At 40.0% G+C, this 144179-nt stretch overlaps 2 protein-coding genes across 2 annotated transcripts; one reads left to right on the top strand and one right to left on the bottom strand.

The window, feature by feature from the left end:
• Positions 1-33363: 33363 nt before the first annotated feature.
• On the bottom strand, positions 33364-79689 carry LOC124805110 (WD repeat domain phosphoinositide-interacting protein 4-like). Its single transcript, XM_047265561.1, has 8 exons — positions 79488-79689; positions 79252-79326; positions 78979-79171; positions 78192-78372; positions 67376-67584; positions 62578-62679; positions 46190-46308; positions 33364-35251 (listed from the first exon to the last, which is right to left on the bottom strand). The coding sequence occupies exons 1-8, from the start codon at positions 79552-79554 to the stop codon at positions 35139-35141; spliced, it is 1059 nt and encodes a 352-aa protein (XP_047121517.1). The 5' UTR covers positions 79555-79689; the 3' UTR covers positions 33364-35138.
• Positions 79690-116366: 36677 nt separating this feature from the next.
• On the top strand, positions 116367-129567 carry LOC124805042 (60S ribosomal protein L27a). Its single transcript, XM_047265463.1, has 5 exons — positions 116367-116549; positions 116885-116948; positions 123316-123413; positions 127731-127883; positions 129383-129567. The coding sequence occupies exons 1-5, from the start codon at positions 116547-116549 to the stop codon at positions 129509-129511; spliced, it is 447 nt and encodes a 148-aa protein (XP_047121419.1). The 5' UTR covers positions 116367-116546; the 3' UTR covers positions 129512-129567.
• Positions 129568-144179: the final 14612 nt, after the last annotated feature.

The following is a 144179-nucleotide window of genomic DNA, read 5'->3' as shown; positions in this document are numbered from 1 at the left end:
GATCACGAATGTAAAATTAGAGAGATTAGAGCGCACACGGAGGCTTTCAGACAGTCGTTCTTCCCGCGAACCATACACGACTGGAACAGGAAAGGGAGGTAATGACAGTGGCATGTAAAGTGCCCTCCGCCACACACCGTTGGGTGGCTTGCAGAGTATAAATGTAGATGTAGATGTAGACCATGTCTCATCTTGGAAGGTACCTGTTAGTTTCACGTGCACTCATTGTATGAATATGGAAGCGACGGAAAGGGTAAGTCGAAGCAGTAGACATGCTCTTAATATTTGTGCTGTCACAAAAAAGGGATGAGTTCTGAGAATTAATCACAAAATAATGAACTAGAAACATTTTCATACTGAATGAAAAGATGTGAATGATACATTGGTTAGCCTTCCAGCAATTACGTACTTAGTTGATGGGAATGTTGCAAGGACACTTCTTAGAAATGATAGTGAATGTCCCTGTTGGAGAACAATGAGCAGGTGATTTTGAATCTTTCTTATAGTTCTTATTTTCTCGATGTTTCTTCATTTTCTCCCTGAAGGCTTTCTTTCTTTCTTTGGCCCACTTTGGTTGGTATGGTTTTGGTTCCATCTCTGGAATAAACATCCACTTATCAGTTTTGCTTCTGAATGTATCCCTATCTGATGTGTTTGTTACATCAATTTTTTGCTTGTGTCAAATCCTTCTTAACTTCAGTTACCTGAGATATTGATCCTTTAAGGGATGTCACATAGTCCAATAGACGTTTAGTTAGTCTGTTTACAGGTAATCCGTCTAGGTGTCCATACAACTTCATTTGTCTCTCTCTAATGCCAGTTTCGATTTTCGATACTTTTTCTGTTGTCTAGATGGTTTGCTGTCTGTATCCGTCTTGTGTGCATCTTGGTCCCGGAATTTTTCTAATAATCTTTCTCTCTACTTTCTTAATTTCTTGTAAATCTAGTTTTCGATTCAATGAGAGTGTTTCACTTGAATATGTTTCACTTGCATGCATTCAATGAGAGTGTTTCACTTTCAGTTTGATTGCTGTGTTGTTGTGTCTGATTTTAGTGTCTTTTGAGAGGCATTTTTTGTAATACATATTTGAAACAAGTCTGGACACTGTCTTGATTTTCTGAAGCCTGTTATTTTTGTGCTATTTTTTTCAAGTTCTGATGGTTCAATAATTTCACAGACATACTTAACATGTTTGACTCTGTTGATTTCACTATAATATGATTTAAGTTTCGGGATATCCAACTTGGAACACATGAATTCAGTCTTCTCAAACGAGAGTTGTAGGCCAAACTTTTCTGCACATTCTTTGAAGGTCTTGATTTGTTTTACTGCCGTTTCTTCACTGTCAGTTAGAATCAGTAAGCCATCTGCAAACAGTAAGTATGGAACATTCAATTTTCCTTGACCTCTTCCTAGTGCAGTTCGCTTCCAAAAGTTTTATTTTCTTAGTTCCATTTCCTATTCTTTAATTACTTTGTTAAAATTATTTTGAATAATAGTCGTGAGATTTTCTTGGATGGTTTGAGTGATCTCTTTTAAGGAATTTGGACACGGTTCTTCAGTAGTTCAGCTACAATTCCATCTTCTCCCAAAGGCTTATTATTTTTGAGCTTTTTAGTGTGCCTACAAATTTCTTCTTGAGTTGGTGGAAGTGACATTTCATTTATGTGTTCTGGTTGCAATCTGGAGAATTTCGTACTTGGTTGTGAGCAACTTGGAAGATGTGAGGAATATCTGGCTAATTCTTGACAACTTTCTTTGTTAGTTAGTGCCAGTTTTCCATTTTGTTTCCTGAAGTGTATCCTTGGATTTGATTTGCAAACATTTTGTAAAAGTCATGTGTTTTGTGGTTCCTAAAGGCTTCTTCAATTGAGCTTAGTCGTTCATAAAGATATTTTCTTCTAGTTTGTCTAAGTATTTTAGAGCTATTTGTTTTCTGACTCCAAGAAATATCTCTTGTGTGTTTTCTGATTTCTTTCAATTCTAGTTTAAGAAGTCTCATTGTGTCTCTTCTATTGCATTATCACAATTCGAATTCCATCATCAGTGCTTCGATTTTTTCTTTAATGGGATCAGTTCTCTTGCTTTCCGTATTTTTTTGTTTGGAAATCTTTCCAGTTGTTTGTAGGTTGTTTTTCCAGTACGACTGTAATTTCCGATTCTTGATTTTTTTTTTTCAAATCAAATTTGGGAATTAGTGTGTTTTCCTTTGGTGTTTCCTTTTTGGTGTGAATTTAATTTTGACTCTAGTAAGATAGTGATTAGAATTTATATTTGCCAATCGTCGGACTTGGATGTCGTGTATTTGTTTTTAGAAATCATAAGAGATCGCAACATGGTCTATTTGAAATACACCTAGCTCAAGGATCGGGGATCGTCACGTTTTTTGTTTCTTAGGTTTCTTTCGAAGTGATGTTGACATGATTTTTAGATTGTTTTGTTGGCACAACTGTATAAGCCTGACGTCTTTCTTGTTCGTGAGTTTGTATGCAGGGTAATTGCCGATTGCTTTTTATATTTCCTCTCGTTGCCGAAGAATTTTTGCGTCCTCCTTCAGAATTTTGGACATTTCAGTTTCAAGTTTTTCCCAAAACTTTTCTGTCTTCTCTTGTTCTTTTTTCTTGTCAGTGTTGTTATTAGGTGCGTGAACATTAATAATTGTATATGTTTTGTTGGTGTGCTTAATTCACATGGTCATTAGTCTGTTGCCGATTTGATTTACATCTGTAACACGGTCAAGGATGTCCTTATTCACAATAAATGCCAAGGCTAATAATGCAACTCCTTTGCATATTTTCTTGTCTGTCTTGCTTTTAGAGATATGGTGGTTGTTGTAGTCTGTTGTTTCCGAATCGGCGAATCTAGTCTCACGATATGCAAGGACTTGAATTTTCTGTCTGTTGAGTTCTATTGTAATATTCGGTGATTTGCCAGTCTGAATAAATGCTTGGATGTTGAAAGTACCAGTATATGTGTCAGATTTTCGTGGAAATTTACCAGAGAACCCCGACTTTCTCTGTCGTACTGGCCCAAGCTCCCCAGAATCCGATTGCTTGGTTATCGCCACAGTGCAAGTGGCTTGACCACTGGGGGTAACGTATTATTCTGCTTGCAATTAGGCTCTAGCTAATACTGCTTGAATAGAACCAAGGATTGTTATTTCCTGGAGCTCAGTGCTCAGCTGCACCTCACATTTTGAACATACGCTGGCCAGAGTACCGGTAGTTACCACAAAGACGTGTCTGGACTTTTAAATATGCTTTATCTTCTTTATAAAGCTTACCTCTTTCGCCAGTTCAACAGTTCCGATGGTCTGCATCTCCGCTTTCACTACCGTTGAAGTCTTCGCCGTTATCCTGGCTAGGAACCCTTATAAGGTCAGGTGAACCAAGGTTTTTAACGAGGTGTTCCTCCTCCATTTTCAACCGGGCTTGGGACCAGATAAGGCAGGGGTGTGCATGTTGCATGAGAGTATAAAGAAGTTACAGTATATGAAGTCGAGGTCCTGTACTATCAAAGGATAAAAATAAGGTTTTGGACCATACATTTAAGAACGCAAGTAACAGATATGAACACCGTATACAAGTGTTCAGGACACAATTGCACATGATCATGGCTTATCTGAATGTCCTTCCACGAACATTTCTTTTGACATAACCTTCGAGGCAAAGTAGTTACAATATACATATTATAGTACATAGGAGCTGTATCCCTGAGAGTATAAATGAAGTGTAATCATTATAGATACTTTTAAGCAAATGACATTAATAAACTTGTTGCGTAGCTATGCTTGCTTGTAGTGGAAACGTGAGAGTGAAGAAACGCTGGGGTTAAGCGAAGTGATGGTAGTAGTCCATGCATATCATCAGACATGCAGTTCGTCGCCTTCTACCAAGTTATCGACCCGAGGCTGCACTGCCGTAGTTACACCAACATTACCGCAAGGCACCTGCGAAACGAACGCCGTTTAACTTGTGGAGAGATGACCGCACAGATTACGGGTGACAGCTACGCCACAGTAACGTAGCAAAAGACTCTAATTCAACCATGCCCTTTTCGCTCGTGATGTCTTATAAACTGAATTTTTGAAGATTTGTAAATTTCGTGTAGATTAATTTACATAAATGAAGCTGACACGTGCAGCGGATAAATAACATGTTAACTTGGCCACAAATAAAGGGATTTGATCCCCAGGCAGGCGAAATGTACCGTAGTTTAAGTCGTATTTTCATATGAAATTTGATTTTTTTATGGTATTTATGTTTGTAAAAGGCACCACGACTGTATACTGACGTCTAGTAATCATGTACAACGCCAGTGTACAAGTAGGGAGCCAGTTGTGGATCGATCTTATTTTGGTTTACGCATAAAGAATATGTTTTTTAAAAAAAGTGTCGGAAAAAAAGTGTGTGCAGGCCAAAGATGCAATATAAACATGCCCACGGCGAAAGGAGATAAATACGAAAGGAAAAAATTACCATTCTAATGTTTCTTTAAGCCGATATCAAATTTTCCACTCTTCAACCATCTGTCTTTTTCCGTCCGCGATTTTGGATGGTCGTGTGGCGTGAGGGAGCTATGTACGAGGGCAGTTCAATAAGTAATGCAACACATTTTTTTCTGAAACAGGGGTTGTTTTATTCAGCATTGAAATACACCAGGTTATTCCCCAATCTTTTAGCTACACAACACTATTTTTCAACGTAATCTCCATTCAATGCTACGGCCTTACGCCACCTTGAAATGAGGGCCTGTATGCCTGCATGGTACCATTCCACTGGTCGATGTCGGAGCCAACGTCGTACTGCATCCATAACTTCTTCATCATCCGCGTAGTGCCTTCCACGGATTGCGTCCTTCATTGGGCCAAACATATGGAAATCCGACGGTGCGAGATTGGGGCTGTAGGGTGCATGAGGAAGAACAGTCCACTGAAGTTTTGTGAGCTCCTCTCGGATGCGAAGACTTGTGTGAGGTCTTGCGTTGTCATGAAGAAGGAGAAGTTCGTTCAGATTTTTGTGCCTACGAACACGCTGAAGTCGTTTCTTCAATTTCTGAAGAGTAGCACAATACACTTCAGAGTTGATCGTTTGACCATGGGGAAGGACATAGAACAGAATAACCCCTTCAGTGTCCCAGAAGACTGTAACCATGACTTTACCGGCTGATGGTATGGCTTTAAACTTTTTCTTGGTAGGGGAGTGGGTGTGGCGCCACTCCATTGAAGGCCGTTTTGTTTCAGGTTCGAAGTGATGAATCCATGTTTCATCGCCTGTAACAATCTTTGACAAGAAATTGTCACCCTCAGCCACATGACGAGCAAGCAATTCCGCACAGATGGTTCTCCTTTGCTCTTTATGGTGTTCGGTTAGACAACGAGGGACCCAGTGGGAACAAACCTTTGAATATCCCAAATGGTGAACAATTGTGACAGCACTACCAACAGAGATATCAAGTTGAGCACTGAGTTGTTTGATGGTGATCCGTCGATCATCTCGAACGAGTGTGTTCGCACGCTTCACCATTGCAGGAGTCACAGCTGTGCACGGCCGGCCCGCACGCGGGAGATCAGACAGTCTTGCTTGACCTTGCGGCGATGATGACACACACTTTGCCCAACGACTCACCGTGCTTTTGTCCACTGCCAGATCACCATAGACATTCTGCAAGCGCCTATGAATATCTGAGATGCCCTGCTTTTCCGCCAAAAGAAACTCGATCACTGCCCGTTGTTTGCAACGCACATCCGTTACAGACGCCATTTTAACAGCTCTGTACATCGCTGCCACCAGTCGGAAGTCAATGAAACTATACGAGACGAAGCGGGAATGTTTGAAAATATTCCACAAGAAATTTCCGGTTTTTTCAACCAAAATTGGCCGAGAAAAAAAATGTGTTGCATTACTTATTGAACTGCCCTCGTACATTTGTGTAAAAGTTTTTTACCATATATCTTCTGGAAAAGGAGGCAGTTGCTTTCATTTCTAAAATATTCCCATTGAAGCACAAGAACAAGCAGCCTTATAGAACAATGGCAACCTCAATTGTGATTGTATTTTATTGCGTTCTTTATGAGGGCGATGGACAATGTTTCCGTGTCTTCAAGAAAGAAGAGATAAATATCATTGTGTTAAGAGAAGTAATATACTAGTCAATTAGACTGCTTCCATGATAATCGTAGCGAGAGACTGTGAAGTTGCGAACTTAGACGCGTAAATTTTAACTGGTGAAAATATCCGTCAGCCATACGCTTCGAAATAATCCACGTTATTCGCACTTCCCTTACGTCGCCAGTGCTCAAGTGGCTACTATACTTCCCAACCATATATTACACAGGAAGAGGACTAGAACAAAAGGAATATTCTACACACAACAAACAATCAATAGTGCAATAAGGCAAAGAAATCAAAGTTCTCCGGCTTTTCCAGAGACAATATACACGTTCCCCACATTATGGTATTTTAATGAATTTTCATTAGATTTTCGATGTTATATCTGTCTCCCAGTTTCATCTATTTCCTACATGAGTATCTGTTTTCATTGTCTACTTCCTACACAGTGCTTACCGGTTCCTGTTGGATCACCGAAGTTAAGCGCTGTCAGGCTGGGCTAGCACTTGGATGGGTGACCATCCGGTCTGCCTAGCGCTGTTGGCAAGCGGGGTGCACTCAGCCCTTGTGAGGCACACTGAGGAACTACTTGATTGAGAAGAAGCGGCTCCAGTCCCGTAAACTGACATACGGCCGGGAGGACTGTTTGCTGACCGTATGCCTCCATACAGTGACTCTTGTGGGTTGAGGATGACACGGCGGCCGGTCGATACCGTGTGGCCTTCCAAGGTCTGAGTTTAGTTTAGTTTAGTTTTACACATTGCTTAAGTCAACGCAAAAAATCATTTGTCTGCATTGGTAGCCATTCCCATTAGTGTCAAATACTTTGTGGCAGCTTCTTCAAAAGTGGTGTCGAATTTGGTAGACTTTGTTGATAGGTCTGCATGCTTCTTTGACAAACCTGAGGATAGGAAATAACAAATTTGACAAACAAGTCTGAAGTGCTGCATGTGGCTGCAGTGACCACAGAGTTAATAACCATGGCTCATAGGGTATGTGCCACCAGCAGTTGAAATGATACCTGTGTTTGTCGACTGTTGATGTATAGAAGAACTGTGATTCTTTATATTCTCCCGGGGTATTTGTTGCTCGAACAGTCCACGGGTATACTGCCGGTTCATAGTGTCCAACGGGCACAATATTTCGGCGATCAGACATGTCGCCATCGTCAGGTGCGCTGACGAACAGAGCTACTGAGGGCGGCCGGCCGATTTAAATCCCTCCCCCCGCGGGCCGCTCTCTTCGCCGTCCGCGCCCGCGCGCTGGCGGTCGCAGAGACGTGGTCGTCGGAATCAATGTCGTAGCGTCGGTGTGCTTGCTACGTCCGCCCTGGTCGCCAATTCGTACTTCTTGCTGAGAGTCTGCTTAATTACATTCAATGCCGGGTCCGAAGCCTTGCTGAGATTGTAGCCGCAATCTCGGTTGATAAGATCTTCCCTGGTGCGAATTTCGATATAAGTCTTCCCACTCTCACAGGGAATTTGGTATATGCCGGCCTTCCTCAAACCGAGGTCATCTTTCACACTTCCCAGTAATGCCCGTGTTTTATTGGGCGGGCAAAAGACGGTTTTAACTCGGTGTTTCTTTAATATACAGCTGATTTTCCCAAATAGTGCGCCATTGTACGGAATAAAGGCAGCGGCTACCTCTTCTTCCGTGACTTCATCCGTCTCCACAGTTTATGCTGTCTAATCTGCCATTCCGAGTACCCGTGTTTTCGGAACACGGTTTTGAGGTGTTCCAATTCCTGGGGCATGCTGTGTTTTTAGTACTCCATTCCTCTGAGAAGGGTGATGGCAACTGTCTGCATGCAGGTACAGGTCAGTGTGCGTTTTCTTCCTGTACACACCATGGCTCAGGGTACCATCAGCTCTTCTCTTGACCATGACGTCCAGCAATAGTAATCTTCCTTTTGCTTCGGTCTCCATAGTGAATTTGATGTTTGGATGTATGGAGTTTAGGTATGTAAGGAAATCCAGGAGCTTGTCCCTGCCATGGGGCCAGATGACGAACGTGTCATCGACATAACGGAAGAAACAAGTAGGTTTCCAATTGGATGACGCCAACGCTTCCTCCTCGAAGTACTCCATGTACAAATTCGCGAACACCGGCGAGAGTGGGCTGCCCATTGCGACTCCATCAGTTTTCTCATAGTATTCCCCATTAAACTTGAAGTCAAGACATGCCTAAAGAGTTCGGTGGTCTTCGCGTCAAATTTCTGCCCAATAAGCTCGACTGACTCTCGTAGAGGCACCCTGGTGAATAGTGAAACTATGTCGAAGCTCACTGGGACATCAGTGTCTTTCAGTCTGAAGTTGTCGAGACGTTTCACGAAATCCACGGAATTACGGATATGGTAAGGGCATTTACCTACATAGGGGCTAAGTAATTCAGCCAGATATTTTGCCAGCAAGTAAGTAGGTGCCCTGATGTTGCTGACAATCGAGCACATAGGTACCCCCTCTTTGTGGACCTTAGGGAGTCCATAACGTCTTGGTGGTACAGGTCCTTGAGGTGACAATTTCTTGGCGTCCCCCTCTGGTAGATCCACGTCCTTGAGTAGAGCTCTGGTCTTGTTCTCCACCTTCTTCGTGGGGTCAGCGTTGATCTTCCTATAGGAGTCGTCATCTAGCAGGCGCTGCATCTTCTCAATGTAGTCCTTACGGGAAAGAACAACAGTGGCATTGCCTTGGTCAGCAAGTAAGATAACAATCTCAGAGCACTCTCTTAGGTCCCGAATGTCCACCCTCTCTCTGCTGGTAATGTTAGTCTTCGTAGGTTTAGTTCTGGTCAGAGCCTGGCAGGTTTTCTGGCTCACTTCTTCTGCTGCTTCAGGTGGTAATCGCACTGCAACCTGTTCCACTGCACTAACGATGTCCACGACCGGCGTGTACCTAGGAGTGGGAGGAAAGTTGAGCCCCTTCTCCAGAACCGAAACCACCTCATGAGACAGCTCCATGTCAGTGAAATTGATGATCGTCTTGCATGGTGCCTCCAGCGATGGTTTGTCCGAGAGACGTAAGAATTTTGAAATCTGACGTCCAGTGGCCTTTTTATGTGCAGAATCGGCTGTCGTCCAGGTAACACCATCCACCCAGTCCCAGATCCACGAATTAAACTGATTGGCCAGTTTAAGATGAAGTTTAAATTCCTGGGAGTTGTATTCAAGGCTGCAGCGAGTAAAGTGCACCCTCTCACGTACCAAGGCAAGGCTGGCCCGTCTCTTAATTCTCTTGGCTGCTGCAAAATCGATGTGCTGCGTGACCTTAGCAAAGTTCAGCACAATCTGCTCGGTACATCTCTTCAGGAATGCAAGAGCACTCAGCAAACGGCATCTTCGGTGGCGCAGCTTGTCGAGTTTCTTCATGCTGCGATACATCTCCTCCCCGTAAAGGTATATGATGTGATACTTCAGTTTCTCCCGGTGTATTTGTTGCTCGAACAGTCCACGGGTATACTGCCGGTTCATAGTGTCCAACGGGCACAATATTTCGGCGATCAGACATGTCGCCATCGTCAGGTGCGCTGACGAACTGAGCTCCTGAGGGCGGCCGGCCGATTTAAATCGACGCCCACGCCTTCGCGACCGCCGGCGCGCGGGCGCGGACGGCGAAGAGAGCGGCCCGTGGGGGGAGGGGTTGGCCACTGCCTTTATTCCGTACAATGGCGCACTATCGGGGAAAATCGGCCGTATATTAAAGAAACACCGAGTTAAAACCGTCTTTTGCCCGCCCAATAAAACACGGGCATTACTGGGAAGTGTGAAAGATGACCTCGGTTTGAGGAAGGCCGGCATATACCAAATTCCCTGTGAGTGTGGGAAGACTTATATCGGACAAACAGTACGCACCATCGAAGATCGTTGCCGAGAACATCAAAGGCACACTCGACTGAATTAACCAAATAAGTCGGCGGTAGCGGAGCACTGTGTGTCCGAGAAACACGAGATGCATTATGAGCGTACCAAGATCCTGGCTCAGACCTCTAAATATTAGGACAGCGTTATAAGGGAGGCTATCGAAATTCGCAACTGGGAAGATCTTATCAACCGAGATTGCGGCTAGTGCGAACTGGCGACCAGGGCAGATGTAGCAATCACATCGACGCTACGACAGATTCCGACGCCCACACTTCGTGACCGCCGGCGTCGGGCGCAGACGGCGAAGAGAGCTGCCCGTGGGGGAGGGGATTTAAATCGGCTGCCTGCCCTCAGGAGCTCAGTTCGTCAGCACACCTGACGATGGGGACATATCTGATCGCTGAAATATTGTGCGCGTTGGACACTATGAACCGGCAGTATACCCGTGGACTGTTCAAGCTATAGAAGAACTGTTTGACTGTGACCATAATCATAAAGCATTCGTGGGCACTGTCAAGTTCTACCATCTCAGAGACTATTTAAATTGAATATATCATACATGACCAATCATGACACAGCTGTATAAATGCAGTCACTCTTCTCACAATGTGAGGCATAAACTTTAGTGCATTAGCATCGTGTGAGCAGCAAAATCAGAAATAGCACAGTAGTGGAACTAAGATTGCATGCAATGAGTTCTTGGGTTAGTGTCATATTACTTGAAGTGTAAACAAAAATTAATGAATATGGGTAGGGACTGCACTTGTGTACAGAACCCGGTGGAATTGGCTGCTGTCCATAAAGAGCTGGATGCGCATTGACCATGGTCAACAGGCTTCAGGCCACTGTCCTAGATTGTGGTGGCACAGGAGCCCACAGACAATTGCTTTGGCGCCACAGGAGCCTATAGTGTTTCACCGGATCCCTGATGCCCCAGTGTTTCCCAATTCACACATCCCGGCTGGTCGACACTTACCTGATGGTGACTGGCAAACAGTGGAGGGTTGCCAATCACTGGGCCAATAGCAAAAGTATGTATTACGCATAATATGACAAAGAAAACTGGAGGAACAACATAGCTTGCAACAATTTACAGATTATCAACAATAATTTCTACAATATCTTCATTTATAACAGGAAGATTGGTGATGGCTTGAATGGTGTTGTGCCAATACGTTTTCTAGCAGACTTCACTGTCCATGGACAGATGAGCCAGCCTGCTGTCTGCTAAATTTTGGTGTGTGGACTAGAAAAGTGCTGAGGGAGCATGATGCAAGCCACTAGCCTGGTGCAGTGCAGTGCTGGTTACCTAGGTCATGCTCCCTAGGGCACTCTGTACGACTGGAGGCGGTACCTTGTCAAAACAGGAGTGGGGCAAGGATAGATGACGGTGATTCCAGCCTAACAGTGTCTGTCGTCGACTACAGCCCACATCACAAATGCCTTCACACCAGCTGTCGACCCGATGTGTGTCATTCAGTCTCATCTACAACTGTCCGCTGCCTCTGCTAGCCACTGGTCTATGGGCCACAATGAGAACCATTGCTGCTGTGGTCCGAACTGACACTACGTGGCTGGGTCCTCCTGCAGGCTGATACCAAGGGAATGTCTACCAAGGGTCTCTGATTAGAGGGGCCCTTGGTTCACAGTCCATGCCTAGGTGCCTCCTGCACATGATGTACTGCTGGACACTGACACTGCAGTCTTCACCAAGTTTCCGGGTTTGGGACACTGTGTACCACATCCTTACATTGCCAAATCATGCTATGGGCCATGCCTGCCAGCATGATAAACTGCATGACTGCTGGTTGGTGTGTGCAGTGCCAGACCGGCCATGTTGTATCAGCACCAGATGTAGCATCATTGGGACACAGTTACAGCCCAAGGCTACCTCACCATTGTGCTTTGTTGAGTGGAGCACCTACACCACTGCCACATGCTGCTGCTTGTTTCCTGGGGCAGGTATTGCCCCCCAGGTTCAACGAGAACATCCGTAGGAGATGTATGATTCCTACTTTGTAAATATGTTGTTGATAACCTGCTCTTATAATTCCATGACGGCCAAGAAACTGGTGCTTCACACCTGCCACTCTGCCAACCATCATGAGATGACTTCTTGATGTTTTATGGTGTCAATAATGCTTGGACCAAACTGACTTCATAATAACTGGTCAGAAGTGACCAGTGACATCGAACAATGACATAGATCCACATTCCACTCCATCAGTCCAGAATGGTTAGTGGAAATAAACTGTCATTTCTGGCTGTGCTTCCTTCAAGTATTGCACAGTGTCAGGTCAACCAGAAGTGTGAACTGTTTTTACACTGAAATTCATAAAGGTTGATGCAGCAGCAGACTTGAGGGTGTTCAATGATAATACAGGAGGTACTTATACAAGTATGCACCGTGTCCAGCATATGCAGTGTATTTTACTAGGTCATTGTGCTGCCTGTTTTCAGTCATCACCTGTAATTTGTCTTAAGTGTAGACGGTGTGGCTGGCTGCATGTTGGCAGCAATGCCCCCCATCACTTCAATTTGTAAATAAAAAAATAATTTCATTCGAAGTATACGAATGACCAAATTATGTTTAACATGAGATGCAATGACATATGTACTGTGAGGACTTCAAAAAGGCATGAACATTTGAGTCACTGAGGAACGACTTGGTACAATTGTATAGAAGGCAGAATAGTTGTAGGTATTTTGGAAGCAATTAAATGGTATGTCACAGAAACAAGGTGAATCTATCAAAAGTTTTATGGGTAGAATAAGAAAACTCAATGTTAATACCTATGAATTAAAGGCCTATGAGAACACAAATAGTGTCCATCTGCAAATAGCAGAGTTGAGTGCATTAAAGCTCATTTTTACAAGGATTAACATCTGGTGTATCAAGGAAAGTATGCATGGAGCTTCTAAGGGATTTAATTGGTGCCATAGGCACAGCAACACCTTTAGAGGAGAGAGAAGAGCTAAGTCGAGTCTGTAATAGGAGAAGTCTTTCTTCTACTTACGTCCATTGTGAATGTTTGGGCCACACATGGTGAGATTGTCTTCAGCCACAATGTAGGAAATATGAGAAAGTTGGGCGTCAATAATGGGACTGTGGACATAGTTAAGGGCATAAACGTATGGGCAGTTTGGTAATAACCAGCCATCAAATGGCAACGGGAGCGCGAAGGCTGCTGAACAGTGCTCCCAGTGATTCTTAATGCAACAGAAACCTACGCAGAAGTAGAGTTCTGCTTGATTGGCATAACAGATGGAAGGGAAAATTGTAATGTGTCTGTGGCAAGTTTGGGCCTCATGGGAAAGAGATGTTTAAACACTTCACAATATAAATTACATGAAGCTGGGGTAGATGTACATCCACAAGATTCAGTGATATTAAGTTTTCAGGTGCGGCAAAAAATTTCTCAGAATGTGTAAAAGTTTTGCCTCATACAGGTGACAGTAACAACCTGTTCTTGGGGTTAGATTTCCTTTATCAGCATAACCCCAAAATTCACCTTGGACAACATGTAGAAGAACTTGGTGGGCTTTGTTCCATATGGGATAAAACTGTTGTCAGTGAAACACTGTCGCAAGTTTTGGCTTCCTATAAGGATGAAACAATTACACTGTGTGCAAAAACACCAAGGATCAATTACTGTGGTAAATTACCACAAGGCAGAGTGAAACTTCTATGGGTGAAGATTTCTACCTGTAAACATGTTGTGTGTAACTGAGCCAGTGGGAGAAAATGATGAGATAAGATAAAGCACGGTTTTTGTGCACATGAGTATTGAATGTGTATGTGAGATGGACAGTGAGTGAATGGTGCCTGTCAGTACTGATAATTTTGGGACTGAAGACATGGATTTGTATAAAGGCTTGTTGGTTGACAATTTAGATGTTCTAAACAAAGATAATTCACTTAGGACAAATTCAAACTCTAGCCATAAGCAACCCATGAGTGTAACTGAGTTAGTTAAGAATGTGAATCATTTAAAATGAATGGAGAAAGTAGCAATGAAAGAGTTGTTACCAGAGCTTGGGGATGTGTTTCACCCTCGTAGATCTTTACGAGTGACCCTATTGACATAACACAGAATTTGGACTGGGACTGAATCACAGGAGTATCATAAGCTATATTGGGTGTCCAATCTCCTACATCCGGTGAAGAAGGAAATCGTTAACCAACAATTGCATGATGGCAATTGTACCACTAGTGGGGTGTACTGATGGTGATTTGTGCCAGGAAAGAGCTTGGAGAGAATGAAGAAAAATCAGTTTTGCTCTGACTGCAAATACTTCAATAACTATGTGCTTAAGGATGTATACACAGTCCTGAACATAATGGAAACCCTGCACTATTTGGGGCAGTGCAGGTATTTTTCCACAACGGATCTACAGAGCAGCTATCATCAGCTAGAGGTAGCGTAGGAGGACTGGCCAAAGTCAGTATTTAAGGTTTCTTGGAGTCACTACTAGTATTGGCAAATGCCATTTCGATTGAAGAACCCACTGGCCACATTTCAACAGTTGTAACCTCTCATGTGACAGTATCATGGTGCCATTTTTCAACACAACAATGATTGTCCACTTGTTGCACATATCTCTATGAACTGTCTGCATGTTAGTGTGGTACTTCCATGGCTAACAAGATCCCCACATCTGCCCCATATAGAATATATTAGAGACCATCTCTGACATCATCTCCACCCCAGAGCCAGTATCCAGGATATCAACACTAGTCACAACGGTTGCGGGCCAGCTTGCCTCAAGTGAGGAAACAATGGCTTTATGGCACTCTTCCCAACCAAATCAATGCATGCATCCCAGTCAGAGTGGGTGTGATGTCATACTGATAAGTGGGCTCATACTGTCAAGTTATTTGCAGATGTGACTCATTTTGTAATCACTGCAATCACTTTGTGTTTCCTTCTGACCTGTGAAAATTAATTTTGTTCTTCTTCCCCTTCTGAGTGCATCACTTTCTTTGTCAGACAGTGTCTATTATAAGCCCCACAGAATCATATGTCAATTTTAAGATTCTTAAAAATAATGTAATTATATGGCCATTGATCAAATATTTTAGTACTAAAGTACCAGTTAATCTGTAACTACACTTACAAGCAATTTTTGACTGTAATAAAACCCAGTAAGTATTTGATGAGAAATTCTTGTCATTATTAAGAATTTGTTAAATGTACACTTTGGAAAATGTACAGGATGTCCATGGAGAAACGGCCAGTATTCAGAGATATGACAAGGATGCTCATTTGAAGCAAAAACCTTTTTATTACATATGCCCTATTCTGAACAGTTTCCTAGATAGAACACAACATTTAATGTACATTTGTTTTTGGATTAGTGGTGTGCAAGTATGTGTCTTACCCATCCAAACTCCTGGACATTTTGTTCTAGCCAAACCTACCTTGTTGAGGCAGCACATCTACACTAATGAAGAGTATGCAGGTATGATATATGTTTATGGTTTATGGAATGGCAGTGCTCCTGCTGCTGTTGAACAATACTATTGATGCTTTCAGACATGTCAAATTCCTGACTGTAGAGTCTTCACCATAGTTTTCAGCACATTGCATAAAAAAAGGTATTTTCCAAGTTCTCTTTTTTCCTTCTGAATATGTAGTTCAATAACCTGTGCAGGGAGAGCAAAATGTTGTTGGATTGGTGCAGTGTAGTCCTACTACATGCATGTCGACTTTCTGTACATATTAATGTCCCACGAACAAGCATGTGCCAAACAATGAATACTTTGTAAAACATGTTTTAATTTTTACTTTGAAGTGAAGTATGTGAGTAAACCTGACAATGTATCAAGTAATAAAGAAACCATTCGGAAAAGGACTTGTGCTCATATGATGTTTTTTGCTTCAAATCATCATTGCTGTCATATCCATGAATACTGATGATAATGCAAGAGTACCTTACTAGCCACTCCTATAGTTTATAAAAATATTGGGACTCAAGGATGTCAATTCAGCTGAATTCTAAATGTCCGTATTAAATAGGTTTTGATTTTGCCAGTATATAGATAGCTGATAAGTGTTTTGTATAACATTAAGTAAATTTTTTGTCTGAAATATTAGAGGAAGACAGCAGCTAGTGCACGAAGAGCTACTGTTTTCACACATAGAATCTAGAAGTCTTTCCTACAGTTTCTAATGAGACTAGGTTAGTACATCTCATGATCTGTTACATACTTTACAGTGGTTACTTTCTACAGTTAATGCATAACTTGAATCATATCACATCACTGAATGCTCTCCTTGATGATGATATTTAAAATATGACACATGAATAAAGGATGGAATGACATGACTTGCCTTTGGGAGTCCATTGTACCTAAGCATAAGACTGTGTTGATGTTGTGTTGTTGTGGTCTTCAGTCCTGAGACTGGTTTGATGCAGCTCTCTGTGCTATTCTATCTTGCGCAAGCTTCTTCATCTCCCAGTACCTACTGCAGCCTACATCCTTCTGAATCTGCTTAGTGTATTCATCTCTTGGTCTCCCTCTATGATTTTTACCCTCCACACTGCCCTCTAGTACTAAATTGGTGAGCCCTTGATGCCTTAGAACATGTCCTACCAACCGATCCCTTCTTCTAGTCAAGTTGTACCACAAACTCCTCTTCTCCCCAATTCTATTCAATACCTCATCATTAATTATGTGATCTACCCATCTAATCTTCAGCATTCTTCTGTAGCACCAAATTTCGAGAGCTTCTATTCTCTTCTTGTCTAAACTATTTATCGTCCATGTTTCACTTCCATACGTGGCTACACTCCATACAAATACTTTCAGAAACGACTTCCTAACACTTAAATCTATACTTGATGTTAACAAATTTCTCTTCTTCAGAAATGCTTTCCTTGCCATTGCCAGTCTACATTTTATATCCTCTCTACTTCGACCATCATCAGTTATTTTGCTCCCCAAATAGCAAAACTCCTTTACTACTTTAAGTGTCTCATTTCCTAATCTAATTCCCTCAGCATCACCCGACTAAATTCGACTACATTCCATTAGCCTTGTTTTGCTTTTGTTGATGTTCATCTTATACCCTCCTTTCAAGACACTGTCCATTCCGTTCAACTCCTCTTCCAAGTCCTTTGCTCTGTCTGACAGAACTACAATGTAATCGGCGAACCTCAACGTTTTTATTTCTTCTCCATGGATTTTAATACCTACTCCGAACTTTTCTTTTGTTTTCTTTATTGCTTGCTCAATATACAGATTGAATAACTTCGTGGATAGGCTACAACCCTGTCTCACTCCCTTCCCAACCACTGCTTCCCTTTCATGTCCCTCGACTCTTATAACTGCCATCTGATTTCTGTACAAATTGTAAATAGCCTTTCGGTCCCTGTATTTTGCCCCTACCACCTTCAGAATTTGAAAGAGAGTATTCCAGTCAACATTGTCAAAAGCTTTCTCTAAGTCTACAAATGCTAGAAACGTAGGTTTGCCTTTCCTTAATCTTTCTTCTAAGATAAGTCGTGGGGTCAGTATTGCCTCACGTGTTCCAACATTTCTACGGAATCCAAACTAATCTTCCCCGAGGTCGGCTTCTACCAGTTTTTCCATTCGTCTGTAAAGAATTCGCATTAGTATTTTGCTGCTGTCACTTATTAAACTGATAGTTCGGTAATTTTCACATCTGTGTTGATGTACTACATTAAATAATTCACAGGTGATTTTCATGACATCTTCAAATTTATTTTAAATGGGTCACAGTCAGATTTTCGTGTAAAAGGCAACATTTGAGATGGACTATTTATGACAGACATTGCTAACAGACCATGGGAACAGGGTGCAGGTTGCAGGGAAGGGCAGGGAGGACAAGGAGAGGGGGGGTGGGGGGGTGGGAGGCAGTTCGCCATGGTCAGTGAGTGAGATAAATGATGAAGTCAGTCTCTCTTTCTCTCTATGCAGTATGACTAGAAATCACCAATGCCAATATTATATGACATCTGACGGCTGGATGGAATAATTCCCCCAAAGTAACACCACTGTCAAAGCAGATATACACTCCTGGAAATTGAAATAAGAACACCGTGAATTCATTGTCCCAGGAAGGGGAAACTTTATTGACACATTCCTGGGGTCAGATACATCACATGATCACACTGACAGAACCACAGGCACATAGACACAGGCAACAGAGCATGCACAATGTCGGCACTAGTACGTCTATATCCACCTTTCGCAGCAATGCAGACTGCTATTCTCCCATGGAGACGATCGTAGAGATGCTGGATGTAGTCCTGTGGAACGGCTTGCCATGCCATTTCCACCTGGCGCCTCAGTTGGACCAGCGTTCGTGCTGGACGCGCAGACCACGTGAGACGATGCTTCATTCAGTCCCAAACATGCTCAATGGGGGACAGATCCGGAGATCTTGCTGGCCAGGGTAGTTGACTTACACCTTCTAGAGCACGTTGGGTGGCACGGGATACATGCGGATGTGCATTGTCCTGTTGGAACAGCAAGTTCCCTTGCCGGTCTAGGAATGGTAGAACGATGGGTTCGATGACGGTTTGGATGTACCGTGCACTATTCAGTGTCCCCTCGACGATCACCAGTGGTGTACGGCCAGTGTAGGAGGTCGCTCCCCACACCATGATGCCGGGTGTTGGCCCTGTGTGCCTCGGTCGTATGCAGTCCTGATTGAGGCGCTCACCTGCACGGCGCCAAACACGCATACGACCATCATTGGCACCAAGGCAGAAGCGACTCTCATCGCTGAAGACGACACGTCTCCATTCGTCCCTCCATTCACGCTTGTCACGACACCACTGGAGGCGGGCTGCACGATGTTGGGGCGTGAGCGGAAGACGGCCTAACGGTGTGCGGGACCGTAGTCCAGCTTCATGGAGACGGTTGCGAATGGTCCTTGCCGATACCCCAGGAGCAACAGTGTCCCTAATTTGCTGGGAAGTGGCGGTGCGGTCCCCTACGGCACTGCGTAGGATCCTACGGTCTTGGCGTGCATCCGTGCGTCGCTGCGGTCCGGTCCCAGGTCGACGGGCACGTGCACCTTCCGCCGACCACTGGCGACAACATTGATGTACTGTGGAGACGCCACGCCCCACGTGTTGAGCAATTCGGCGGTACGTCCACCCAGCCTCCCGCATGCCCACTATACGCCCTCGCTGAAAGTCCGTCAACTGCACATACGGTTCACGTCCACGCTGTCGCGGCATGCTACCAGTGTTAAAGACTGCGATGGAGCTCCGTATGCCACTGCAAACTGGCTGACACTGACGGCGGCGGTGCACAAACGCTGCGCAGCTAGCGCCATTCAACGGCCAACACCGCGGTTCCTGGTGTGTCCGCTGTGCTGTGCGTGTGATCATTGCTTGTACAGCCCTCTCGCAGTGTCCGGAGCAAGTATGGTGGGTCTGACACACCGGTGTCAATGTGTTCTTTTTTCCATTTCCAGGAGTGTATAATCCAAAATGAATTTTTCACTCTGCAGCAGAGCTTGCACTTCCTGGCAAATTAAAACTGTGTGTTGAACTCAGGACCTCTGCAAGGTAACGAGTTGAATTTTCACTGTGGCAAAAAGTTTTAATCTGCCAGGAAGTTTCAGAACTACACTGATGAGCCAAACTATTACGAACATTGCCCAACATAAGATTGCAAGCTGTGGCATTTCAGTCATGCGACACAGTAAGGGAAGTGTATAAGTAGAGTAGAGATGAATGGGGATTTATTCTGGCTGAGACACGGGTCACAAAGGGAAAAATTCACTGGTATAAATGACTTTGACAAAGGGCACATTGTTTTCACCTGGCACTTGGGAAGTAGCATCTCAAAATCGTTGAAGCTGGGGGCTCTTTGCGTGCTACCATTGTGAGCATCTATGGAACGTGGTTGACGGTGAAACCTGGTTCAGGCAAAAGGTGTTGGCGTTGGACATCCACACCTCATCACAGAATGTGGAGATCAGAGGCCTGTCCACTCTGTATTGCAGGACAACCAGTGATCTGACGACAGGATACAATGTTAGCACAGTCACAATCTGGTACCACACACACCTCAGAAATCTACCAATGAATTTTAGAATCAATGCCACACAAAATAGCTGCTACACTGTGTTCCATAGATGTTAAGTAGGTAGTGATAACATTTTAGCTCATCAGTTATGTTGTTGCTGTTGTAAGCATCAGTCTGAACACAGGTTTGATGAGCTCTCCACATCAGCCTATTCTGTGCAGTTCTCTTTATCTCTGGGTAATACTGCAACCTACGTCTATGTGGACCCGCTTTCTGTCGCAAAGACGCAGCCTTCCTCTACAATATGCACCCCACCAAAAAACCTTTATCTACTGCTCCTTGATACCTCAGAACCATCCACCTATCCCTTCCTTAAGTCAAGTAGTGCAATAAAGCTCTTTTCACTCCAAATCAATTCAGTTCTTCTTCACTAATTGCTTAATCTAGTCATCTAATTTTTGGCATTCTTCTACAGTATCACATTTCAAAAGCTTATATTCTTTTCTGATCTTTACTGTGTGTTAATATTTCACTTCCCTGCATGGTTATACACCAAAAATATACTTTCAAAAAAGGCTTCTTAGCTCTTAAATTTATATCAGAATTTAGTATACTTTTCTTTTTCATCAGTTTGCAAAACCAAAAGATTACATACAAATTTCAGTATGAATTACACAAATCTGTGCACTTGGTTGAGTTCCTAGCACATCCTTTCTTTTACCTAACACTAGATCATGTTCATATTCTTTCCTGTGCTGTCATTTTTCTTAAAATCTTTACTTGGAATGTCCTCAATGTATCACTTCATTTAATTTTATCCTTTTCCACACTTTTCTTAACTTTGCTATTTTATGACTACAGACTTAAACGTCAAATCAGGATGCTTGTAACAAATGGTTTATTTTGGCCTTCATTAAGTTGGACAGTGGAAAAGATGACCTAATTCACAACCAACAAGAGAAACGAAATCTCTGCTTTGTAGTTTGTGTTGATTGTTGGCAACATTAATTAGGAGTTGCAGGTGGTTTTGCGATGTTTGCTCTCTCACGTTGCTACAATGCACACAAATGGAGAAAAACAGTAATATACACAAATGGTAATACAGTGGAATTCTGAATCACATTTTTCGAATGTTTTGGCTTACTGTGGAGTTTGACAAAAGTTCTCTTACATTACTGAAAAACAGAAAAAAACTCCAAATTCTTTAGATAATACTTTAATATTAGAGGATTTTCTTCTACAATGTGAAACTGAATTACATTTAAAAATTGGTGCAGTGTAGTCCTACTACATGCATGTCGACTTTCTGTACATATTAATGTCCCACGAACAAGCATGTGCCAAACAATGAATACTTTGTAAAACATGTTTTAATTTTTACTTTGAAGTGTAGTATGTGAGTAAACCTGACAATGTATCAAGTAATAAAGAAACCATTCGGAAAAAGGACTTGTGCTCATATGATGTTTTTTGCTTCAAATCATCATTGCTGTCATATCCATGAATACTGATGATAATGCAAGAGTACCTTACTAGCCACTCCTATAGTTTATAAAAATATTGGGACTCAAGGATGTCAATTCAGCTGAATTCTAAATGTCCGTATTAAATAGGTTTTGATTTTGCCAGTATATAGATAGCTGATAAGTGTTTTGTATAACATTAAGTAAATTTTTTGTCTGAAATATTAGAGGAAGACAGCAGCTAGTGCACGAAGAGCTACTGTTTTCACATATAGAATCTAGAAGTCTTTCCTACAGTTTCTAATGAGACTAGGTTAGTACATCTCATGATCTGTTACATACTTTACAGTGGTTACTTTCTACAGTTAATGCATAACTTGAATCATATCACATCACTGAATGCTCTCCTTGATGATGATATTTAAAATATGACACATGAATAAAGGATGGAATGACATGACTTGCCTTTGGGAGTCCATTGTACCTAAGCATAAGACTGTGTTGATGTTGTGTTGTTGTGGTCTTCAGTCCTGAGACTGGTTTGATGCAGCTCTCTGTGCTATTCTATCTTGCGCAAGCTTCTTCATCTCCCAGTACCTACTGCAGCCTACATCCTTCTGAATCTGCTTAGTGTATTCATCTCTTGGTCTCCCTCTATGATTTTTACCCTCCACACTGCCCTCTAGTACTAAATTGGTGAGCCCTTGATGCCTTAGAACATGTCCTACCAACCGATCCCTTCTTCTAGTCAAGTTGTACCACAAACTCCTCTTCTCCCCAATTCTATTCAATACCTCATCATTAATTATGTGATCTACCCATCTAATCTTCAGCATTCTTCTGTAGCACCAAATTTCGAGAGCTTCTATTCTCTTCTTGTCTAAACTATTTATCGTCCATGTTTCACTTCCATACGTGGCTACACTCCATACAAATACTTTCAGAAACGACTTCCTAACACTTATTAAACTGATAGTTCGGTAATTTTCACATCTGTGTTGATGTACTACATTAAATAATTCACAGGTGATTTTCATGACATCTTCAAATTTATTTTAAATGAGTCACAGTCAGATTTTCGTGTAAAAGGCAACATTTGAGATGGACTATTTATGACAGACATTGCTAACAGACCATGGGAACAGGGTGCAGGTTGCAGGGAAGGGCAGGGAGGACAAGGAGAGGGGGGGTGGGGGGGTGGGAGGCAGTTCGCCATGGTCAGTGAGTGAGATAAATGATGAAGTCAGTCTCTCTTTCTCTCTATGCAGTATGACTAGAAATCACCAATGCCAATATTATATGACATCTGACGGCTGGATGGAATAATTGCCCCAAAGTAACACCACTGTCAAAGCAGATATATAATCCAAAATGAATTTTTCACTCTGCAGCAGAGCTTGCACTTCCTGGCAAATTAAAACTGTGTGTTGAACTCAGGACCTCTGCAAGGTAACGAGTTGAATTTTCACTGTGGCAAAAAGTTTTAATCTGCCAGGAAGTTTCAGAACTACACTGATGAGCCAAACTATTACGAACATTGTCCAACATAAGATTGCAAGCTGTGGCATTTCAGTCATGCGACACAGTAAGGGAAGTGTATAAGTAGAGTAGAGATGAATGGGGATTTATTCTAGCTGAGACACGGGTCACAAAGGGAAAAATTCACTGGTATAAATGACTTTGACAAAGGGCACATTGTTTTCACCTGGCACTTGGGAAGTAGCATCTCAAAATCGTTGAAGCTGGGGGCTCTTTGCGTGCTACCATTGTGAGCATCTATGAAACGTGGTTGATGGTGAAACCTGGTTCAGGCAAAAGGTGTTGGCGTTGGACATCCACACCTCATCACAGAATGTGGAGATCAGAGGCCTGTCCACTCTGTACTGCAGGACAACCAGTGATCTGACGACAGGATACAATGTTAGCACAGTCACAATTGTTTTTCAGAACAGTGGTCAGAATACTGTTGGACACAAAGCTCCACAACAGATGACCTCTGCATGTTCTCATATTGACCCAACAAGGCACTGATGGTTTCATCAATATTGGAACATGAATCAGTGGAAATATGTCACTTGGAAGGATGAATCACAGTTAGTATTGCACAAGATCCTTGGTCTTGTTTGGTTATGCTCTCATCCAGGAAGATGGATGCAGTAAACATGCACTGCATCATGGAGACAGGCTGATGGGGGCAATATTATGGTGGGAGGGCATTCAGCTTGGGCTTTCATGTGACCTGTGGTAGTAATTGAAAGCATTACGGCAGCTGTGGACTATGTGGACATTATTGTTGACCAGTTGCATCCCTTCATGCTTGGTATCTTCCAGCAGGATATCTGTCCACATATCACATTGCAAGAGTACAGCTGCAGCAGTTTGACAAGCACAACAGTGAAACTCATGTTGATGTCATGGCTACCAAATTTGCTTGATCTGATCCCAATGGAACACGTGTGTGACACAATGGGGTGCCAGCTCCACATCCACAAACCACTGGCTTGTAATTTGTGGGAATTCCGACCGGTGCTTATAAATCTGGTACCACACACACCTCAGAAATCTACCAATGAATTTTAGAATCAATGCCACACAAAATAGCTGCTACACTGTGTTCCATAGATGTTAAGTAGGTAGTGATAACATTTTAGCTCATCAGTTATGTTGTTGCTGTTGTAAGCATCAGTCTGAACACAGGTTTGATGAGCTCTCCACATCAGCCTATTCTGTGCAGTTCTCTTTATCTCTGGGTAATACTGCAACCTACGTCTATGTGGACCCGCTTTCTGTCGCAAAGACGCAGCCTTCCTCTACAATATGCACCCCACCAAAAAACCTTTATCTACTGCTCCTTGATACCTCAGAACCATCCACCTATCCCTTCCTTAAGTCAAGTAGTGCAATAAAGCTCTTTTCACTCCAAATCAATTCAGTTCTTCTTCACTAATTGCTTAATCTAGTCATCTAATTTTTGGCATTCTTCTACAGTATCACATTTCAAAAGCTTATATTCTTTTCTGATCTTTACTGTGTGTTAATATTTCACTTCCCTGCATGGTTATACACCAAAAATATACTTTCAAAAAAGGCTTCTTAGCTCTTAAATTTATATCAGAATTTAGTATACTTTTCTTTTTCATCAGTTTGCAAAACCAAAAGATTACATACAAATTTCAGTATGAATTACACAAATCTGTGCACTTGGTTGAGTTCCTAGCACATCCTTTCTTTTACCTAACACTAGATCATGTTCATATTCTTTCCTGTGCTGTCATTTTTCTTAAAATCTTTACTTGGAATGTCCTCAATGTATCACTTCATTTAATTTTATCCTTTTCCACACTTTTCTTAACTTTGCTATTTTATGACTACAGACTTAAACGTCAAATCAGGATGCTTGTAACAAATGGTTTATTTTGGCCTTCATTAAGTTGGACAGTGGAAAAGATGACCTAATTCACAACCAACAAGAGAAACGAAATCTCTGCTTTGTAGTTTGTGTTGATTGTTGGCAACATTAATTAGGAGTTGCAGGTGGTTTTGCGATGTTTGCTCTCTCACGTTGCTACAATGCACACAAATGGAGAAAAACAGTAATATACACAAATGGTAATACAGTGGAATTCTGAATCACATTTTTCGAATGTTTTGGCTTACTGTGGAGTTTGACAAAAGTTCTCTTACATTACTGAAAAACAGAAAAAAACTCCAAATTCTTTAGATAATACTTTAATATTACAGGATTTTCTTCTACAATGTGAAACTGAATTACATTTAAAAATAATCAAACTGTTAAACAAAAAAGAAACAGTGAAGTTAACAGAACATTTAGTTGTGCATCCAGTACTACTATCGCAGTCAGCTTATAGTAACCATTAAAGATATACAGGTATATACATTTATCACTAATATCTCATTAGTAATTACAATAAAGTCCAGTAATAACGAGGTGTACAATGACTGTGTTAAGTAACAACTGCAACACTATATACACGTAATTACAATTAACAAAAGTCTTAACTATCTGTCTGTTTTCTTTCATTACACCATATCAGTGGTGTATAGGTACATCACAGTTGTGCTATCAAAAGGACCTCAAACACATTTTCACATATCAAAAACAAAATAAATATTCCAAAATAATGACTGCAAAATAATCTACACTCTTACACTATAAATTCAATGTATAATGAGTAACAAATAAAGTAATCATCTAAACAACGTATTCTGCAGTGTAATAAAATAGAAAACAAACATTAATATCACAGAGGTGAGATTATCATTAAGGCCGGGACTAGAGTAAAGTTTAAACTTGAAGAATCACTCGCAGAAGAAACCAGCTTTCATGTACGAAAGAGCAGCAAACAAAGTTTATATTAATATTAATGATGAAATTTTAAAGAATTTCTGAAAGGAGACAAAAAGAAGAGTTGGCAAGAGCATGCAGAAGGATAGCTACAAATTAAGATCTATGTTAAGTCAGAACCTTAAGGTAAACATCAGAGGATGTAACAATCTTCAGAATTTCTGCAAAATAGGTGGCAATAATTGCTGTTTATTAGTATTGCTCTATTGCAAAAGTAAGTAAACTCTGTAGGATTAGTTACATCTCAACTGAACACACAGATGAGTTGACAATAAATCTCAGGTTATCCTGACAAAGGTAGAATTATCTTAGAAAAATCCTGGACTGAAATACAGTACTTTTTGAAGATATAAGGGGAAATTTTCCATGGATTTGCTGTCACATCTGATCCTCCACATGAAGACTCTAATGATAACCCTCTCTAATGATAACTCTATCAATATAATGTGTTAATTCTTTGCAGGTTGCTATGACAAGCACACATCTCTACTTTCAGTTCTGCTATAGCACCCTCTTCATACCAGCCCAGTGACAAACTTCATACATAAAAATCTTATAAGCAGACTTGTTACATTTCCTGTTGACAAACCAAAACAGAGCAATACCTCTAGTTTAAAAAAGAGCCTCAGTGTGTACTAGAGGTGATAAAACATTGGTATCCTGTCTGTAACTTCCTGTTATTTTCTCTGTGACATACGAAATAACCCCCAAAAAGTTCTTTGCTGAACTCAGTTTATATAATAGGAGCAAATACATTTGATTGCCTCTGAATTTTCTGTAAGAGCACAAAATGAGTTGATTCTATGTTATGGCTTATGGAAATGTCTGACAACTATATGCAACAAACAGTCAACAAGTAACACCGAACCCCTGATAAAGGGTAGATACAATTCAGCAGTGTGATGCATTAAATGAGGATAATTTTGACTATACAGTAGCACATTATCATTTCACAATATGGGACAGTCCTTGTACATTTTGGCACAATATAGAGCTGTATGAAACCAGTCTTCACACTGATGAACACAATGACATTACTTCATGCTACTGGCCAATTGTTTTGTTAGCAAACTACCATCAGAAAAATGTGGTTTGGTGAAGTGGTGAAAGTCATTCTGTAGGGCATTAGCCACATCTGAGGGTAGAAGATGAAACACTGTGTTCACAACATATGGAGAGGAATATAAGCAAGTAAAGGGAATGAAACCAAAAACTCTGTATGTGTAAAAATTGCTAACAAAAAAGAAGGAAAGTAAGAAGGAAGTAATAAGTCTTGACTGAGCAATGATGTTTAGAAATTAGGGTAAGCCATAGATAATCTATTCTGTATCTGCAACTGGCTTACAACAATTAATGTTGGCTACCTGAAAATAAGATTACCAATGGCTCCAAAATTTCTTACCATTGGCAATGAGATTGCAATGAAAATGCATATCTTCTTGTCAGTAACTTCTGCACAAACTATTAGATGAATAATGAACAAAATGTTTGCATGACACAAACAAAATTATTTTGCGATATTCCAGGAAAATCTGAATCTTATTTGTGTAGAATCACGCACTGTTTAGAATGGCGGACTCTTATGTTAAATCCACTGGCCGAAACCCATTTACAGCAGGTGAAAAAACAGACGACATGCCACACTGTATAATAATCAGAGCATAAAAACAATAAAAGAAATCTCTGGTATATATTATAGTAAAAGTGTAACTGTTAGTACAGTCAGGGTTTCACAGCACGTGTGAATTGCCTGCAAACTAAGAATTAAAAATGGTGGCTAAAAAACCGTAGTAAAATCATGTAAGGACAGTTCTACAAATCACCAAACACTGGTGCATTATTTTCATGATTCTATTTTTTTTTAAATTATATAGTTACTTTTGTAATGCTTAAAAATCATTTGCAGTTTATTCATGGTTGGATTTAGAGAAGAAATTTTGGTATCAAAAATTTGGATACAGATGACCATGCTCTCTATAGTGGAATATTCTTGCTGGAAGATTTTTTTAAAGTTAGTATTGGCAGCTTTAAACAGTACATCAACCACAAGGGGACAAACTGAAACATGTCAACAAATCATTAATTGAGTAACTAACACTAATATGGACATTGCAATTCCTCAGCAAAATTGGGTGTGTGTTACCATAATCAGAAAATCTGTTGTTGATAACTCGAAAGGCAACATTCCTTATTAAACATGATCACTTTATGATCACTACAGATTCATCCAATACAGAGCATCCAGTCCAATAAAACTCAACATTTAAGCAAATACAAAAATTAGAATTGTTTGGAATATAAAACACAGCAAGAATCATCTTCCTTTTTTTGATACCTGTAATGGCAGAAGTATAAGCTATCGTTTTTTCACCATTTCATGTGAAGCCTGTTTCAATTAAAGAGCATAAGCTGATAATGGATCAGACTCACAGGAATCGAGGAACACTCAGGACAGTGTTCATTAACATATTCAGACCTTCTAGTTACAAAAAAATGCACACAGCCAAAGAGTGTAGTCTGGTAACACGAGGGTACATGGATGACTGTTCATGAAATCAGCTACCTGAATACCACCTGCTCTTCAGAAATTCACAAACAAATATCTGGTCTCTAGAATGTGCTAGGCTCTTGGCACTCTCCTCTTGGTTACTTACAGTAATTTGTACTACTACTCAGTCCTTCTATATTTCTTCAATCTCCCTTCATTATTCATCTGTACATGCACATTCTTTCTGTTCTTGCCATTGTCTTCTTTATTATGTTCTTCTTCAAATCTCTTGTTTGTTAACTTTATTCTCAGCATTCACATAGATTAATTGTCAATCTGAAAATAATGTGCTGATCTCCATTGTTTAATTTCTGTTGTACGGTAACTTTTTGATGCTGCATTACATTCTACCAGCTGTCATTTTTTATTTCCTCTTTTTGGTTCCAAATGTTTAAGACTGTATACAATTTCCATCTCTCTCTACACTAGCACACACTGTGTCACTAATTAACATTTTTCCTTTATAAATTGGCAGTTACATTAAAAACAAAAGGGTGACTGAAGTTTGAGGTTGGTGAGAGATGATGTTATTGTAAAACAAAAAACCACCACAGGTAGTTTAAAGGTTATGGACATATATTTTTGAGAGAGAGAGAGAGAGAGAGAGAGAGAGAGAGAGAGAGAGAGAGAGAGAGAATGAGGGGAAAGCTGATATCTGCAAACTTCTGATTAAAGGTTCTGGTGTTATTCTATTCATTTGTAAGTATACACTAGATTGATGGAAAGTTCAAATTGTATGCTTGACGGGCATTATAACCAAATATTTTACAAACTGCACTATTCCATACACATACTCTTAAGCTTCAACTCAGTACCACCATCTCTCTTTCCTTTCAGACTTTCTAGACTCTCGTATGATTTTGTGTGACTAGTGCCTCAGGGAGAAAGGATACAGAGGATACAATGAGGAGTTACGCTCCTCCACAACCCTAGTGTTTTTACTGTTCGTGAAGTATATGCTTTGTTAACCGCCATCGCATAACAGCCCTGAGACCATGGAAAAAATTTTGACTATATCTTGGTACAAGTACTGGAATGGTACATAATTTTGACTGATCACATATAATTCAACAGTTTGGTTCTTGAAATGTCAATAGACAGTAAAAAGACAAACTAAAACTCTTAAATCGGTGAAAATGATGGGTTAACACTATTTCAAACATAAAAACAACAGAACAAAATTAATGTCAATGTATTCACAGCCAAGTGCATTAATTGTTGCCTATGCATTTATGTAGTCCTACCTTTGCAACTGGTATAGGAACATATTACTCAATATAAACAAATTATGAAAAATTTTTACAGTCATTATCAGAGAAAACTTTAAATTGTAATTCAATATCTGGAAAGTAGACACAGACTTCATGACCACATCTGCCATAGGTAGATATGTATTCTCTTCAAACAGAACCCTATTTTGGTCATACCAAAAGAGACTGTGATTACTCGTCTCAGGCACCCTATTCTGGGTGGTATTACTTGTTTCCTGCTTATAATGCTTGTCTGGTATAACATAGCAAAATTTCAAGTAAGTGTTTTTAAGTTCATGTTCTTATTCTTGCATGACAAACATCTATATTATCCACTGCAATGGGAAACAATCAACAGAGTGAAGATTTCAGGGACTTCGAATTTTTCACAAACATCTCTCCATTTGAATCTACACAAAACAATGTCTCAAAGAAAAAACTAAAGTGAATCAGATGGCAGCAAGAAGTATTTTATGGTAAACAAATCAGCAGTATATGATGAAGCTGAGTGGAATTTCTCTCTTGATGATAAGAACTGAGGATGAAAGATTACATAGGAGATTCTGTCAACTTCAATTTTTGATCGAAGTTTTCACATTGAACGGGGGTTTCAGCTGATTATTGCTATAAAGCAATTTTGAAGATGACTAACTAATACATATATATTGTAAGGAAAGATTGAAAGAATGTAATAAATACATAACAATAAATAATTACATGGGTAGTGCAGAATATTTCTGTTGAAGACAAGAGGCAGTACATATGTTTGGTAACATGATGGGTTCCTCTGTCAACATGCTATTCAATAAGTAGCTTGAATCCTATAATTTCAACACCATGGAGAAAACTGTATCATTATATTCATGCTTATCTTACACACTTTGCCTTTCAGTTCTGTAATTGATGTGTACAAATGTTTAATTATTCTGTGAGGTTGGTTAATGTACAGGCACAGTAGCATTTTCCTAGTTTGCTGTCTGTTTCAGCTTGGAGTAAGAGAAGATTTTTAGCCTTGTCTCTGCATTTAAGCAGTTGCTCCTTCTGCAATTCACACATGATTGGAATGGGAGGGAAGCCTTTGTGTGGTAGCATGCTAAGTATCCTTTACCTTGCACTTTACAGTCTTTGCAGAATATGTATGTATTGGCGATCTCTTAGATACCATCAGTTATGATATTTAAATTCCCCAATTTTTAATGGCATTGGGCATTAGTAAGTGTTTTCTGGGATATATGTTAGAATTTGTAATTACTGATTTTGTCCCTGGTGAGGGGTTCCAGATGTATAGAAAAGCCACACAAATATAGCTTGAAACTATGCCGTATCAATCATGCAAGTTCTACCAAATGCTCACGCTGAAGAGCACATTGTCAACATTTCCTCCCTGACAGCTGTAATGAGGCTTGGTGTCAAAATAAATGTTCCATACAGAGTAGAAATTATGAAAAATTCACTGACATATCTTTGAAGGTATGGTGTTGATTGTGCAATGGAAGGATAAAAGAGATGTATATTTATTGTCAAAGGGCATAAGGCAACATTCAGAGGAAACGGTTAAAGCATGATGCAATTCTACTAAAGTCATTTCAAATAACGTACATAATTCACACAAGGAAGAGAAGGGTGAGGTAGGAGGAGGCCTGGAACACTGGATGACACTGAAAATAGATGAAATTATCAGCAAATTAAGAAAGAGGCACAGGACAAAATCAGATGAAATACAGGGAGATCACATCTGAGGTCAACATCTGAAATATAATGTGTTTCAGTATGCAGCAGGAAAGTGGGCATGGAACCTACTTATGAGCACAACAAATTCAGTTTTTGCAGAGTTTTTAACACAAAAGTAACATGCACTTAGATAAAAAAGAACACAAGTAATTTATACGAACTGAAAAAAAATCTCATACAACAAACAAAATTTGGTCCTCGAAGGTCCATGTCAAGACAGCAATCTCTCTTTCAAAGAGAAAGGCACTGTTCATAGAGGATGCATCTCAAAAGGGAAAATTATTTTTAGGGTATACAAACAAGTTAAATCAGCACATTTGAATTTTGTAAGCAAGGCTTTGTATCACAGAATCAGGTGACTGCTGTCCATTACACAATACTTCTTCCAGCAAAAAAGCCATTGTTGGTAACTGAATTTTGGCTCACCCACTTTATCTCTACATTTAACTTCTGCTGACTAATGCAACTTGCAAAGTCAAAGCTAAATTTTAATGTGAAATTTTATATCTATTCTTTTTCAAGTTTTAGTTACTGAGGAAGTGGATTATACAGTAAGCAAATAGAGGATGTACATACAAACATTTAGAACTGTTTGATTAAAATGCTGATATATGAGCAAAGGAGAGGAAGATGTTGAAAATGAAGTTATTTTATTCTCCTAAACTGAAATGTGCACTTTGGAGTGGGAAAATGAAAACCATGTGCCAGATAGACATGCCCCCAGATACTTGTCTTCCACAGGCGACACAGTCATCTGAGCAAGTAATTTGTAATTACTCAAAGTTCCAAACTTTCAGTGCCTCTATCTCATTTTTACAAACCCCAAAGTGAGTGTGTTGCATACTGGTTTCCCAAGTTGAAAAACTTGTTTGAAGTGCTATTTCTTAAGCAAAATTTTCTCTCTGCAATATATGTGCAGGAACACTTAGGTGGAGTTTGCAGAAATATGGAGAATATACTGGCTGAATGAAGCTTTCACTTGTCTATGAGCCATATTTGGATAATAGATCTGTATTTTGAGTTCTGATTTGGTGCTCAATTTTAATCTGCCACAAATGATTATTTTATTCTTATTCAGCTATTTCACACAGATATGGCAAAATACTACAAACATACTGCATGGCTTAGTATATTTACACTGAGATAACCTTTAACCCATTTTATGTAATAAAACCAATAACATATTGACTCAGTTTGACACACTGTCAAGAAATGTAACTTAATTGAAGCAAAAAAAAATCTATTTATCAATTTAGATAAAAAGTTAAATGACTTCTTAATATATAACTACAACGTAAAAGAAAGAGAGAAATTGTTATTAACAGATTGTCAGGTACTCAGAACATATAAATGAGACTAATTTTGACAGAAACCATTTTACTGAATTTCTAGAAATGGAAGACAAACATACATTTTTCTAAATGTACATTGACATCAGTCTATGGCTTATCTTTAAAAATTATCACTGATAAAAATGTACTGCTTGCAAGAGGATGCACTTCCAAGAGCTGCAGAATGCTATGCAGTGCAATAAGGCAGTTCTGCTCAAATTACAGTCATTTTATTAAATTGAAATGTGTATCACTAATTAGACACAATAAATATCTCACTTTGTACACAGGTCTCCTACATACATTAATTTATCAACTGGTAACCGTATGAATTTGTTTTTAATTAATAAGTGTAAAAAACATATGCAGCGCTACAATAGAATAAAGAACTAAAATAATTGTTCAGTATAAATAATATAGTAGAGGCAAGTAAATAAAAGATAGGCTAAAGAGAAATTGCGAGAGAGTTACTTTCGATAGTTGTAACAAACTGATTAAATAAGGATTCACCAAAAATTTTCAAATAAACAGATTCAAATAAGAAATGACTATGATTTGTTATCACTATTTCACTCATAAAAAGTCAAAGAATATGCTACAACTACTAAACAATTTGCAGAAGTAACTTAATGACTGATGGCCCACTAATCAATGGTGATATATTACAAACTTTGATATATACTTATTACAAAGATACTGATATTACATTTAACAACATTTAAAAAATTAAGGCAAGGCATGGAAAAAAATGGAAGCTGACAAGAAATGTGATTTCATGTTCTAGAATCTGTTGACACTGAGCACAGTTAAAACTTAACTAATGCCCAGGTTTTATTATACTTCACCAACAAAACCAACTTACTGGGTCAATGAAAGGGAAAGCATGCCATATGAGTAGAATACGTGAACATCACAGAGACATAAATGGAAGAAATGCTCAGCAGGGAGGGGAGGAACAATAGTACATTACACCACAAACATCTACTGGAGGAAATAGAACAACAAATGTTGAATCATTCCGGAGAAGATAAGCAGTAATTTCTTCTCTTGCCTGAAGTAAAGAACTATTTATAACCATACTGTAAAAGAAGGCTATTCTCAATGAAGCAGTTAAGAAGTATGTCCAACTTATATCCAAACACCTTATCTTGCTTTCACATTATAATTAGTGGGCATGACACAAAAAACATGCTAGGGAATAAGATTTATTACAACTGGTTGACTGAATGTTTCCAAGAACTACTCTATTTTAGCTACAACACTGACAGAAAAGTATACAAACACAAAGAAGAACAAAAATCAGAACAAAGAAATTTTTGTAAGTTCATGGCTTACAAAAATCAAAATTAAATATTTAAGTAAAACATTCACCTTTCTCAGTTCCACTACCAGTCACACTGGTATTCAGAAAATATAATATGTTACAGATGCCCTAATTTTATCTTCTGATGAATCCCCTGGAAAAAAACTATATGTGATTACTTTTAAGCGGCATTTTTATGCCATGCTATATCATGGATGAATTGAGAATGCTCAATAATTGTATCACACTGTGACAATTCCTTTACAGCAGTACCTCACACCTGATATAATGTACAGATATGGTAGGGAGAAATTCAACACAACCTAAAAAATTCCTTAGATATTGGTTCTTTTACACAGACAGACATTCCTAACGTCTAAGTCATGCTTTTTGTAGAATTTATTTCATGCTGAAACAGAACCAACAGTACTCATATCCAAACTAAAAAAATTAACAACTATATTCCAGAACAGCAGGAACTCTGTGACATAAAAACTGCAAACTTTGCAGAGATCCACTTACCCTAAAAACAATCACATTGTCTCCATCACATTCCACAAAATCCTGAAAGTGACACACAAATATCCATCATGTGGAAAACCACCAATATGTGCACCATGTTTAGCAAAATGCGTAATTTTAAATTTAAAGATCTTTTCATCAAACACCATTTATGTCTGTCATTTACCTAACAATGAACACATTCGTACACAATATCCCATTAGCTGTATAGTAAACAAATTATTTGTTGTTTTCTCCATTTTCTGAGCACTTTATGTACAACTGGTGGCAGTGGAACTAGCACACATAGCCCTTGGATGTATTTACAATAAAACAATAATTTGTGCATAGCTGCTTTTTAAGACTGTATACAGATGAAACAATGTTTCTCTGAAAGCATGTCTCGAGACAAAATAAACACAGTTTTCCATTACTGGACAGCAGTCAACACATTAAATACACATTTGTAATATATTTGTACAAAAGCAAAAATCCACAAATAGCAAGCACAAAAGGACAACAGTTCACTTTCAAATGAGTTGTGTAAAATATAGCTGTAAATATCCTCCTGCAGGGGAGTGCAAGCAGTTCTAGACACACAGTCTGTAATGTACTATGTACAGAAGTTACTGTTTCCCTGTTTTTGTGAACCACTGGCTGCTGTCAGCAAGTGTCATCATCTTCACATACATCAAGGAAAACATCAAATGCTTCACGGTTGCAATTGCCATCGGAATTGAAGACATATTTATGGAAAGTGCCATCCAAGCACACAGCTGAAACATTTGGTAGTGAGAATCATTAACATCACAAAACAGCAAATAAACACTAAAACTTTGATTAATACTGCACACAATTGCAAGAAAAATAATTTTGTTCTGTCTGTTTAACTTTTTACATCTACTTAACAGCCTGGACTGTGTTTAAGGAATGTGTGTCAGTTATCAAATTCTTCCCCTGAGCTTCAAATATTCTAGTATGTTCAATATTTTATGACGTTCAAAAGCAATTATTACACTTCCAGTTAAAAGGGTCATTCTTAAAACACAGTCACAGGAAAAAGACTGAGCAATACAGGGAAACTACTTAATGAGAGTGTAAGCCTAAAAAGCACACCATGGGAGAAAAAGTTACTAGCATTTGCAGTAATACATTTGTAAGAAGCCAATACCAGTCTTCTCCCACGTCACTAGTTTCGGGGCCATGGTCAGAAAAGGCATTTTCAAAGTTAAAACATATCTTGTTATGTCATTGGAGTGTGCTAGTAAAAAGAAATGTTTCTGGAAGGGGGCTGGAGTGGCAGGATGGGGGAGACATGAGAGGCTGGTTGTGTGTAGGAGGGTCCAGCCATGAAAAGGGAACTGTGGGGAGGGGGGACCAGAAACAGAGCTTTAATAGTGACCATTCTCAAGTGGGATGACAAAATATATCCTCCAACAAAACTTTTTTTTCCATTCATTCGTTTATATTCAGTTTATTTGTTTCAACTAAGCATGCATCACACACTTGTGCTGAGTGATGTTAAGAGAATCTTCTATTAGTAACCCCAACATACTTAGTGCTACCAATATCACAATGTTTGCAGATGACACAAGTATAGTGACAGCCAGCAATACCTCCACTGACGTAGAGTTAAATACCAACCAAGCACTTGAAAATGCTCTGAACTGGTTCATGGCAAATTCTCTAGCAATAAACCTCAGCAAAACAAATTACATGCAGTTCCAATCCAGTTACATAAGCCCAGAAGAGATTAACATCGCACACAAGAGCCAACAGTTACAGATTGTTCAGTGCACAAAGTTTCTAGGCGTTCACATAGATAACCGGCTCAACTGGGAATTCCACATACAGCAAACACTAAAAAAGCTTAGCTCAGCAACATTTGCCATCCGAATAATCTCCAAAATTGGAGACATCAACGTATCAAGGTCTGCATATTTTGGCGACTTTCATTCAGTGATGTGCTATGGAATAATCTTTTGGGGCAATTCACCACTTTCAAAAAAAATTTTTGTAAGCCAGAAAAAAGTAGTCCAAATTATATGTAGTATCCCTCCAAGAACCTCATGTCGAAATCTTTTTAAACAGTTAGGTATATTAACCACTACCTCACAATATCTCCTCTCACTCATGGCTTTCACTCTTCTCAATTCCTCTGAATATGAAACAAATGAGGCATACCATCATTATAACACCAGATGGAAAGGTGATATGCACTGTGAACGGAAAAATCTCTCTCTGGTACAAAAAGGGGTTAAGTACACAAGTACAAAATCCTTTAACGCACTCCCGAGTAACAAAGTTTCTAAAAGAAAAGAAAATGCTATTAAAAAAAAGCTAAAGGAATTCCTACTGGAAAAATGTTTCTACTCTTTAGATGAATAATTTGAGTAGTAATTCAGATTATTTCCTTTGTCATTGTTATCTGTATTGTTTTTTTTATCACTATTGTATTTTTTATATTGTATTGTATTGTTTATTGTCTTGATTATATTAGTGTATTGTACCAGCTTTGAATCATTCATCTATCATGTGTAATATACCAGTATGTATGTATTGTATGATATCTATATTGTATCTGCTTTGACTCGTTCCACATCCATGCGTAATCACGCATTACTGGATCTATGGAATATGTATCTCAAATAAAATAAAATAAAATAAAATAGTATCATAGCTTTCTACAACTGTTTCATTTAGATTAATATTAGCCACACAATGTAAGAACTTAGTAGTACGTTTAGAACATTGCTCTAAAAATATGGTAACAACTCTGTTGTAAGCACACTGGACAAAAACTTAGTCACCAACAGGTGACATCACGAAAAAATCGTGTGACTCTCAACACTGCTCCTTGATAATGGCCTCAGTTCAAAGAGGGTAGTATTTCTTCAGGTACGCCTTGTCGAGCCAAGCCCATTGGTGATTAAGATCTCATAGGCCTATCAAACCGTGTGGGTACTATGTGCTGCATTTGACCTGCTTTTCTAATTAATCCCGGACATTTTCTACAGGATTTAGCAGGGTGTGATAGGATGCCAGAGTGTTCGCCAAACTAGGGACATGGGCACGCAGCTCTGTGAAGATGGCTGCTGTCATCTTGCAAGATAAGATTATTCACAGCATATTGCTGGTACAATATTCGTCACAAAGATGTAGAATATTGAAATAAATATCCTGGTTCATGTTCACAGTAATCTGAATGAATGCGCCCAGGCCATGGTATGACAGCCATCCCAAAGTTACCATCCAGTTTCCATGCTGTTTTGCCAATTAAGAATGTGCAGCTTTATGTGCTCCTGCAAGTGGCTGAATCCAGTTCCCATCACAATGTTCACTCGGAAACTGGTAAAGATGGACACGCATTCACTGAGGTATTGATTCCTGTCAGGTTTGAAACCAAGGTGTGACACTCTTCTCTGGTCCCTGTCTGTTATGATCTTTTTACGACCACTGCTGAATGAGCAGTACACCATTCCTTACAGGAATGTTGGCAAGTACACCTTGATTCACTACTATTGCTGCTTTTGCCATGCTATCACATATCAAAATCATACCGTCTAACTGTGCTGATTGCACACAACTGACTAGCACATTCATCTCACTTCACAGCAATTACTTACGTCTGGAGTGAACAGTCACAGACTATCTAGGACCAGTTCTAAATCATCTACAGTTGCCAGAAGACACCAGGGTGCTTTTTTTAAAGTGAGGGGGAGACTAATATTTTGTTCAGTGAGCTGACTATGAAAATGTTCCGCAAAATTAAAACACTAAAGTCGATTACAATACTTGCTAGGTGAACAGTGAACACTATGCTTGTTTTATAGCAGAAATAGGAACTAAGTACGAGGTATGTTCAGAAAGTACATGTACTCATGTACTAGATCATCATCTTCTTCTTCTTCTTCTTCTTCTTCTAAGAAAAAGTGTGTGTAACACAAAATTACAGGATGTTGATAAACTTGTCGACTATTTCTTCACAGGATCACCGTCCTCTCCTGTGCATGTCATGAGTCCTGGCACAATCATCTTTATGCCCTCCTCAAAGTACTCTCCCACCTGCTCCTATCCCACTTCAGAGCCCCTTTCTGCACCCGCTCATTGGTTGAAAATTTAGTTCCACTTGTGTGCACCTTAAGGGAGGAGAAAAGATAATGATTTGAAGGCAGCAAGTTAGGGGAATAAGGCAGGTGGTTCAAAGCTTCAGTGCCGCGTATAAAATTATTCCACACCTGCGATGCTGGAGCGCAACTGTACGGCACACCACAGAAATCGCAAGACACTAGCACCGCAGAGGCCTCCACTCTCGGATGTGCACGCAGCCTCTCTGTAGTGCACTCTAGCCGATGGCTTACAGAGTCAGGCACAGCCAGCCTCATGCTCAGTCGTATCTTGACATTCAGCCTATGCGCCTCAGACTAGTAGTGCAGCCACTCCATGGCAAGTATTTTCCTGCACCAGTATTCTTGAAGCAATAAAGAGTTGTGTTTGTTGTTATCTGTGTGTTCTTTTAGTTAAAACACACTGGCAACGAGTAGGGTTGTTTTTCTCGCGATTTGTTGTGTGGTTGCTTTTTTTCATTTTGTTGGTACATTTTTCTTGTTGCGACATGGAAGCTCAGCTTAAAATGTTGGGGCAACAACAGACCAAACACTGTACGGTCACGCGACAGGCTGTGCCGCCACTGCCCTCCCCCCCTTTGTCTCCAGCTATGTTTACTCCTCTGCTTCCATCGTATGATGAGGCAATGGAAGATTGTGCATTATTTTTGTAAGGGATTTCTCCCATCTTGTATCAGGTATTGCGGCAGTTAACCCTATTGCAGGGACCTTCTTCATTTTCTTTTGACAATTTATGCTTATTTTTATGTTCCTACGATTGCCACCACATACGCATCATGGCCGCTAGTGTTGAATTCTACCAATGCAAGAAACAGGCCCATCAGTCTAATCGTGCCTGGGACACAGCTCTCCACAGCTTTAGTCACAATTGCCGTATTCTCATGTCCAAATCAAAAGAGTTGTACATGGATGTCACGGTTCGTGAAGTCATCATCAGCTCTACCACATTTAAGGAAGTCTGACGATGGGCACCCTTCCCTTGACCAGGTGTTGTCACATCCATTGCCCAGTTGTATCAGGTCTTGCATTCTGCTAGTCAACAGCTGTAAGCATGGTGCGATGTCACTGTGGTGCAGGGTGGTCTGGCTGCATTCACTGTGACTGGGGAGGACAGCATAGTGGTGCTGCAAGCTGGCAGGTCCGGCGGCTTCCACGCAGCACCTAAACGAGGGTTCCAGCTGCTGCTTCCTGTTGGCCTTTTCTAGTCTCACCACTTCCCGAATGATGATGAGGACAACACAAACACCCAGTCCTCAGGCAGAGAAAATCCCAAACTCTAGTCTTCTGCTCCCAAGTCCAGGCAAAACTGGACCGGCTCACTTGTCTCTCATCTATGGTTCCCAGTCCCCTCCTCTAGAGCATGGCCTACACCCCTTGCTATCATTGTGAAACCCTCTGGCAAACTGTGATTTTGTGGTGATTTTTAAAGTCACTGTGAATTCATGGTCCACGATTGACACACACCCACTGTCATGTTCAGAAGAGCTGTTCACACACTTAGCAGGGGGTTAGTTCTTCTCCAAACTCGATCTTTCCAAATCATATCACCAGTCACCCTTGGATGAGTAGTCAAACTGTATCAACGTTCTTAATACGCCTTTCGGCTTGTATCAATACCAATGGTCAATGTTTGATATGGCAAGTGCCCCCGCAATTTTTCAACGCTATCTGGAACAGGTCATATCCACTATTCCACCCCGTTTCAACTTCTTGGACGACACTGTCGTTACCAGGCACGATATGAGCCACCACCTGCACAATCTCTGGGCTCTTTTTGAAAATCTTTAGGCTGTGGGTCTGCATAGCAAAGTCTAAAATGATCCAACTCTCTCCCGAGTATCTGTGCCACACCATATCACAACTGGGCATCCAACCCTTGGTGAATCTGGTCAAGGCCATTATGGATCTGTCACATCCCTTGTCATTGTACAAAACTGCCAATTACCACTGGTGTCCACTGTTGCGTACCTTCTCTATCTCCTCCTCTGCAAGGGTGCTTCCTTTGTTCGGTCTCCAGCGTGCAACTAGGCCTTTTCCATGCTCAAGGAGCACCTCAGGTTGGCACCACGTCTAGCTACTTTTGATCCTAACAAACCACTGGTTTTGCGTATGGAAACCTCACAGTTCTTGCCAATCGGAATGCAAACAACTCGGAGCAGCCACTGGCTTTTGCATCGAAAACTCTCAGTCCAGCACAGGTTCACTACTCTCAGGTCGAGGAGGAGGCCCTGGCAATTGGGTATGCGGTCACAAAATTTCACACGTTCTTGTATGGCACCAAATTTGAACTCATTACAGACCACAAGCCTTTAGTTTCACTATTCAGTACATCTGTGTGGATCCCCAATAAAGTGGCCCACAGGTTGCAGCAGTGGGTCTCATTCCTCTCCAAATACTGCTACAACATCCATTTGTGCCCCACAGGGTGCCATGCCAACTTAGACATCTTATTCAGACTGCCCCCGTCGGTCCGGACCGAGAGTTTGGTTGAGAGGAGCTTGTGTATTTTCATTTGGTTGTCGCCTCTCACCAAGTCATCACTAGTACCCAGGTCACCAAGGCCACAGCGTCTGACCCTGCCCTGAAGCAGGTCATCCACCTCACCCAGAAGGTTTGGCTGTCTTGTCCTCTGGGCCAAACATCCAATCTGCTTCATTACTACTATGTCTTGCATCAACACTCTCGGTCTTTGAGGGGCTCCTCCTCCTCTCCATGGATGACACAGCTCCCAGGGTGATCACTCCCAGGATATTGTGGTGGGAGGTCTTACAACTGTGCCACGAGGGTCATTGGGGTGTTTCCCGCACCAAAGCCTTGACTCACACATATGTGTACTGGCCAGGCATTGACTGGGAACTGGAGTATTTGGTTACTGTGAGTCCCCAGTGTGCTAGTCAACAGGTGGTTCAGATGGCTTCGTTTTCCCCGCAGTCTCCATCAAAAAAGCCCTGGAAATGCGATCATGTGGATTTTGCAAGTCTATTTCTGACTGTGTTCTGGCTGATTGTCATTGACATGTTCTCCATACACGGTTCAATGTTCTTCACCAGTACTATAGTTACTATTCTGTCTCTTTCTAATTTTTTTTTTCTGTTGAAAATCTCATGGCTACTACCATTTCGATAATGGACTTCAGTTCCTGTCCCATGCATATCATGATTTCTGCATGCAATCGGGCATTCGCCATGTTCACTACCCTCCCTTCCACCTCCAATCTAACAGGCAAGGTGACTGCATGGTTCACACCTTCAAGACCAAAAGAGGAAGTATCTGCAGGACTTTACTGCTGAGGAGGCATTACTGTTTTTTCTGATGGCCTACTGGACAACCGCTATTGGTTCCCGTACCCCTGGCAAGCTTCTCCACAGGTGCCAACTGTGGACGCTGCTCCATCTCCTCCATTTGGATTCTTGCTCATCATCATTGTGTTCACCTGTGCCACACTTTCCGCCAGGTATGGCAGTCTGGGCTCGTGGTTTTGGCCGGCATACCTGCTGGTTACTGGCGACCATCACGTGTCTGAATGGCCGCCCTGTCTACACTCTCGGGAGAGGAGACCAGGAGGTACAGCACCATCAAAATCACCTCTGCGTCAAGGTGGGCACCCACCCACCCATTCCTGCCACACCACTGCCTTTGCCAGTGCATTGGTTGCTGGTTGGCGTCTATTCAATAGTGTTCTAGCCTCAATTTCTACTTGTGTCAGTTCTATTCGATGAGCCTTCAACAACACAGCCACTGTCAGCAGCTCTGGTGACCCTCCAGCTGGTAGACACGTAGACACGCCTCCTGCTATTTCAATGTATCCTGTCGTGGAGCTGCCTCCAACTCTCCCGTCACCACCGGATGCCACTATGAATCCTGGCTTAGAATGCCTGTTACCAGTCCTGTCAGCTCATACTCCCATCCCACAGGGGGGTATGTGGGCATTCCTCAAGTCCAGTTGCACCCATATTCCAAGTTCTCTACTGACTGGGAATTGCTGTTCCATCTCGCCTGTTGGGCCTCCATGGACATGGGTACCATCTCCAATCGTGGCCATCCATTCCTTGCCCAGGAATAAGCAATGCCCCACCCCCAAGGGGGGAGGAGTGCAGTGACCCATGTCAGATTCCACACCAGTGATTTGGTCACGCAGCTGTACAGCACGCCACAGAAATTGCAAGGTGCTAGCCCTGGCAGAGGCCTCCACTCTTGGATGTGCATGCAGCCTCTCCACAGTGCAATCTACCAGCCGACTGACAGCTTACCGTATTTACTCGAATCTAAGCCGCACTCGAATCTAAGCCGCACCTGAAAAATGAGACTCGAAATCAAGGAAAAAAAAATTTTCCCGAAACTAAGCCGCACCTGAAATTTGAGACTCGAAATTCAAGGGGAGAGAAAAGTTTTAGGCCACACCTCCAAATCGAAACAAAGTTGGTCTATTGTAATATGAGACACAATTTAAGTAGAATAAATGACGATACAGCTACAGTAGTTTGGTTCGGGTCATAAGCTTAGCAATTAAGCTTTAGCAGGTAGCCATTGCTATGCGTCAGGCGTGCTTCATCTGGTTTGAATCGGTTGCTTATTTTTCTTTGATGTGATAAGTGCCGTTCTCTTTGTTATAGGTGTTTACGTCACTCTAGGCTCAAAATGCATTATTGTACTGTGTCATGCATTGTTTGTCGCATTCTGATAATAAGTGTTTACGACCTGTCGCCGCTCGCGGCATGGCTTGCTTTTGTGTATGCTACCGCCGCTTACAATAAAGAAAAGAGAGGAATTGTCTCATTAGCGAAACAATTGCAAGAGACTGCTATTTGTTGTTACTTACACTGCTGCTTTCTTTGATAATGGTCAACTAGAACCAAATGATAGACTGCGTATGATAGATGTTCTGAACGAGAGTTTAGCTAAAATTTTTCTCCGTTTGAAAATCTTTGCAGACACCTCTTTTGTACACTACATTCTGCACAGAAATTAGAGTTATCTTAGATTTAAAAATGAAGTCAATTTCCGTGCTTCATTTCTGATTGTATCACTATTAGGCATAAGAATAATACGAATATAAACATGACATGATATGTATATTCTTCCGCATTTGCTGCTGCCTCACACTAGTTTCGTAGGTTATTAGGCAGACAGGATTTAAATGAGATAGCAGCAAACACGAAAGAATACATGGCAAAATGTTTATATTCGTATTATTCTTATGTTGAAGAGAATACTGCATGTGATTCGCAATTCATAAAAGATCCTATTAGCAACCATCTCTTCTCACAGGTAGGAAAAAATTCAGAGCGCAGAGTTGGCCATATTGACAAACATCTCAAATAGTCATACCAGTCGGATTTTCGTAGTACATTGAAATGCTGCTATATTCGAAGATGAGCAACACGGCATTTGAATTTACTTCGTTGGATAATGTATGAAAATGCAGTGATCGAAACTCGGGGCGGAGAAAAAAAGCTCGTCTTACACTTTTTTTTTTTTTTTTTTTTTAATTTATTTACTGACGCAGAGGTTTTGGCGCCAGTATTTATCTTTGTGTCTGCAAAGCATGCCTGTGTAGCGCTACATATATTCGACAGCAGAAGATAGTTGTGGCGGCACCTACCAACATTTTTCAGAACTGCCACTTACTTTGCACTTGATTCCAAGCCGCAGGCAGTTTTTTGGATTACAAAAAGTGCGGCTTAGATTCGAGTAAATACGGTACACTGTCAGGCCCAGCCAGCTTCACTATCAGTCGTATGCTGAAATCCAGCCTAAGTATGTCAGACCAGTAAAGCACCCACTTCATGACACAGTAATCACAAGGTAAAGAAACACACACTGTTACCTTGCAGTGCAAGCAAAAACACAGTGCAAGAATAAAAAATGATCATGAAAAGTGATCACGAAAAATACTTTCATGGTAAGCCACAACTTGCTGCCAACATCATTAATTTTACCTACAATGAGAACAACAAAGGTATGAGAGTTCCAACAGAGAAGTTGATAGGAAATGCAAACAAATGGTGGAAATTGAAACCTGAGTAGGTCAATGTGTGCAAATTGCAGAAGGATGGACACAATGTCAACTGGGGTGGTATTGAAGTACCTAACCCAAAGCAAAAGAAATAAAATGTGCACAACAAATATTTCACTGATGATATATTAGACAATTTTTTTGGGATTATGACTAATACAAAGTAAACTGTTCCTGCAAAAACTTCACAGTTTATGTCACACAAGACAGGACTCAAGGACAGCAAAGAAACCCAGAGAAAACTGTTGCACCTATGGGATTTGATTTTAAAAGGTGTCTGAATAAACGCGTCATGATTTATTTTTCATACACACCACACTGTGAATAAATGTTGAAAAGTACAGTGTCTGACAAGTATTGTCAAAAACCAGTGTCATGCAATTTTTGACTGCTATCAATGTAGAATTTCATTCTGTGGTCATTTTTCCTTTATGAATATAACATGAAAACTTCAGTCTATCAAACAGAAATGAACAGAAAAAATTAAAAATATACAGTGACAAGGAAAGTCAAACTTCTGGCATTAATTAAGGAACACAAACCTTCCCATCTTTACTACACTGACAATATTTTGCAAGAAAATGGTTCCCTACCTACTTCTGTTGTGTCATCTAGACTTGAATCCTACAGAATTTGTCTGTAACCTTGTAAAGAATGAGAGCCACACCCTTAATACATCAAGCATATCATTCTCTAACCCAAATAAACAAAAGCTCAAGCTTTTGCTGCTAATACACGTATATTGTTTGTGCCTGGTGCAATCCTTTCAATGTAACATTAATGCAGTGAACTGCAGCATGTCAATTTTGCTGCTTTTATATTCAAGAAACTTTTCACTTTGCCTCACAAGGCTGGGAGAACTGCCTTCCAGGTATTGGTTGCCTAGATTCTAATCCATGACCTCGGCATAACCAGTAGACCACAAAACAGCCAAAACAGTGTGTGATGACTACTGGAGGAAAGATACTGGCCTGAGCTGCTGGATTTGGTGGTCGAGTACGTGTGAGTTGTGCTTGCTTGTGTGTGAGAATGGTGAGTATTTTTCTATTTTTCTTTTGTTGATGAAGGCTGTGGCCAAAAGCTTTGCATAAGTGTCTCAACTGTGCCGGTCTGCAACTTAACACATCTTCTTTATGATAAATAGCAATCTGCCTTTTCCTACATTGCTTATATGTTTTTTCCTGTTCTTTTTCAAAATGGATATTTCATTCAATGACATGTAAAAACGTGTAGCATGTGACAGCACTCCACGTGCATGAGTACTTCAGTTTATATTATTGCTACAACCCCAGTCTGCTTCTCAGGTGTAAACGCGACAGTGGTACCACCATGACCAAGTAACCAGTTTGGTTTGCTAAGTTATAATTTGCTCTGGGTTATCAATAAAGTTGTAAAGACTGGTGGGACACACAAACATTCAAACAATACCTGGAGAAGAAGTTGTTAAGTATTCTAATAACATACCAATACCAGCACTTGTGAACACGTTTTTACAATTTACAGGACTATTTTCCTACAGAGACAATACACCATTTAACAATTTTTGCACATTTCCATACAGCGCTACTTACCTACAACAGATGTACGTGATCCAAAGGCACAGATACAGGCACATTCAGGGGGTACTGTGAAATTGGCGAGTGCCCACTGTGATTCTACGTAATTACCGAGGAAGCCCATTTTGGAGAAACTGTCCATTAAAATAAACAACACTTATATTAGTATTTTTTTCAGTTGGATACAAATTGCTTCTCTTATTAAACATTGTAATTCAGAATGAATCTTACTTAACAATGTTCTACATCAACCCTTTATTACATGACAACTTTTGGTTTACTGTACCATACCCTTGGCCATCTGGCAGAAACTGGCTCAGGAAAACTAAACTTAACTACATAAATTTTTTACCAATCACACTCCTATTTTCAACAGTGAAAAATCCAAGATGGAATTTAACAATATCATGAGCAGAGTTGCTGAGTTGCAGGTAGAAACAACAAAAAGGACTGTCACAAATAAATAAAGTTTTTTGGCCAGTAAGGCCTTCATAAAAACACACACACACACACACACACACACACACACACACACACACACACACACACACACACAGCTGCAGCGTGGTTTCAGTTGCCTGAGACTGCAGTTCTGCATGTGAGTTTCGTTTGCATGAGTGTGTGTGTGTGTGTGTGTGTGTGTGTGTGTGTGTGTGTGTGTGTGTGTTTTAATGAAGGCCTTAGCGGCCAAAAGCTTTATTTATTTGTGACAGTATTTTTGTTGTGTTTATCTGCGACTCAGCATCTCTGCTATATGGTGAGTGGCAACTTTCCTTTTCATAATATTGTTACACTCATATTTTAGTTATATTGTAAAGTCCTGGGTGGGCCCCTTGTCTGGTTGAGGCTTATTAGTTATATCTCTACCATATGGAACAAGAGCCAATACACCATATCCTTCACGAAAGCCTCAGTAATTTGTCTCTTGCACTGACCGAAGTTTCTCTTGAAAGGTTCCCAGATGTAGGATTGGATCATATTGTCCACACTGATAGTATTTCCATGAGGCAGCTGCTCATTAACCAAGGTGAAACTATGGCTAGCTGTCGCGGCTCACCAGTTTATGCACTGGTTCAATAGAAAAAAAGATGGCACTGAGAGGTGAAGCTGTAATGTCATCGCTTGGGACATTGACACCTAGAACCCTGTCAGAGAAGTGAGCTAGCAGGCCCCGCATGCACAGTGCAGGAGAGGTAGACTCTTAATGAATGTGCACGGGCAACATGCCCAAATCGAATGTCTTGGTTTTGATTCTCCTTCAGTGTCATTCCACGGAATTTGTCTGTTTTCGGTCGATGATTCCTTAGTGCCATAAATGCTTATGTAAATGCTTTGTTGAGTTGAAAATCTGTGTGTGCATGTTAATTAAGTTATTAGCTGTATGTATTTCAACTGCTTCAACCAGCACAACTCAAGAGAATTCAGAAGGAACGGAGAACTCAATTAGGATGTTTTTCTTGCCTTCTGTTGGCAGTGTGTCCTTAAAATCAACAGCATCTTAGTGCAAATAATGCTGGGTTCCATAATAGATGATCTAGGTCTAAGAAGACCAGAAATAAATATGATCTCATGTCAGTGTGGAAAACGATACATTGGCCAGACACATTGCTCTGTTAAAGGCAAATGCAAGCAACACAGATGTCACAGAAGACTAGGTAAACTAGAAAAATCTGCTGTATTAATACAGGACATGGCATTAATACAGAGAGAAAGAGCCTTGCCCACCTCCATGTACTGGGACCAAATCATTAATGAAGCACTCAAAATATTTACAGGTAGCAAGTTAATTAACAGGAACAGATTTTCAACTCAAAAAAGCATGTAAAATATATTCAGTGAGATAACACTGATGGGAAATCAAAGCCAGGACATCTAAGTCAAGCATCAACACCTCGCCTGTGTGAATAGCTAGGGTCCATGGCTTACAGCTGAATCTTCCCATGCCACACATGAGAGATCCATGATTCGATTTTCAGACATGGGATCTGAAAGTCAATGTCCTCTACGATGACATTATAGTTTCATCTCCTGGTGCCTACACTTTTCAGGTAAAGCAGTGAATAAATTGGTGAGCAACAACTGCTAGTCACAGTTGCACTGGAAGAAAACTGGGTCCTGCCTCTTGGAAATATTATGTAGTTTCTTCTATGATATATCTGCACATGCACCTGATTCTGTCCATTCTCAGGACTTCTTGAACTATATTTTATCAAGCCCTGAAATGAAAAATATCATTCTGAAAGTAGTATTCCACCATGCATCCATTCTATGTAATATCCTGGTCCATGCTTATGTCACACCAAATCCCAACTCCTTGGCATATGGATCAAGCGAATGTGGAAGTTTCGCATATATATGAAATTCTCCTCTTCTTCTTAAAATCCGCAAATACACGTGGTTTCTTTCTTCAGCTCAGGAAGGCAAACCTAAAGTTAATTTTTTGAAATGCTCAGCTTCTGAGAGTTCCTTCGAAAGAATATTTATACGTACATTCAGGTTGTGTGCCCAGCAAACATTTCCAAAAAAACAAGACCAGCCAATCGTTTTGCAACATCACTGTGACATCAAATAAAATGGTCCATAGTTAGAAAGTAGATTAGAAATAGGGTAACAGCACTTTACTGCAAGTGGACTGCTGTCGAATTGTGAGTTACTGTACATCTCTTTCACTGCCTTTACATTGACACTATGGTGAATAAATGCTGTGTATGAGGCAGTACTTGCAACCATCAGGCTGCAAAAAAGACACCATGGCCATGATAATGCGCTTTTGTGTGTGTCTGGGAGGGAGGGGGGGGGGGGGGGGGCAGGGGGCAGGGGTTGAGTGTGTGAATGTGTGTACTTTATATCAGAAAAAGAACCAGAGCTCAAAAGCTAGTGAAGACTGTTTCCTGCTGCATGTGTCTCTGTGTGTCAGAACAATGTATGAACCATACTATCTGTGAATGAAACAGAAAATGGGGACAAATAATACCAACACACATTGTACTTGCAACTGCCCACCATGCTGAGGCTTGGAGAGTCCAGATGTAAATGTCAATTTAGCTACCACTTTGGCAACAAACTTCCAGCTCAAGACAGCAAGCTATTCCAACATCCCAATGCATTTGTATTGATCTCTTATGACAGGAGTTTTCATTTATTGTAATTACTCATTGTTGTCAACTACGAACTAACACTTCCTTAAGGGGGGACGTTGATGAAATTGAGCAAAAATGCCAATTTTCGATTTATTTTTTATTTGTTAGTACAACTCTTGGACAATAAGTTCCCAAAGTTTCAATGTTGAAATTGCATACGAAGTGCCTGAAAATTAATTAAAACTGTGACACGGCCTCCCTGCCACGCCCAACTTTTGAAGTAGCACTTCAATACCAGCTCAGCGAATAACAATTCTGTGTAATACTTTCAACCAAATGTGTGTGGAATACATCTAGAAGACCGTGATACATACTCTTTGGTTTTATAGACCATCTTTGGCCGATCCTGCACTTCTCAGAAAGTGTGTTCATGGTAAAACTCAAAATCCAAAAGTGTGTCTAAATTATCTGAGAATTTTTTGTAGAAATCTCTTGAATACTTTCTAAGAAAAAGGAACATACATTATTTTTTGAAAAAAATATATATATATATATATATATATATATATATATAATGGAAGGAAACATTCCACGTGGGAAAAAATATATATAAAAACAAAGATGAGGTGACTTACCGAACAAAAGCGCTGGCAGGTCGATAGACACACAAACAAACACAAACACACACACAAAATTCAAGCTTTCGCAACAAACTGTTGCCTCATCAGGAAAGAGGGAAGGAGAGGGGAAGACGAAAGGAAGTGGGTTTTAAGGGAGAGGGTAAGGAGTCATTCCAATCCCGGGAGCGGAAAGACTTACCTTAGGGGGAAAAAAGGACAGGTATACACTCGCACACACGCACATATCCATCCACACATACAGACACAAGCAGACATATTTAAAGACAAAGAGTTTGGGCAGAGATGTCAGTCGAGGCAGAAGTGTAGAGGCAAAGAAGTTGTTGAAAGACAGGTGAGGTATGAGTGGCGGCAACTTGAAATTAGCGGAGATTGAGGCCTGGCGGATGACGAGAAGAGAGGATATACTGAAGGGCAAGTTCCCATCTCCGGAGTTCGCATAGGTTGGTGTTGGTGGGAAGTATCCAGATAACCCGGACGGTGTAACAATGTGCCAAGATGTGCTGGCTGTGCACCAAGGCATGTTTAGCCACAGGGTGATCCTCATTACCAACAAACACTGTCTGCCTGTGTCCATTCATGCGAATGGACAGTTTGTTGCTGGTCATTCCCACATAGAATGCATCACAGTGTAGGCAGGTCAGTTGGTAAATCACGTGGGTGCTTTCACACGTGGCTCTGCCTCTGATCGTGTACACCTTCCGGGTTACAGGACTGGAGTAGGTGGTGGTGGGAGGGTGCATGGGACAGGTTTTGCATCGGGGGCGGTTACAAGGATAGGAGCCAGAGGGTAGGGAAGGTGGTTTGGGGATTTCATAGGGATGAACTAACAGGTTACGAAGGTTAGGTGGACACTAATATTCCGCACGTCCAGGGCCTCGCTGCGATGGAGCATTTCCTTTCACGCCGATCACCTGCCACCCTACCTAAAACCTCTTTCCTCATCACCTTAGCCAGCTTCATCCTGACCCACAACTTCTTCACTTTTGAGGGCCAGACATACCAACAATTAAAGGGAACAGCCATGGGCACCAGGATGGCCCCCTCGTACGCCAACCTATTCATGGGTCGCTTAGAGGAAGCCTTCTTGGTTACCCAAGTCTGCCAACCCAAAGTTTGGTACAGATTTATTGATGACATCTTCATGATCTGGACTCACAGTGAAGAAGAACTCCAGAATTTCCTCTCCAACCTCAACTCCTTTGGTTCCATCAGTTTCACCTGGTCCTACTCCAAATCCCATGCCACTTTCCTTGACGTTGACCTCCACCTGTCCAATGGCCAACTTCACACGTCCGTCCACATCAAACCCACCAACAAGCAACAGTACCTCCATTATGACAGCTGCCACCCATTCCACATCAAACGGTCCCTTCCCTACAGCCTGGGTCTTCGTGGCAAACGAATCTGCTCCAGTCCGGAATCCCTGAATCATTACACCAACAACCTGAAAACAGCTTTCGCATCCCGCAACTACCCTCCCGACCTGGTACAGAAGCAAATAACCAGAGCCACTTCCTCGTCCCCTCAAACCCAGAATCCCCCACAGAAGAACCACAAAAGTGCCCCACTTGTGACAGGATACTTTCCGGGACTGGACCAGACTCTGAATGTGGCTCTCCAGCAGGGATACGACTTCCTCAAATCCTGCCCTGAAATGAGATCCATCCTTCATGAAATCCTCCCCACTCCGCCAAGAGTGTCTTTCCGCCGTCCACCTAACCTTCGTAACCTGTTAGTTCATCCCTATGAAATCCCCAAACCACCTTCCCTACCCTCTGGCTCCTATCCTTGTAACCGCCCCCGATGCAAAACCTGTCCCATGCACCCTCCCACCACCACCTACTCCAGTCCTGTAACCCGGAAGGTGTACACGATCAGAGGCAGAGCCACGTGTGAAAGCACCCACGTGATTTACCAACTGACCTGCCTACACTGTGATGCATTCTATGTGGGAATGACCAGCAACAAACTGTCCATTCGCATGAATGGACACAGGCAGACAGTGTTTGTTGGTAATGAGGATCACCCTGTGGCTAAACATGCCTTGGTGCACAGCCAGCACATCTTGGCACATTGTTACACCGTCCGGGTTATCTGGATACTTCCCACCAACACCAACCTATCCGAACTCCGGAGATGGGAACTTGCCCTTCAGTATATCCTCTCTTCTCGTCATCCGCCAGGCCTCAATCTCCGCTAATTTCAAGTTGCCGCCACTCATACCTCACCTGTCTTTCAACAACTTCTTTGCCTCTACACTTCTGCCTCGACTGACATCTCTGCCCAAACTCTTTGTCTTTAAATATGTCTGCTTGTGTCTGTATGTGTGGATGGATATGTGCGTGTGTGCGAGTGTATACCTGTCCTTTTTTCCCCCTAAGGTAAGTCTTTCCGCTCCCGGGATTGGAATGACTCCTTACCCTCTCCCTTAAAACCCACTTCCTTTCGTCTTCCCCTCTCCTTCCCTCTTTCCTGATGAGGCAACAGTTTGTTGCGAAAGCTTGAATTTTGTGTGTGTGTTTGTGTTTGTTTGTGTGTCTATCGACCTGCCAGCGCTTTTGTTCGGTAAGTCACCTCATCTTTGTTTTTATATATATATATATATATATATATATATATATATATATATATATATATATATATATATATATATATATATATATATATAAAACAAAGAGGATGTGACTTACCAAACGTAAGCGCTGGCACGTCGATAGACACACAAACAAACACAAACATACACACAAAATTCAAGCTTTCGCAACAAACTCTTGCCTCATCAGGGAAGAGGGAAGGAGAGGGAAAGACGAAAGGATGTGGGTTTTAAGGGAGAGGGTAAGGAGTCATTCCAATCCCGGGAGCGGAAAGACTTACCTTAGGGGGAAAAAAGGACAGGTATACACTCGCACACACACTCATATCCATCCGCACATACACAGACACAAGCAGACATTTGTAAAGGCAAAGAGTTTGGGCAGAGATGTCAGTCGAGGTGGAAGTGCAGAGGCAAAGATGTTGTTGAATGACAGGTGAGGTATGAGTGGCGGCAACTTGAAATTAGCGGAGATTGAGGCCTGGTGGATAACGGGAAGAGAGGATATATTGAAGAGCAAGTTCCCATCTCCGGAGTTCGGATAGGTTGGCGTTAGTGGGAAGTATCCAGATAACCCGGACGGTGTAACACTGTGCCAAGATGTGCTGGCCGTGCACCAAGGCATGTTTAGCCACAGGGTGATCCTCATTACCAACAAACACTGTCTGCCTGTGTCCACTCATGCGAATGGACAGTTTGTTGCTGGTCATTCTCACATAGAATGCGTCACAGTGTAGGCAGGTCAGTTGGTAAATCACGTGGGTGCTTTCACATGTGGCTCTGCCTTTGATCGTGTACACCTTCCGGGTTACAGGACTGGAGTATGTTTTTAGGTATATTTTTCCCACGTGGAATGTTTCCCTCTATTAATTCATATATATATATATACAAAAAAATTTCTCAGGCTTGTCTGACATTTGGCATAACCCCCAAAGGCCTCACACTTAAAGTTCCCATCTCTGGCTGCAACCCTTCTTTCCATCAGTCCCTATACCAGTTCCAAACTGAACAATCCATTGCCCTCACCCACCTAATCCTTCACCTACACATCAACTCAGCCAATGAACACACCCGTCAACTCCTATCCTTAATAAAAGTCCTCAATCTCTCCTCTCCCACATCCACACCGGCTATTCAGAGCATCCTCCTACATGCCAACCGCAAATTAGAACAGCATGCCACCCTTCACCTCAAAAAACTATCCAATCTCCTGGTTTTCCACCTCCGGAAAGGCAACTCACTCACCCTTCACAACCTTTCCAGCAAACCTCAACCACCTCTCATTGCACACAAACCCAGTCTCTCCCATCTACTCAGTCTCCCACTTCCAGCTCCACTCCCTCCAAAACCTCAAAATTCCAATCAACACAATCTGGCACCACAACACCCTAATTCAGTAGTTAACCTTTCCTCCAAACCTCTCTCCCAATCCGAAACCTCTGTCCTATCCAAAGGCCTCACCTTCAGCCCCACTCCCAGATTCAACCAAACAGCCCTCGTCAAAGATTTACTGTCCTACACTCGTACACTCTGCTGGAAGTATCACTTTGCCACGAAGAAAAATGATCCTAATCCTACCCTAATGATCCAACTCCCCAAGACACTATCCAAATTGAACCCTGCCTGGAACAGTTCCGTCCTCCTTCACAGCGGGACCCACCTCCTCTTCCTCAAAATCACCCTCTCCAAACCTTCCAGGAATTTCTGACTTCCAGCCTTGCCTCTCAATCCTTCTTAAAAAATCTTAATCCTACTCCCAACATCACCACTGCTGAAGCCCAGGCTATCCGTGATCTGAAGGCTGACCGGTCCATCGTCATTCTTCCGGCGGACAAGGGTTCCACGACCGTGGTACTTGATCGTCGGGGGTATGTGGCTGAGGGACTGCGTCAGCTTTCAGACACCACCACATACAAAGTTTGCCAAGGTAATCTCATTCCTGATGTCCAGGCGGAGCTTCAAGGAATCCTCAGAACCTTAGGCCCCCTACAAAACCTTTCACCTGTCTCCACCAACCTCCTGACCCCACCGACACCCTGCACCCCTACCTTCTACCTTCTTCCTAAAATTCACAAACCAAATCATCCCAGCCGCCCCATTGTAGCTGGTTACCAAGCCCCCACAGAACGTATCTCTGCCTACGTAGATCAACACCTTCAACCCATTACGTGCAGTCTCCCATCCTTCATCAAAGACACCAACCACTTTCTCGAACGCCTGGAATCCTTACCCAATCCGTTACCCGCAGAAACCACCCTTGTAACCATTGATGCCACTTCCTTATACACAAATATCCCGCATGTCCAGGGCCTCGCTGCGATGGAGCACTTCCTTTCACGCCGATCACCTGCCACCCTACCTAAAACCTCTTTCCTCATTACCTTAGCCAGCTTCATCCCGACCCACAACTTCTTCACTTTTGAAGGCCAGACATACCAACAATTAAAGGGAACAGCCATGGGTACCAGGATGGCCCCTTCGTACGCCAACCTATTCATGGGTCGCTTAGAGGAAGCCTTCTTGGTTACCCAGGCCTGCCAACCCAAAGTTTGGTACAGATTTATTGATGACATCTTCATGATCTGGACTCACAGTGAAGAAGAACTCCAGAATTTCCTCTCCAGCCTCAACTCCTTTGGTTCCATCAGATTCACCTGGTCCTACTCCAAATCCCATGCCACTTTCCTTGATGTTGACCTCCATCTGTCCAATGGCCAGCTTCACACGTCCGTCCACGTCAAACCCACCAACGAGCAACAGTACCTCCATTACGACAGCTGCCACCCATTCCACATCAAACGGTCCCTTCCCTACAGCCTAGGTCTTCGTGGCAAACGAATCCGCTCCAGTCTGGAATCCCTGAACCATTACACCAACAACCTGACAACAGCTTTCGCATCCCACAACTACCCTCCCGACCTGGTACAGAAGCAAATAACCAGAGCCACTTCCTCATCCTCTCAAACCCAGAACCTCCCACAGAAGAACCACAAAAGTGCCCCACTTGTGACAGGATACTTTCCGGGACTGGATCAGATTCTGAATGTGGCTCTCCAGCAGGGATACGACTTCCTCAAATCCTGCCCTGAAATGAGATCCATCCTTCATGAAATTCTCCCCACTCCACCAAGAGTGTCTTTCTGCCGTCCACCTAACCTTCGTAACCTCTTAGTTCATCCCTATGAAATCCCCAAACCACCTTCCCTACCCTCTGGCTCCTACCCTTGTAACCGCCCCCGGTGTAAAACCTGTCCCATGCACCCTCCCACCACCACCTACTCCAGTCCTGTAACCCGGAAAGTGTACACGATCAAAGGCAGAGCCACATGTGAAAGCACCCACGTGATCTACCAGCTGACCTGCCTACACTGTGACGCATTCTATGTGGGAATAACCAGCAACAAACTGTCCATTCGCATGAATGGACACAGGCAGACAGTGTTTGTTGGTAATGAGGATCACCCTGTGGCTAAACAGGCCTTGGTGCACGGCCAGCACATCTTGGCACAGTGTTACACCGTCCGGGTTATCTGGATACTTCCCACTAACACCAACCTATCCGAACTCCGGAGATGGGAACTTGCTCTTCAATATATCCTCTCTTCCCGTTATCCACCAGGCCTCAATCTCCGCTAATTTCAAGTTGCCGCCACTCATACCTCACCTGTCATTCAACAACATCTTTGCCCCTGCACTTCTGCCTCGACTGACATCTCTGCCCAAACTCTTTGTCTTTAAATATGTCTGCTTGTGTCTGTATATGTGTGGATGGATATGTGTGTGTGTGCGCGAGTGTATACCCGTCCTTTTTTCCCCCTAAGGTAAGTCTTTCCGCTCCCGGGATTGGAATGACTCCTTACCCTCTCCCTTAAAACCCACATCCTTTCGTCTTTCCCTCTCCTTCCTTCTTTCCTGATGAGGCAACAGTTTGTTGCGAAAGCTTGAATTTTGTGTGTATGTTTGTGTGTCTGTCGACCTGCCAGCACTTTCATTTGGTAAGTCACATCATCTTTGTTTTTTTTATATATATATATATATATCACTGTGACGCATTCTATGTGAGAATGACCAGCAACAAACTGTCCATTCGCATGAGTGGACACAGGCAGACAGTGTTTGTTGGTAATGAGGATCACCCTGTGGCTAAACATGCCTTGGTGCACGGCCAGCACATCTTGGCACAGTGTTACACCGTCCGGGTTATCTGGATACTTCCCACTAACACCAACCTATCCGAACTCCGGAGATGGGAACTTGCTCTTCAATATATCCTCTCTTCCCGTTATCCACCAGGCCTCAATCTCCGCTAATTTCAAGTTGCCGCCACTCATACCTCACCTGTCATTCAACAACATCTTTGCCTCTGCACTTCCACCTCGACTGACATCTCTGCCCAAACTCTTTGCCTTTACAAATGTCTGCTTGTGTCTGTGTATGTGCGGATGGATATGAGTGTGTGTGCGAGTGTATACCTGTCCTTTTTTCCCCCTAAGGTAAGTCTTTCCGCTCCCGGGATTGGAATGACTCCTTACCCTCTCCCTTAAAACCCACATCCTTTCGTCTTTCCCTCTCCTTCCCTCTTTGCTGATGAAGCAACCTTAGGTTGCGAAAGCTCAAATTTTGTGTGTGTGTTTGTGTTTGTTTGTGTGTCTATCAGCATACCAACGCTTTCGTTTGGTAAGTTACATTATCCTTGTTTTCAGATATATTTTTCCCACGTGGAATGTTTCCCTCTATTATATATAGACACACACACATCAAAGGATTTTTATATGTACATGTGTTACTTTCATGTAAAGTGTGGTACAAAATTTCATTGCCATATCTCCAAAACTGTGGATTTGGTGCATTTTTGAAATAGTGTGTGTTTTTCATCGTCCCCCCTTAAAGACAACGTCTTAAGTGAAAGCAAATAAAATAGACAACAACAAGGTAATGCTCTACAAAGTTTGTATCAACTGAACTGCGGGACTTCCTCTTGGTGTACAGTTCAAATCCACATATGTTGTAAAAATATACACACATACGAATGTATGTATGTACGAGTGTTCCACATCTCCTCCTAAACCACAGGATCAATTTCAACCATATTTGGTACACATATCGCTTACTGTCAGGCAACAATCGCTGTGAGGTAAGAAACACCTACACACCATAGTTCAGAAGATATAACATCGTAAATAATGAGACATGTGAGAAACTGTCACAGCATGCATGACATTTAAATGTATTACTCACGTGCCACTAACTCTATTTGCAATGCATTTCGTAGATAGTTTCCACATATGCCACTAAATGCATACACAAAATTATATCATGGTAGCACACACAACTCAAGAGAGAGCATGTAAGGACCACTGAGGTGTGTGAAAAACTGTTGATTGTGCAAGACATTTAAATTTATTATTTCTTTGCCACTAACTCTATTCACAAAACTTTTGCAGACATTATCCACATATGCCGTTAAATATACCTACACCATTATATCATTGTATGCCACGCAGTTCAAGACATATGACATCTTAAAGACTGAGATGCATGAAAAAATGCCACATCAGGCATGAAGTTGTAATACATTAACTCTTTATTACTAGAAAACTCCTGCAGTCGACTCAACTTAAGGAAATCCCTGACGCCTGGCAGCACTACTGACAGCTTTCAACTGCTATGTGCAAATATCTGTAGGCAAAAACAATTGCCGTCTGTAGAGCCATGATGAGGTGTTGCTGTAGAAATGTTTACAAAATCGTTTTATAGAAATGCAAAGTAGCTGTGCCTAGCACACGGAAATTGTCCAAAATATTGCACTGAAAACAAAGCTCATATCTCGTTTTTGTTCTAATAGAAAATTGGCAAAATGAATACCTGGGCAATGCTAGTTTTTCAGCTAGTTTGCACCTAAAAAATAAATTAATTTTAATTATGGACATTAATGAGGGAAACTCCCCACCGTACCCCTCTCAGATTCAGCGATAAGAGGGCCCAGTGAACAGCCTGCCAAAAAACTGAATACAGATCAAGCATGAAAACAGGAAGATGGTATACTGAACTGTGAGGGGGAAAAAGAAAGCAGCAGCGAAATAGAACCAGTGATCTATCCAAGAATAAGAAGAGCAATATAGAGCATCCGGGAAGAGAAATGGCATTGTGACCTCCACCGTGCCTCTTTTTTGCTGTACACTTTATTCAAATTTGTGTCTGTCTCTCAAGGTGTAACGTCCCTTTGCAACAGTGATGTTTACGGTAGGGTCCTATAATGACAGTTGATACTACACAGCTACTCTATTAGCAACAGAAAGGAAGTAGCTTTTGAATGGGAACTGCAAATGTTTGATAAGGCGAAAAGTCAACCGAATCCTCCACTGGAAAATACTTCCGGTGTGTCATACACAGAATTAGTGACAGTGCATGCGTCATACGATAGGAATCTCTTATCGATGTACTTAATTTGTACGACTGGTAAGTGAGTGAGATATGTCTCCTTGCCTGATATAGGTGTTCGTATGAATGCGAATGAGATGACTCCCAAGGAAATGATGAATATATAATATTTTGTCACATAAGCTGCAACAAATGAATGCAACAGTTTCACAATCACACAGTTTCTCTGTGCTCTCTCAAAACATATTTTTTATGTTTTTGAAGTTGTGTTCTGTTTTTAAAGTCTTCACTGTTGGTTTCCTTTGTCGTAACATAGTTCACATCTGTTTATCTGTTGTTTTCATTACTGTGAGACATCTATGAGGTATCTTGCCTGCTGTCACTATTCATCCCATTTACCTGCGACGGTAACGTATTCTTGCCGCAACTCATATTCTATAACCAATGTATAGTATGACAATTGTCAAGACTACAGAAAGAGAACAAACATTTCAATGACCAGATGGACAGTTCATAATGTTGTGAAAAAATAAATAAATAGTATGAGGGAGTTTTGAACATGGCTCGCCTGGTTCATGGTCCAACACCATGACCACTTACCCACGACACCGTTGCTGTTTCAGGCTGCTCTTTATTGCACTTCTTGTTCTTGGACTGTTCACTGTTTTTATTTTGCCTTTTTTTCACAGTTCAGTACATCTTCATCCCGTTTTCATGCATGATCTGCGTACAGTTTTTGATGGTCTATCCACTGGACCAACTTACCACTAAATCTGAAGGGGTGCAGTGGGGAGTTTCCCTTGTAAAATGAACTTAATGTTATGTTTATGGAAATTCCAAGATGGGAATAATGAAAACAGAGGGCAGGCAAACTTGCATCTCTAGGTGAATGATCGATTGTATAGAGATACTTTCAAAAAGTCAGAAAATTACACTAGTTTTTGGTCTTCTTCTGGTTAGCAAGCACATATCCCCCCCCCCCTCTCTCTCTCTCCCTCTCTCACCACACACACACACACACACACACACACACACACACACACACACACACACACACACACACACACACGTGCTAGCACACATGCGCGAGTGTGCACACCTTGAGTGGCCAGAGATAGCAGTTGTATTCGTGTGTGGTGTGTGTGTGTGTGTGTGTGTGTGTGTGTGTGTGTGTGTGTGTGACAAACTTTAATTAGCCACGAATGTATATCAGTTATTTAATCGCACAATTCCCTACACTCATTTAAGGTGGATGTGACTGGATAATGTTATGAAACAGACTGAGATTCACTTATTGCAGTATATAATACAACTGATTGCTATATATCTTCATACATTGTAATTTTATTATGTGATTATATATTACTGTTAACTCTCTTCCAGCTTGTTGAATGGCAATAGGCAGCAACTTACTACGAAATAACAAAAAGTTGGACACAAGTTTGTTTTTATTTAAATAGCAAGCAGTTTCGGACTTTTGTCCATTATCAAGTCATCCCCATAAGTACTACAATAACAGCATAATGTGTGTACACCAGTCACATTAATTGTTTGTATGGCTAAGTGCAAGGTACTATTTGTGCCCAACATTCCAGTGTTGTATGCAGCAAAAGCTGCTGCACTGGACCGTTGCGCACAGCACTGGACTATCGTCTGCAAATACTTTCTTGCACTTAGCCACTTATACAGGCAATGTGGCCAGTGTACACATATTTTGGTGTCACAGTACGGCTTTTGTTGATGGTCTGATAACGGACAAAAGACCAAAAGTGGTCACCATTTAAATAAAAACAATGTGCAACTTTGATGGTTTTGTAATTTCATAGAACAAGTCTTGCAAGGGCCACGTGCGTGTGTGTGTGTGTGTGTGTGTGTGTGTGTGTGTGTGTGTGTGAGTGAGAGAGAGAGAGAGAGAGAGAGAGAGAGAGAGAGAGAGAGAGAGAGAGAGAGAGAATAAGTGTACTATTGCTGGAAAAAGAGCTACTATTTGAATGTTAGTGTGAACACTGTTATGTATCACTGTATTCCACGTATCAATCCGCTATAGGTGAATGGTTGCCTTTCCCTTTTTCATTCAAGTTTTTCTCATTATAAAAGCACCAAGCTTTGGTGAAATTACAAAGAGGAGTGCAGTTGTGACCACAGTGACTCAGTGAATCTATCAGTTGAAAAAAAGGAAATGACTTGTGTCAAGACCTTTTACCAAGCAAAATTCTCACAACACAATAAGAATACGAAAAAAATTTAAAGCATTGCCACAGGACTTACTAAACGAAAGCGCTGGCACGTCGATAGACACACAAACATACACACAAAATTCAAGCTTTCGCAACAAACTGTTGCCTCATCAGGAAAGAGGGAAGGAGAGGGAAAGACGAAAGGAAGTGGGAAGGGGGAAAAAAGGACGGGTATACACTCGCGCACACACACACATATCCATCCACACATATACAGACACAAGCAGACATATTTAAAGACCAAATATGTCTTTAAATATGTCTGCTTGTGTCTGTATATGTGTGGATGGATATGTGTGTGTGTGTGTGTGTGTGTGTGCGCGAGTGTATACCCGTCCTTTTTTCACCTAAGGTAAGTCTTTCCGCTCCCGGGATTGGAATGACTTCTTACCCTCTCCCTTAAAACCCACTTCCTTTCGTCTTTCCCTCTCCTTCCCTCTTTCCTGATGAGGCAACAGTTTGTTGCGAAAGCTTGAATTTTGTGTGTATGTTTGTGTTTGTTTGTGTGTCTATCGACGTGCCAGCGCTTTCATTTGGTAAGTCACATCATCTTTGTTTTTAGATATATTTTTCCCATGTGGAATGTTTCCCTCTATTAACTCATATATATAATGTTCAAATATGACTAACAATCTGCACCACTTCCAATTCAAGCATGTGAGTAACTAAGCACTTATGTAAAGTTTTCCTGCTCCAAAATTTAATTTATCATTTTGCAAGGATCGTGTTATTGTGATGTGTACACTGCTAATAATTAACATTTTCTGAACTGAAATTTCATTTGTGGGTTTAAGAAAAGAAAAAACTGAAAAGTTAATGGGATTTTATGACCTGTGCCTATGGCCATCATACTTTTGTACATCAGCTATTGCCTGCCCTTGTTTTTTTTTTATAGTTTAAGTCTTTTTTTTATATAGTTTAAGCACAAAACTATTTATTATTATTTACTACCTCTTTTTTCCATTAAGAATTTACACACAGTAGAAAATAACTATACATAATCTCCTATTTGATGATTCTACAGAGCAACAATTTGCAGTGAATGTCAGGTGCTTGAACATTTGCCTAGTGGCAATATAAACCATTTTGAAAACATTATTATTTTCATTATTTTCTCTCCCTATCTTAAACAAAAGACGAAAAATGAAAACTATGATGGTTAGAGTCATGTGTCCTTCCCAAAGTTCCAATTATAGTATTACCAGAAATTTGTGACATGAGATTAGAAAATAAAGAATCTTCAAATGGATGATATCATTTAGTTTAATGTAAAATTATTCCTAGTACTGGTACTGTTCTCTATAAACCCATCACATCCCATCCCATGCCATCAGGTAATGACACTAATTTAGAATAAAGTATTGTAATCAATAATATTGTCCACCACTAAAACTCATGCTATAACTGACACAAGAAAAAGAACTTTGGAGGACACTGAACAGTAGGCGAAAAGAAGAGAAAATGTTCTTACGTTGAGCGCCGGTTAAGATGGGTGTCCTTCAAGGCAAATATATGGATCGTTCCTTTGTCGCTCGAACAACACAGAAACTCTGAATCCCGGCTAAAGTTGATGCTGCAACAAGTAATTCAAGTAAGTTATATGATGAAAGTTACATGGTAGAGCACATAAAACAAATGCAATACACTAAAAACATAAGTCATGTTTGTCAATCTGTCAATGGAAAAAAGTCAAATTCATTAGCAATTAGGTTTTCATTAACCAGGCCAATATTAACAAAATCATAGTGCTTATTTTTGTTTTCATAACAGATAAATACATGCAATTCATATTTTTTGTTTGTTTGTTTGTTTGTGTACTCAAACCTGATTTTCAGTGCCTTTACAAATGCTGTGGTGATCAACATTGTTAAATTATATAAAATGCAGACATGCCAAATGTTGGAACACACAAAATCACTCCTTACCATACAAAATCTAAACTGTTAAAATATGTATATATTACCAGAAAAGACACAATACAGTGAGAGTGGAAATGTTGCTTGGCTGATCACTTACTTAATACTTCGATGGTCCAATCAACTTCTGCACATAGCAAAATCTCCTGCCTAACAGTTTATTCCCATGTGTCCTGGTATCCAGCACACCACCACCTCATTCCTGTGTATTTGCAATTGGAAAAGGGCATGTTGGATATTCTAGGCTGTTTTATCTGCAGGGTATAGATGCTGGGTGGTCTATAAAGTGCTGAGAGAATCAGAACAGATGACAAATTTTGACCCCTGATCACGTCTCATCTGATACGCAGTATTCAGAATCGAATAAAGCTCAGTATGAAAAACATTAAACTCACTGGGGAGACAGATTCTGAGGACACACTCGGGTTAACAATGTAAATAATGGAACAACCATTAGAGTCTCCCCATTTGCACATCCCCTGTGCAAGAGTATAAGAGTTATCCGATCAGAGAGGCTGAAAAAGGATACAGCCCAGGCAGGTTTTTGGTTTTAATGCTACACCCTGTTGTTATTTACTTCCCCAACTATTCACATAAATATGTCAACAGAATATTCTTTCTTCTTTAGAGCTGTCACAGGTACATTTGTAAGATCTTGTATGCTTTCCTTTGTGGAGAATCCTTTACAGAAGGCAACAACGAGAGGCAATTGACAAATTCTGGTTAGAAAAATGAGTCAGTATTCTATCATAAGATACTTTCGCAAACACTTTTGAAAAGAATGGAGGGATGAAATGTGTCTGCAATTAGAAGTGGTACACTTATCTCCAGTTTTATAAATAGGTGTTATCGCCACATATTTACAGTTCTCAGAAAAATCCCCACATTCATTAATTGATTAGAAAGATAGCTTAAGCGTACTCCTATCCATCCAGCACAAGATTTTAAAACTCTGATAGAAACACTACTTTTTAGTGACCCAATGAATTTTTCAGTTTCCTTAGGGGCTGTATTTTAGAAAATACTGTCTCTTGGTGGTGCATCAAAGTAAATCTAAGGCATTTGTATTTGCCTGCTTTTTTGTTAGTATATTTTTGCTGCAACAGTGATGAAACAATCTTTGAATCTGGTGTCCACTGATTTCAATATGTCATTATTTCTGGGAACTCAATATTTGGAATACTATTTTAGTTTGTTTCTTGTTTCAAAATATTCCAAAATGTGATGTTTTATTTGTGCATTCCTTGTGTTTTGCTTTCTTTGATAACAGACTGGTGAAGTGGAGTTTCAGCTCTTGAATACAGATTATCCACTGAGTTAGGTAGGACTCTCTCTCTTCCTATCACATAATACTTAAAATCCCAGGAGTTATCCATTCATTGTCCTTGGTTCTGTTCATTCACACATTTGTTTTAGGGGAAAACAAGCTCTAAATGCTGTAGAAATAAGTCTTGTGGCAACTGTCCTGCCTGAATAAAATTCAGCCCTTTTACCTCTCAGGTTACAGGATGCAATCATAATGAGGACTTTAGTTGTCTGAAGGTTATTTTCATAGAAATAATCCACCATTTTTTGGACTATTACCTCTTGAGTGACAAGTAGATTGCCATTTTTACAGTAGTTGTGAATGGACATATTCATCTTCTCCCAAAAATTTTCTTACAGATTCCCTTATAATAGTTGGTGAAGGGGAACAATTCATTTAGCACAAAAACTTGAGACATAACCTCTTCTTGCACTCCTCAAAAATTGCTCTAGCTGTAAGAAATGTTGCTGGATTTTCAGCATATACATTGCTTCTCAATCTTTCCACTACCACCTGCTTGCAACTCAGTGCAGTTTGATATGCGCTATTCAACCATTGAACAGGTTATGTCCTAAAATGATAAGCAGATGTTGACAGGAGTACATCAGAGGCTTGTGTACCACCCCCATCATGTGATCCATTCATACCTAGATACTGTCTTGGAATTACACCATAATCAGCTGGCTGAATTATATCTAGTTAGATTTTAGAGCATCCATTTCAAGGACCATTGGTAGGGCTCTTGTCTCTCTGCTAGGGTATTAAGATAGGGAAATGTTCATTTAAATGTATGCCATTCATCACCTCCTATAACAGCACCAATGTGGGGTGCCAAAAATGTCATTTTCACTTTATATTCTCACAGCAAAAGATTCTTAGTAACTCATTGCCAGAAGTGTGTCAGAGGAGCCACATAAAATACAATCGACTATTTTGTCTCAATAGCCATCCTCTCCACAGGTGCACAGCTCATCTTTAGTTTGGGTTTTGTGGAGGAAGGTTATGCAAGTTCAGAGCATCCTTTTGATTCCCTGAAAAACACAATGTTCCACCATCACACCAAGCAATTGTTTCTAGAACACACCTACAGAACTGGCACCACTGATCACCACCAGAGTGAAAACTACAGAGTCACCAAACCTGAAGCTACACATTGTTGAACACTATTCATCAGGGGCTTATCACTTGCCACAATTAACTCTGGGCTAATTCCATAAGGTGCTTACCAATTGTCAGCATCACTGGCTAATGTGTCATAAGGAATTCAAAGAACATAACGAGCATTGCTTTATGGCATTTATAGAAATAAATATATGGGTCTCTTCCCCTAAAATGTGGCATTCAAGTCTGAATAGTAATGCATCCCTTCTGAAATAATGTAATTGTATTAATGACTACCACAATATTGTACCTGTAGATAAACAATAATATAATTACAGAACCAAATATCAATAATTTGTGCTTCCCTGAGTCTTGTTGGAAACTCTTCAGTAATGTGTTACTAAAAGAAAGTGCAAGCACTGCCGCCGCCGCTGCTGCTGCCACCACCACCACAAATGTCAATTATATCAAATATGAACTGGGAAAAATTATCACACACCAGAGAGTAAAAACAGAAACAATATGAGGCATGTCAAGAAAGTGTTGCTCTTCAGTTGGCAGAAACACCTTTACTGATTTGCATGCTACAGAACACTAATCCCCTACAAAGCAGTCTCCTTACTAATGCACAAAATTCTTCCACTGCTCCCGCCTTTGTTGAATCATTTCCAGAACACATCTTCTGAAATGGTGATCACCCACACTGTTGCATTCTTCTCTTGACTCAAATCATATTTATTACTGGGGCATTTTCAGTTTAGGAAAATAGTCAAAGGTCATACGGAATCATATCGATGCATAGTGAGCCAGTCTAACCAAAAGAATGTTGTGTCTGGTGAGGAAAGTCTGAATCAGAAATGCAGAATGGGGGGAAATACATTATCATGATGGAGCTGCTAAGTTCTTGCTGCCCACAGATACGGTTGTTTGCAGTGCACAGCACCATGAAGGCAATGAAGTACCTACTGGCAGTATTGCTTTGGAGCAGTTTGGCCTTGTGGCGTGTACTTGTGATGCATCACCCACGAGAGACGAATAAAATGGTCAACATAACCTCTACACTGCTGTGGACATGCCGTGCTTTTCTTTGTCGTGGGGAATTCAAATGTTTCCACGTGAGGACTGAAACTTGGCTGTTGTACCCATAAACATACGTCTAATTGCCATTGAACATAGAGTTCAGAAAGTTGGGGGTTATTGCTTGCATTGTCCAGCATGTTCTGTGCAATTTACAAATTGCATAGCTTCTGCTCTCTTACCAGCAGTCTCAGTATGAATTTCACATATCCTCATCTCGTGCATAATTTTTTGGTCAAAACTGAATATACTGATCCGATGCTTATTCTCATCTGATTCGCAAGTTCTCCTACTGTTATACGATTTTCTACCATGATCAAAGTCTGCACTTGCTCAATCACCTATCATTTATGCTTGTTAAGTGCATGCCTGAAGACAGTTTACTGTCTGCAAATGTGCAGCCACCATTGATGTGATTGTACCACTTCTTTGTCAGTGGGCTGCTCAAGGCATCGTCCATGAAACCTTGCAAATGTTTTCTACTTAGGCATCACCAAACGTTGGGCAAAATTTGATGCAGTATCCTGCTTAATTTTTTCCATCATTTTACCGCTGCTCAATTTTTTCCATCATTTTACAAGTTACTGGAATCAGATGAGTGCTCACTACATGTTCTCATTCATAGGCTGAATGTCAGTTGGCGATGCTTTCCATCAACAGAAATAAATTCACGACTGTGCACGAATGTCTCCCACCACATCTCCACTCAAGAAAGTCTCCTCCCTTTGATTTATGAAGGAAACAACAAGCTTCAACATTTTTTTTTAATACATCTGGTACAGGAGATGGAAAATGCCAACTTATGTATTCAATGATATCACTCAGACAATACATGCAGAAAAACTTAGGTAACACAAAATATTGCTTACCAATATAGGGTTGCTGGATCAGAACCACGCCGCAGTTCCACTGCGAGAGTTCGACGCACAGTGTCCCACACACGAATGAGCGTGCCCTTCTCTGATGCAGTGGCAATTAATGTACCTTGCTGATTAAGTGCCAAGCACGCTAATGCACCACGGTGTGCATTGACTGTAACAGGTGCACTTGAGCTCCCTGCTTCAGTACTTGCCAGATCCTAAAAGGAATGTCCAAAGTAACAAACAACCATGTACTACTAGATGCATCTTCATCATTATATTGGCTTTGACAACAAATTGTCACCCAAAACCACTTTACTGTATTAAGAAGACACTTAACTGATGGTAAAAATATGATAGGAAATCCCTATCAAATTTGCTAATTTGTGTAAAAAAGCAGATGAATTATTGTTGCTGCAACAATGGGAATTCCATTTCATTACTATACACAAAGTAACTCAAATTAAAAACTTATATAAATGCATTATAATGGACTCAATATAATGGAAGGAAACATTCCACGTGGGAAAAATTATATATAAAAACAAAGATGAGGTGACTTACCGAACAAAAGCGCTGGCAGGTCGATAGACACACAAACAAACACAAACACACACACAAAATTCAAGCTTTCGCAACAAACTGTTGCCTCATCAGGAAAGAGGGAAGGAGAGGGGAAGACGAAAGGAAGTGGGTTTTAAGGGAGAGGGTAAGGAGTCATTCCAATCCCGGGAGCGGAAAGACTTACCTTAGGGGGAAAAAAGGACAGGTATACACTCGCACACACGCACATATCCATCCACACATACAGACACAAGCAGACATATTTAAAGACAAAGAGTTTGGGCAGAGATGTCAGTCGAGGCAGAAGTGTAGAGGCAAAGAAGTTGTTGAAAGACAGGTGAGGTATGAGTGGCGGCAACTTGAAATTAGCGGAGATTGAGGCCTGGCGGATGACGAGAAGAGAGGATATACTGAAGGGCAAGTTCCCATCTCCGGAGTTCGGATAGGTTGGTGTTGGTGGGAAGTATCCAGATAACCCGGACGGTGTAACACTGTGCCAAGATTCCACGTGGGAAATGGAAGGAAACATTCCACGTGGGAAAAATTATATATAAAAACAAAGATGAGGTGACTTACCGAACAAAAGCGCTGGCAGGTCGATAGACACACAAACAAACACAAACACACACACAAAATTCAAGCTTTCGCAACAAACTGTTGCCTCATCAGGAAAGAGGGAAGGAGAGGGGAAGACGAAAGGAAGTGGGTTTTAAGGGAGAGGGTAAGGAGTCATTCCAATCCCGGGAGCGGAAAGACTTACCTTAGGGGGAAAAAAGGACAGGTATACACTCGCACACACGCACATATCCATCCACACATACAGACACAAGCAGACATATTTAAAGACAAAGAGTTTGGGCAGAGATGTCAGTCGAGGCAGAAGTGTAGAGGCAAAGAAGTTGTTGAAAGACAGGTGAGGTATGAGTGGCGGCAACTTGAAATTAGCGGAGATTGAGGCCTGGCGGATGACGAGAAGAGAGGATATACTGAAGGGCAAGTTCCCATCTCCGGAGTTCGGATAGGTTGGTGTTGGTGGGAAGTATCCAGATAACCCGGACGGTGTAACACTGTGCCAAGATTCCACGTGGGAAATGGAAGGAAACATTCCACGTGGGAAAAATTATATATAAAAACAAAGATGAGGTGACTTACCGAACAAAAGCGCTGGCAGGTCGATAGACACACAAACAAACACAAACACACACACAAAATTCAAGCTTTCGCAACAAACTGTTGCCTCATCAGGAAAGAGGGAAGGAGAGGGGAAGACGAAAGGAAGTGGGTTTTAAGGGAGAGGGTAAGGAGTCATTCCAATCCCGGGAGCGGAAAGACTTACCTTAGGGGGAAAAAAAGGACAGGTATACACTCGCACACACGCACATATCCATCCACACATACAGACACAAGCAGACATATTTAAAGACAAAGAGTTTGGGCAGAGATGTCAGTCGAGGCAGAAGTGTAGAGGCAAAGAAGTTGTTGAAAGACAGGTGAGGTATGAGTGGCGGCAACTTGAAATTAGCGGAGATTGAGGCCTGGCGGATGACGAGAAGAGAGGATATACTGAAGGGCAAGTTCCCATCTCCGGAGTTCGGATAGGTTGGTGTTGGTGGGAAGTATCCAGATAACCCGGACGGTGTAACACTGTGCCAAGATGTGCTGGCTGTGCACCAAGGCATGTTTAGCCACAGGGTGATCCTCATTACCAACAAACACTGTCTGCCTGTGTCCATTCATGCGAATGGACAGTTTGTTGCTGGTCATTCCCACATAGAATGCATCACAGTGTAGGCAGGTCAGTTGGTAAATCACGTGGGTGCTTTCACACGTGGCTCTGCCTCTGATCGTGTACACCTTCCGGGTTACAGGACTGGAGTAGGTGGTGGTGGGAGGGTGCATGGGACAGGTTTTGCATCGGGGGCGGTTACAAGGATAGGAGCCAGAGGGTTACCCTCTGGCTCCTATCCTTGTAACCGCCCCCGATGCAAAACCTGTCCCACGCACCCTCCCACCACCACCTACTCCAGTCCTGTAACCCGGAAGGTGTACACGATCAGAGGCAGAGCCACGTGTGAAAGCACCCACGTGATTTACCAACTGACCTGCCTACACTGTGATGCATTCTATGTGGGAATGACCAGCAACAAACTGTCCATTCGCATGAATGAACACAGGCAGACAGTGTTTGTTGGTAATGAGGATCACCCTGTGGCTAAACATGCCTTGGTGCACGGCCAGCACATCTTGGCACAGTGTTACACCGTCCGGGTTATCTGGATACTTCCCACTAACACCAACCTATCCGAACTCCGGAGATGGGAACTTGCTCTTCAATATATCCTCTCTTCCCGTTATCCACCAGGCCTCAATCTCCGCTAATTTCAGGTTGCCGCCACTCATACCTCACCTGTCATTCAACAACATCTTTGCCCCTGCACTTCTGCCTCGACTGACATCTCTGCCCAAACTCTTTGTCTTTAAATATGTCTGCTTGTGTCTGTATATGTGTGGATCACTGTGACGCATTCTATGTGAGAATGACCAGCAACAAACTGTCCATTCGCATGAGTGGACACAGGCAGACAGTGTTTGTTGGTAATGAGGATCACCCTGTGGCTAAACATGCCTTGGTGCACGGCCAGCACATCTTGGCACAGTGTTACACCGTCCGGGTTATCTGGATACTTCCCACTAACACCAACCTATCCGAACTCCGGAGATGGGAACTTGCTCTTCAATATATCCTCTCTTCCCGTTATCCACCAGGCCTCAATCTCCGCTAATTTCAAGTTGCCGCCACTCATACCTCACCTGTCTTTCAACAACTTCTTTGCCTCTACACTTCTGCCTCGACTGACATCTCTGCCCAAACTCTTTGTCTTTAAATATGTCTGCTTGTGTCTGTATATGTGTGGATGGATATGTGTGTGTGTGCGCGAGTGTATACCCGTCCTTTTTTCCCCCTAAGGTAAGTCTTTCCGCTCCCGGGATTGGAATGACTCCTTACCCTCTCCCTTAAAACCCACATCCTTTCGTCTTTCCCTCTCCTTCCTTCTTTCCTGATGAGGCAACAGTTTGTTGCGAAAGCTTGGACTTTGTGTGTATGTTTGTGTGTCTGTCGACCTGCCAGCACTTTCATTTGGTAAGTCACATCATCTTTGTTTTTTATATATATATATATATATATATATATATATATATATATATATATATCACTGTGACGCATTCTATGTGAGAATGACCAGCAACAAACTGTCCATTCGCATGAGTGGACACAGGCAGACAGTGTTTGTTGGTAATGAGGATCACCCTGTGGCTAAACATGCCTTGGTGCACGGCCAGCACATCTTGGCACAGTGTTACACCGTCCGGGTTATCTGGATACTTCCCACTAACACCAACCTATCCGAACTCCGGAGATGGGAACTTGCTCTTCAATATATCCTCTCTTCCCGTTATCCACCAGGCCTCAATCTCCGCTAATTTCAAGTTGCCGCCACTCATACCTCACCTGTCTTTCAACAACTTCTTTGCCTCTACACTTCTGCCTCGACTGACATCTCTGCCCAAACTCTTTGTCTTTAAATATGTCTGCTTGTGTCTGTATGTGTGGATGGATATGTGCGTGTGTGCGAGTGTATACCTGTCCTTTTTTCCCCCTAAGGTAAGTCTTTCCGCTCCCGGGATTGGAATGACTCCTTACCCTCTCCCTTAAAACCCACTTCCTTTCGTCTTCCCCTCTCCTTCCCTCTTTCCTGATGAGGCAACAGTTTGTTGCGAAAGCTTGAATTTTGTGTGTGTGTTTGTGTTTGTTTGTGTGTCTATCGACCTGCCAGCGCTTTTGTTCGGTAAGTCACCTCATCTTTGTTTTTGTATATCATTATAATGGACTGACAGACTCCAGTAGAAACTAATTAGAATAAATCATTAATTAATGAAACAACACGTTTACTGTTATGAGTTACAATGTATTTATTTCCACAACAGGTTTCAGAAGTAACCTCCATCATCATATGGATTTGTGTGGATTACTATGGAATTTATATGTTGTGTTACGACTTTGAAGTAACCTGTGGCACTCTCTCCAGTCATCACACACTCCTCTCCCTGTTGTGGAACATCACGTACACCATCACACTTCGTAGATAAGCCTGATGATGGAGGTTTAAATCTCTGGAACGCATTGTGGAAAGAAGTAGTGACTAGTAATGGTAAACTTGACATTTCCTTTGACAGTCAAGGTAAAGGTGAACCAAAAATGTTCGCATTTAAAATAAATCATTAATGTGTGAAATATGGGATAACTGACACTACATATTTCTCTTTTTGTTTCTGTCTTGTCCAATTGCTCTCCTAATTGAGGGGTATTATAGGTATCACATTAATAATGTTGTTGTTCTTATTAGTGGTAAAATATTAATTTACTGCTGTAAAGCACATGCAGCGATATATGAAGTATACTGAATGGGCAGCTGCAAATATCTTCAAGCTTCTTGAATCCACTAACCCCTGTCCTTCACCAACTAAAATGCACAGAAATAAATACTGAGCTATAGATGTTTCTAAGCCACCTATGCTTCCTCTACAAGGTAGTTTCCATAAAACAGCTTCAGATTTCTGCACCCCATCTTACAGACTGAACTCCTTCCTCTCCAATAACTGTTGTATTCTGAACACCATCTTAATAGTATTTCCAACATAATGTCTTGTAACTGCTGCCTCGGAATAATATCACCTATCAAGGCCACTGAAATATGTGGCCAAGATCCAAGATCCTCTGTCATGGCCAAAAGAGTGAGTCTCAACAATCTGTTTTACTTGGAATGTCACCAGAAACATCCTACAGAACTCAGATTGCAAATAAACCCAAAACACAGTTGTCAACCTACTTTGTAGAAACCCCTCTCTCTCTCTCTCTCTCTCTCTCTCTCTCTCTCTCTCCAAAGTTTCGGCACCACACACTCCAAATAAAATACTATTACATCACAGTAGACCATTCTTTTCTACTCACCACATTGATAGGTTCCTTCTAGACACTCTTTCATATAAAATGAAAAACAGTGATATACAGTCTCAAAATATATCCCCTCTGCCAAATGCCTGGCACCACCTACAAGTCATGCCCCAATGATCCGACTGCAGAAGTCCAGCATGACCTCCAATTCCTGCTCAAATCCCCAGACTAACTTTGGAACTTTCATTTCCCCCACCCTCAATATATAAGTGTTCTACATTCAGAATAAATGGAGGAGCGAGTTTCTGACACTGTGAAGGGAAGTCATGAATTGTATCTGTATAATAAGAGCATTGCAGACTATAGGCAAGGATCCACGTTTAAACCTGAGGCCAGCAGACTACGGCAATCTGTTGAAAGTTTCAGGAAAACACACATTTAACCATCCCAAATGGTCCACTGTAGCTTCCACTGAATGGATTTCTGCTCTAACCAATCGAATCCTCCTGCCCACTGTCACAGCATGTCTTTCTACATTAAACATACTAACCACTAAATTTCCCCTCCACTGTTACTACCCCAACACAACCAGGCTCCAACTTGTGTCAGCTGTTGATGCAACATGCTCATACATGAACATCTGCTAAGCTATTGCTTTTCCCCAAATTGCTTCATCATTTACAAATGTGACATTATATCCTTCCTCTTTGATGTGACAATATAAAACACAAACCCACAGCATGGCCATGGGCACTTGTATGGCAACCTCATATCCCAATTCAATGAGCAAGGTTTCAGAGTGGGAAGACACTGGACATAAATTTGGGGAGACAGTGATTCAAATCCCTGGCCAATCATCCAAATTTATGTTGTACATCATTTTCTTAAATTCAAGTACCAAGGACGTTCCTTTGAAAAGAAAAGATCTATTTCTTTCCCCATCCTTTCCAAATCAGTGTTTCTGCTCAGTATGCAATGACCATCATATCACTGACAGGATATTAAACCTTAATCTTCCTTCATAAGCCAGTATATTTATGGACCCCATAGACGAATCCTCTTTGTTAACATGTTCTTAAACTCCCCATTTGCTTCAGATTCACAGGTACTATCCTCAAGATCAGAACCCAGGATAGGTATGTCCCATCAAATAGGGTGATTTCAGATGGATCTGAGGTAATTTTCACAGTAACTTGCATAGGTTATGTGAGATTGCATTGTTTGTTACAGAAGTGGTGTGGCATATGCATAACAAACAAAATATCCTAGAATCAGAAATTCTGTATGAACCTATATTTTCCTGAGAAAGGCAAACAAAATGACAGAAATTACCCAGTGTATTTGGATGATTTCAGGCACACGTGTTTTTAATCTCTATCCAAAGTATGTGGGAGGAATTTGGACATAAATTGACTTTTTTTTAAATTCTACATTCTTTCTATTTGATTTTTGTGATTTATAACACATTTTAAGAGTGTCCCGCAATATGAATAAGTGATAAAGATTGAGATAATGAACGTTATTTTAACTGTCACTTTGTTCACTTGCACATAAGATGTTAATATTTTCACTTAGGCAAACAGAGAGATCATCTGCTTCTTGAGGAACAAATGTGACTATTCCTCCTCTGGTAAATAGAAAATTTCTTCTCTGTTCTGCCTTTCATCAAATATCGAATACCCAATCTACTGAATGGAAATCTCCAGTGTGCAGCCTTCAAGATACCTTGCTTCAACATTCCTCCTTCTTCTCACTCATTTAGTACTGGCTGTCCTCCCAATTTTTTTGAAAGCATTTCAAATCGCACACTTTTCTACATAGTAATTTGTGACACCGAGTACCATGAAAAGCTTTATCTAGCCCAAGTTCGGAATCAAAATTACACCATACTTTAGCACCTTTCTTGCTTTTACACATTCTTATATTTTCCTAAATCAGCCCTCATGGTAGACAATTTTGTAAAAATCATCCTTATTTCATAACTTTACAGAAAAACTTGGCACACTTTTACAGCAACTGTCTCAACACCGTAGGCTACTGATTTCACTGACGACTACAATAATAACACCTTTCTGTCACTTGCAACAACAGAAAATTTCAGCTTGATGATACTGTGTGAACTTTCAACAATTAGACTGTTTATCAGATATTTATGTAGGTAAACATTTGACGAAAACAAAAGTCATGGAACATGGGAAATACAGTCTCATCCTTGAAATAATTGGCGGGTGAAAGTGAAAATTAGTGGCAACTAGTTGCTATGCAGTGAGAAAGAGCAAATAAACCATACTTTACGAAATCCCCCCCCCCCCCCCCCCAGCACCTGAAATCATCCTGTTTGTTGGTACCATTTTTATTCTTTCACAACCTCAATTTCTTTACCTATATCCATTTCAGTTTGTGATCTTTAGTTCAATAATCCATCTCCTTGTTAGTCTACTTCCACCTCTCTGATGCCTCCATAAAAACGTCAGTGCATATTAAGATCGCCATCAACAAATATTCCATTTTGATCCCTACCATCCTTTCCACACCAAAAGACTCTCCCATACGTTCTTTCCACCTGTTGTCGGAAAAACTGCGGTGCTGAGAAAGCTGTCTTCCATTACACTGAAGGTCTTATCCTTTGGAGTAGACTAACTAATCATGCACCAGAGCTTCAACTGCCTTCCACCATGCCCCAAAATCTTTTCCACTTCTCCCAAAGTGCTGTTTCACCATCCACACAACCCACAAAATATCCTAGTTCAATCTGGCTCCCACAGTCACAAATTGCCTTGTGCAGCCATTCAGCATATTGTAATACAGTCTTGTCACTGATATGTCCTATTCCATCATAAAGAAAAGCCATCCATGAACACAAGCACTTTTTATAGCAACACTACAGCTGGCCTTTTTCGAGGCTTGACTCCCAATCAGCCATCCACCCTTATGAACAAACATTGCCAAACTGCGGCGTTAAGCATGTTTCACCACCTAGTAGTACAACAAGCTGATCTGGTTGCCTGCAATCCAGCAAAATCTTCCATGTCTCAATTTCCATAAGCTACAGTACCCATCATCCATTTACCTCTGCTTGTCTTCACCTGCCTTCTCCTGCCCCCCTCCCTCCACCCCCTCCCCAACAAAAAGGCATTCTCATTTGTCACTGTTCCCTTGCTCAGTCTGGTTTGGGTTTCTAGGTCTGCGAACCCTGAATCGCTTTAATTTCTCAGCAGTTTTCTCCCTCTCCATATATCCTGCCACCCACCCCCCCCCCCCAACCCTGCCAAGTCGTCCACACCTTTGTACACCTGCCTTTCCCTGAAACACAGAGTGTAACACTGAAAGACCCCTGCCTTCACTTGAGTCAGCTTTCTCTAGCTCTGTATTTATGTACTCCTGCCCCCTTTGTCCACCCCCTCTCCCCTCTCTCAAGTTACAACATAAATCCTTCTAAACAGTTCAGCCGGTATGGCAGTATATTTAACAGCAATCCAATAAAAAATGTATTAATTACAAGAGTATGTTTCTGTCCTCCGTCCTGCAATGTTTTTTTATTCTTTTGGTGAAATAGTTTCCAAATATATAATGAAGCCACTTTGCAAATTACTGCTGCATTTAACGACACTTAATCCATCATGACAGATATTAGATCTGAAATATAACAGGCCAAAATGGGAACTTAGACCTTGTTCTCCATATTAAAAATTATTAGCACACAAATTGCTTTTAAGTAAGAGGAATGAAGGGACTCCTCATTCAAGTTTGTGATTTTAAACCTATTTTTCAGATTTTCAGTTGATTCCCAATGTGATAAAAGTAATCTCCACGTTCATATATAGGAAGCGATAGTAATCTCAGACAAGGGTTATCATCACCGTTAGTGGTCTAAGATACTAACTGGTCATCTGTATTACAGTTTCGTGATAATGCAATACAGACTGGTGACAATTTATAGAGAAATAAATTGCAGACTAAAGGGCCATTCCCAGCTTAATATTCTGTAATGCTGTTAATTCCTGACATAGTCAGGAAGGACATAAGTGATCTAATATTTTATAAAAAGTTAAAAAAAAAAACTTAATAAAATCTTAAGAATGCAAGCACTTAATGCTGAGTGATGGCAAATTTCAGTTGATTACACAGCCATCTTCAGATCTGAAATAAAAATAGAAAATTGCACTAAAGTGAGGTACAAGAAGGGAGTAGAAAATCCCTAATGATACAGACAAGAAGACAAATACATGCCAATTATAAACACATGTACTGTGTCTACTCATAAAACGAGATTAAGACGTGGTGTCTACAGCACAGTGGACACTCCTGCATCTCAGTAAGCTAACAGCATATGCCATCACCATAAAATATTACATACACTAGATCTAGGAAATAAATGGAAGACATCAATACAAAATGAAACACACAACAGCATGTGTGGCCACATTCGGCTAGACCATCCAGCATTGCTGTACATGATGCTTTGGCTAACAAGTTACTCATGCAACAATTTTGTATACAAAAAACTGTATATGCCAACTCATAAGCTGGATTTGTACTTTACATATTTTTTGCTTGATTTATGGTGCTGTACGCTTTATTGCGTACTGATGCCTTCTATGTATTTCTTAGGTCTTGTATATCTAATGTCATATCTCAATGATGTATACCTTTATTTTACTGAGAAACGGCTCAGACACAATATAATGTTTTTTTAATTAGTATGTATTTGTCATCTTGTCTTCATTATTATGGATTTCATAACTCCTTTTGCCTTTTGTGCAATTTTCTTCCATTATCCCAGATCTGAAGATGGCAGTATAATCAGCTGAAACTAGCCACCACTCAATGTTATTTACTTGTGATCTTGACTATTACAATATTTTATTAAGAAATCTTTTTAACTTTTTTATTTTCTGTAATGTGCTGCAGCAAAGGGTCATCTGAAAGTACCACACTAAAATCTGGGGATAACTGAAAAGCAAATCATTCTTTGCACAACATAAACCATTCTCAACAAGTTTTCTCTATAGCATACATCTTCATAATGTAATAAACTACACTGAAGAAATCATTGTTTTGGCCACAGTTGCAGTGACCAAATCACTTGTTTCTCTAATATGGTTTTTTACATTATGATATGGTGTGAAACTCAGACACGTTTTATGTCAACTACCTATGTCTGTGGAAGCCTGTGAACTTACATTCCTAACAAACTGAAGCTAACAAAAAATAAACATGATATAGCTACTTATGTCAGTCAACATTCTACACATGACAACAACAATTCTGCAGAGGAGACCTATAACATATTTTATTTCTACTAACCACAAGTTGGACACTGCCAAGCTTGTGACCTGGGAAGGCAAGCAGTTGTCGTTCACTGGTAGCCATCGGACTCATCTCACATATACCACGTTCATTGTCCCTGGTCTCTAGAGTGAGCAGGCGTCGAGCAGGTTGCGGGAAGGTGAATACATGTATCTGATTACAGGTAGCAACCGCCATCCTGTAACAACACATTTTATGCACTCATGGTAACAAAGATAAACAATGTTACTAATGTCACTTACTGTCCTGTGGTATCAGAACAATATTTTCTCCTTTTATTTCCTGAATGACAATACAAACTGTTAGGAGATATTTACAAATTAACTGGTGCTAAACTGGAGCAAGGAAAAAAGTGATAATGTATGTGCAATAAGAAGAGACCAGTAACTTCCAGAAAAACTGAAAACATACACATCTGTTTGAACATTCCTGAGAAATTAAAATGCATTAAGATGTAGGCTGTGTCTCTTTATAAGAAGACCATAAGCCTATGTGCCACAGAAGTGCAAGAATGATATCTTTTAAGAAGTAATTTAGATTACCTCATCTGCCCACAAGCAAAAAATGAAATGAAAGGTAAAAATATCAACAATTACTTTCCACATATTCCAGCTAATGAGGAGTGTTGCACTAAATTACATCCTTTTTTTCTCAGTGTATGTGTACAAAAGGCGAGCATTTCCGCAAAACCTTTTTACACGGAAAATACAGTTATCTACAGAGTTATGGTGTTTTTCTCAATCACATAAAGTTTAAAAAATAGTGAACATGAGGAAATTCTCACCTGTCTCTCCGCAAACGAACAGCAAGCACCCTAGCAGGAAACGTAAGTTCCATTATGAACTTCTTGGAAGCGTCGTCATAAACGAGAACGGTGTTCTCGGCAAACTTGGGTCGTGCACCCCCGGCGACAATAGCTAACAGGTTTGTCCGATGAAGCATTTCGCAGGAACAAACACTCCCGACAAGATCCAGATCTACAATTCAGTTTAAACTGTTACTAAAATTTATAAAAATAATGCGCTTCTGTGGTTATAACAAAAACGTGTATACATACCTAGGTGAGCTTTTTCTACTAAGGGCTCTACATTGTAAATACGCAATCCTGTTTCCATACAACAGGTGAAACATCCTGAAAAACAAACATGTGTCATTCTAATTTTAACCAATCTCGCGCAATCCACGCGTGTTGTGTTTCTGTTACTACAAAATTAATTTGAAGATAAGAAATCATTTCTGCTCAAGGCAAAAAAATGCACGGTAATGCAAGTCCTTGTCACATTATAAACAAACCTTGATCCTGATTGAATCGCAAACTTATGACCCCTCTTCCAGCTGCCATTACTTCAGGAGCCTTCATTTGTGTTTAGAAACGAATTTCTAATCTTTTCCACGTTCGTGCATTATCGTAGCGCTATGGCAAAAGCGCTTTGCGAAAGGACAACAAATTACTGTTATCATGTGCAGAACAATGGCAGGAACACCACGCAGTAAACAGCTGATTGCTGTCATGGAAAAACTTTGCGCTTATTCACAGTTAATAACGGTATCAATGAAATTTCAGAGCTAAGATATTTTTATTTAAATGTTCCCTGAAAGAAATAAACAAGTCGTGTATATCGACAAAATAAAGCATTTGTTCAACCCGACGAATAATATAAACGGGAAGTGATTGCTGTTTTGACTACTACTACGTTGCCATGGTGACATGTAATAAACGCCCCAGAGCGAACTAAAACATAACGAAGTATTGTGATACTGATTAGAAATGCCGTTGAGGTATAAGATCTTTTGCAAAATCTATGTCCTTAATACTGTTACACATTTTTATCGGTAGGTAACGAGAGGCCAAAATCTTACGGAGTAGCGTAGCTGCACTTTGTTTTCCAAGTACAAGGCAGTGTGAGCAATCAGACTGCATTTTGGAATTCGCTCGTGATAAATATTCTGCGTGGTACCGTCTTTTTGATTATCCTATTAAAAGGATAACTGTCTCCTGCTGTGATAATAACTTCTTATAAACAGACTTCAAACACATATTTTAGCAGAATGTGTGTGTAAATGGCCAATGCAATGGATACATTAATTTCGTGGTGACCCGAAGCTCGACCAGAAAATAACAAACAGCTGATTGTTACAGCGAGGTATATTTTGTCTTTCGTTAGCTCTTAGCATTTTGTTTAAAGTGTTCACTTGTGACCTAGCAACATTGTATTGGGTAAATTTTGAGTGTATTAAAAGTGTTTATTGACAAGCTGTGTGTCCCTTCATTCTGGATCATCACAACACTCTCTAACTGTACAGTGGTGACACGATTAGAAACAGGGGAAAGTGACGGATCAACTTGTAAACGGCAACGTTAAGGAGGAGGACGCGAACGAGGTACAGCAAACACTACACCTCGCTGTAGCAGGAACTTTCACCGTCCAGCAATCGCCGAGTCATGCGTTTCCTGAACGAGGTAGGACTGTACATCAAGTTGAATTGCTGGCGTTCTGGATATCTAGGCCAGAACCCTGGTTCATGCAAGCTGTAAGAATTTTCTGCCAACATGATGTTCACGATTATACGGCTCAATTTCATTGCGTCATAGCAAATTTAAATGACTCACAGATTGTACAGGCGGAGGAGATTTTACTCACATATAGTTATGTGAAATTCGAAAACTGCCTAACCAAACAGTTCGCCCCTACGCTGGAGTATTGCTTACAGAGGTTATTAGTAGACGAGTACTTGGGAAGCAAGTCACTCAAACCACTCTTGCTATAACTTACTTCACTGGCAGGTTCAGCTCTGTTGCCTGAGAGGCCACTCATTGATTAAAAAGTCTTAAGGGAATGATAGCAGCCACAGACAACCTGAGAGCTGTTTACACGAGTAAAAAGGTGCTGATCACCCTGTAGTTTGGTCCCTTTACTTCCAACCTATCCAACCAACCAGAATTGCCTCTAACAGTGTTGTCAGAAGCCGTTGCAGCTTGTTTAAAAATCAGCGCTGTAGCTAGAACTGATATGGCTAGCAGGCCCAACTCAGACATTTCAGGGGCAGTTACACAAACTGGGCCTGGACCAGGCATTCTTTTGTAAGCACTGACGAATTCCCCAGAATAGCTGGCAGAGAGCGTTCAGGCTCTTGGCGCATAAGTCACTGTACTACAGATCGGACAACATTTGGAGGACAAGAAAACAAATAGAGGCATCAACAACTGCGAAAGCAGTATAAAACTGGACAAATAAGGGTAAGGGCACACAAGTGCAAGGCCCCTTGAAAACACTCAAACCCTTTCGACAGCATGTAATGAGCACTATAGCCCATCATGCTGCATTTTCAAGTCGTGTCTCCCCCACTTTCCTGCCGCGACTGTCATGGTAAGTATGCTAGAGGTTCTCAGCGCTAGTGTACAGAATAATGGGACAATAGCCTTTTTTCCACACAGCAAAATACGGGTTACAACTTCATAAATTTGAGCCTGTGCCTAGCACTGAGTTAATAAATACACAACATCATTGCATTACCTTCACATCTGCCTGCAAGAATCTCAACTTCGAGAAATTATAATTTTATTTCCGTGATATGACCAGTAGTTCTAGTGTGCATGGTAAGACTCTTCAAAGAATTGGTTTTACAGATTCATCCAGAATCTCAAAAGTCGTCTTTGATGGACACCTATAGCGAATAGAGTTTTTTGTGGACACAGGTTCAGACTTAAGTATGTTAACAGTGAGGCATTTCAAACCAAGCAATATGGTGGCTCCTCTGTGTCTTACAGTGGTGACCAATTCAGTCATCAAGGCATATGGCAAGAGGGCCATGAAATTAGACACAAGTTAGACAAACAATTAGCCCGCGGTAGCGTTCTCGCTTCCCACGCCTGGGTTCCCGGGTTCGATTCCCGGCGGGGTCAGGGGTTTTCTCTGCCTCGTGATGGCTGGGTGTTGTGTGATGTCCTTAGGTTAGTTAGGTTTAAGTAGTTCTAAGTTCTAGGGGACTGATGACCATAGATGTTAAGTCTCATAGTGCTCAGAGCCATTTTTGAACAAACAATTAGATGGATTTTTTTTGTAGTGAATGTTCGTGACTCCTCTTTGGGGGCAGATTTCTCACACCATTTCATATTGGGTGTGGACATCAACAGTGGAACGCTGTAGACAGTTGCAGAGATCACAACTGTAGAGTACGGAGGAAATTTGAGTTATACTTTGGAAGAGTTACCTGGCATTACATCAATGACAGGCAAAGAGCAAGGTGTGACACAACACTATGCTCTTCACCCACACCTCATCAGGTCCAAACCCCAAGAGCTCATACTGGAAAATTTAGTGGTGGCAAAGAATGACACAGACAAGCAAATTCAGGAAGGAGTGGTGAGGTCATCTAAGATTCTCTGTTGCATATGGTACAAAAATGCAATGGCATTTGACAGCCATTAGCATTTTTTTTCTCTGCTTGAAACTGATTCTCAGAAGACTTGGAGAACAGTCAACAGAGAGTTGTATACCACTGTCTGGCACTTTAGACACTCACTTGAAGCGAAACATCTCTCCATCCACAATAATGACGGTCCTCTAACAGCACTCTTTGCAAAAGGAACCTCCAAAGGGTCTCCTAGACACTGCAGACATGCAGAGTTCATGTCACAGTTTACGATAGATGTGCATCACATTAATGGGAGCAGAAATCTGGTTGCAAACTACGTCTTTGTGGTGTTAAAAATCTTGTAATATGCTTTGAGTCTTTGTCGCCAAACACATTTAGAGTTTAGCCTTTGACATGTTTCATAATTTGTCTCATCTGGGAGAGCATGCAATGGTGCAGTTACTGACAAACAAAGTGCTTTGTGCATGGGATATCTACATGTACATCTACATGGATATTCTGCAAATCACTCTTAACTACTTGACAAAGGATTCATAGAACCACTTTCATAATTATTCTATATTATTCTAATCTTGAACAGCGTGCATAAAAAAAGAACACCTATGTCTTACAGTGCAAACCCTGATTTTCCTTATTTTATTATGATGCTCTTTCTCCCTATTTAGGTCGGCGTCAGTAAAATATTTTCGCATTCGGAAGAGAAAGTTAATGACTGAAATTTTGTGTAAAGAACTGCCAGAATGAGAAAAACTTTTTCTTTAATGATGTCTGTCCCAAATCATGCATCATGTCCATGAGAGTTTTCCTCTATTTCTCAATAATATGAAATGTACTGCCCTTCTCTCAACTTTCTCGATGTACTCTGGTAACCGTCTTTGGTAAGGATCCCACATTGCACTACTGTGCTCCAAAAGAGGACAGAGAAGCATAGTGTAGGTAGCATCTTCAGTAGATCTGTTGCATCCTCTCAGTGTTCTGCTAATAAAACGCAGTCTTTCGTTTGCCTACCCCACAACGTTTTTTTTTTTTTGCTCTATCCAGTGTAAGTTGTTCATAATTATGGCTCCTAGCTATATAGTTGAATTTACAGCCTTTAGGTTTGGCTGATGTATCGTGTAACTGAAGTTTATCAGATTCATTTTAACACTCATGTAAATAGTCTCTCACTTTCCATTATTTAGGATCAATTGCCAATTTTCACATCACACAGATGTCTTTTCTGAGTCGTTTTGCAATTTGTTTTGATATCCTGATGATCTTACTAGGTGGAAAAAGATAGCATCATCTGCGAACAACCTAAGACTGCTGTGCAGATTGTCTCCTAAATCTTTTATAGAGATAAGGAACAGCAGGGGGCCTATAAGACCACCTGGGGAACACCAGACATCACTTCTGTTTCATGCAGAGAATGGGAAATCAGTACATAGCTTGATATTTTATTTTAGTATATAAGCTTATTTCGGCTTTACTGCCCTGACGTAGTAGATTGACATATGTCAACTTTGAGTAAACCATTATTGCTGTCTGTATTTGTTGGTTGTAATATTATTGTAAGTAATTTTTTGATAAATTGCTCTTTCACATATATTGTAATACATTTTTTGCTACCTGACAGTTGTAGACATTCAAGTTGTACAGCTAGTTGTTTACTCAAAGCTATATCTCAAACTTGAATCTCTACTGTCAGATAGTAAGAAAGTATTACAAATTACTTCAGCTTATTATATATAGATTCCAACGCAGCACCAGTGATGCGTTTCTGTCCAGCAAAATCTCTTTGCCAGTTTTTGTGACGGCTGAAGTGGCCAGGAGGTTCTAGGCGTTACAGTCTGGACCCGAGCGACCGCTACGGTCGCAGGTTCGAATCCTGCCTCGGGCATGGATGTGTGTGATGTCCTTAGGTTAGTTAGGTTTAATTAGTTCTAAGTTCTAGGCGACTCATGACCTCAGAAGTCGCATAGTGCTCAGAGCCATTTGAACCATTTGAAGCAGTTTTTGTACTCGTTTTTTATTTCAATGTTTGCGAGTTTTAACTTTCTACTTTCATGATACTATGAAAGAGTGCATTTTCAAATGTTAACAGACTTTTGGGTCATCCTAAACTTTACTAAAGAAAATACCATCCATTGTAGGCTGTAATCTAAACATTTAAGCTAATTTCGACCAGAAGTCATTTTAAATCACAAGTGGTGCCACATATTACATATTGTAAATATCAGATTCTGTTACTTACACATACAAAACCAGATGTCATATTCCATAATTACATTAGAACTGAACCCACATCAAATACGTACATCACATGTCACATATTGATAACTGCGCTCTAAGTACTTAAAAAAGTGCTAACATGTGACATGTGACATTGTAATATTTATGATGTGGATTCAGTCCTAATGTGATCATGAAATATTACGTTTGGGTCTGTATGTGTAAAGTAAAAGACCCTGAAAACTACAGTACGTAATACATGACATTACGCATGTGATTGAAAATAACTTGTGGACAAAATTAGCTAATTGCACGATTTAAATAAAGAAGAAATTGCTGTCATTCGCAGAAGAAATGCTGATCATTGGTTTAACCTGTAAAGTTAGTTTATATTTCCAAAATTAATTTCCATTAAGAAGATGAAGGCAGCAGCCATGACTACCATTGAGTTCTACAAGGGAGCGTGTTGAGCGACCAACCATGAGAAATGTGTCTGAAATTCACAATCTACCACAAGTGCTATCTATTTCCAAAGTCACTGCTTCTTCTACAAAAAAGACTGCCATGCAACATGCTTGTCCATTTATTGTAAGTGATGCATCAGTGACAAAACAAGATGACAGGAATGGAGTATTGCTGACGAAAACCCACAGGGAAAAAGATCTCCTCCAAGAGAGTTCTCCTGATGGAAGGCAATCTAATTCTGTACCATATGAAAGTAGGGTCAGGAGGAGAGGGTGTCTACTAATCATCAGCCGAGAAATTATGCCAAAAGGAAGAAAGAATTAAGGTTTGATGACTCTGCCTCCGACGATGATACCATTTTTGATAAATGTGGGGGAAGAAATTGGCCATGTCTGTTTGTGGGGACCTCACCACCGATAGCAAGATAAATAGATTCTTCGGTTAGTGGATGACCTCCTGTGAGAAGGTTGCCTTTGGTATTTTCATTTCGCTGTGAACAATTTTCCAGTGTACATGTATCCAGGACGTATCTCTATGTTGTAATAAATCATATTATAAGAGCCCAAACTTGCATCCAGCGTTTCACTGCAAGCATTCCCTCCAGGAAATCCCACAGTGGTGGCCCCACAATGAACAACAGCAGCTACCACAACTTAATCAGCGTATTTCTCCAGATTGTCTTTGTATGACAATGGAGCTATCTCTCAACTGATACCTGTGCAAATAACAGGTATTAAAAGGTGACTGTCGTGATGTTTCATGTGATGTTTGTCACGGCACAAATCAACCTACGTTATATGTGAAACGTCAAAGTGAAATTCTTACATATTGTGCTATAGATTACAACAATGATCCCTTTGCGAATTAACAACCTGTAACAGCTTTTAACCTCCATGGTGATTTTGGTAATGAGTTTAATCTGTCTTACATACAACAAGACGATGTTCCACAGACTATTTCCGCACTATGCAACAATGAATCGTCCGATTTTAATGGTCCACCCATGTTGGCAAGTATTAGAGAAAAGTTCAGTTCACTAATTCTAAGTTCCCCAATAGTACTGTCATCTTAGAAGGCTGCTTTAACAATTCAACAATCGATTGCGATAATAACAGTTTTGTGACTGATAGCTGTGACAAAGCATACTGTGGAACAATAATAAATGCATTTCCCGAAAACTGTCTGGAACAGGTAGTTCAGAAGACCACTCATGGTAGAAATATGTTAGATCTAATGGCAACAAATAGACCTGACCTCTTTCAGTAAACCTACATGGAAACAGGTATCAATAATCATGAGACAGTTGTAGCAACAATGATTAAATACCTGGTGACGGTATTTCCAGTTTGGCGACCTTTGGTATTGGTGGTAGATATAGTGACGCACTACTGGTGATGCCATGTACAAATTCTCTGCTGATAGTTTGCTGGAGAGTTCCTCATGACAAATTCAGGAAGAGATGAAAGTGTTAGAGGATATCCATACCAGAGATTGGTTCACGAACATTCACGACCAAAAATTACCATGAAATTTTATTACAGAGGCTGTTGTCATTAGATCTAATATATTTCTACCATAAAGTGTGCTTCTGAACAATCTTTTCCAGACAGTTATCAGGAAATGCATTTATTATTGTTCCACTGTAAGCTTTGTCACAGCCATCATTCACAAAACTGTAATTATCGGAATCGATTGTTGGATTGTTAAAGTATCCTTCTAAGATGACAGTACTATTGGGGAACTTAGAATTAGTGAACTGAAGTTTCCTCTAAAATTTTCATTTATATTTTTTGGAGAGTCAGGAATTTATAGAAGGCTCTAGTCATGTGCACTTTTAATACTGAGTCTTGTTTGGATAATCTTAGATACATTATCAATTTCGATCTCAGTAGATTTGAGTTTCTTGTCTGCTATGTCAAATACACTATCTCCATTTCTCATTATCATCTCCCTTCGATATACACTTAAATATTCCCTTAAAATCTCACAGTCATTATTTCAGATTTTAGACTGTCAAAGTGAATAACTTTTTTAGAGCGCATCAAACTGCAGTACATTATACAAATGTTAAAAAAGTTTATCAATAGGATTTTCACACTTCAACCTGACGGAAACAACTGATACTTCTGGTTTTTCTACAACTGTTGTTTTCTGAGCTGGTGCAAAGTTATCGAGCTAAGTGACATATTTATCAAGATAATACACTCACATCCACGAGAAGAGTGGTTCAAATACATCCACATATATGTTTTCCATCGTTTCCCATAAAAAATCAGTACTCAAAGCCATAAATTTAAATGTATCTAGAAATCTTAACGTTAATCCATCTTCAACATATTACTAACAAATATATGTTTCTTCATTATTTGGAATAGCGTCAATATCTTTATTATCTATTGCTAATTCTTTGATAAATGAATGAACATTGCTATTTGTTAAATTATGAATATAAGCTGGAATAAATTTAGGGTTTTCTAATTCAGATTGCAGTATTCATGCGCGTGTTTCGTGTTAAGTGGCAGTGATCTCTTACTTTCTTTTCACCAAAAGTAAATTATTTTCAGAAATAAAACAAATTTCTGGATTTTTACAATTGATTACATCTTCTCAAGTCATAATCATTGGAATACTTCGACCATATATTTTAGCAATTTATCTAGATTCTTCTTTTCAAATTTCAACGAATTTTTTGCTGCATGTTTACCTGTGTATGTAACAGTATTTTCATAATTACCTATAGAATAATTAACATAATAACGGAGTGAATATGGTAATAGACTTTGACATTTGTTAATATAAGATTTTTCGGGATTTGTCTGGCAAGAGTTAAAATCTTTTAACAAACATTCGAAATCTGCATAAGTTATAAAAGGTACCTTTAATGAATGATTATAATTATGAATTTCAGTTTTTTTAACTTTTACAGGCATATATATTTTTACTTCTTTACTTCTTTATTTTCTTTACAATCACTTGATGTTTGATTTTTCTTGTGAATAAAAATTTCAAAAAAAATCTGTTAGAAAGATAAATTTGATGACCATTTTTAGTTGCTTGTGAACTAATTAATCTAGATAGATTCTTTATCCAACAATAATGTGATTTATTTTTGTCTCGAATTAAAAGAAGATCAGCATGTTTTTCTTGTTTATACTGTTTACGGTAAAGAGGATGTACAATTTTTCTTCTACTTCATTGATGTCATATGCATAAAGATTAGTTAAAGTATTTGATTTTTTCAGATGTTGGAATATCTGTTAACTGAACTGGAAAATTAATTATCTTCTTTTCAAAAATTTCATCTAATTCTAATCCAATATTTTTATATTTACTGACTCTTCCTGCATCACGATCCACAGGTTATAATGCTGATTTGATTGAATAACGAAAACAGTTTTGATATGCATTTTACATTAATTACAGCTTTTTATCTTTAATTACTTTTGGTAAATCGATACAAGAAGAATCAAAAATTGGATTATGTTTATTAAAATTTGATTCTAACCTATCTGCATAAAATAAGGACCCTTTTTTTCCTTTGCATTTCTTCCACTTCAGTTAATAGATTATTGGTTGATTGTTGATAACAATCTTCTAAATATGTTGTTCTTAATGAAATTTGATTATTTGTTTTAAAATTAAATTCTTGTATTTCATCTTGTCTTTTAAAATTGCAATAAAACTTTATATTAAGTTTAATGGCTCTTCTTTGTATTAAAATTTTCTGTAATTTGGTGATTACTTCTTCTTTAATTTGATTAAAAAATTTTTGCTGTTCAACAATATTAACATTATTATTAATTCCATAAGTTTCTAATTTTGATTTAAAACCAGAAACGTTTCTATAAATTCGATTGGGTGAATTGAAAAAATCCTTATCATCTAGAAAATTGAAAGCTGGTAAAGTTTGCTGATAATTATTTGCTTAATTTACCTATTAGAAGCTTCTGAAAATAATCCTCATTACTGTTATTGTTAATTTTGTTCTCAGATCTATTGAAAAGGCTAATTAATTGATATTTATTTAGATTAGTATAATTCGTAAAATTTTGTTTTACAAATTTTACCATCACTTACAGATTTTCACTCAAAACGATATTGTTAGTAATTTTACCTTCAGATTTTTTGATAAAATCAATTAGTTGTCTTTTTTAACTTTAGAACAGTTTTTAATTATTCTCGTTTTGCAGGTTTGATGAAGTTCTTTCATAGATTTGTTATTCAATTCTTTACGGTAATGTTGTTATTAATATTGTCAACAGAAATATCGATAAGGTCGATTAATTTTTGTTTATTAAGTTTGGATTAATTTTTTAATTTTCTGGTTTAGCGATTGATTTAAGTTCTTTTATAGATTTATGTTTTAGTTCTTTCTTCTTCATTTCTTTGTTTATTTCTCTCTTATCAAAATAATCGATAAATTTCATTAGGTCTTGTCTACTTACATTTGAATAACCATTTTCTTTAAAATAATTTTCTTTATCAGTTTCCTTTATTATAATTTTCTAAGTTTTTAAATAGGTCAGCTTTATTTTACAATTATTTTAGGTTATATTTATATAGGATGAAATTTGAATTTTGTTTTTATTAAAATGTTTACAGTTAAAATGTACCTTATCGATGATATAGCTGTGTAAGGTTCGATGGGTCTTATTTATAAAGAATAAAATTTATTAGATTTGTAAATTTTTAAATGAGTAAGTGAGAATTCGATTTTTTCGTTATAGGCAAATGAAGTTTGATGGTTCCTATTTATAAAAAATAAAATTTATTATATTCATAAATTTTTTAATTGGAAGATGAGAATTTGCTTTTTCCTTTATAGGTAAATGTGTTTTGATGGTTCTTGTTGACAAAAAATAAAATTTCTTACATTTGTAAATTTGAAATGAAAATTTCGTTTTGTGGGCGTAGTTAAATGTTTTGGTTGGGGAAAACTGCAAAATTACAGTCTTGGTTTATAACTGGTATTTTTAATCCCAACTGTTCTTTGTGCCAGAATTCGCATTAATATATTTCTTTTATACTACATGATTTTGCAGAGTGATATGTAATTGATTTATTGTCATGTTCTGTTTGAAACGATTAACGGTTCTATTTCATTTGGGAATGACTAGTGGTGAGCTGTATAAATATTTAATGTTTTGTTTTATATTTTACATTGAAAAACGATTAGCTATACTATGTAACTTTCAAATTAATGTGTGTAGTGGGCAATATACTAAAGTTGTGGTTACCTGGGAGTAATTTTCAAAATTGTGTTATTGGAAAATTTACAGATAGGTATGGGGGTTAGTTTGATTTGAACTGCTATGATATACTAATGATGCTAATAATTAATAGAAGATTACAGAAGTTATGAAAGATGGTTTTGAGAGGAGATATCTGAATGAAATTGTTGTTTATGATTTTTACATCCTACACATAATGTGTTTGTCAAGTACTGCAGTAGAACACTTTATGAAAAGTTAGAGAAATTACCTTATTGCCACTGTAGTGAGGACGAAACTAGTTTTGTGTGATGTTGTCCTGAATTGTGTGAAATATGTGATGTTGAAAATATACTGATTATGTGGTCCAAGATGTTACGTGTAGTACAGCTATGAGAAAGTGAATGTTATCATACTTCTGTCATGATGGTATTGTAAGATGAGAGTTATTGCCATTGATCAAGCTTTGAAGCACTGTAACTTATGAGATATTGACAACGTATTGTGATAGAATAGAATTAATGGAAATGTGTTAGAATGTTTGCTGATGATGTTCTATGAGAGCAGAGATGACTATTTTGACATGTTGGGGACAAATGAAAGCCGAAGGAGCTATGGTAAGTGACTGTATGTCATGTATGGTAGTAAATTATGTCCATTAAATCATATGATTCGAAACAATGGTAAATCATTTGCAATTATAGGAAGTGGTTACGAAAATGGGAGGCAAGGAATAGGGTAAATGTTAATCTTCGAAATATGAATGTGCAGTGATATGTGTAATAATAAGAATTTGATCAAATTATTAATTAAAAAGAAATGTTATAATTACCGTCTACACCATGTGATAAAATGTATCTGGATACCTGGCTGAAAATTACTTACAAGTACGTGGCGTCCTCCATAGGTAATGCCGGAATGAAATAAAGTGTTGGCCCACCCTTAGCCTTGATGACACCTTCCACTCTCGCATGCATACATTCAATCAGGTGCTGGAAGTTTTCTTGGGGAATGGCAGCCCATTCTTCATGCAGTGCTCCACTGAGGAGAGGTATCAATGTCAGTCGGTCAGACCTGGCATGAAGTCGGCGTCCCAAAACACCCCAAAGGTGTTCTACAGGATTCAGGTCAGGACTCTGTGCAGGCCAGTCAATTACAGGGATATTATCGTTCTTGTAGCCACTCCGCCACAGGCCATGCATTATCAACAGCTTCTCGATCATAATAAAAGATGCAATAGCCATCCCGAAATTGCTCTTCAACAGTGGGAAGCAAGGAGCTGCTTAAAACATCAATGTAGGCCTGTGCTGCGATACTGCCACGCAAAAGAATAAGAGATGCAAGCCTCTCAACGAAAAACGCGACCACACCGTAACACCACAGCCTCAGAATTTTACTGTTGGCATTACACATGTTGGCAGAAGACGATCACCAGGCATTCACCATACCCACACACTGCCATCGGATCGCCACGTTGTGTACTGTGATTCGTCACTCCATAAAACGTTTTTCCACTGTTCAATTGTCCAATGTTTACGCTCCTTACACCAAGCGAGACATCTTTGGCATTTACCGTCGTGAGGGGTGGCTTATGAGCAGCTGCTCAACCATGAAATCACCTTATGGTACTTGCAGCGGATCCTGATGCAGTTTGGAATCGCTGTGTGACGGTCTGTCTATTACATATTAAGACCCACTTGAACTGTAGCCGGGGAATGTCAGTCAACAGACGAAGTCAGCTTGTACACTTTTGTGCTGTATGTGTCCTGTCACATTTCCACTTCACGATAATATCGGAAACAGTGGACATAGGTGTGTTAAAGTGTGTGGAAATCTCGCATACAGCAGTATGACACAAGTGACACCCAGTCACCCGACCATGTTCGAAGTCCATGAGTTGTGTGGAGTAACTCATTCTGCTCTCCCATGATGTCTAATGACTACTGAGGTCGCTGATATGGAGTACCTGGCAGCAGGTGGCAGCACAATGCCCCTAATATGAAAAATGGCTTTTTGGGGGGTGTCCGGATGCTTTTGATCACATAGTGTATGTTAAGTGAAAATGTCATGAAAGTAAAGTAGAAACCAGCTACAGTTGGCAGAATTATAATGTACAGTGAGATAGTGTTAGAGAAGATGTAGTACTATTACTTGACATGGGGGAAACATTGCTTAGCAACAATATTTATGGCTTGTACTGGAGAAATATATTATTATGCTACATCTCTCTATAAATCTTTTATTGTTTTACCCTTTATTGTAGTACTATTTTAAAATACTATTTTACTATTAACTTATTATTTAAAATTATTATTTAACACAATATTTTAAAATAGTATTAGAAATATTTCAGTCTTTTCCTTGTGTAAATCCTTCTGTAGTCTGCTAGCCTTACCAATAGTTCAAATATGCTGCCAATGTGTTGTCTTTAATAACAAACTTCAGCATAGTCACATAACGATTAACTGATTCTTTTATCATCTGCGTGAGTACGAGAAGTCTGATGTTCATATCTTTTTGCTATGTGCAGTTATACACTAATATGTTTACTTCTACATCTTCACGAGACTTGTGGGACACTGCTGAAGAGGCTTGATCTCATTCTTCCTTTCTGCCAATATTCAGTGTGAATTTATATTGGCAGGAGGTTGCCGTAAGATGTCACTCAGCTACATTTTTGGGTCCACTCTTCTCACATTCTTATCCTCTTCTCATATGACTGAGGCTATTCATTATTTCACCTTGGTGAGTGGTATTTTTGGCTTATCTTCTCCAGCTGTACTAGATCCTCTATCTTTATTTCCACCCATAAATTTTGAGACATTGTGTTTCCTTTGTTGCAGAGCCTTGTTGCAGAGCCTTGTAGCCTATCTGTTGGGTGAAATTTTTATCTTTTTGTATATAATCTGTTGTTAATATTAAGTCTGTAAAACTACTGTGTCTGTTTGTCTTTGAACACACTAATCTCCAAAACTATTAAACGAATTTTCATGACGATTTTTGCATGTAACTTGAGCATAGTTTAGGTTTTAGTTAATCGAAATTGGATGATGAAAAAAAAAAGTCGTTATTTTAAATTTTTACTAACCTTTTTGTTGTCTGTGCGTCTGTCTGTCTGTACAACTGATCCCCGAAGCTCCTAAACGAATTTTCACAGGGTTTTCATAGGTAGCTTGAGTACAGTTTTGGGCACTGTATATACTCCAATTCATCGATATCAATTAATGAAAATAGATATTCATACATATTATAAGAATGCACATATGTCTGTAGGTATATATGTATGTATGTCCCACATCTCCTCCAAAACCACTGATCCTAATTCAAGAAAACTTTGTATACATTTCACTTCCTGTCTGGAAAGACCAATTATGGGGGTGAAAATAATCTACCTATCAAAGGGGTGGCGTGGCTGCTCACCTCCATCCACACATAGCAATTGTGGGCATTGATTGCACCCTCATCAGAGAAGACCACCTCATCTGTATATAACACAAAAGCAACGTGAACAACACAAAAGCATTGTAACACAGCTGCCTCGAGCAGTGCTTTACAAACCACTATCTGAAATTCGCACATGGAGAAAAATCGTAGGACAACAGCACCTGGTATCTGTGTCTTCTGATGATGGAATGGATGCCTTCCAGTCTTATTAAACACCTGCCAAACCACTGAGTGGGAGCTTTGTGTTGTGTGTGCTATGGTGCAGGAGCCTGCAGATGGGTGTGTGTGTCACCTCTCTAGTAAATCCTCCACAAATCGAGGGGTTCGTATGCTTTGCACATGACACCTGACGTGTCAGTGCCCTGTGAAACAACCAGTTTCACCAAGACGCCGATAGATGGTCGCAAAAGTAGAGTAGTGCAGTGAATATCGTGGCCCACAGATGTCTGAAATGAATGTCGTGCTACTTGGCCCAGGTGAACGTCTCCATGGTGTGACACACCAGCACACAACAAACTATGACTGAGCACAGTGTTCCTTCTGGATATGTTTGCCATTCCCTTCTGCCACTACCACTCTGAGCATTCGCAACAGTTTTGATGTGACACAGGTGGCCGCATTCACCGCCATTTAACGTCCACACTACTGTCAGGTACCTTGCGATACATTCTGCATGTGGTCTGTGTGCAAAGCCACAGCTGCTGTCAGAGGGGAAGTCTAACGGCGGGCGCCGACAACTACAGGTTCGACGCTATGTAGCGTTGTTCGATGACGTTTACAGACACGGAGTCCTACCGTCATTTTATTTCTCAAGTCACATTCTATATTCCCTAAAGTTTGTCAGTGCAATCTGGAAACTCCAATCATGAAATACTGCCAGAAGAGAAAAGAAAAATCATTTAAGTAAGAATATTAGCTGTAAGCTTTGTAACTTTTGTCAGTCTATTAAGAGGCCACATGGATTGAGAAACACTGATTTCACGCTCATTGATTAGAGGTAAAAATTGACGCAGTCTCATACCATCTGTAAGCAAACAGCCCCAAACGCCGTCCATAAAGAGTGAGTATTATCTTCGATCAAGCTTGTACACTTGTAAGAAGGGCTTGAAAAGCTTACCTGTATATATCTAGGACTAGTGTTATTCGTTTCCATCGTACATTTGTCTGCATGTTCCCATGACTGTTTATCACATGCACTGAGATTTGAAATGGCTCTGAGCACTATGGGACTTAACTTCTGAGGTCATCAGTCCCCTAGAACTTAGAACTACTTAAACCTAACTAACCTAAGGACAGCACACACATCCATGCCCAAGACAGGATTCGAACCTGCGACCGTAGCGGTAACGCGGTTCCAGACTGTAGTGCCTAGAACCGCATGGCTACTAAGATCTGATTAGAAGAGTAAAATCTGTCACTCCCATGGTTCGTGGTTTGCAGTACCAGATATTACTATGTGTACCCAAATCTTAGTAAAGTTATACCTTTTGTTCTGGTGATTTATTGTCGAGTCTATTAAGCCTCATCTATGGCTTTATGAACTAGTGTCTGTGCTCTTCTGCATGTTCATTGCAAACAAGTGAAAAAACAATAAAAACGACACAAGTAAACCAACTCCAGAGTTTCATTTCCCATATAATCTCCATATCTATCTCCTTAGTTTAATATCCAAGTCTTTCTGAACTGTCTCCAACCATAGAGACCAAAAAAATCTCAGCTTGACTGCATCGCCATTCACCTCTGTATGCAGCCGCTTGTGTAACAAGAAACAGTGGACCATAATGCTGCATATTCTCTGATCTTAGAGTCAGCTACTAAATAAGTATGCAACGACCTACGTTGGATAGTTACATATAAAACTAGCGCCAGATGAGGGGTCCAGGCTTCAACTCGTTGCTGAGTTCCTGCTAGTCTACAGTGTCCAACGGACACAATATTTCGGCGATTAGACATGACACCAGCGTCAGATGCGTTAACGGACTGAGATCCTGAGTTTTTTCACATTTTCCTTCCCCACTCTGAAGGAGTGGAGTGGGTCACCGAAAATTTCTGTTGTATTGGGCCTTAGTTTTACATTCACATTTTCATTTTTATTTTAATCTCTTTTTTTACAGTATTGGGCTTAACTTTTATGTTTCTGTGGGCAAGGCTCTGGGAGAGCACTTGTCCACGGAAGGCAAAGGTCCCGAGTTCGATTCTCGGTCCGGCACACGGTTTTAATCTGCCAGATAGTTTCATATAGTGCACACTCCGTTGCAGAGTGAAAATCTCATTCTGGAAACATCCCCCAGGCTGTGGATAAGCCATGTCTCTGCAATATCTTTTCTTTCAGGAGGGCTAGTTCTCTAGTTCTGCAAGGTTTGCAGGAGAACTTCTGTAAAGTTTGTAAGGTAGGAGACGAGGTACTGGCAGAAGTAAAGGTGTGCGAACGGGGTGTGAGTCGTGCTTGGGTAGCTCTGATGGTAGAGCACTTGTCCGCGAAAGGCTAAGGTCCCGATTTCGAGTCTCAATCCGGCACACAGTTTTAATGTACCAGGAAATTTCAGGACAGTCTTTGTCTTCATAAGGTTTGGCTTAATTTGCCAGGTCTGTAATATGTTTTAAGTGTTCGTTTGTTTGCCTTTGTAGTGTTGTGGTTGAGGCTGCAGAGCATCAGTATGCAGTATCGTTTGCAAACAATTGGAGTTTTCTGTCGGTCTGTTAATGATTGGAGTATTGGTGGTGCATTGCCAGTATAAGAACGGCGAAATTGATGCCTCCTTGTGCCGCTCCAGCCTGTCAGGTAAACATACTGGATGCTACGTTGTTGACATGGACTCTGCATTGTCTACTAACCGGCAGGGACTTGATGAGCTCCAGAGGGTCTGCAACCGATTTATATCTCCTCCCACCGCAAGTCGTTCTCTCCACAGTCTGCTCCCAGGGCATATGTCAGCAGTCGAGGAGACTTGCATTGGCGTCTGTGGAAGTGTCGTTGGAGTTTCTCTATCTGACTTAGTCGCCAGATCGTTGTGTTTGCTGAGCGCCTTCTTAATTAGACCCAGCGTTATTTCGCAAGCCTTGCTGGAATTATAGCTGTTGTTCTGATTGATAAGATTGGACCTTGTGCGGATTTCGATGGTTTCTCTAACAACACTGTCCTAGTGTATGGAGGTCTGCGCTAAAATCCTGGTACATTAGTATTCCATCTTATGATTCTCTGACAGACAGTGCTCGACAACAGCCGACTTGTGGTACATTAGTCGAGTGTGCCGCTGGTGTTCCTGGCATCGACCTTCGCTGTTGCGCACTGATTGCCTAGCATATGTCTTGCCGCATTTGTATTTGGTATACCCCAATCTTCTGCAAACCAAGATCATTTTTGTCGCTCCTCATTAATGTCTATATTTGATTGGGCAGGCAAGAGACAGTTCTTATGTGGTGCTTTTTCAGTGTGCGCCCGACTTTTTCCTACAGCGCGCCAGTATATAGAATAAAGGCTGTGTCTACCTCTTCCTCCGTCATTTCTTCCGCCTGCAAAGGTAGTGGTGGGGCGAAGAGCGTGCTTAATCTCCAATTCAGAGGACATCGAAAGGGTGCAAAAAAGGGCAGCTCGTTTTGTATTATCACGTAATAGGGGAGAGAGTGTGGCAGATATGATACGCGAGTTGGGATGGAAGACATTAAAGCAAAGACGTTTTCGTCGTGGCGAGATCTATTTACAAATTTCAGTCACCAACTTTCTCTTCCGAATGCGAAAATATTATGTTGAGTCCAACCCACATGGGTAGGAATGATCATCAAAATAAAATAAGAGAAATCAGAGCTCGAACAGAAAGGTTTAGGTGTTCGTTTTTCCCGCGCGCTGTGCGGGAGTGGAATGGTAGAGAGATAGTGTGATTGTGGTTCGATGAACCTTATGCCAAGCACTTAAATGTGAATTGCAGAGTAATCATGTAGATGTAGTGTAGATGTAGGTTTTTTCGGAACACATGCAAACGGAAATCCACCTGCTTTTTCCGTTTTGTACATGACACTTTCATGATCTGTTTCCATGAAAGAGACAAAATCCTTGCTTCCATGTACATCTGAACTGCATATATCCCAACATCAACCTGCAGCGCTGGTGACTGTGTGGAGAAGTACATGTGTCATGAATATTGTGAAATATTGTGAATACCATGGAAGAGGAAGCTATGTTAGAGTGTCCCAAAGTGAAGACACAAGCAGTACCTGTCATGGGAGAAGGCGAGGAACATTGCATATGTCTTATAATTCCGATGGACCATGAAACAAGGTCGAAGATTAGCAGATCACAGCAAATGGTTTGAGTGGATAACTTAAACAATGAAGAAAGGGCTTCGATTATTGTATCATCTATTGCATATCATGACGTATTTCACCTGTCCACGTAGATTAACGTTCACTGAGACGATTAAACATGAAATTAACACGAAATTAAGTTGAAACCAGAGGCACAAGATAAAGTGATAAATTTCTGACCGTACTGACGACCAGACATTCAAAAGGAACCCCTCCAAAACGAGATAAGTGCGATGCTAATGGAAGAGATCATTACGATGAGTGCAAGTGAGTGGAACTCCCCATTATTGAAGATTCCAAAGAAGATGAACGCTTCTGGGAAGCGAAAGTGGAGGATAGTTATGGACTACTGTATTAGTGCTGTATTTCTGATACCCCATATCGAAGAGATTTTAGAGAGCTTAGGAAAAGTCAAGTACTTCACCATTTTGGACTGTGCAAAGGGTTACTACCAGATACTGTTGAAGGAGGATAACAGAGAGAAAACAGCCTTCTCTACTCCAAAAGGACATTATGAATACAAAAGATTACCGATGGGAATAATAGATAGTGAAGCTGCTTTTCAGAGTCTGTTGCACACAATACTAAATGTACTTCAGGGACACTACATGTTTCTATATTTAAAAGATGTGGTTGTGTGTTCATAACTACACTAGAAGAGCATGATGGCAGACTTTGAGAAGCATTTGAGAGGTCCCAATTGCACAACTTAAAATTGCAGGATGACAAGTGTGAGTTTCTGTAGAAAGACATGATTTACTTAGGTCACATAATTAATACTGAAGGATTAAAACTCAGCCATAGAAGGTGAGCACAATCAGAAGGTATCCAAGACCCACTACAAAGAAGCAGCACCAAGCGGTGGTTAGCACACTGGACTCGCAAATGGGAGGACGACGGTTCTGGACATCCTGATTTAGATTTTCCATGATTTTCCTAAATCACTTCAGGCAAATGCCAGGATGGTTCTTCTGAAAGGGCATGGCCAACTTCCTTCCCTGTCCTCTCATAATCTGATGTGACTGATGACCTCACTGTTTGGTCCCCTCCCCCAAAACAACCAACCAACCAAGAAGCAGGTACAGAACTTTCTAGGAATCATGTCATTTTATTGTCGTTTTATCAAGGAATTCAGTCAGACAGCGAAGCTGTTAAACGAATTACCGGAGAAAGAAGCAAACTGCAGGTGGTCAACTCAGCAGGAAGCAGCTTTCCAGAAATTAAAAGGAGAAAATAGTAATCCTCTCGGTCTTAAAGGATGCTGATTTTATGAAGTTCGTGATTAGAATGGTCGCTAGCAAGCAGTCAGTCAGTGCCTTACTGAGTTAAGGAGGATTAGAATAAGATTTATGGCCAGTTCACACTGGCCATCATGTCACATAATGTCTTGTCACATGCCATCCCATCACATCACACCAATTCACAGCACTGTCAAAATATCTTGGGAAGAATGTTTTGATCGCTGACATCATCTGTCTGTTGTTGATCACATGATGTCCAAGCTCATTTTCTCCCAATACATGGCTATTCTGATATCTCAATATTTCGTTGTGATACACTTAGTGATTAATATCTGTTTTTGTTGTTAGTTATTTTTTGATTTGTTGTAAATTGTTTTGGTTTGTTATTACCCTTGTTAAAATTTGTAATTTTATAATAAATAACGAAAGATTAATTGAAGCAGTGAGGTAGCAGTCTGACTTACACTATGCCTCTATTAAATTACTTGCCATTTACTACATTTATAAAGTGTACCATCTTTAATATTTTACGATGAAATAGATTCCAGTATGACTGCAACTTGAAGTGACAAATGTACTGTGGGTTAGTAAGTGGAATTTATTTGTGTTGTCAGGCATGAGTAATGTTTCTTTACAAAGAAAAGCTCAGGAGTATTGCCCCAGTTAAATTGTCGCACCACTGAAAAGACAAGTGAAATAGAGGTTAACATCAGCTGCATTGAGAAAGGCTGAAATCGTTAAAACTGAAATAAACTCCAGGGAGCGATGAAATCCCTCTGAGATTCTATACCCAATTATCAGCTGAGTTATCCCCTCTGTCAACTACAATCTCTTGAACAAAAACCTATGCTTAGTAATTTGAAGAAAGCACAGGTCACATCTGTTACAATGAGGATAGTCGAAGTTATCCAGACAACCTCCATCCAATTTCCTGGACATCCATTTATTGCAGAATCTTGGAACATATTCTGACTTAAACCATACGAGACATCCTGAACAGAACAACCTCCTCCATGCCAGCCAGCATCTATATCGAATACATATATCATGTGAAACCCAACTCGCACTCTTATCACATGACATCTAGAAAACAATGGATCAAGGCAGTCGGGTAGATGCCTTATTTCTCGTTTTCGAAAAAAACGTTTGACTCAGTACCACACTTACGCTCATTATCAAAAGTATCAGCATAGGGGTACCAGACGACATTTATGACTGGATTAAGGACTTTTTGGTAGGGATGACACAGCGTGCAGTCTTGGATGGAGAGTCATCAACAGATTTAGAAGTAACTTTAGGTGCACTCAAGGGAAGTGCAGTCATGTTATGTATTAATGTTTGTGCAGACGATATTAATAGCAACTTTACACGTTCCACAGGTGATGCAGTTATCTACAACGAAATACAGTCTGAACAAAGCTTTGCAAATATTCAGTCAGAGCTTGATAAAACTTCAAAGTGGTGCAAAGATTGGAAGCTTGCTTTAAATATTGAGGAAAGTAAAACAGTGCACTTCACGAAACAACATAGTATCCTATGAATGTAATATCAATGAGTTAGAGTTGGAATCTGTAAACTCATACAAGTACCTGAGTGTTTCACTTAGTAGGGACATGAAATGGAATCACATAGGCTCAGTTGTGGGTAAAGTTGGTGGTAGACTTCAGTTTATTGATAGAATACTGGGAAAATATAATCTGTCAGCAAAGGAGATTGCTTACAAATCACAAATATTGCTGAAGAGTTTGGTACTGATACCAAATAGGACTAGCAGGGGCGATTGAATGTATATAGAGAAGGACAGGACGAATGGTCACAGGTTTGTTTGACCCACAGCAATGTGTCACAGAGATGCGGAAGAGATGTGGAAGAAACTGAACTGGCAAGTACTTTCAGATAAATTCCAACTATCCCAAGAAAACCTATTTACAAAGTTTCAAGACCTGCCTTAAAATGGGACATACTACAAACCCCTACATATCACTCCTAAGGAGATTGTGAAGACGAAACTAGATTAATTACAGGACACACAACAGGCCTTCAAATAATTACTTTCCATGCTCCATATGTGACTGATACAAAAAAGCCCTAATAATTGGCACAGCGGGACCTACCCCGTGCTATGCTTTTCACAGTGGTTTGCAGAGCGTAGATGTAAATGTAGATGTAGATGCTAAGGCCACTATTTATTTCAAATGGCAACATTCACAGAGGCCATCGATGGACTGTCACATCACATTACATCATGTCACTGTCAAGGTCTCTCTGGAAGAAAGTTTTGATAGTTCCATAGTTCAATGATATGGATAATGAAGTATTATGTTTAGTAGCAGTCTCACTTGCATATTGCCATGAATTTTCCCAAAAAATAAGATAATAGTTGTAATTTAATAAACTTGTTTAGAAACGCTTCCTTTCAGAGCTGTGGGTTACATTACAGTATACATTACATTTTGCACTGATCCCAAGTTAGTTGTCTACATCTTTTCAATGTGCTAGAACACTGAGTTTTTCATCAATCCTCAACTCTTTTTTCATTCATTGTCTTATAATTTAACTTGAAGCATTTACACAATGTGTTTTGCAGTCTCAATGTGTCTATCAAAATGCAATAGAAGCACTATTGGTTAACATAACTCTTATTATAAATTGTTTATGGGAGAGTTAGTTTACATGAAGTGACAACAGACTTCAATATAGCTGTCAAATAGGTGTGCCATGAACATTTAAATTGCAATGTGCACTTAATATTAGAGTACATCTTTCTGTTTACAAGTTAAAAACTTTAATAATGCATGTAATTGTTTCAAAAAAATAACTGAATCATCCGATTGAGTGCAGTGTATCGTGTTTGGTATGGACTTCTCAAATTCTACAGCAAAACCTTCAAAATGCTCATCACTGCAAAGTCAGAGAGTGGGTTATGTATTATTTCTTAATATAAGTGGCAACTCTAGTCTCCACTTCACATCTCAATGTAGTTTGTGATCCCTCAATACCTATAAATTCTATTGTAAAGTTGTATTACAAGCAGAAATTGCATGTAATCCATCAGATTGCCTGGGATACCCAAGCAGTCAGTGATCAGCGGCCGTTTTCTGCGATAAGTCTACTCATGTGCGATCTACAAATCTATTGGCCACCCATGTGGTGCCTCACTGCCAGCCGTCACTCATATGTGGCTCTTAGGGATCCCACAAGTGCACCCACTATTGAAAAATTGGATGTGTGTAGATGTTTAGACTGACCGACTGGTGAACTTCCCTTGTCGGAATATTGGGTGTGTAGGACCACCTGAAAGCCAAGACCCCCCTACACTCCACCCAACAAATTGTGCCATCTGTAGTGGTGCCGTGCAAGCTCTCTAACAAAAGTTCGTCTTTTGTCACTGTGCATGAGATTAACTGCTGTTATAATTTACTTAACACTTTGCAAAGGTGGACAACACCTTAAGGACAGACTTCCTGGAAAAACTTAAAGGCTGAAGAAGCATGATGTGAGGTGTTAAGCAAAACACTGATCAGCCAGAACATTACGACCACCTCCCTAATAGCCAGTTTGTCCAACTCTGGCGTGGTCAACAGCGGCGATACATCATGGCATGAAAGCAATGAAGCCTCAGTAAGTTGCTAAATGGAGTTGCACCACATCTGCACACAAGTCACCTAATTCCCGTAAATTCTGGGGAGGGGTCGATAAGATCTGTTGCCACATTCAACCACATCCCAGATATATTTGATCGGATACAGACCTTGTTGGTTGGGGGCAGCGCATCAATTGGAAGTCACCACCGTGTTCCTTGAACCACACCGTCACACTCCTGTCCTCGTGACATGACGCATTGTCTTAATGAAAAATACCACTGCCATTGGGAAATATGATCGTCATGATGATGTGTACATTTACTGCTATCAGTGTACACTACTCCTTGGCCATCATGGTGCCTTGAATGAGCTCCACTAGCCCCATGTACAACCACGTGAATGTTTGCAGGTCATAATGGAGTAACTGCCAGCTCTTCTCTGTCTTGCAGTACAGATGTCAAGGAGCTGTTCACCTGGAAGATGACGGATTGCGCCCCCCCAACAGCATGATGAAAGAGGTATCAGGATTCGTCAGACCACGCAACACTCTGCCATGTGCCAATGTCCAGTGCCGATGGTCACGTGCCCATTTCAGTCACAGTTGCTGATGTCGTGATGTTAACATTGGCACATGTATGGGTCATCGGCTGTGTGTTCAGACACAATTGTACTCTGCTCAGCATTAAAGTCTGATGTTAGTTATGCCACATTTCACCAATGTCCTGTTTTACCAGTCTGCCCAGCCTACGATATCCAACATATGTAATGAGGGATGGCAGCCCAACCGCATAACATCTTGACATGGTTCCACCTTGGTTTCGCTATGTAATGAAGACACTCATCAAAACAATCCTCAAACACACAACAAGTCGTGCAGTTTCCCTGATGGTCATGCTGAGCCTCTGGGCTATCACATTTTGCTCTTGGTCAAATTCAGATAGACCGTGCGCCTTCCCCATTCTACACACGGGCAGCACACTCGCTGTTACTATATGCTCCATGTGTGTGTCTAACGAGCAGTCATCCCATGCCAGACAATGCTGCTATCGCCTGGATGTCTTTATATCAATAGAAGGTCAATGATCATAGTGTTCTGGCTGATCAGTGTAGTTGCAAGAAATGAAGCATTTTTTTCTTTTTTTAGCGAATCAATAATAGTTTCGTATTGCACATGGAGATAATAAAAGTCTGTCACCTTCTGTTTTTCAGTTTTTAGATTTTATATCCGATACTTATAGGGAAGGAAATCTAAGTACTGAAATATAAGCATTCAATAAACCTTGATTTGCAGAATATACTTCCATCATTGTTAGGAGTGATAAAAAAGTCCTGCCTATTTCTAAGCCCTCTGCTGATTTTTTTACAGTTCTAACAGTTGTTGAATGCTTCATTTCTTATGTATCTGTTGTTGCACTTATTAGATGATGTGCACCACTGCCATGTGCAGTCTTTCTTCTTCGAATTTGACATGAGATCCTTAAACTTACAGATCATATTTTGCGCTATGTACACAATTAAGTTAATAACGTTAACATGAAGTCTTTTTATTTTATTTATTTTGCTTTACTGTGATGTATTTCGTCAGTCAAGCATAAAACAGACTGTATGTTTCAGGAATCATTTTAGTTAATAATTTTGGCAACACAACAGCTCTGAATTTGAGGTCAATTTAGTTTCTCCCAATGGCTAGAATTCATAATGTAGCTAACAGCCTCTCCTCACAGGTTACATCTACATCTATTCTCTGCTAACCACTGTGAAATGCATGGCAGAGGGTACAACCCACAGTATCAGTTCTTAGGGGTTTTAACTGTTCCAGTCATATACGGAACATGGGAAAAATGATCGTCTGAATGCCTCTATATCTGCAGTTATTAATCTAACCATATCCTCACAATCTCAATGGAAGCGATATGTAGGGGGTTATAGTATATTCCAAGAGTCATCATTTAAAGGCTGTTCTTCAAACTTTGTTAGTAGACTTCCTTGGGATAGTTTGTGTCTTTCTTCAAGAGTCTGCAGATTCAGTTCCTTTAACATCTCAGAAAGACTCTCCCATGGGTCAAATAAACCTGTGGTCATTCGTGCTGTCCTTTTCTGCTTACATTCAATATCCCCTGATAGTCCTGTTTTGTATTGATCCCACACACCTATGCAATATTCTAGGATGGGCGCAGTGTTATGAGCTGCCATCATATCCCGTGAATATTTGATTTAAAGTTAACATTAGTAGCTAGTCAGCTGCAAATTTTTATGCATTAGTCATATCGTCCTCAATACCTTCCCTTTCAAGATGTACAGGTTTTATTTAACCATAGTATTTGGCTTTTCGTAGTTCAAGTACCTAATTTGTACTGGGTTACCTAGTGAAACTACATCAATATTGACCATTGATGCCTGCAAAACTGTTTCACACACAATTCAGAGAGCTGATTAACAATAAATTGGCATACTATAAATAATATTTAAACAAACAACTTTGAGTGCCTGGTGGTTTCATCGCATTTCTTTATGTAACACTAACCATAACTGACTACATACAAATAAATTCTACCTACTCATCAATCTGTTTCTACCTACAGTACTTTTTTCACTTCAAATTGCAGCCATGTTGCAATCTATTTCATTGTAAAATATTAAATATGCTACTGGTATCAATAAAAATCCGCTTTGTAAATGTAGGAGAGGGCAAGTAATTCCAGTTCAGACCTCTGTCTCACTGCTTCAATTATTCATTCTTCATTTATTCTAAATTTTAACAAAAGAAATAACAAAATGAAACAATTTAACTAATAACAAACAGCACACAGATGAAATCAACCATGCGAAACCCCCACAAAACGAAATATAGAGATCTACCAGTGGCTGTGTTTTGGGAGGAAATGAATTTGTAGGTCACATGATCAGCAAGAAACAAATGAAATCAGTCATCAAAACTTTCCTCCATAGAAACCTTGATGGTGCTGTGACGTGACATGATGGGACAGGACAACAGTGCAGATGTCGCCACTTGAAAAGTATTGCAGAGTGTTTTTCCGGGACGTGACATGATGTTACGTGACAGCCTTCAAACACTTTTCAGAAATCTATTGCCTTGATCCCTGGCATTCAGGAAGTCACGTGAGAAAAATGCGAGTTTGGTTTCACATGATATATGTTATTGAAATCTATGCTGGTTCGCATGGAGGAGGTCGTTCTGTTCGAGATACCTCATTATGTTTGACATCAAAATGTGTTCTAAGATTCTACAACAAATAGGTGTGAAGGATGTTGGACTGTAATTTTGTGGATCACTTCTGCTACTTTTCTTGTAGACAAGTGTGAGCTGTGGTTTCTTCTAGTTACTGAGCATGATTTTTTTCCCAGGGATCTCTGATAGGTTATAATTAACAGAGCTGCAAATTGGGTATCGAATCTGATGGGAATTTCATCAGACCCGGTGACTTTGTTCAGCTTTAAAGTCTTCAGCTGTTTCTCAACGCCACTGGCAGCAATATCTATTTCACTCATCTTTGCAATGGTACGAGAATTCAGTTGAGGCAACACTACTGGGTTCTCTTTTGTAATGAACATTTGCAAACAGGGTTAAGCATTTCTGAATATGCTTTGTTACTCACAATTTCAGTTTCAGCCTCGTCCATGTGTGACTGGACACCTACTTTATGTGCCACTAACAGCCTTTACGTATGACCAGGATTTCTTTGTGTTTCTTGAAAGATGATTTTACAATATTGTGCTAAGGTAGTCATTGAAGGCTCCACTCATTTCTCTCTTGAAAACCAAATGCATTTCTTTCAGCATCTCTGTATTGTAGCCCTATATTTTGTTTTATACCTATTAGCATTAGTCTCTATTCCTTTAGAAGTTTATTTACAGTGACTATGTACCATGGAGGATCTCTCCCATTATGAACTGTCCTACTGTGTATGTACATATCTGACCAGTGCATGGTCAACTATTTTTTTTAACTCGAGCCATGGTTTCTCTGTATGCGCCTGCCCTGAGCTAAAGGCCCTCACTGAGGTATGACACTATTGTTTCTCTGTCTAGTTTACTTAACATATAATTGTTTCTGCTTGTTTTAGTTGCCCTTCATGTTTCGGTATTCATTGCTGCTATAACTGCATCATGGTCAGTGATACCAGTTTCGATGTGGTTTTCCTCAAAGAGGTCAGTTCTGTTCGTTGCCATTAGATCAAATATATTTCCATCTTGGTGGGATTCTGATCTATCTGTTCTAGGTAGTCTTCAGAGAAGGAAGGTAATAACATTCCACAGGGTGTCTTGTCACATCCACCACTAATAAAACTACGACCATGTGTTTTCATTAAAAATGGTTTGATAGTATTCAACAGCACCAAAATGCATGATTCATTCATTCTTATATAACTGCGAAAATCATCGCCTGTCAGTTGCTCAAGGAACAGAAGGAGAATGAATTTCTTTCCTTGCATTAGCCACTTCTTTGTCTATAGCTTTCTATTGGCTTTTTTGCCTTGTTACCCCTGAATCAGTAAAGGCAAACCCCTATCTTTGTTTCTGTGTAAAATCAAAGATGTCGTGAAAAATTCTCTCAATATAGTTTAGATGCACTGTAATCGCTGACTGCAGTCGGTGGGGACATGTGTGGGCTGCCACAAAATTGGTCGGTCTGGTTGCCCAATAAACTGGTGCATGTGTAAAGCTGGCCTCACACATGCAACAAAAGTGTCGCCACAGTTAGTGACAGACTACAGTTGCATGGGTGAAATTCCAATTTTTAGTGGCGCAACGTAAGAGATGCAACTTTTTTCATGCCCCTAAAAATTCAACTTGGTTGTATTCTGTTGCGTCATTTTCCTGCCACCACTGCTCTATGGCGGCAGTATTGCGAAACACAAGGACTCTGTCGCAATTATTGTGTCGTAATGGCTACTGTACTCCATTCGATTTCAGTGTGTTTAATTTTATTTCTGAAAAAAGTGAAAACAATGGGCGGCAGGTACACTTTCACAGTTACTAGAAATACTAGAGCAGTAACCTATGTATGATTTTCCGTTGCAGTGTGTGTGTGTGTGTGTGTGTGTGTGTGTGTGTGTGTGTGTGTGTGTGTGTGTGTGTGTGTGTTTGTGTTTGTGTGTGTGTGTGTGTGTGTGTGTGTGTGTGCAAACCAATGACATATCCCACAAAGGAATCAGTAAACTTAAAATATGTAAACAAATGTGCAAGCCGTATAAACTTTGTAATGTGTGAGACAAAGCATTGTATAAATTATGGATTATATGCAAGAAAATGGTTCCAGAGTGTGATAAGATAGCTGTTAAACTAAAAATTAGTTATTCGAAATGCCTATATCAAGAATACAATAAGGTCCCAAGAACCTGGATGAGTGGCTTGTCTGTTGATTAGTTTGCCATTCCAGACAGGATTTTCGTAGGTGTTATTTCTTTCATAAATGTGTTTGTTTCCCTTGATTTATCCCCGTGCAAAGTCTTTTTTCAGATTCAACATTTAGATTTCGTTTTAATTCGTCGCAGCACTAAGGACATAACCTGCACTATGACATTCATACCCGTCAATGATTTCAATTGACACCACACTTAAAGGCGCGCCGCTATGTAGAATTTGTGGTGTCCTTTGTGAACAGTTGCTAACGATGCTATTAGAGCAAGCCACAAGCCGTGGCACCACATTTGATGTACACGGTGTTTCAAAAAGTATCTACGGGTTTTAAGGGTTTGTAAAATTTATTACATTCAGCTTACAGTTGTAAGCAATACATCATATGACAGAGCAACTCAAACAGTTTTTCTTGCAAGTGTTTAGTGTGAGTCCCCTTCTTGATACATGGAGTCGATAGGCGCATTCCTCGCAAACCATGATCATTGTGTCTGAAGTAATCGTTACAGCAATGCTGTTTCTAAAGTTCTGTAAATCAGATGGTAAAGGACGCACATGCAGATAATCCTTTAAGAACTCCGAAAGGTAAAAGTCCCATCAGATCATGTGTAAACGTGGGTATCATGCGAAACAAGCTCTGTCAACCAGCGCCTTGCAGATGTCGAGTACAATGTCGTTTAGCCGATTGAGTACTGAGTTAGTCGGTAAGACAGTGCCCCATCTTGTTGCCAGATAAACTTCTGTTGTTCAACTTCTTTCAATGGAGGAAAGTGCCCTGGTTCTAGCGCATCAAGGTGAGAAACATCAGTTACAGTAGCTTCACCGAAAAGGAAAAGTCATAAACTTTCCGACGGGATATGGCACAAAAAAAAAAATCAAAGTTAGGGGAGTCTCGTAAGGACTGTATCATCTCGTTGGGATTTGCTGATCCCCAGATGCGCACATTATGTGCGTTCACGTTTCCACTTAGGTGAAATGTTGATTCATCACTGTAGACGACATGATCCAGAAAAAACGTCAACATAATGCAGCAACATTTCATTGGCAAAGTCAGCATATAAACCATAATCTGTAGGCTTTAGAGCTTGTAACAACTGTAAATCATAAGACGTAGTTGCAAGCGTCTCCTTAGAAATCTCAACACAGACTTCACTGGAATTGCTAATCCCCAACTAGCCTTCTGACCCCATTCCTTGGCGCTACTCATGAAAGATTTTCACTCTTTCAACATGCTCTCCAGTCACTCTTCGTGGTTCCATGCTCTTCCCTTTGTGCACAAGTATAGAGACAAAACTGTTTCAGTTACTCTTTCATTTGATGCATTATTTAAATAGTAAGTTGAATGTAATAAATGCTACAAAACTTTTAAACCCGTATATTCATTTTGAAACACCCAGTGCTTTCGATGCAACTAATATGTAACTGCAATGCAACCGCAGTATTCCATCACAGGCAAGCCAAAAGCTGTGGCGTCACATTCGATGTTTGTGTGAAACAGGCTTAGGGCCGGTTGTACAATCTCGGGCTAAATCCAGGGATAGCCAACCGAGGAATAGGTTAACCACTGGTTAACTTGGAGCACGCGTTGTACGAGGCCATTTCATTCCCTGGTTAGTTATTCCTAGAATAGCGTTCTCCTCCAGTTAAGTGGCAACAACTTACAGCACAATGGGTATTTTGTGTACATCGTTTCATATTTAATGTAGTCGTCGTTTGCAGAAATAGTGTGTCTAACATGAGCGATAAGTATTCCAGATCGCAAAATCGTTCGTTTGAGGACATTTTGAGGCTGGTAGATCCTGTAGATCAGCTCAAGAGTGTAGTGCGAAACACGAAAACTTCTGGAGTCTCATTCTATGAAAACATTAGTGCAAAACATTTAACTAAGTTTGTAGGGTACTTGTATATGTGACAGTTCAATGTTCTACTGTAAAACTTCACATAGATCGACAAAGTAGCTAGAAGAGACATACGATTTTTTCCCCAAGAAAGAAACACGAAAATACTATGCTTAGAAAAGGTAGCAGAGCTTACAGATCAGTGACACACATATGTGAAATGTAAATTACAAGTTGCGTATGGTGAAAATTACGAGATGATAAAGTTGTCAATGGCGCCACAGTCCAAGTAGGGCATAATGTAAAAGTAACTTTGAAATGCTGTCTACTTTGTAAAATGGTTTTTTCAGAGTTTCCAACTGTGACAAGACAGAAATCATTGTGATTGATTTGACTGACAATCTTGAGAGGTGTTAAAACTTCCTGGCAGATTAAAACTGTGTGCCCGACCGAGACTCGAACTCGGGACCTTTGCCTTTTGCGTGCAAGTGCTCTACCAACTGAGCCACCCAACCACGACTTATACCCAGTCCTCACAGTTTTAATTCCGCCAGTACCTCGTCTCCTACCTTCCAAACCTCACAGAAGCTCTCCTGTGAAACCTTGTAGAACTACCACTCCTGGAAGAAAGGATATTGCTGAGACATGGCTTAACCCCAGCCTGGGGTATGTTTCTAGAATGATATTTTCACTCTACAGCGGAGTGTGCGCTGATATGAAACTTCATTGCAGATTAAAACTGTGTGCAGGAGAGCTTCTGTGAGGTTTGAAGGGTAGGAGACGAGGTACTGGCGGAATTAAAGCTGTGAGGAGAGGGAGTGAGTCGTGCTTGGGCAGCTCAGTTGGTAGAGCATTTGCCCGCAAATGGAAAGGTCCCGAGTTCGAGTCTCGGTCCGGCACACAGTTTTAATCTGCCAGGAAGTTTCATATCAGCGCACACTCCACTGTAAAGTGAAAATTTCATACTTGAGAGGTGTTACTCGCTAGTGTGGTGGTGTATTTATATCATAGAATGATTAATTCATTACAACAGAGAGAGGTTCCTGCAGAAAGTACCTTTGCTGAATGACTGAACATTGTGCATCCATTATCAGTTATTAGGAATGTATAAATCTTGTTCCTATGATGTGATTGTCAATAATTATTTTGAGCATACATATGAAAAATCAGATGCCAACTTTTACAATAAACAAACAAAATCTTTTTTGTAATCCTGGAGTAAAACTGTACGTATGACACATACCCTACTTGGAAGCTGTTACCATATTTCACCCTAAATGTTTGAGGAACAGTAACTAATTTGTACATAATTTTGGCTTTTGCAATCATCTTTAGCAGCTTATCTTCCTTTAATTGTCATCTCAGCTTAAAGCTGTCAATTTGCTTTTCAGAATAAAAATACCTGTTCTCAAATGTGGAAGAATTATCAGAGTTGCAGATGGTGCTGTTTCAGAAGTAGCATGACAAGAACCAGAGAAGGGAGGAAGAAATGTATTGATTTAAAAAGATGGAGCATAAAGTTCAATATTAAGATCAGAAAACACAAATTAAACAAATGATTTCAGAATAAAAGCATATTATTCCTCATACATGTGTTTATTTTATTTTCACTTAATTATATCAGAGAAATGAAATAACTAACAAAACTGTCTCTTCTATATGTTGTCCAGTGTCTTTTTAATAATGGTGCTGGCTGTCCCCTTGTCAATACCAATGAAGTCTCCAATGGAGAGAGAAAATCACCAAAGGCAAAATATTTGAATGTCAGTAGTACCTGCTTCATTGGTGGAACAGTTATTTCTGAAAGAAAGAAAAAGAGTGACATGAGACAATTTGTTTGAGAATTGAAGAGAAACTTAAAAACATAATTTTCCACTGATATGATTATGCAGATTTAGTAACTAAACATTCCCTGTTAGCTGAATGGCAAGTACTATGTTCTTATCACACATGCAGATAATCGGTTAGCTGAATGACAAGTACTATGCTCTTATCACACACGCAGATAATTGCTTTATGATAAATATGGGTGTGGTTATGTGGATAATACATACATACATACATCATAATCAAGAAACACAACAGCGACATCCTGTAGCTTCCTTAAATAACTGACTTTCCTGTTAATTTTACTGTGTTAAATCTAGCTTGAGTGAGCACAAATAATTCATATGTTTATAGGAATAATTATATATATATATATATATATATATATATATATATATATATATGCTCAGAAACATTCACTAAAAGATATAAACTTGTCGTCCCAATGGGAGATAAGGGTGTAGAATATATTGTGCTACAGATGTGACTGAGTGAACTCTGTTATATTAAACAGTCATAATAAGCCATCAATTTCAGAAAAATGGTACTTGACAGGTGTGCAATATAAGATATTTCAGTTTAAGTTGCCACCAGCTAGCTATAATGTGAAAATAAAGGAGGACACTGAAAATAACTTGATATTCAAGGAAGGATAAAAACATAGCAGTCCAGTTAATCCTTCCACATGTTAAAACTACATTGCTTCATCAACTAGATTCCTGTTCTGCTCCTATAACATACATATACAGCTATCATTTTATGATAAATATGGATGTGCTTATGTGGATAATACTGATAATTCAGAAATACAACAGCTATGTTATGTAGCTGAGGAGGCATCACCATGTATTTAAATACTAACCTCCTTGTTAATCTTCCTGTTTTAAACTTAGCTTGAATAAGCACAGATAGTTCCCAGGCTTCAGTGAATAATTGTATGTGGGAGACAATGTTGTTGCTCTGAAGCAATAATGGGTCTGTAATCCAAATATTTTCACTAACAGGTCAAAGTTGTTCTGGCATTGCTGTGATGTTTACAAAAAGGGTCATTCCTAATAGAAAACAGATTGGAACAACATTTCCTGCTATTGATGTAATGTGGCTGAATGAAATTGGTCACTACCGTTTTCTCAAAACGCTTTGCTACATGAAAAATCAGTGTTTTTTGTCCAAAAATGAAACAGCTGTTAACACAAATAGTGCCAATAAGTGGTGCGGTTCTTTGATTTGGTTAAGTATATTAAGGCACTCTTAAATGAAATGAAACAGTCCTTTCCCCTACTGCAGGAACTGGACACACCCGTTAAATAAGACTATTTTGGCACAAATCGTCATTTTAATGTGCCTTACTTACATAAATAACACCACAAATTCGCGAAGTATCGAAATCAAATACATACTACTACAAATTAACATTATTATTTCAGAAAACAGAGAAATAGTCTCACCTGTCCGTCATATGGTCCAGTTTCTCGGGTTCAAAATTGAAAAAAGTGAAGTAAGGCTTCATATAATAAGCGAAATCTGAATATAAATTAGGAATTGGAGTCGTCTTACCTTTTTCTCCTTCCTCATTGTTATGAATGGTTCAGATATAATTTCGTCATTGCTGCTGAAACTGCATCTGTCACTATTCCTGCCATATTGAAAACTTATTCTCTTGTTAAGTTCGGCAACTGGCCAAAAATCGCCGGTTAAGGTATCCCGAGTTTATTCACCGGTTAAGCGTTATTCCGGGTTCGTACAGCGCATTAGTCGCGCTATTCCGGGAATAGAGTGTGTCCGGCTGCAATGTAACTGCAAGATGCCACTAGCTGTGGCGACACTTTTGTTGCGAGTGTGAACCCTGCTTAAGGCCTTTTAATCACCTCGTCAAGTGTGCCCAGTGAGTCCATCCACGGTCGATTTTCGGTCGTGATCCATCTTGCCTAAAGCCTGGTCCACACGCAACGATCTGTCTGCGCAGACATCGGCGCAGATGTCTGTACATGCAAAAGATCGCTGCAAATGTGATGTGTTCACACGACACAAACCCCAATCTATTACTCGCCCGTCATCTGTCGGTGTAGAAAAGAAATATCAGTGGCAAGCGACTACGCTCCCCGTAAACGTCAAAAATTTAATTCCGTTATTTTGAAATATAGAAATGGAGGAAGTTCTGTCGTGGTCTGTGTTCGCAACTTGTGTTGTAAAAAACATTCAGACCAACCGCAGGAAACAGAGAAAGTGGTCAAAAGGTATAGACAGTGGCTGCTAAAGCGAAAGCAGTTTTCTCACGTAAATTTACTGCGAGAGTTGCAGGGCGAACCTAACGACTGGCGAAATTATTTGCTTATGAGAAAAAATACTTGTATAGAGAAGGGCAATTTCTCCTCATGAACGCCTGGCGGTAACATTAAGATTCCTAGCAACAGGAAGGAGCTACAAGGATTTGGAATTTTCAACTGCAATATCGAAACAAGAGTTCAGTGAAATAATACCCGCAATTTTTCAATTAGAGCATTGTATGCTGTTGTCTTTTTGTCTCAGTCACTATATTCTTTGCTTTAATCTTCCACAGACATGGGTGGTTTCTATATACACTCCTGGAAATGGAAAAAAGAACACATTGACACCGGTGTGTCAGACCCACCATACTTGCTCCGGACACTGCGAGAGGGCTGTACAAGCAATGATCACACGCACGGCACAGCGGACACACCAGGAACCGCGGTGTTGGCCGTCGAATGGCGCTAGCTGCGCAGCATTTGTGCACCGCCGCCGTCAGTGTCAGCCAGTTTGCCGTGGCATACGGAGCTCCATCGCAGTCTTTAACACTGGTAGCATGCCGCGACAGCGTGGACGTGAACCGTATGTGCAGTTGACGGACTTTGAGCGAGGGCGTATTGTGGGCATGCGGGAGGCCGGGTGGACGTACCGCCGAATTGCTCAACACGTGGGGCGTGAGGTCTCCACAGTACATCGATGTTGTCGCCAGTGGTCGGCGGAAGGTGCACGTGCCCGTCGACCTGGGACCGGACCGCAGCGACGCACGGATGCACGCCAAGACCGTAGGATCCTACGCAGTGCCGTAGGGGACCGCACCGCCACTTCCCAGCAAATTAGGGACACTGTTGCTCCTGGGGTATCGGCGAGGACCATTCGCAACCGTCTCCATGAAGCTGGGCTACGGTCCCGCACACCGTTAGGCCGTCTTCCGCTCACGCCCCAACATCGTGCAGCCCGCCTCCAGTGGTGTCGCGACAGGCGTGAATGGAGGGACGAATGGAGACGTGTCGTCTTCAGCGATGAGAGTCGCTTCTGCCTTGGTGCCAATGATGGTCGTATGCGTGTTTGGCGCCGTGCAGGTGAGCGCCACAATCAGGACTGCATACGACCGAGGCACACAGGGCCAACACCCGGCATCATGGTGTGGGGAGCGATCTCCTACACTGGCCGTACACCACTGGTGATCGTCGAGGGGACACTGAATAGTGCACGGTACATCCAAACCGTCATCGAACCCATCGTTCTACCATTCCTAGACCGGCAAGGGAACTTGCTGTTCCAACAGGACAATGCACGTCCGCATGTATCCCGTGCCACCCAACGTGCTCTAGAAGGTGTAAGTCAACTACCCTGGCCAGCAAGATCTCCAGATCTGTCCCCCATTGAACATGTTTGGGACTGGATGAAGCGTCGTCTCACGCGGTCTGCACGTCCAGCACGAACGCTGGTCCAACTGATTCGCCAGGTGGAAATGGCATGGCAAGCCGTTCCACAGGACTACATCCAGCATCTCTACGATCGTCTCCATGGGAGAATAGCAGCCTGCATTGCTGCGAAAGGTGGATATACACTGTACTAGTGCCGACATTGTGCATGCTCTGTTGCCTGTGTCTATGTGCCTGTGGTTCTGTCAGTGTGATCATGTGATGTATCTGACCCCAGGAATGTGTCAATAAAGTTTCCCCTTCCTGGGACAATGAATTCACGGTGTTCTTATTTCAATTTCCAGGAGTGTATTTCAATGAATTCACTTACAAACTCCCGAGAAGACTGACGAGTATCAGCCATTTTAATGCCCTGTGCGCACAAATACAAACACTAGACTGAGCAAACAGCTGTTTCGCGCCAGATTTGCGGCGATCTCCTGTCCACACGCTCCAACTTGTCTGCGCAGATGTGGTTTGAACCCACAGATTTGAGAGGTTTCGCTCAAACCTCCAACTCCAACTTCCAGGTTTGCACACACCTGAGGTTGGTGCAAATCTTCTGTCCACACGCAACGATCTGTCTGCGCAGATGTGATGTGCGCAGACATTTGCGCAGACAGATCGTTGCGTGTGGACGGGCCTTAACCGTTGAGGTCCAGTGTGAGTCGATCTCGACTTGCTTCAGTTGTGCTTCAGTGAGATCTCTGACAGCAAGAGTAGTACCTTTGGTACGTGTAATTTCCGATTGTTCCTTTGCATCCTGCAAGAGACACGTGAACATGGTAAGTTTGGAGTATGTTCAGCAGTTATGATATCTGTAAACTAATTATCAATCTTTATAATAGGCAGTGTTACGAATAGCTCTTGGGATCGTATTAAAACTTACCCCCATAATGTGAACTGTATTTCGGTCCTGAAGATTATATGTAAGTAGTGTGATAATGGATTTGTTGAATTGTGCATTACTCCTGCACAAGATGTTGAGAAATGATGAATTCAGCGAACGGGCGGACTGAATGTAATTGTGTGGAGTGTTCGCAACTGAGAAATTATAGTACTTGTAGTTAATTTTTTCTTTGTGCATAGAAGATTGATATTTTTTTTCCTCTCTTTCTAGTCTACACACAAGAAGAAGACGAGGAAGCTGAGAGGCCATGTGAGTCACGGACATGGGCGAATAGGTAATTTCTTGTCGCGCATTTTTTATCATTGGCTAGCATTTTAAGAGGTGGTGTTGATTGGAGTGATGTATTATTGTCATGTAATGTGTATATCGCACCAATTCAATGAATGCCATTTGTTTCGGCTGCAGAGAGTCGTATTTGTTGTACTTTCAAGTGGTACTCGATTTACGCTTTTTTCAAGTAAACACTACGTAGGCGTATGTAAACGTTTAAGTTAAAATTCTCGCTTTGTAATTTACCCTTAAATATTTTGCAGGTATGTTTGAAATTATTTTCTAAGCAATGGTAGAGTAGCCAGATGTCTCATAGTTCGTTTTAGTTGGGTCGTAATTACCACAGGATTGGTTTAAACATCCAATGTCAACAGTGTGTATGTAAAGTTGCCTGAACGTTACGCTGCAATGGCTTGTGAAGTAATATTATCACCAACTCCATTGTTAGTGTTTCAGACACATAAGCAGCTGAGAAACTTTGATTTAAGTGTTACTTATTGCTTTAACTGCGCCCTTCCTGCCCACACCAAAATTAGCTGTGTATATTTTAGACTTTTGATGAATGTTGGTAGGACATGTTAACTATTCGATTTTGTTAGTGTTGCCTAGTTCTTATGGTAGTGGATAAATAGTGTGCCAGACTGTGATACAAAGGTGTATCACTGCTTTCATTTTCCACCATATCTTTGAGATTCATTTGCTATGGTAGTGGATCCTCATATTTGTTCCGTATGTCATGCTTTGATGTATTTTGGGGTTTATACTAGTTTCATGGACCTCTGAAAACCAGTCACAATGTACTGTATTAGGTTAACGGATTTGACCTGCGACCTAAGGGTGTTGTCATGACAGTGCGGAGTATAGTTTAGGTGTGTGTTTGTAGATGTCTCGTTGCAGTAGGTGGTGTATTCTGGTGGTGGGTTGGGTTCATTTGGGCGTCGGTGCTTGAAGTGTACATTCATCGGTTGTGTGTTATAGAGGTATGGAAATTAGTTTCATTGAGTTAAGAATTAAGTTTCCTTTGTGTTTGTTAATGCAGTGTCATTTGATGTTATTGCTTTCCTGTTTGTCGGGCGGTAAGTCGTTTAATTCAATTTGTGGCTTCTTTTTGTTAGGCATGGATATGGCTTCTAAGTTTAATAGTGTGCGTCTGCAGGCTGAAATGGGGGACGTCATGTTGTCAGTCGTTAAGTTTCTCCAACTTTTTGGGCTTGTGGCTGAGATATTCAAATGCAGCGTATGTAAGCAGCTGACTATATTAGTTGGGGGTTTGTTTTGGTTTTGCTGTGTGTGTTTGTGTTTGTTTTTGTTTTGGTATTGTGAGCTGCTGTTGTCCTGTATAGGTCGAGGGAAGTGTCAAATTCCAATGTGTCATCGTAGCTGTTTGTTTTGGTATTGTGAGCTGCTGTTGACCTATATAGGTCAAGGGAAGTGCCAGATTGCAATTTTTGTTGTTTTAGTTCTTTGTTTTGTGGTATCGATAGTTGCGGTGTGATTATAATTTTATGAGTAGTTGGTTTTTATTTTGTGGTACTGACAATTGTGGTTGAGCTATGTAGGTGAAGGGAAGTGTCGGATTCCTGTCGATATTGTAATTGTAATGGCATTTGGGAATTTTTTGGCGTTTTTATCTCATCACGGATCGCGGTGTCTGTATGTGTTTATATTTAGTTTGTTCCCACCCATAAAAAGATGAATTTCCCTTACTGGTCCCATTGGTTTGATTATATTTTTGGTGGGTGATGTGTTCGTTGATTTTATATGTACGTTGTTTATGTAATGACATCATAGATGCCATATTGGAGATGTTGAGAATGGTTGTTTCCACCATATTGGTGACGTCGTGGGTCAAAACAGATGGGTGGAATCAGACGCTTGTGTAATCTCCTGTATTCACAGCAATAAATTACTTGTTTGTACTCTAGTGCTAAAATTGCTTCTGGTAGAACTGCTAAGTTTGTTAGTTTTCATGAATGTGCTCTTATGGTTTATTTTGACTCTTTGATGAGGTCATATACAGGTTGTTCTCTAGAGTCGTCAGGTTGATTTTCTGTGGTAATTTGGCAGTCACTTGTAATTAAGTATTACAGTTTGCTGTGGGAGTCGGCCCAAACAAATTCTGCTCGTCACATCTTTCATGCGACGACCAGTGTCATTAGAAAATTTTGGTTTCCCGCTATAAAGAAAATTACATGTGATTTAATGGCTCCAAATTGCTTTATACAGTTTCCATGTTAACCAGTGTCTATTAACAGGGACAGTAAAACATGAAAAATAACAAGCACTCCATCAGTGACAGTACCAAAGTGAGTGCTGATCATCTCACTATTTAGTGCCCTAAGCCACCAATTAGCGGAAGTGCACTGATGCATGCTGGCTGCTGCAGCCATACAGCAGTTCTGCTAAGTCACTTCTGGAGTACTGGTTATTCCTAGTGTTTTATTGTTCCTGTCCATACTTATTAATTTAAAAATGTTGCACTAGACTAATTTGGGGCTGTTCTTTTGAATGGGCATATAAAAATTCCCTCAATCGTTTTGTTTGTAATGGGGAAACACTGTGCTTTCAGTTGACACTGGTCGTTGCATGAGATGTGCTGAGTCGTATTTGGGCTGACACCAGTTAAATACCGCAAAAACTAAATATTTGCCAAAGTAAAGTGCCAGGTGCCTTAAGAGGGACGCATGGTAAATAGATTGTATTTGAAAAGGCTTTTGCTGCCTTGTAAAGTTTTTGTTGCTGTGCTCCATTAATGTTCACAGAAATACTGTAGTTAGAATGCTGTGTACTATAGTGCACTGATGATATTGATGATTTGGTCAGGTGTAGTCAATCTGGTGATAGTATAGTCAGTGACCCTCTAATTTCAGCAGAAGATACAACTTACAGTAGTTCATGGCTTAAAGTGCTCAAAATAGATGGTTACTGATGTGGTAGGTAAGGTGGGTTAGCCCTACTGGTTTTTCATGTTTATTGGGCTTCAGTTTCTTGAAGTATAACATTTCTGGGAATATTTCTTCATACTCAAATGTTATAGTTTGGATCATCTTACTTGGGTTGGAAGTTCCTGTCCTCTTTTTTTCCCATGTTTGCAGATTTGAGTTTTTAAAAGTCCGCCTTGAAAAGTTACTGTATTTACTCGAATCTAAGACGCACTTTTTTCCAGTTTTTGTAATCCTAAAAACTGCCTGCGGCTTAGAATTGGGCGCAAAGTAAGCGGAAGTTCTGGAAAATGTTGATAGGTGCCGCCACAACCAACTCCTGCCGTTGAATATATGTAGTGCTATACAGGCATGCTTTGCAGGCACAAAGATATACTGGCGCCAAAACCTCTGCGTCAGTAAATTAAAAAAAAAAGTGTTAGACAAGCTTTTTTTTTCTCCACTCAGTTTTGTTCAACCACTGAATTTTCATACATTATCCAACAAAGTAAATACAAATTCCATATTGTTCATTTTCGAATGTAGCAGCCTTTTAATGTACTACAAAAATCCAACCGGCAAGACTGTTTGGGATGTTTGTCAATATGGCCAACTCTACATTCTGAATTTTTTCCTACCTGTGACGAGAGATGGTTGCTGATAGGAACTTTCATGAATTGTGAATCACATGCAGTAGTCTCTTCACCATAAGAATAGTACAAATGTAAACATTTTGCCATGTATTCCTTTGTTTGCTGTTATCTCATTTAAATCCTGTCTGTCTAATAAACTACGTCACTAGAGTGAGACAACAGCAAACGCGGAAGAATATACGTATCATGTCATGTCATGTTCATATTCGTATTATTCTTATGCCTAATAGTGATAGTCAGAAATGAAGCATGACAACTGACTAGATTTTTAAATCTAAGGTGCATCTATTATTTGTTTCTTGTTGATCACTATCAAAGAAAGCAGCACTGTAAGTAACAACAAATGGCAGTCTCTTGCCATTGTTTTGCTAATGAGACGATTCTCTCTCTCTCTCTCTCTCTCTCTCTCTCTCTCTCTTTTAGTGTAAGCGGCAGTAGCGTGCAAAAGCAAGCCATGCCACGAGCGGCAACAGGTTGTAAACACTCATTATCAGAATGTGACAAACAATGCATGACACAGTACAATAATGAATTTTGAGCTTAGAGTGATGAAAACATCTATAACAAAGACAAAGGCATTTATCAAATCAAGGAAAAATAAGCAATCAATTCTAACCAGACGAAGCACATGAAAAAGGAAGCGTACCCGTATAAATACGGACAGAGTGCCTGATGCATAGCAATGACTGCCTGGTAAAGGTTAAATGCTAAGCTTACTATACAACCAAAGTACTGTAGCTGTATCGTCATTCATTCCACCTAAATTCTCTCATATATTACAATGGACCAACTTTGTTTCGGTTTAGAGGTGCGGTCTAAAACGTTTCTCTCCCCTTGAATTTAGAGTCTCATTTTTCAGGTGTGGCTTAGATTCGAGTAAATACGTTAGTTCGGTTGTGGGTTGGAGGAGCCAACTACTGGCTGGACGAAAACTGGCTGTAATGACGCAGTGATGTGTGATCCTTTCAAGAACTTGGTGGCATATTTTCAGAATGTCAAGATTTCAGAGATGGTTGTTAGGCATGGACCACAGAGTACAGTTCAAATTTTATGGAATGTTGTTTTGTGAGAGCATTTTACACAGTATGCTCCATTATGCCACAACATAATTGGGGTCTAGTGTAGCAGGGGATACAACCCTTCGGCTTTGGACAATGACGTCACAAGTCGCCAGAGAGCAGTTTACCATTTTCGCTTTTGCTGTTATGTTTGTTTCGTTTTTTTACTGGTTGCTTAATAAAGTGGATCTGTTTATTCTATCTCGTGAGATTTTTTTTTTTAAGCCAAAAAACACTTATCAGCCACTGAAGGGAGCTACAACACTAAGAAGAATCGCTTCTCGATTGGCCACTTGTGACGTCATTGTCCAAAGCCGACGGGTTGTATCCCCTGCTACACTAGTCCCCATAATTGCATACATCTGACATCAAAAAATTTATGAAGCACTCCTTCTCATTGGTAGTGGTTCATTTTCACTTCCCATTGTAAACTAAATAAACAGTTACCATTTGCATCATGTAGTGCAGAAGGTGTTGACTCCATATGTACACTTTTACGGCAAAATGTTATTGGTCACTGTTGAATTTACTTTTTATGCCGTATAACTTGGTGGGCAAGCTGGAAGAAAAATGAAAGCGTATCTGCTTGCCTGAAGTATGCTTTACTTAATGTAAAAGTTGGTGGTAATCATTTCGGTATACTTTTAACTGTTCAGGCATAAAGTTCATTCTTGTGGTGCAGTGATCTGTTACATTTTTCAAAATTGGAAAACTACGAGGGTTAGAACTTCAATAGTGGCAACTATTTTTTTACAGCTCGTACAAAATAGATAGGTGTTTCAAAGATTCACTGACCTTCACAGTAGTCGCAAGCATTGTGTATAGCCCTGTTGCCAGTGATGTGGAAGTCGAAGGATACTCCTAGCAGTGCCAGTTGTGTTGACTGTTCGAGTGGCGCAGCCTATTGCGTGACGAATTTGTAGCAGTTCTGAAGCAAATGCCGTGAAGTGTTTCCTTCAGTTTAGAAATAAGAGTTGCTCATGACGGCTTAAGTCAGGGGAGTGCAGTAGGTTGTATAGCACTTAGTAGCCCCATCAGTAACAGCTTGCACTATATGTGCTTGAGCAGTGTCCTGCAAACTGATGGTCAGGTGCTGCAAATAGTAAGGTGAGGTTTCTGACTTTCACAGTAAAACAAATCAGTAACATCTTGCACTGTATGTGCTTGAGCAATGTCCTGCAAACTGATGGTCATGTACTGCAAAAAGTGTCATCACTTCTGTCCCTATGCTGGTTGTAGGTTGAGTTCTAGAAATGAACAGCATAGAGACAGAAGTGATGACACTTTCTGCAGCACCTGACCATCATTTTGCAGGACAATGCTCAAGCTCATACAGTGCAAGCTGTTACTGATTTGACTGATGGGGCTGCTAAGTGCTATACCATCTACTGCACTCCCCTGACTTACGCCCTCGTGAGCTCAACTCGATTTCTAAACTGAAGGAAACACTTCATGGCATTCACTTCAGAACTGCTACAAATTCATTGGGCAATAGACTGTGCCGTTCAGTCAACACAACTGGCGCTGCTAAGAGTATCCTAAGACTTTCACATCACTGGCATTGGGGTTATACACAATGCTGGTGACTACTTCGAAGGTTAGCAAAACTTTGAAACACGTGTCTATTTTGTACGAGCTGTAAATATTAGTTCCAACCCTCGTATATTCTCTCTGTGGATTGTGGATTTGATCACCTATAGTTGTATGTGGATGATGTAATTTTTAATCCTTATTTACAGGAAAGCACAGGAAACATCCTGGTGGAAGAGGTAATGCTGGTGGTATGCATCACCACCGCATCAATTTTGACAAGTATCACCCTGGCTACTTCGGTAAGGTGAGGTTTCTGACTTTCTACACGCTTATTTCCGATTGATCTGGAATGATGATTAAACAACCGGCGAACTGAGTATAATGATGAGGTTCCGCTTCTGACCAGATGTTTAGAACTCCAAGGGTTGTAGCATTTGCTTGCATGCAGCATTTTGCCGATGTTCCTTTAATAATCCAGTGTGTGCTGAAAAATTTTGTTTAAACCTTATTTTAATAACTGTTGACACTTCTTGAGGGTTTGCATCCATATTTTACCTCTCCAGAACTTCAGCTTCCTTGTTACTCATGGATAGTTAGTGGAAATACATTTGGATCTTTCTTTTTTTGTATATAAAATGGCTGAAAGTGAGTGGTTTAAATTTTCATAATATGTTGTTTTTATTGAAACTTCATGACATATTTCAGTACATACTATAACTCAAAGTGCTGCACATTGTGTTTTGTATTTTGTTTAATAGTTGTATTTACCACTTTATTAAAATTGAAAATTACTTTTGTTCCGTAGCTGTTTCCATTATGCTTTTCATAATAGATCCCTTGCTTCAAGCTAATGCTTCTATCACATCAGATTCTCTTCATGTCAAATGCCCATTTTCTTTTTATAAGAATTCACTATGAAATTAAATGACATTGAAATATACTTACGGAAATGGGGTCTGTGTAGTTACATTAGTAGTAAGAGGGCTTACACAAATGAAGAGGAAGAAATGGTTGTTACTAGCTGAAATCGTGCAGTAGACGTTACGGAGCATCGAGCCAATGATCTGTAGTACGAGCTTCTGAAATACATTTCATTGTGGAGGATAAACTGATGGCGCTCATCAGTTATCCTGCCTTCGGGAATCTCACAACTGTTGCGTGTTCTCACAGTGCAACGTTTTGAGTGATGGCACATGGATCAGTAACCGTTTTATTGTCCATTTTAGCACAACAGTATTATTGGTATCTGATGCTGGGTTTGCAGTGTATTTGTGGCCAGAAGGTTGTCAGAAAACCTGATAGAATTAGGCTCTTGCCATAGAAAATGAAAGTTTCAAGAAAATTATAGCAGCAAAATAATTAAATATGCTGAATGAAATAATTAAGAATGTATAGTTACTATGAAAACTTGGGCTGGGAATGTTTGCAAACAATATCTATATAAGAAAACTACTTGTTAGGTGAGGAAAGGCAACAACTTTATATATAAGAAGGAAACATTCCACGTGGGAAAAATTATATATAAAAACAAAGATGAGGTGACTTACCGAACGAAAGTGCTGGCAGGTCGATAGACACACAAACATACACACAAAATTCAAGCTTTCGCAACAAACTGTTGCCTCATCAGGAAAGAGGGAAGGAGGGGGGAAGACGAAAGGAAGTGGGTTTTAAGGGAGAGGGTAAGGAGTCATTCCAATCCCGGGAGCGGAAAGACTTACCTTAGGGGGAAAAAAGGACAGGTATACACTCGCACACACGCACATATCCATCCACACATACAGACACAAGCAGCTGTCTGCTTCAAAAAGCCTTGTACAACATGTTACCAATGGGGCGTAGCTCCATCCTGTTGGAAAATGTGAAGTCCTGGGAATCTTCCATAACTTGAGGAACAGCCATTCTTCCAACATGTCCAGGTATGTGATTCCTGTTAGTTCTTTCTGCAAAGAAAAATGGTCCCTAAACCTTTGTACAGGATACGTCACAGAACAAGTTGATCTTCGGTGAGTCTTTCTTGTTGCAGTGGTGAATGTGGATTTTCCAAACCTCGTATGCCAACATTGTGTATTGATTTTTCCACAAAGGTGGAACGTCACTTCATCTCTAAAAATTGCATGCTGTAGAAATGCGTCATCCATCTTTTCTAGCACATAACCACAAAATGTGAGGCACTTATCTTTGTCATTGGGGTTGAGAGCCTACACAAGTTAAAACAGTAGAACTGGTACAGCAAATGCCATCTCAGAACTTTCCATACAGCTGGTTTGGGTATTCAAAGTTATTGACTGGCTCTATTGGTAGACTTACTGAGACTGCACAAAACTTTCTTGAATTCATCGGAAATCATCCTCTGACACAAGTGGTCGGCCTGTGCTTTTTCCTTTGGCCACACTGTTTCAATTGCTTATTGCTTATACAAAAGGCTAATCCTTTTGTGAATCGGTGGTTGAATACTGAATTTGGTATGAAATGCCCGTTGCACTGCAATTTGTGACTCAAGAATGCAGAAAACCTTAAGCTCCACAGTCGTCTCACTCACAGCTGACAGTGAAATGAAATGACGACTCTATTGTTGCGCAAACTTTACCACGCGCTTCAGAAACCATCATCACCTTCCTGCTGCTGCCCACCAGAACTTTGAAAGTTCCTCTTTTCATTAGTATAAAGAATGTTCATTTTGGATTTGTTTGAATACATAAAAATTTTTGAAAATTGGTTCATCACTTAGAATAACTGCTACAGAATTATCAGGGTTGCCACAGATTTTGGAAATGGAGTAATATCAGAAAATTTTAAACACACCAGGGAAATATCAGAGAAATTTGAAAAACAAAACACTGGAAAATATGTCTCATTAGATGAAACGGATTGTTTACTGAAATGTCATGCATCATTGCTGGCTGGGTGTAGCAGAGTTCGTGTGTCGCCTTCCTACTCCCTCAATCCTATTGCTTCTCCCCTTCCTACCACTCCCCCCAGTTTGCAGTCAGTGCAGCCACAACTTCTTGCCACTAGCCTAACTGCTGCTGATGAGAGGGAGGGACGCATGAGGTGTGGTTTGTTTGGATCTGATTCTGAGAGACTATAGCCATGGCATCCAGAGACGGTCATGTGTGCATGAGTTGTCAGTGAACGTGTGTGCGCTTTCGTTTCCTGACATGCTATGGCTGAAAATTTGGTTTTGAGTGTGATTGTCTATTCTACATGCCTGTCTGCGGCTCAGCAATCATCTTTACAGTGAGTTGCTACCTATTCTCATTATTATTGATTCTCAGAGTACTTGAAAAAGTTGTCTGTTGCATGGAGTGATCGCCGTGGTCTCATTTGATCAACATGTTGTCTGTGGCTCGTGAATAGCTGGCCAAACGAGTGGATTTCCACAATGGACCAAAACAAGAGGCTGTTTCTGGAGGTATCTGTAATGTACTGAGCCTGCCCATCATATCTAGTCTCACTGATCTGCCCGGAGGTTGGGTCTGTTTGTGTGTGCCGTAATACAGCATATTTTCATGGTTTATCCATGGACCCAGGACTGCGATGCTCCTCAGTGGGCCAGAGACCATGGTCAAAGGAGTTCAGGAATTGTGACTGTCTCACTGCAAGTGAATGGCACAGTGTAGCATTTTATAGACATTTTATTTGTTGTAGTACATTTTGGCACTTAAAAAGTAGTTTAAATGTTAAAATATGGACGATAAGAAGAAGAAAATTCAGTCACTAGTGGTTTGTGCACTGTGTACTAACATTTCTCAAAAGAAAATCACACAATACCTGTAAAATAGTAGATAAAACACAGTGGGTAGTAACTCGCAATAACAAACATAGTAGAACCAACTTTTTATTGGTCATCTACAGTGTTGGTTTACACAGTTCTTCCCCACCTTACACACCTTCTTTCAAGAGGCCTACTTTTTTCTTGGGTTATTTCTGAAATCAGTGAAGGTATTTTAAATCTGTCTTGTGACTCCAAGGAAAGGTGTATCTTTGTCATGAAATGTTTAATTTTATTGAAATAAAATATCAGTGGTCTTAATGAAACACACATACCATTTGGCTTGCTTTCTTCGTCTAAAAACAGTTCATTACAAAAGATGTTAATGTTAGTACTTGATAGTTTTGCTTGCACCAGGAAATGTAAGCTGCTTGCAAGTTTTTAGATATTTCCTCGTTTGCATTACTGTATTTTTGTACTGTAGCTGCAAAGGCAGATTCTCATCTTACATCTTAACTTACCCTTGAGATCTCAAAATTCGTATGGAAAAAAATGCTAAAACTTTTCTGGAAAGCAGGGAAATATCTGGGAATTTCACTTCGGAAGTCTTGGCGGCAACAGATTGTTATATGCAAAGCACCATTCACTTTGTTGTTATGGGATGTATCATGTCCTTGAACTGTAGACAGAGCTGTAATACATCTGTCTGCAACTGATATTATTAAAAGTGTTTTGTAATTTCCGCTTAATAGCTGGTAATTGTTTTAATGTTCTCACATCAGTTCGTTAAAATAGTTGCACTCAACATTCTTATAACATTGGAATAGTACTGTAATTTTCAAATTATGCTGTATATTATGTGATTTGTGGTTGTAGTGTGTGGTTTTAGTGCTCATTTTCTTTCAGCTTGGTATGCGCAACTATCACTTGAGACGCAATACGAAGTGGTGTCCCACAATCAACCTTGACAAATTATGGACCCTTGTCACGGAACAGACAAGGCAAAAGTATAAGAACAATACTGAGGGGAAAGCACCAGTAATTGATGTTGTGAAAGCTGTAAGTAGAAAATTTAAATAATTATTGGTATAGTTGGTGTAAGTTCTCCTTTGTCTGTATAGCATTTGTAAACAGGAGGATTAGTATGCAACATGACACCACACTCCACTCAAATACTGAGAAATGCTACATGAGGGGCTGTGTCAAACTTGTAAGCTTTTGAAGGTCATTGCATGTATTCAGCACATCAAAATGCATAATGTCTGCTCTTGACAGTGTAATTTGTGCATGGAGCTGGAATAATAACTGGTGTAAACAGTTTATTACATAAAAACATTTACACATACTGTATACATACAGAAAAATACATTTGTTGATTGTGAATGGTCATTTGCATATTTCTTTCCTGTTCAAAATGCTAATTCATATTTCTGTGATGCTGACAATTCCATTCATATAACTCATCAGCATTTCATGTTTTGTGTGTTTGGTGATGTTTCCCTACACATAATTTTCAAACTTTTGGTCTCTTCCATGTCATAGCTCTTAGTAAAAAGCCCTTGTGTGACCTTCACGATTCCATGAAATATAAGGCAAGCAAAAAATGGTGGTTGGATGCAAACATGTAAAAATTGTGGGAGAGGTTTGCCATGTTGGCAGAGAACACAAATGATGTGTCTTAAGAAGGCAGAACCACTTGATTGATCTAATATCAACATGAAGAGATTCATCAAAAAAAAATAATTTCAGGTGTTTATTCACTGAACAGTTCATGTGAAAGTTGCCATTGTACATTGGTTTGGGACATGACATTCAGAATGATTACTCAAGTTTCCATCAGTCAGGTGACACAATGGCATTATGGCATTGAATAACACAAGACATTGTGGAATGAAAAAGTGTTGTTCAGATTTTGACTGTGTGTGTTTTGAATGAATTGCATGCTAAAGTCACTACATTTGGAACATTTATACAACTTTATTGTTCTGGATGTTTATTGAAATGAAGCCTACCAAGTTATACAATGTATATCTGTTGTTGGGGATTTTTCAGTTGCTAAAGTCATCTTAATAATAGCTGTGGCAGTTTACATTAATTAGTGTTAGTTGTCAATATTGTTCCTTGCCTTGAAGTAGGTGGAAGAAATGTATTACCTCAACTGTTGATTGTCGAGATTTGTGGCATTTTTAAGTTTAGGTATGAATTTTAGTGTTAACTGTTGTCTAGGGACTGTTCATAGTTCTGATGCAATTGGTGTCAATGTGTGGTCTGTGGTTTTTCACAAAAATATTATTGGTGCTAACTGGACATTTTAATTAAATTTTGTGTGTAAATTATGTGCATATCAGCATGCGAGTACTGCTTAAAAGTATTAAGAGTATTATCAGAAGTTTAGGATTAAAAGATACAGAATGTGCACAATTATTTCTGAATTTTCTTTCAAAAATAATTTTGGATAAAACAGAATTGTCCAGTCTTTTGTATTACATGTTTCTATAATTTATGAGCAAGCTTTTCTGAAAATTTATAGCTCTCATGGTGTACTTACTGTGTTGCAGGGTTACTACAAAGTATTGGGTAAGGGTCGCCTACCGAAACAGCCTGTGATCGTGAAAGCGAAATTCTTCTCCAAACAGGCTGAGGATAAAATAAAAGAAATCGGTGGCTGTTGTGTTCTTACTGCGTAATGCAGATGTGGTGTAAGAAAGTTTTTTCTTAATAAATATATCAAACATCTCCAGTATTGGTGTTTTTTGAAAAAGTGCTTACTTTCTGTATGTTCCTGTCTCCTGATGAATAAATTCAACAGAAACCAATTTTATAATAATTGCTATCTAACATTAGCCCTTTTGCAGTGGTATTTACATCATTGGTAATAATATACTCATAACAGTTTTTCCAATAATTGAGTACCATGTTTGTTTGGCTTGAGATAAAACACTGAACAATTGATTAATAGTATCAATATTAACTGAAGCCCTTATAGGTACTCGCCTTCAGAGCTAATGTAGAGTTCAGCTAGAATTTGTCACCTGTCCTTGTTATTCTTCTGATATAAACAGTAAGTTTAATTCATAGTAAAATTTCCTATATTATAAAATGTAAAATCAATAAGGGAATTGTTTGTAAGGGCTTTACAGGAAGTTGACTTCTGTGCCACACATATAAAAAGCACTCAGTCTTCAGACCACAAGTGGCCTACAGGGACCATCCGACTGCCGTGTCATCCTCAGTGGAGGGTGCAGATAGGAGGGGCGTGGGGTCAGCACACCGCTCTCCCGGTCATTGTAATGGTATTCTTGACCGAAGCTGCTACTATTCGGTAGAGTAGCTCCTCAATTGGCATCACGAGGCTGAGTGCACCCCGAAAAATGGCAACAGCGCATGGCGGCCTGGAAGGTCACCCATCCATGTGCCGACCATGCCCGATAGTGGTTAACTTCGGTGATCTCACGGGAACCGGTGTATCCTCTGCGGCAAGGCAGATATATTGCCAGATTTCGGTTCCTAGTTACATCCAATTCATTACATGCTGTAAAATTTTTGTAATGAAGAATGGACGTTGCAGATAATATTTCTGGAATTAGAGATTATTAAATTATGACAATACAAATGGAGAATGATTACCAAAATTGTGGAACATGATGAAAACAGTTCATGTGCACGCTTGAATATGAGAGGCATATCATTTCCTCATTTTTGGATGGCTTCTATAGTTAAGGGGAATTCTAATATTGCAACGTGGTACAAAAATCATATTTTCAGTTTTTAATACTACCGACTAATTTGGAATTTTCTGCTTAAAATGGTCCAAAATATGTTACATTGTAATTAAAGGGTTGCCACAGGTTCTGGAAATCAGGGAAATTTGGAAAAAAATGAAAAATCTCGTTTTTGTCTCAGTAGGCGAAATGGTTTGTTTACTGAGGTGAGGTGTCATACATCGTCGCTGGCTGGGCACAGCTGAGCATGTGCGCCACTTCCCTACTCCCTGATTACTATTGCTTCTCTCCTTCCTACCACTCCCTCAGCTTGCAGTCAGTGCTGCCACCATTTCTTGCTGCTAGCCTGGCAGCTGCTGATTAGGGGCAGGGAGGCATGAGGAGTAATTTGTTTGGATCTGATTTTCAGAGACTAGACGCAGTGCGCGCGCGTGCGTGCGTGTGTGTGTTTTTTGTAATGTTTCCAAGTGTGAATGTGAATCTGGGTTATTTCGGTTTATTCCCCCAAACCACCTTCCACTTTACGAGATGACTTACTTGGAATTTGCAGCCAGTCTTCTTTACTGGATGGCCGGCTGCTGGAATCCCTTGACTTCTTCTCCGTCAAATAATGCTAGGCACAGGAATTTTTACTCACTTTCTACTCATGAAATAAGTACTCATACAAACTTTGCTTTTTGTCAATTAATGATGTATTTGACTTTCATACACACTAAAACTCTCACTTTCAACATAAATATATAACTTCCGGGAAGTCCCTCGTACAGTCGAACGTCAGAAACAAATTAAATTACAGTTAAAAGAAAGTTGGCTTTGATACAATAACTTTTCTTAACATAAATAAAAAAGTAAGTCTTGCCTATAGCAAGGTTACGTCAAGAAATTTCAAGAGTTCTTTTTCAACTGTCTTTGTAATAATAATAGTCAATGCCCCAATAAGTACAGAGCATAATCTAAACTCCATGGTTCTTCCTTACACACTCACTAAAACATCTATGGATTGCTAGACAGGTACTTGTCGGTGCCATTCATTTGCCGCGTCTACTTTTTCCCGTGACTGATTTTAAACCTGCACACACAAACGTACGTGCAGTAGGTAGGATTCTACAATCCCACACTCATATCCAGAATATTGTGTGTTTGAGATGGTAGAAGGCTGAGTGGTTCTAGAATTTACACAGAAATTCTCGAATCACTAGATATCTTTCCTCCTCCTCCCCCCCCCCCCCCCCCCTCCCCCACCTTCAGATCGAACACATGATATTTTATACATAATTGTTATGCAAATATCACTCATTATGACATTTCATATCTTAACAGTATAGATTTCTTACATGTTTATATACATACCTTTCCTTATTTTAATTTGTTATTAAGACATGAGCATTTACTCATGGTTTTAGTCAGCTGTATTAATATTTAGGAATTGTGAGGACTTGTTCTTTTCTTTATTTCCTTTTTTCCCCTCAGTCGTAAACTTCAGGTGTTTGACACATGAGTAGTCTATTTTCTATTCAGATATTTTGTTCTCCTCCTCCTAGTATGTACTAATTTCATTATTTGTAGCTTGGAGGAACTCTGGACAAAATGGAAGTGTTCTTTTGACACTCATTTATTTCCACAAAACATAATAATGCTAGTTGTTCATAGAATTCACACTTCCCAGAATAATCCGTATAAAATTTGTGACTTTTGTCACTATATTGTCCCCTTCTCTTAGGATCAGCACCTATTCCTTGCTTTTGGGTTGACATTATGAGAGCACTTTCTCTTTCCATTCTGGTAGGTACACCCATTACAAAACATCCCTATTTTTTAGGCCACAGATCGCCCTATCTCCACGTAGGTACACCTGCCCTTTATACTTAGTGAATGCTGGGTACAACCCCCTTATCCTTTCTAAGTAGGCCTCACGGTTCATTACCCTAATATATTTCTATGTATACCATAATTCAGTATTATCTGGTAAAGATAGGTTTATATCTTAAACTTCACATTCATTCTTTAATACATCATTTACTCACTAGAGTCCTCCTCTACTTATCAACTTCTATATTTTCAGTAGATACTATGTCTACATATACTGTTTGTCCCACTATCCTTCAATTCATCGGAGTATTTATTATACTGACGTTTCTTAATGACCAACATGACTAATTCCTCTCTTACTTTAGTTTCATGCCTTTTTCTTATTTATCCATTACTCATTACTACTTTACACTTCATTACATAGCATTTTCGTTCCATAAAAGATGCTTTTGTCTCTCTTTGCGCATGAGTTCATTGTGCCTATTCTAATTTCTTATTTAGAACTGTTGCTGTGCTTTGTTTATGTGCACGTCTTCTTATGCACGTTTGATGTAGAACTGTCATAGCTTCCTATATATGCTGTCATAGCTTCCTATATATGGGCACATATTTCCATATGTACACACATTTTTCCCTACAACACCTGGCGGTTCTCGCATCGTGACAGGCTTTCTTATGTAATTTAATGTTTGTTTGGAAGTGTATATTTGTGTGTGTGTTCGTGTAGTCTGATGTTTTGCCTTATCTAACGATAAGAGTAAGGTTTCAAGTAAACATGGAAATAAGGAGAAACTTCAGCGATTGAAGTATGTGATTATGAAAAGAGGGAAAGCATAGACAGGTTCTCAAATGAGAAGTAAGAAAAGAAAAAAATAGATGTGGATGCTAGGATCGAAGAAGAGAAAGAAGATAGCCCCAAAGACAGGAAACCCTTGTAACCCCTCTTTCCTAGGATCCATACCCCTCACGTACTTGAGTGAGACGCTGGAGGTGGTCTGGTGTTAAATCGTCACCTACAGAACTGACTTGTCCCACTTTCACCCTTTGAGGTCCCCAAAGGAAATCTTAGCAACCTTATGGAAATGACAAATGATGAAAAATCGGGCACACTTGCTTGTGAGGGTTGTGTGAAAGGTGTGTTTTGTGTTAATCATGATTTATCTATTCTTGTAAATCATGCTTTTAGCTACAATACCCACCCCCTTTCAAAATTTATACAAACCCTCCCACCTATATTGCATCTCACAAAAGGTATAAAATACTCAATACAAAGTAGATCATCTCTACACTACAGTAGAACAGTTGTTCACTTAGACACATCATATTTTCCACAAATATAATACTCTATTCAGTTTTTTGTCTACATATCACTTTTTTCTGTGATTCTATTAAGTTGTTCTCTATTCTAGTCATATCTGGTTTTCTAAGTAATAAGATTAGAGGATAGTTCTAGATTTTAAAGGAATTCCGTGCCGGAAAACTGTTTTGGAAGAAACACCGATGGCATCTCGGGATCCAGCGGTCGTTACTCCGCCTGTTAACTCTGAATGTTAACGTCCCTGGGATATACAATTTTACATCCTTTACGTATTTCCCCTTCTCTCATCCAGTTGTGGGATCTACTAAAAATAACTTCTTAGGATGGATCACAATTTGTACCCGGTATGGTCCCTCATATTTTTTGGACAAACTTATTACTCTCTTTCTTCGGAGTTGAGCTGTGAAGATGTTTCGTAAGAACCAGGTCATCGACTTGGTACTGAAGTTCCACAGCCTTTTTGTTATGCTTACTTCACGGTGTATATTACCCGGGAGATCTGGGAAAAATCCGGGAATTTTTTAGAATTCGGGAAATTTTCATTGTTTTAGTTGCCAGTTAATTTTTTGTGATTTTGACTGGTAAGAACCATTACTCTAACGAAGGATATTACTACATCCAGCTTGTGCAGAATAATACTGCAGCTATGCCTGGCTTAGAAAAGTGCGTCGCCATCTCGATTTGCTTCAGAAAGTAACATGCAGTGTTTGGCGGAATTCGAATTTATACCTCCGTAACACACAAAAATGCAGCATACATGTTGTTGCACATCAAAGATCTTTCCAAAAGTCCCCCACCCCCAGGTTTCGTTTTCTAAAGAGCTGGCAAATTCTACGTCTGTGTAGAAAACCAGAAACTTTCTAAGGATTGATAAGTTTTACAGTGCCGAGGAAAAGTATACTGTCACAATATTTTCACCCAGGAGATAGGGTATTTTCAACCGGGAAAAATTGGGAATTTTTTTTCCTTGTCCATGTATAAACCCTGTTGCTTATTCTTTGTAGCACCTTTTCAATTAAATTCTTAGAAGCTATTTCCTGATTTACTTCGTAATTGACACTAGGTTGTTCAGGCCAATTAAAACAATTAGAGGTTCTTCTATAAAAGGTTTGCCTATAACTTCTAAAGGTGTCAACCCATTCGAAAAATGGGGTAATTCATTTAGGATGAGTTCAAAGACCTTAATTTTTATTGCCCATGGAGTATGTTTTTAATGGCAGTAAGACATATTTTTCAAATTTCCTTCCTTACTCATTCAAGCGCATTTGACGTGTTATAATTGGATATTAACACTTGTCGAATTCTTTCCCACATTAGGAATTCTCTAAAGTCGTTACAAATTGTGGTCCGTTATCTGTAAAAGACAGTTTTGGTTTACCGACTTCTAAAAAGTATTGTTGTAAACAGTGTATAACTGTCTGTGTATTTGCCCTTGTAATGGAATATAGTTTTAACAATTTTGACCAGCATTCTATGATAACCAAAATATGATACTCCTCCCTTCCCTTGTGGAATTAGTCCAAAAAAAAAAATCTTCTGCTTTGAGGTTGCGTAATGACTTAGGAATAATAGGATACATTTTGTATTTCACATGAGTATTATTCTCTTTTTACTTTCTGGTAAGTGCCACAAGTTATAATCAAACTTGCTATTTCATGACCTAGTTTCTTGAAATAATAAAACTTATCCATATGGGATATACATTTTTTGATTTCGAAGTGTCCATATCCTGTGCGAACATACCACACAGGTTCGTTTTCCATCACCTTCGGAATAAGTGCCAATGCTCTGATGTTACGCTGTCTCTCCAAAACAAGTTCTGATCCATAATTTCCCATTTTCCTAATAGATTAAGAGGTAACGAGTTCTGGATACACACAGAAAATATTTCTGTGAAATAAGGATCATGATGGATATTTCCTGTTATTCTTTGAGCCATTTCCTTTCATTGTTCGGATATTCCTCTGTCAAAATTAATGGCAAAAATAATGCCGGGCCCTTCCGCACGTTTCAGTTCTTCCATTCCTATGGGTAGTCTCGACAAAGCATCAGGTACAATATTTTCAGAACCTATTATGTATCGTATCTTAATATCGTATTCCTGTAGGAAAAGCATCCACGCATCAACCTACTGTGTAACAATCGACTACTCATCAGAAAGGATAAAGCTTGTAATCTGTATAAATATGGATTTCTGATCCCCATACTAATGTTTGAAACTTTTGAATATTCCACACATTCACCAATTATTCCTTTTTGGTAGCTGTGTAATTTAGTGTGTGCTTATTTAGGCTTTGGCTAGCAAGGGCTGTGGTTCTGTGTTCTACATTACTTGGATCCCGTGCTCCTTGGAAAAGTTAGACAGCAACACTGTATTCAGGTGCATCTGTCGAAAATTTGTACGGTTCGCCCATGGATGATGTAATATGGGTATTCAACAAGTGTTAAACATTTTCAAATGCATCATTTGCACCTTGATTGCAAGTCCACGGTACTCCGTTTCTTAATAAACTTAAAATTCTCAGGTCATTTTACTCTTGCCGTCATACGTACCGTTGATAGTATCCGGCCATACTTATAAATACTTTTAGTTGTCTCACATTTCTGGGGTGCGGACATTCTTTGAAAGCTTTTATGCGTTCAGAGTCCAGTCTAATTCCCTTTTACCCCTATAATAGGACCTAAAAATTTAAGTTCTTGGCAGGTGAAAAACACTTCAGACAGCTTCACCATAATACCTTTTTCTTTTAATTTTTTGAGTGTTGCACAAAGTTAGACAATAGTCATTCCAAGTAGCTGTTATTATTAAGATATCATCTACATATATTGTCAGATCCTTCAATGAGTCTCCCCCTATTGCTTGATCTAACACGCTTATAAATACGGACACAGAGATATTAAATCCGAATGGCAATACATTGAAATAAGATTTTCCTTCAAACAAAAAGGCTGTATACTTTCGGATTCGTGATGTAATTTTATGTGCCAATATCCTGCGTTCAAGTCCATTGTACTAAGAAACTTGCCTTTTCGAACATAGATAACAATTCGCCGATATTAAATCAGTCGATCTCTCTTTCTAGATGTCAATTTAATGTACGAGCATATTAGATTAATCGTACCCCGCCTGTAGCTTTGTTCACCACTACCAGATGATTATTCATTACACTGGAACTTTGTTCTATAAAATTATTATCAATCATTCTGTTAATCTCATCCCGAACTGCTTCCTCCAAACTCACTGGTATTGGATACAGTTTGCAAAAGAATGTAGTATCATATTTGATTTTGAATTTACTGATATAGTCGCTGATGTTACCTGAACAATCGGGAAACACCACTTCATACTCCATTAAAATGTTATACAAATTTCTTGTTTAATATTAGGGATTCATTAACTTGTCTTGTATATGAGTTTGATGTGTTAATTGATCCACATTATCAGTTGTTGGTGATAATTTTGCTGTAGCTGTTAATTGTAGACACTGACACTCAGTTGTTTGTTCCTCAATGTGGCTATTTGTTACAAGCATCTACTGTCCCCTCTACCATTACAAAGATGATGATTGTCATTTTAAGATGACTTTAAACTCTAACAACCAATCTAAACCAAACAGTACATCCCTGTTAATATTCTCTACTATTAATAGTGTTTGATGAAACAACATATGTCCAATACTACAGTTCACTTGAGTTTCGTATTTTACAAGTTTACTTTTTGTTCCCGTTATCCCGATTATGTATACTCCAGTCACTGGCAATAAAGGTAAGTGCTGTTTATTCTGTATAGAGTTAAAACTGCATTTGAGATGAGTGCTATCTCACTCCCTTAATCTATAAATATGTTAACCTCTGTCCCTGCTATTATAGGTTGTGGGTTATTAGTAGCCGAGGTTGGTTCTTCAAGCAGCAACCATTCCTTTGTGGGTATTTTGTGTGTAAAGTTACCATACGTATAAGGAATAAGGCCTAAGAAACCTCCAGACCTGGGCCCCAGCCCTGGATCCAGATCGGAACATTTACCTCATTACTACTAATTATGGTTTGGTTACCAAAATGAGTTACTACATTCCCATTCTGTGTTTTATGGTTACTCAGTACAAATTCTTGAGAAGCCACTGGATCTAAATTTGAAGGTGGATGTTTCTTTAGATAATTGTCGTTGCAACTTTTCTTGCTGTACTGGTGTTCTTTTGCTAAGTTCTAATGTTTGACTTAAAAGTGAATCTGGGTTATTTCGGTTTATTCCCGCAAACCAGCTTCCACTTCTTCATGAGGCGACTTATTTGGAATTTGCAGCCACTTTTCATTACTGGATAGCCGGCTGCTGGAAACCCTTTGGGCTTCTTCTCCGTTGAATAATGCTAGGTATAGGAATTTTTAGACTCTTTCTACTTATGAAATAAGTAGACATACAAACTTTGCTTTTTGTCAATTAGTGATGTATTTGGCACTCAAAACTCTCACTTTCAACATAAATATATAACTTCTGGTAAGTCCCTCATATAGTCAAATGTCAGAAACAAATTACAGTTAAAAGAAAGTTGGCTTTGATACAATAACTTTTCTTAACATAAGTCAGAAAATAAGTCTTGCCTATTGCAAGATTACATCAAGAAATTTCAAGAGTTCTTTTTCAACCATCTATGAAATAACAACTATAGTCAGTGACCCAATAAACACAGAGCTGCATGTAAACTCCATGCTTGTCCTTTACACACTCGCTAAAACACCTATGGATTGCCCGACAGGTACTTGTCGGTGTCGTTAGTCCGCCGTGTCTACTTTCTTTCTGCTACTGATTTTAAACCTGCACACACAAACGTGACGAGCAGTAGCTAGGATTCTACCATCCCACACTCATATCCAGAATATTGTGTGTTCGAGGCAGTAGAAGGCTGAGTAGTTCCAAAATTTACACAAATTCTTGAATTACTACATGTGCTCTCACGTTCTGACAAAAGTTATGGCTGAAAATTTGGTTGTGAGTGAGCGAGTCTTTCCTACATGCCTGTCTGTGGCTCAGCAATCATCTTTGAGTTGCTACATATCCTCATTACTGATGCTCAGAGTAAACAAGTTATGTCACATGACTGATCACTGTGGTCTCATTTCATTGGCTCGTGAATAACTGCCCACATGAGAGGATTTTCATAATGGGCCAAAACTGCAGGCTGTTTGAGTGGGTATCTGGAATGAATTGGGCCTGCTGATCTGAAACCACTCGGTTTCCACTGATGTGCAGGCCCTGTCAGTCAGATCTAGTCTCACTGACCTGGCCAGGGGCCGAGTATGTATATGTGTGGCGTAATGCAGCGGATTTTCATGGTTTATCCTTGGACTCGACTGTGGTGCTCCTCAGCAGGTCAAAGGCCATGGTAGATTGATGTCAGGAATTGCAACTGTCTCACCACAAGTACGTTATACAGTGTGTCGTTTTATAGACGTGTTATTTCTTCTTGTACATTTTGGCACTTCAAAAGTAGTTTATATGTTAGAAATATGGACAGTAAAAAGAAGGAAATTGTTAGTCGCTTTCAGTTAGTACACTATGCACTTGTATATTTCTTGAAAGAAAAATCACAGAACATGTGTAAAATAATAGATATACCACAGTGGGTAATAAGCAACAATATTTTATTGGGGATCACATAGTGTTGGTTTACACAATTCTTCTCGACCTTATAAACTTCTTCTCGACCTTATACACTTCTTTCAACAGGCCTACTTTTTTGGAGACTATTTCCAGAATCAGTGAAGATATTTTAAATCTGTCTTGCGACTCCAAGGAAATGCGTATTTTTGTCACCAAATGTGCTATGTTTTATTGAAATAAAATATCAGTGGTCTTAATGGAACACATACCATTTGGCTTGCTTTCTCCATATAAAATCAGTTCATTACAAAAGATGTTGATGTTAGTACTCCTTGTTTGCACTATTTTTTCTTGTACCTAAGCTGCAAAGGCAAGATTGTCAACTTACGCCTTAACTTACTTTAGAGATCTTAAAATTTGTCAGGGAGGAATGCTAAAACGTTTCTGGATATCAGGGAATTTCACTTTGGAAAACTTTGGCAACCCTGAATTATAAATAGCTTTTTATTTTTCAAAATTGTATTTCGACTGTGGAATGTTTCCTAACTTTGTGTGTTTGTATTCAAACTTTTGCACATATGAAAGCGTTAGATAGGGAAGACTCTGGATTTCACACTTTTGTTGTAGAAAGTTTGATCCTTCACTTGGTACCATTATCATAGCAACCGGCTATTTTTACAGTTCAGTTTTTGATCTGTGAGTTCGTGTTTTGAGTCTAGAGTTTTGTTTGTGCCTCGTTCGGGGTTTGTCTTCTTGGTACTTTTAGTACTGATTGATATAATTTCTATGATGATGCCTAGGAGTGCATAATTATTTAAAAAGTGCTAGTTCCGCAGGAGTCAATTTATAGGTAACTTTTGTGCAAGTGACTAAGCCAGTTCATATCAGAAACGGTTTTAACTATATGCAGAATCAAAAGTTTTGTAAAACCATCCCGTACGAACTCGTGATTCTAAGAATGTAGTTGTTGGAATAAAAACCGAAAGGGGGGGGGGGGGAGGAGGAGGAGGTGGTTTGTATTGGTGTTATTTCATTCAGTAATATGGGTAGGCTGAAGGTCATGGAGAGGCTTGATGTTTTTTGTGATGCTGACACACCAGCAAAGATCTTCAGATTCTGCAAGAAACTGTAAGCACTCACAAGGAGGGGTTCCTGGCAGTGGGATTGAGCTTTTGAAACAATCTATATAGTGATGTAAAAGTTAAGGTCTCACACAGGTTAGAGGTTTCTTGATAATAACTTCCCATGTAGATGGATTGGCTGTGAAGGGCAATTGCATGACCACCTTGCTCCCCAGACTTGATACCACTGGATTTCTTTCTCTGGGGTTTCATTAAAAACCATACATATGTTCCTCCCTTATCAAGCAATTTAGCTGTCCCAAAATATCGGATCCATACTGCTGTTGCATAGGTTACACCAGACTTTTTGCAATGAATGTGGGAAAAATTTTATTCCTGGTGGGACGTTTGCCACATCACAAATGGTAGTCACATTGAACAAAATGACACTTGACACTTTTATGTGCAATTTGAGTTAGTTTGCTACAAAATGACACATCTACATATTCTGGAAGTTATGTCAATAAATTTCTATATCATTCCAGAATTGTAAAGTCCTTTTTGACTCATCCTGTATATTGACTGTACAATGTTGTCAACAATGTGTTTTTGTCCCTGTTTACTCTGTTGGACATGGCATTTGATATTTTCAATGCTATAAGTACCTTTATCTTGCATATTACTAAACCAGGACATTCAGATTTTCATGATTGCTGTAAAATAGTTAAAAGGTGCCACTGAACTACAACAACGAGTAACTGGCTTATTTTTTGAATCATGGAGAATTTATATGTAATTAAGATTGCGATTCTTACGGAATTCTCGGGGAATTAAGTCTTACCTAGTAAAATCGGGGCAATCGTGGGGAATTTCAAGAATTCCATGAAATCTTGGGAATTCTGTTTTTTAACGTAGCATTGAAACTGAATTTTATTGAGTTTTATAAATAAAAAAAAGTGGTATGTGGCCTCTACTTCTGTGGCTTGTCATTAATTTACCACGAATTTTTTTTGACACTATCTTCCTCCTAACACTTGGAATTCTCAGAGTTTTTTCCAAGTCTGGAAAATTTCCCCAACTAAAAGGGAGATTTGGTACAGATGATGTAGTTACTGTTCCTAGTTTCACACACTTTTACAGTAACTCATGGTCATCTTAACACAGTATCAAGTGGACCAGTGGCCAAAACATCTAGTACAGATGTAGGCAGTAGGGTAGACTGTTTGCCTGTGCTTGAAGAATCATTTCATTTAAAGTTGTGAAACTGCTTTATGAACTGACTGCAAAAGTAGATTTGTATTCATGGTGTAATGTGTGTGAACTCCCAATCCATTGGGAATATCTTCCTCCTGAGGGCATATGTTTACTAGAGAAGTGCACACTGCTAATTTCCTGCAGGTTTTTTAAATATTTTCAGCACTGATTTCATGCTCCTGGTTCATTGGTCTGAATATTTACCACCTCATAACTCGTGTACTTAAAATATGTAAAAAAAAAGGGCTGTTTGTAGATTGCCATTCCCAAGGAGAACACACTGACTGACGTGTGTTTCATTGTTTGATGAATAAGTCTTTGTTAAGCTTGAGACCATTGGTATCTGAAAGCCAGAAATTATATTAAGGCATTTTATTAGATTTGTTGTATTTAAATTCAGAAAGTATGCAGACATACATATTGGACAATCAGAAATTGCAAACCAGAGAAAAATTCTTCTTTCCAGCCACCAGTGATACTGTGGACAATGTGACAGGGATTCCATTGGGCCCTAAAATGAAAAGCACTACCCTGTTGCAAATCAGCATACTGTTTATAAGGATTCCCTAAGAGGGCAACTACTGGGTTAAGCCCTACATTGACTGTTACGATCTCGAACGTCACTTCGTGTCTGATGCACATGCTAATGTGCTGCGTTAGAGTACATTTTTTTGGTTTATTAGTATGGCTGTTGATAAGAAGAAATGGTGTGGATCTAGATCCACTTCAGTGGTATTCAGAAAGTTTTCCATTGAATTAAGCCAATTTGTCTTTGTTCTAAACTTTGTGTTCAGTTATAAAAATCAATGTACATCTATACTTTAGAAACCACTGTGAAGTACACAGTAGAGGTTATGTTCCATTGCACCATTTATTAAGATTTCTTCCCATTCCGTTCACTTATGAAGTGCAGGAAGATTGATTGATTGCCCCAGTGTGTGCTGTAATTAATCTAACATAGTCCTTTTTGTCCCTAAGGGAGTGATACATCTACATGATTACTCTGCAATTCACATTTAAGTGATTGGCAGAGGGTTCATCGAACCACAATCATACTATCTCTCTACCATTCCACTCCCGAACAGTGCGCGGGAAAAACGAACACCTAAACCTTTCTGTTCAAGCTCTGATTTCTCTTATTCTATTTTGATGATCATTCCTACCTATGTAGGTTGGGTTCAACAAAATATTTTCGCTTTTGGAAGAGAAAGTTGGTGACTGATATTTCGTAAATAGATCTCGCCGTGACGGAAAATGTCTTTGTTTTAATGACTTCCATCCCAACTCGCGTATCATATCTGCCACACTCTCGTCCCTATTACGTGATAACACAAAACGAGCTGCCCTTTTTTTGCACCCTTTCGATGTCCTCCGTCAATCCCACCTGGTAAGGATCCCACACCGCGCAGCAATATTCTAAAAGAGGACGAACGAGTGTAGTGTAAGCTGTCTCTTTAGTGGACTTGTTGCATCTTCTAAGTGTCCTGCCAATGAAACGCAACCTTTGGCTCGCCTTCCCCACAATATTATCTATGTGGTCTTTCCAACTGAAGTTGTTCGTAATTTTAACACCCAGGTACTTAGTTGAATTGACAGCCTTGAGAATTGTACTATTTATCGAGTAATCGAATTCCAATGGATTTCTGTTGGAATTCATGTGGATCACCTCACACTTTTCATTATTTAGCGTCACCTGCCACACCATACAGCAATCTTTTCTAAATCACTTTGCAACTGATACTGGTTGTCGGATGACCTTACTAGACGGTAAATTACAGCATCATCTGTGAACAGCCTAAGAGAACTGCTCAGGTTGTCACCCAAGGGCTGGCACAGGAACTCAAACAAAATAAACCAAGCGGTCAAGTGATATTAAAGAATAGATTCTGTGCTAGCACTTAACTGGAAAGACTACTGTCTGCAAAATGTAGCATAACAAGTAGCCACAAACATAAAATCCAAAGCCGGAATGGTAGAAATGCTGAAGCCTGAGCTTGTACTTAGTTATAAATAAAACTGGTGTTGACCATGGAGATCAGTTACTGACTTATTACTGTGAGTGACGAACTATGAAATGATGGAAGGTGCTGTTTTGTCTTGTTAGACATGTGTGGTCAATTTGTACATTCTCTAAAAGAAACTTAGATGCCTCTCTTGAAAACCACCCAACTTGTTTACATTTGTCCTGAACCTGGGAAAACAAATTCCCAAGAAAACATTGGAGATTTTATCAAAAAATTAAGAGCAGTGCTCTACAGCGCTAACTGCAAGGCAATTCTCCTGTCCCATAGTACACAAGCAAGAAGTATGCTTAAAGATACTGCAGTGTTTGTTCTGAGAAAAGCGTATCCAGTACTGGCAAACAAGTACATGTGTGAGTCCACTTGCAAGTAAATTTCCCCAAGTTGCTTGCAGAAGCTATTTCTTCCACAAGTACCTTCTGCAAGAACGTGCCAGTTATTGGAAATTCTTTGCAAACTTGCAAAAGTTTTCAGTGAACGTGTTGAAAAGGCTGGCACAGAGACATACAGATGAACCTAAACAATGTACCATGGCAACCCACAAACATAGGTACTTGGCCACCCTCAGCCAAGA

Source organism: Schistocerca piceifrons, chromosome 7 (assembly GCF_021461385.2).
Source record: "Schistocerca piceifrons isolate TAMUIC-IGC-003096 chromosome 7, iqSchPice1.1, whole genome shotgun sequence".
Classification (NCBI taxonomy): domain Eukaryota; kingdom Metazoa; phylum Arthropoda; class Insecta; order Orthoptera; family Acrididae; genus Schistocerca; species Schistocerca piceifrons.
Note: the sequence above shows the minus strand (reverse complement) of the source record. Positions and strands in the feature narration are given on the sequence as shown.

Bases quoted from the DNA above. Each gene is read 5' to 3' on its own strand.
- LOC124805042 (XM_047265463.1), top strand. The intron at 116,949-123,315 runs GTAATTTCTTGT...CCTTATTTACAG, and splicing joins TCACGGACATGGGCGAATAG to GAAAGCACAGGAAACATCCT. The intron at 127,884-129,382 runs GTAAGTAGAAAA...ACTGTGTTGCAG, and splicing joins TAATTGATGTTGTGAAAGCT to GGTTACTACAAAGTATTGGG.
- LOC124805110 (XM_047265561.1), bottom strand. From the start codon at position 79,554: ATGAAGGCTCCTGAAGTAATGGCAGCTGGAAGAGGGGTCATAAGTTTG. The intron at 46,309-62,577 runs GTAAGAACATTT...TTTAATGGACAG, and splicing joins CATCTTAACCGGCGCTCAAC to TTTCTCCAAAATGGGCTTCC. The intron at 35,252-46,189 runs GTAAGTAGCGCT...CAAATGTTTCAG, and splicing joins ATCACGTACATCTGTTGTAG to CTGTGTGCTTGGATGGCACT.